Source organism: Myiozetetes cayanensis, unplaced genomic scaffold, assembly GCF_022539395.1.
Source record: "Myiozetetes cayanensis isolate MyiCay16 unplaced genomic scaffold, myiCay2020 scf15, whole genome shotgun sequence".
Lineage (NCBI taxonomy): Eukaryota > Metazoa > Chordata > Aves > Passeriformes > Tyrannidae > Myiozetetes > Myiozetetes cayanensis.
The window spans coordinates 18,272,635-18,394,245 of record NW_026087159.1 but is presented as its reverse complement, the minus strand read 5'-3'; the positions used below and the strand labels follow the sequence as shown (position 1 = coordinate 18,394,245).

The window sequence follows — 121,611 nt, the reverse complement described above, 5'->3', positions numbered from 1 at the left end:
GTTTTTGGGTTTTTTTTGTTGGTTGGGTTTAACAACAAGGTACAGGTTGCATAAATAAGATGTTTCAGTGAATCCAGATCAGAGTCCTGCAGATTTATCTTCCCTGAAACTACGGAACCTTGAGCTGAGATAATCTCAAGATGCACACGTTAATTTGGGGAGTTTTCTGTTCAGAGAGGTGGTGCAGCTTCACAGCAGGGTAGTGTGGTAGGTGGCAGCTATCATGTCTGTCCTGCAGTGACAGAAGCCCAAGGCTGCAGACCAAGATGCTTTAGATCCACTGCCCTAAACAATCTGCTGCAAAACTGTGGATGGATAGATGTTAAAAACAACAACAACAAAAACCCCACCTAGCTAATTTCTGTTGATTTGGTTTTTGTTTTTAATTCAGTCAGAGCTGAAATAGAACCATTCAGTATGAAACAAGAAGGTTCACACACTTTCTTAACCCAAAGTGACTCAAGGCCTAAATGAAACAAACCCAAATGTTTTGGTTACTATTTCTGTGCAACAAACATGTATCTTCCAAAACACAAGTGCTAAAACTGCAGGCTTCCACACCTTTTGGGGCACACTAGGCCAAAGAGACAGTCCAAGAGGAAGAAATTACAGGGTTGTGTCTTAAGGGAAAGTAAAATTAATCTTGGAAAGGCTTGGATGCAAAGTTCTGCAGACAGCAGAGCCGGTGAATGTGTCAACCCCCTGGAGCTGTGCTGGCCCTCACAGACCACAGCAGGGCAAGTGTTCTGCATTCCTTCAAACACTGCTCAGGAAAGGGGCTGGGCTTTGGCAGATTTATGCCACATTTTGACCCAAATGGTTATCCTGAGGCAGGGAGCCCGGCCAGCTCCCTGAGAGCAACACAGGAACACTCACAGGCAGTTTTCCCCACCACTTCACTCGTGGCACAGTGAAGTTCTGGGACCCAGAACTGCACCTCAGCCTGACTGCTCTGTGACACCCATGGAGAGAACAAGGCAGGGGGCACAGACCAAACCATGGGGAATTTCATCCCTTTTTCACTGTGAGTGTGACTGTCCCCTGGAAAAGCCTGTCCAAAGGCTGTGGAGAAGCTGAAAACCCCAATCCTGGGCAAGCACCCCTGGGGCACCTGCTGTGCCAGGTTTTGACTCCATGACCTCCAGCAGCCTCTTCCAGCCTCGGCTGTTCCCCTGGTCTGGAACACAGCAATGATGATTACCCCATTTCCCAACTTTCACTACCCCTCACTCCCAGCCCTGCAGTTCCCTGCAGGCTCAGTGTTTGCTGAAGGCTGTTATTTAGCCTGGCTGGAAACACACATAGACCCCAATCCTTGGCCTTGTGCTGACCAAGCAAAAAATACATCAAAGAGATCATAGAACATGATTTAAAACAGCCTTCAGTTTACATTTTTATTACATGACTTGTAATTGCCATTATAATGATGGAGGCACAGTCTTAAAAGAATAGAAAGCATGAGACAAAATGTTTCTAGGTGCAAGGAACTGCAGCAGCCCTGCATTAACATCCCACACCAGCATTCACTTCTCCACTCTTCATAGCAAAATTGAATAAAAAAAAAAAATCTCAAGTTTAAAGCATTTTGTTGGAAGTTCTAAGCAAAAAAATAAGCATAGTTTTTAATAAATAAAAATGTTAGCTTGCTTCAATTGTGTTTTCAAATTCACGTTCTTTTTTTTTTTTTGATAAAATTTCAAGTGTTTTGAACTCTTAAAAGTTTAAATAAGCTTGATAAGATTCAAAGAGCAACTTTTAAAACCTGGAGCAAATATACTTTTTTATTAAATAGAGCACAGGTTTTATAAATAGACACAGAAAACAAAAATAAAATAGACAAAGGAGTAATACAATTTTGTTTGTAACTGAGTGTTTCCAAGTGATATTTTAAATTTCTGAATCCCACCTGTCTCCAACACGAATAAACCTATTTACATATTAAAACATTTACATTTGGGAAAACATTTAGCTCCCACATTATTCCACCTGCACTGTACATTCCAACTGAAAGACATTTTGGTTTTTCAACATAAAGCACCTTATGTAATATTTTAATCACAAGATAAACATTGTGGAAGTCATTAGCACACCTTTGGGGAGTGTTGGACAGACAACCTGCTTTCAGAGATCTGGGTTGAATTTATCCCACCCACCTTGTCCCCAATCCATCCTTGGGCTCAGTTATTTCCTCTCCCCAGTCTGGTCCTCTGGCTGTCCCTACAAGCTGCTCTCACATCCCTCCCAGCCAGCATTTCCTGCTCCTTATTCCCTGATAATCATCTCTGCACATCATTAAGTACCCTGGTTTGGAAAAGGAGTATTATTTGGAAAAGGAACATTATTCCTTTGTAACAGGATCAAACACTGAATTTCACAGAAAATGGTAAACATGGAAAAACATCTGTGTTGGGAAAAGTTGGAGATAAAGGCAGCAGTCTGCTGTAAACATTCACCTACACACAGTTTGGACAACAAAAGGCAAAGTGCTCTAAAAATATACTTGGAAATAGTTTAACAAGTTCTTTGTTGCTGCTTTATCTGCCAACCAGGAACTGAGCCCTGACCCACCTCCCCATTTCCTGCAGGAAGAGCCTGAGGTGTCACTTCCATGCCTTCCACTCCACAACCAGCACCTGCAGCCGTGAAACCCCCTCAGGAGGAGCCACTGAGACCACCCACAGCACAATCAAAACCAGCCAAATAATTCACTTTCACTGCAGAATTGTGCCAAGGACAACACCAGGAACGAGGGTGGATAAACAAGGAAACTGAAATCCTTGGAAACAATCTGCATGACTGTGAAGCACGAAAACCCATCACAACATGATCAAACGGCTTTCAGGTAACAATCTGCTTTGTAAGAACAGCCCTGCTGCTGCAAGTGAGAACATCCCATGGAATGGCTTTGCAGTGATGTACCTCAGCATGTAAAACACCACCCATTACATACAGCCATAATCTAATTTTTAAAAAGAATCTATTTTCATTAGAGATATTAAAAATCCAAAATCCTGCAACAGAAATATTTTGTTTCTTAAACCAACGGTAGCAACACACGATGTTGTTCTCACTGCAATGCGAGTACACTGATTTACTGACAAGAGCCACAGCACAGCTCTCCTGATCTCACACTGCAGGACTTTTCTGGCAGTTGTCAGAAAAAATGCAAAAGCTGTTTACTCACGACTTTTTACATCCACAATCTATGCCCTGACATCAGGCTTCAAGTTAAAAACCAGAAGAGATCTCTGTGTCAGATGCCAAACTGAACTGAGTGTTTCTCCTCCACAAGCACAGCTGGTAGATGTTTACACTCCATGGGCTGAACTTCCTGGTGAAATCCAACCTGACTGAATCCAGGCAGTGCTGCCACCAGGCAGCAGAGGTGGAGAGTGGGCTCAGGGAGCAACCAACAGGTAACCAGCTGCTGGGTGATGAACATCTTTTTTCACTGAGGGTGCTGTTAGTATTGATGATTTCATGATCAAAGCCTGCATTTTGATATTGCAGCTCAGTGGCAAATGAGGAGTGTCTCAGTTCACAAAGGCTGGATCTGAACAGTCCAAGCAAAGGGGGTTTGCACCAACCCACGGAGGGATTCCACACCATTCCTGGTATACAGACACTTATCTTTAGGAGGAAAGACTGAACTGCAAAGATTTTAAAGGCAGTCTGTGTGAGAAACTCTCCTGATTCATTTCAGGAGTGCCAGCAGACACTGGTGGTGAGCAGTCACTGCATTGCCTTCCTAAATCTGAACACTTTGGCTATAATACCACATCACACTGATATTGCATTCAGGTGTTGCAGAAGTTTTTGGCTTAGGAGAGGCTGGGAATGAACAAACCTCCCACCCCAGCCAACCTCCAAGCTGTGTCAGTAGCAGGAGTGTCCCAGGGCACGATGTGCAGAGCTCAGTGTGGGTGTGACCCCAAACCTGTCTGTCTCTGCCATGCAGGAGCACACGGGGAGGTCGTCTGAAGCTCAGAGTGTGAAAAGCTGAAACCAGATGTTTATAAAATGAAAAGGCATTTGAGAGGAACCACTTCTGGCAGAAGGCAGGCTATGGAAACGAGAGGGGTTCAGGAAGTTCTGAAGTAAGGCACATCTCTCTGCAGACAGAACCTCCAGATTTTGCAGATGCAGTAATTCACACCTGTTCAACACAGTACTGAACTCGACCATGCATAAAGTAGCCTGGTATAAGGCTGGGAAATATTGTTCTGGTTCCTTGGTTTCCTTAGTTGTATTTTGACAATTTGCCAAAATAAATGCTCTACTGCAAGCTTCATGGAATGGGAACACAGCCCTGTTTGTCAGCATCAACAGCTATGCACCAGATTATTTTTGGTAAGTCTAGATTATAAAAGAAAACAAAAAATACTCTGGAAAGTCACTGCAAAAACTACCTCTACACCGAAGAAGAAAGACCTCCAGAGGCATCAGTACATGCACAGACCTCAGACAGCTGTTTTGGTTGTGTTTTCATTTTGTTTCAGGTGTCCTGTTTTGCCTTGGTGGGGGTGGGAGGAGAGAGTTCAAGGCTCTCATAGCGCCGTGTCATCGTCCTCTCCAAAATCCCCCACCAGAAGCGAATGCTTGTCTGGCTCGCTGAGGACGATGCTGTTCACAGAGCGCTTGTCTGAGAAGAGAGAGTTTATAGAGGCTCTGCTGTAGTGCAGGATTCGATCCATCAGGCTCAGTTTGGGAGAGCCAGGCCCAGCCTCATCGATGCCGACGTGGACGCTGATCTCCGACGGGCTCTTGTGCCTCATCTGCCCACGGGCCCTCAACTCCAGTTTCTCAGATCTTGGTTTCTGGTACCTAAGGAAGGAAAAAACAAAACACAGCAAACACCTCTCAGGTTGAAGTGAAGTACACTGAGATATGGATAAAACCTGCCCATGTGCTATGATTGTGCACAAGCCAGAGCCATTTATAATTTGACTGACAAGGTTTCTCACAGATCCACAAAGGCCATAAAGGAATTTTCCATTCTGAACACACTTCTGATTTGTACATCCCTCTTCAAGTTAGAAATGACATTTTTAAGCACTGCTGCCTGCTAAACAGACCTGTCTGAACTATTCTTCAAAAGGCCCTGAAACCTCTCATAGTCCCACCCTTATCTTCTGCCACTCTGAGTGAAAGACCCAAACTTCAAACCTGTCCCTACTCACATCTTTAACAGCAAAGAAGAGAGAACCACAGAGACAGAGGAGGCAGCCATTGCTGCAGATCCCATCCAGGGCTGCAAAACCAACCCAATGGGCAGGAAGACACCTAGAAAAAGCAAACAACAAAAAGTTCAGAGCAGGAACACTCCATTATTCATGTGTTAACACCTACAGTTTCCCCAGACTGTCTAGTTTTAGTTGTATTTCAATGTGTTAACAAGGAGGATTTTAATTTAAACGACAAACATTTAATACATAAGGATTTGTGTTCTACCTCAGCTGGAACTTCAGGTGAATCCACACCTGGGTGTGCCACTTGCACACTCTGAAACTCAGAGGAGGAATGTCCTGCCCCCCCTGCAGTAAAGCTGCTTGTTTACAGGGTCAGGCTCCTTCAATAAACCTTTTATCTTGAAGTTATTTTGATGTGTTGAGCACATCCACAGTGTGGGAGCTCACAAATATCCCACTGCAACACGCCCAGGCAGACACCTCTGCCCTTACCAACAGCCAGAAGTAAAGAAAATGGAAACTCTCCCACAGAGCAGTAAATCACTGCAGCCTTCTACTCACTGGGCCCAATCTTAGTGCAGGGAGACACTCACGTACCTGCAGCTATGGGAACTCCAATGAGATTGTAAATCAGAGCAAAGACAAAGTTGATCCGGATCCTCTTCACAGTTTTCCTTGATAAATCTATGCTTGCTACCACATCCATCAAGTCATCCTGCAAGTTATGTTTGTTGGAGAAGTCAGAGAGAAAGAAAGGCCCCCATGCAGTGTCTTTATACCCTTGTTTTAAAGCCAAGTACCCCACACCAGGTGTCACAGAGTGTGCAGTAAATACTCTTGTAGGCTGCTCTGGTCTGTCTGCAGAGCCCAGACAGTCAGTGCCAACCTTATTCTGGGTGTCCTCATAATCCCAGTGATGTACACAGCACCTCACAGCACAGCTCTAAGCACTGACCACAGTCTCTGCCCAGGTGCTGTTGATATGTAACCTCGTGACTGTAAACCTGGAGGTGCCGTGGGACAAATACAATTTATGTTTGCCAAAGATCAGGTCCTTTCTCCTGTTTTGCCCACTCTCAAGCTTTAATTACCCCAAAACCTGCAGTTCTCAGAAGACTGGGAAGTTCCCTTCATAGAATAATCAGCACTACAGTAAAACATGATGAAAACAATCTCTGCTCCAGTCCTCCTGGTTTATGGAGGCTGTTACACCTCAGGGGAGATCTGCATCATTCAGCACCTCCTGAGCACTCTAAGCCCTCTTTTCAGCTCACTTTCAGTTCTTACCCTAATGAGAACCACATCAGCTGCCTCAATGGCCACGTCAGTGCCCGTGCCAATAGCAATGCCCACGTTGGCCATGGCAAGGGCCGGCGAGTCGTTGATCCCGTCCCCCACCATCGCCACCCGCTTCCCTTCGTCCTGCAGCTGCTTCACTTTGGCCACTTTGTGCGAGGGAAGAACCTCTGCAAACACTTTGGTGATGCCAACCTGAGGAGAGAGAAAGGACACGACTGTGTTGCAGCTCTTCTAGGCCCTGTTAAAGCTCTGCCTGGAGTAACGTGACTGGGAAGGGTGAAACAGTTCAGCCACCAGAATTATCAACATGCCACAACAAGCCCAGCTTCAAAGCCAGACACAGGAGCACCAGCTCACCTGAGAGGCAATGGATCGGGCTGTTTTGCTGTTGTCACCAGTCATGAGGACAACTTCTAACCCCATGCTCTTCAAAGTGTAGACTGCCAGCTCAGCCTCTGGCTTCACAGTATCAGCAATAGCTATCAAGCCACACAGCACTCCTAAAGACACAGAAGGAAAGTGTTTGTAATGAAGATGTTTACTGCTTTAGAAGGAAACAAAAAAGTAACTTTTTTCCCCCCAGTAAGACCAGTTCCAAACCCAGTAATATTGACAGCAAAAAGAATGAGAACAGGTATCAGGGCAGCAAGGTTTAAAGCAATACAGACCATGGACTATCCAACCAGAATGAAAAAAAAACCTTTTCTCTCCTCTCTTCCCCTTTGCTCTCTTTGAACCCTTTGCTCATGTCCAACTCTCCTGTCAGCCAAGAAAGGCAAGACAAGGTCTTTCTCACAGCAATGTGCTGCAAAACTGGTTAATGACCTCTTTTCATCCCATTATTCTGCTTCAGGTATAACTGCTATGACATCACCAGTTAATAACTCCTATTTATGTGATATTTTCCGTGACATTCAGTGACAAATGAAGCTGAGAACAAAGCAGCAGCACTGAACTCACTCACCATCCACGGCTGCCAGAACGGCCGTGCGGCCCCTCCGCTCGTGCTCCATCATGGCCTTATCAACCTCGCTCCTCACCAGGAGCCCGTTCCTGGTCATCCACTCCCGGTTCCCAATGAGAACAGAATATTTCTGAGCACTCACAGTAGCTGAAGGAAGAAAAACCACAATCCTACCATCACGTGGATTAACTAGGGAGCTTCCCTTCAGATAATCCCACCCAGGTTCTCTCAGCATGCAGTGAAAGAGCATTGCAGAGAATTCAAACAGTGATGGTTTTCTTAATCCCTCCTGCCCTGCTGAACTCCTCATGTGTTCTGGATGGGAGAGACACCAGCATTTTTTCACTGCTGGTTTGTTACCATGTCAGAGGACCAAAAATCCCAGGTCAAACAACACTAAAGGACCAATTCCCCTTCTTAGCCCTTCTAATGTAACAGCCCAATGAGCTGTTCTCGAGTGAAAACCACCCAGTTGTGCAAATATACTTAATTTTGGCAAGCATGTGGTAACTTGGGATGAAGTAAAGTAAAACCAGAGAGAGCTGACAGACAACTCCTGTATGATTTTCCAGCCCCATATTCAATATGTAACTTGAAACTGTGTTTAATTTAAACGTTCTGAGTGATGTGTGAGCACAAAATAAACTAGTGACCAACTAAATAATGTGTCCTTTGATGCCAGCCCAGTTCCTTGGGACAAAAATAAGTGACCTTACTCTTGGGGATCCTAAAGGCACAAAAGCAAAAATTCTTCCTTTTATCCTCTAAAGGAGAATTAACTTACTTGGTAGCTCAGCATCAATAATCAAAGCAGGCTGCACTGATTCATCTGCATTTTCCTCAATTTTCACGAGAGCTGCGTTTTTAATATTGTTTTCTTCAACCATTCTATTTTTCCTGTAGAGTAATGCTTCAATATTGGTGACTTTACAACTAATGCCACAGCCTGGAACCACCTGAAAATCTGTACATGTCCCAAGGGTTTCCAAGTCCAGTTCCTAGAGAGAAAGGATGGAAAGGGAGGAAGTTTTTAAATATATATAAAAGCACGTTGTATTTACAAAGCCCACAAAATAAAGTGCACTCGAATGAACAGGAGGAGGGAAATAATCATCAAAATTTACCTTTGAGTATTTAATACAGTAGGAAGTACTTTATGTGGTCCCACAATTTTCAGCTTTCCCAAATAAATACAGTAAATATTCCATATGGACGAACAGTCTTGTGTGATTTATGAAGTACTGCAAGAGAGGTTCTTCTGGAACACAAACTGCTCCTCCCCTGCATGACTAACTCACCTTTTTGCAGTATTTGGTTATTGCTGCTCCAAGAGGGTGCTCACTGTTACTCTCTGCAGTCCCCACTATTGCCAGCAGTTTATGACGAGGTAGTTGGTTACCCTCCACCAGAAACTTCACCTGCGTCACCTCTGGAGTCCCGTGGGTGATGGTCCCTGTTTTGTCAAACACAACCACCTTCACCTGCAGCACAACGGGGAGATCTGACTCAGTGAAACAAACTTCAAGGTGCAGATTCCTCACAAAACCACCGCTTTTAAAGGAACTTATTGACACAGACCGGTGACCGACATCCCTACCGCTCACAGACCGATCCTGCCGGGCCCACTCAGGATATTCCACCGCCCGCTCCCACGGCAGTTGGCAAACCCCCCCGAGCAGGCTGGGCAGCCCTTGCAGCGATGCCCCCACCCCTCACCTTGTGTGCCATCTCCAGGGGCTCCCCCCCCTTGATGAGGATGCCGTTCTGGGCCCCCACGCCCGTGCCCACCATGACGGCCGTGGGCGTGGCCAGGCCCAGGGAGCAGGGGCAGGCGATGCAGAGCACGGTGATGGAGGCCTGGAAGGCGAAGCGGATGATCACCTCTGCCGGGGAGATGCTGGCACTGTAACCCTGCCGAGGGCACAGGGGCGGTCAGGGGACAGGCTGAGCCACAGAAACAACGCGTTCAACTGCACATTGCCTTGGGGGGGGGAAAAACCTGCACATTTATCAGCTGAACTATTACTATTAAAACTGAAGCACAGGTAAATTATACAAAAGCTCAGAGTAATGAGTAAATCCATGACTAATTAACCAAGTTCTGTTCTATAGTGCATATACCCACGACTGTTTTATTTACAGGACATTTTCCTAAACAAGGCACCCCATGCCATAACTTTCACCTCCTGATGGAATAAGAGATGCTGTATCAATACAGTAAGGAAGAAAAAACCCAACCAGGAATGACATGAAGACTGGTTTCCTGAAAGTAATAAACTCTAATCAGAAGTACTCTTGAACCAAGAGACCTGTGATCTAAGCAACCCTAAAGTCTAGGCTGGGATCCTGACCCTCCTCTGGCATCTGGAATGAAGATGAATTCACAGAGAGCTCTGCTAACAGAGCTGGATGCAGATTTGGAGCTTGTGACAGGAGGGACTTCTTTTCTCCACAGAGAAGGGCTGGATGGTGGGAAATTTTTGATGTTAGTATTTACATTTTTTTAATTAACTTTTCTTTTTGTACTAATTTCCAGGAGTTGATTAATTACTGTGGATTTCTTCTTCAAGTATAAATGTAGGAGTGATACAGTGTAAAAAAATACATAATGTAAAACTGTAACAACAAGAACAATAATAGTCAGCAACTGCCTGCAAGGACAATTCAGAAAGGGAACCATTGCAGTCTAACAGAATTGCAAGGGTGTTTATTAAATATTTCAGAAGGTGTTTAATGAGATTTACTTACCAGAAAGTACTTTTCCACTATTCCAAAATCCACAAACCCAATTATAATCCAGGCAAGGAGGGTAACCACAGAGACAGCCACAATAAAGGGAACAAAGTAGCCACTAAGTTTGTCTGCAAATTGCTGGATGGGAGCCTGGGGAGGAGAAACAGGTGACTCAGCAGCATCGTGGTGACTCCCTTGTGTGCCAGACACAGTCACAGCTGCTGCAGCACACTTGGCTTGCCACAGTTTAATTATAATCAGAGATGCCTTCATGAGAGGATGAGTGAGGCTTGGCACAGGAGCCTCCATCCAAGTCCTTCCTCAGCAAGAACCTCCATTATGCAGCTGCAATTCAAATCTAACCAGACTCAGCCACTCCCCAAGTGACGTGGTGTGCTGATACCTGGTGTGAGGTGAGTTTGCTGATACTCTACCTTTGAGGTCTGGGCCTCCTCCACGAGTTTAACAATCTGGGACAGGGTGGTGTCCGCTCCCACGTGGGTTGCTGTGATCAGCAGGGAGCCGTTCTGGTTGATGGAACCTGCAATAACTGTGTTGCCAGGCTTCTTGGTCACAGGCATGGCCTCACCTGAGGGAAGGGCAACAACAGACTGCTGAAAAATGGACCTTTGTAACAGCCACCAACTCCTCATGGGAGGGAGAGCGTGAGTTTCACCTTCCCTTCCTCAGGTTTGTCAAAAGGAAAATGGTTTCTACATCTGCAGAAAGCAAATGCTCACCTGTGATGAGAGATTCATCTACCATGGAGTGTCCCTCAATAACCCGACCATCCACTGGGAATTTGCCTCCTGGGACCACTTTGACAATGTCTCCCCGTTGAACCAGCTCCACATCGACCTGCTCTTCACTGGAATGATGGAAATGTGTTTTAGTAAGAGATGTAACTGAAGTGACCCAGGGCAAAAGGAGCTGCCACTGCACACAAAGCACAATCCCACTGCTTGACACACTTAATGCATACAAAAGTTAACAGAAAAAAGGCCATTTTAAAGAGGAGTATGACTATTTTATCATAAGTTTATTTACTTTCTAGTTAAGAAAATCCACTAATTGTCTTATCACAGCAAAAATCATCAGCAAGTCAATAAAACACATCAGAGCAGTGTTAATTCTTCTGCATTTTAACATTTTTATCTGCCAGCAAATCTGAACTGGCTTCATGGCTCTATCGAATGGTAACATTTGTCTGTGAATTAAGCACATTAACAGCAAAAAGGAACAACAGAAAAAGCAAATGACAAAGCAAGATACCTTAAAAGAACGTTATCAGGGCCCAAGGTAACAATAGTAGCTTCAGTAGCTTGTAAGGAAATTAGTCTTGCCAGGGCTTCTGAGGTTTTACCCTAGAATAATAATTTTCATATTTTGCTGACTATACTATTGAAAAAAAAAAAAAAGAAGCTGGGTAAATGACAACTGCATGTGTTGCAATTTACCCTATCAAGAAAACACAGAGGGATAGTAAGTCACTTCATGTTTTTACTGGTTCAGTTACTGAAGATGATTTATACAGCACAGAAGGTTCAAAGAACCCAACAAAGCTTTCTCATGGGACTTTTTTTTAAATAGACATGACATATGGTGGATTTTTATCTTCCTCACCTTTGCCACGTGCTCCAGCCACCGGCCCAGCGAGATGAACACGAACAGCATCGGGGGGGTGTCAAAGAACGTCACAGGGTTCACTTTTGCTTTCTCAGCCATGGCCACCAGCAGGATAACGAAGGAGTAGAGGAAGGCAATGGAGGTGGCCAACACCACGAGCACGTCCATGTTGGCAGTGCTGTGTTTCAGTGCCCTGTAGGCCTGGATGTAGAAGTGCCACCCTCCAAACACCTGCAACGGAGGGTATTTTACACAACTTATAAAACACACACAGCATTTCCACCAGAGAGGGAGACACAGGAGTGATTTGTGTTCTCTGCCTTCACCATCTCTTCCTGAGCAAGCTCCCACCTCCTCCCCGTGGCCACTGGGGTGGCTCAGCAGCTGCCTCAGGTGCTTTTCGGGTGCCCAACCCCTGGGCACTGACTGCCCTGCCCACCACAGTCTCTGGCACCAATTCTTTTGGCAACAGCAAAAGCAGGTAACGACCTCAAAGGCATTTTGTATCAGCGTTAGACTCGCTTTTCAAATTTACTTTCTTCCCAGCCCTCCAGGTTAAGTGCTTAAGCCCAACAAAGCAGGAGTTGTCGCAATCCCACTCACCTGTACAGGGACACAGAGCAGAAAGGACAGGAAATTCATAACAGACAGTCCTGGCAGGAGCTGGTAATCCAGGACCATGGAGGAGTGAGGGGCCTCCCTCTCCTCACTGCTCATGTTCTGATGTGTGTGGGCATCTGAAGGATGACTGTTCATCACCATCATGTAAATCATCAGCCCCATGACAGGGATACAGAAAACAAAGCTCACGACAAAAGACCTTTTCCACCTTGGATTGAAAAAGAGAAAGAAAGAAAAACAACTCGTATTGCAGTCAAGTGCTGGAGAACTTTTCAACCAGCAACTCTGGACAGTCACAAAAAACCCCATAAATTTATGGCTGATTAAAAAAGAAGAATCAAAGATATTTACAGAATCTAAATATGTTCAGGAATACTTACTGCCTGATTTCCTGTTTGTGATCCAGATGACTAGCAGATCTATCCTTTTTGACTAAGGAAGTAGTGAAACCTAAATCCTAAGGAGAAAAAAAAGCATAATTAAAAAAAGAGAACAGTCAGTTTTAAAATACACTTTGTGGTCAGTTATTGCCAGATTACAGGTATGGTGCCAGCCTTACCTTTGATTTACTTTATTAACATTTCTGATATGATAGTTACTATTGTTTAGTTACCTTGCAAAGAAAGAGAAGGAATCTGTTGTAAAAATCAACCTTTCTAGAATAAAATGCTTTTCTAAAATGTGGCTTTCCAAAATGGGTTTTCCTGAAGCACAGACATAGAGAAATCGAGGGAGAAAGCTGAGAAACATATTCCACCTGTCACCTGCTACAGTACTTAATTTTGAAATGTGATTTTTCTTCAAACCTACAGCTGCTATCTCCAACTCTACCACAGCCTGGTTTTTATAGTATTTCTGTTTAAAAGCTTTAGGCCAAGTTGTAACAGAGCATTTCTGAGCCAGAACACACGTATTAGTTACAAACACCTGCACTGAGAAGAAAGCAGATTAAAGAAGACAGATGTATTTTCTCACTTTAACAGCCTTCCCTTCTGTTTCTGGGGTGGGTAACTCAGACAGGATAGTGGATATTTTACAAGACTTGGTGCCTAAATGAATCTCACCTTGATCACTTGGATAACATCTCGAGGACCAACAGCCTCAGGGTCATATTTGATGTGTGCTTTGTTGGTTGCAAGAGCTACTGAGCAGTACAAAACACCATTGGTCTTCATGAGGGTGGATTCTATCTTGTGCACACAAGAGGCACATGTCATGCCTCTCACCTGAAAAACACAGGTTCCTTCCTGTTATCAAAACCACAGCTTATCTGGTAAATGCATCTTAAAAAGCAGGAAAAGTCCTTATGACTGTCCTGCCTTATTTATTGCTTTGCTCTGGGGTTTGAAGTGCTGAGATGGAGCTCTAGTGAAGGATGAGCTACAGAATCAGAGAATGGTGTGGGTTGGAAAGGATCTTAAAGACCATTTAGTTCCAACCCCCTGCCATGGGCAGGGATGCCTCCCAAAAATCGTGTTGCTCAGGCACCCATCCAGCCCTCCTAGGGGAAGCAGAGCATAGAGACAAGGGTGCTAAGCCCTGCTAAGGCTCTGCTGGCTCTTCAAGCTCAGAGCTGGGTCCAGACTCAACTTCAAAAAGTAAATTCTGGCAATAAGAAGAGTAAGCAGAAAAATACAGGACTATTTCTCTGCCTTCAGTGTAGCAGCAGTGAGCCAGCAGAGTCTGCAGGACCAGACAGCACTTGTACACACCTGAGGTACTCTGATATTCTTTTTGTGAATTAAGCTCTATTACATGATTAAACTTCAGGAAGTGGAACACTTGCACAACAGATAAAAGCAACAGAAGCTGAGGGTGTGGGGTTTTAATCACTAACTTACAACGAGCTCCAGAATTCCATCTCCTTCCCCGCAGTTTTCCATCACGGTGGCTCCAAAGCCCAGCTCCCGGATGAGCTCTGCGATGGCTGAAGGGTGTGTGACAGCAGGGTTGTACCTCACCTCCGCCTTCCCTGCCATCAGGGCGACAAGGATCGAGTGTATTCCTGGGGAAAAGAAATGTGTGAGTAGCAGATCAGGGTCAAGAAAAATCCTGCACTTATGGTAACATGAGGGCACGACACGAGTTGAAACTGGGAAAGGTACCCTGTTTTAAATGAAGCAAAACATGCTGATTTTTGGAAGCTAAACCAACACCACAGCCACAGCACCTCAGTGTAGGTGGGACAGACGAAAGCACTGCTCCCCACGAGAGGCATGTTTCTAACAGTCTAATTACAAACATTCTGTCCATGCTATATGAAAAGATGATCTATTTTTACTGCAAAGAAGTTCTTCTAAAATACAGTGCTGTATCTTTTTCTGATCTGCATTTACTATTTCTAGAAGCCTTTTCTTCAAGGCAGAACACGCAGGAGAAAGGGCAGAGCTAACAGTCAATCCTATCGTTCACTGAAATAATTAAAATCCAGGTTAACCTGGAATACATCCACCTTCATTACAATAATTAAACACAGTCTGCATTAATGACTGTTTGCTACATCACAGTCATGCACCTGTTTGCTTAATCAGACAGACAGGCATGCCCTGACTGCTAGAGCTAAAATTAACTCGTGTCTCTTTAATCCACACTAATACTGTCCCTCTCTAATAACTCCCTCCCCAGCACACACAGAGCTGAAATGCACACCTGGGCACCTCCCTCCAGCAGGAAAGATTTGTTTTCCTTTCCAAAGGATCCATATTTGATCCCTACCCTCCTTGGAGCGCTCAGGTGCTGGTTTTGGGAGGGCACTCCCTGGCCAGGATGTCCCTAAGGCAGGAGGAACAACCCTGTTCCCATCCCGTGGGCTGGAGGTGAGCAGGCTCTTCTGCCTCCTGGAACACCTGCAGTGCCCTTCTCCTGACAACCCAGCCACGAAAAATGCCGTGCAAGAGCCAGATGGATTCTCCCAAACAAGCAGAAGAGTAACAGCTGGCACTGACACACATCTTACCATCCTCCCTCCTCAGGTTCCTCTCGATGTTGGCCACGCACGAAGCACACGTCATTCCTGTCACCTGCACGTAGCACTTGGAGATGCTCTTCGTGTCCTGCCTCCCGAGGAGGGCTGGGGGCACTCTGGAGGAGGGCTCAGGTCTGTGAGAGTCCAGCTGTGCTTCAGGTGAGGGCTGAGCTTTGGCCACAGGCACTTCTGCCTTCGCTGGAAAGGAGATTGCAGGTCATGACCTTACGAGCAGCCTCTGCAGTGAGGTGTGAGCTGCAATTACAGACTGCTCTGCATTTACACTGAAAATGGAAACTGCAGTGCCTTGTCAATCAGATCCATCCACCTGTCTGTCAGTGGAGAGTCAGCAACAGAAAACAAGACAAAGGGTTGGGCCACTGATTAACTCACTGCTTTGTTACTGTTTTTCCTCTTGCCTTTCTTCATTGTCTTTGTTCTGTTACACATCCCTTGTCCTCTTCTCTAGGTTGTAAGTGGAATGTCTGAGTTTTACCCACAATTTTATTGAGTTTACCTGGAGCACAAAGCTGAATCTGTTTCATAAGCAAAGTCAGTGATTCTGACCTTGGAGAAGGGCTCTGGAACTACAGACATCTGTTCCTTACAGCACTTCAGGGAATGCTGTGTTTGTGCAGGAGCAGGGCAAAAGGAATTAAATGGGAGCACCCAACCACTTCTTCAGTTACTGCCATAAAATAGCTCATGTACTGTATTTATTGATATTTAATCCTACTGGATCAACAAGTGGAGCTTCCCTGTTCCCTCGGGAAGCCTCTCTTCCTATTCACGTTTACTGGAGGTGGGGGTGAGAATTTGGGAGGGGCACACGTGGGACAGCCAACCCACACAGATGGGGACAAACATCTGCCTGCCCATGGGAAGGAATTAACTAATTCCTTGCTTTGCTCGCAGGGGCAACTTTTGCTTTACCTGTTAAACTTATCTTTATCTAATCCACAAAGTTTTTCTCTTATACCCTTCTCTTCCCCCTCCCACCATGGGTGGGAGCAAGTGGGTGGTTGGTGCTGAGCTGCTGACCGGGGTTCTCCCACAGCATCATCATTTTAACATCCTCACTGATGACCACTCTCTTCAGACTCCTCAGTCATGCCTGAGCCTGGTTCAATCTCCCCTCACTAGTTAGGCCACAGGAGCCAAGACTTAGATAATTCAGTATTAAAAGAAACTTCAGCACAGCAATTCATAATATTCTTCACAGCTAGCAAAGCTCCAATTCCATATTCATGCCATGAATATTAGAAAGCAGCAAACAGGAACAGCATTTGAACACCAATATTTATCTGACATTTATATTTCCAGGCATCTCAACCATTTTCATTAATCTGATGTATTAAAGGCTGTGCACGGATCTCTAATTATCTCAGAGAAGACAGAAAGCTTCACTTGGCAAGCACAGAGTGTGTGTCAGCTGCTGAATTTCATCTTGGGTCTTACCAAAGGCTGAAAAAAACCAGACAATCCTTTTGAATTTCAAAGTTTCGTATGTCATTACCTGGAAGAGATGCATCGAATCCCATGTCCTCGATCGAGGACCGCAGCTCTTCGGGGCTTGTCTGCAGGGGGTCATACTCTATAGTCCCACTTCCATCAGAGAGGGAGACACAAACAGATTTCACACCTGGCTTTTGGGATATGACTCCCTCGATGGACTGCACACAAGAGCTGCAGGTCATCCCCTCGATATTGACCACAACCACCTGAGTGAGTGGCTGGCTGGGATCCTTCAGAGCCGGGTGAGGTTTCAGGGGAGACGCCAGCGGGGGGAAAAGTGTCACAGTGTCGTGCTCCTCGGGAAGGCTGACTTTGAACCTCTCAGGAGACACGGCCTCTATGGCTTTCCTCAGCCTGTCTGTGCTAATTAAGTGTGGGTTATAGTTGATAACAGCAGATTTCTTCTCTAATGAAACAACGACACCTGTTACTGCCGGGAGCGCTGAGACAGCACCCTGGATGTTGAGGACACAGGAACTGCAGTGCATCCCATCGACCCTGAACACAACTGTCTTGGTCCCAGTGCCACTGGAGGGTTCCCTCTGTGCTGGCTCAGGGCCTTTGGGCTGGGCATTCCTCAGCCTCTCCAGGTCAATCGTGCTGAGCTTCAGAGCTCTGGGCTGCTTCTTGAGGGACGCTGCGAATCCCGCTGCTTCAATCTGCTGTTTTATCTCTTCTGCTGTGATCAGGTGAGGCTGGTAGATAACAGCAGCTTCCTGATTGTCCAGAGACACTGGAATTTAAGCAGGCAAATACATGAAGTGTGTGTTACTGCTCTAAATATAACAAACACATCAACAGGTCTCGTCAAGGCTTTCCAAGAACACTTGAAATGCTCAGAGAAGCAAATGCAACAGAGGAGATTTCATTGGTTTGGTAAATAGCAAACAACTTGGTTCTTCAACCATTTTTCTGTCTAGTACTACAACAATTTTCAACTCCTCTTTTCCTCAATTTTTTGCTCTTTCCTTGGGATTTTCACAAATGGCATCAGTACTTCTTATTAAATTTATCCTTTTATTAGGATATGTGGCAATACGTTAATGCCAAAGCTAATTATACAGATAAATTGATCTTGCATTTTAGATACAATTATATACATGACAATACTAATTTTTAATTTAACAGAGAAGATAAACTAATATCAATTAAAACATAAAAACAACATCTTGTATTAGAGATTTCTATAACTGGTAATAAAGTTATGGAGCCCAACTACTTCCAGGCTCCCAACCAAGATACAAAGCAACCACTGTCACACATGTAACAGCAACAACCTCCCCACAATTTGGGCCCATTTCCTCACTTCTAGTTCAAATCAAACATGTAACTAAATACCCAGCACTCAGCTCTCTCACATCTCCACAATGCCATCAAGGACAGCATGGCCAAATCCCAGGAAGATACACCAAGGTTTTACCTCTAACCCGCTGAATCCCTTGCAGTTTTCCGAGCCTGCCCTCGATGGTGCTGGTGCAGGAGTGACAGGTCATGCCATCCACCTTCAGGCGCAGCACAGCACTGCTGGCCTGACACCAGCCGGACTCCTCCCGAGTTCCAGGGCTCACCTCTGCTGCAGAGATGCTTAAATCTGCTCCTGGCACCATCTGGATAATCTGCCTGCCATTTATGATGGAAGAAATGAAAGTCACCACTGCGGTTTTTTGGTCAGAGGAGACTTTCACGTCCAGGATGCCTTTGCTGTTCAGCAGCGTGGCACAGATCTGCCTGGGAGTCAGGGCCGACTGGGGAGGGATGGTGAGGAAAACAGTGTCAGGTAAGACAGGCTGTGGGTTTGGATCAGCCAGTGTAGCATCAAATCCCATGTCATAGATGGCTTCCTGCAGGCTCACTGGAGTCTGGAGCTTGGAGTCGTAAATGACGACGGCATTCTTATCCTCCAGGGAGACCTTGGGAGGCAACAAACACAACAACTGACCAAACTGCAAGACAGAGAATCACTAAAACTGCATCAGACTAGAAATGGCTTTTACTTGCAAAAATTAGCAGCACTTGTCCAGCATAACTTTACTCCTCACTCCCCACCTGGAGCAGCAAAGCCACACCAGCAGCCACCGAGGGACCTCTGTGCAACAGGGCTGGAAGGAAGAGACCCCAGCCCTCACCCCCTGTTTCACAATCCTCTCCAAGTCCTTCTGGCCACTTTTACTTATGACATCCAGACAGCCCCAATGCATTTAATGAAACTTCCAGAGGCAAATCCTCCTGAATGATGATGATTAACCCAAAAGAGCCCACAGAAAAAATTCAAATCAGTTCGCAGCAATTCTAATGCAGTTAGCAGCAATTACCCTCAGGCTACAAGGATGGAAGCAAACACTCCTGGAAAAAAACCACAGCTCTAAGTGGCAGTGGAAGGAGCCCAGCATTTCCAGGCATGGGAGGACAGGCTGGTAACTTGCTGTGAGCAAAAAACTGCATCAGACTTCACTGAACAAAATTCAATTTGGAAGCCTGATATACGAAGCTTTTTTTCCTCTCTCTGTGCATTTTGGTGATCCAGGGATGTCCTGATTTGGTATTAACCTTTCCCAGTAGATGGTACAAATGCCCTCAATTTAATTTTCTCCCAAGGGATGATAAATCAAATATAATAATTGCAGTTTCCAAAAGGAAAAAACGAAGCCTGCCAGAGGCCCAACACATTGCCAATTCAATTCTGTCCTTCCTCTGGGCAGAGCTACAACCTAAAGATCACAGTCATGATGAAATTAAATCAGTTAAATCATTTTAAGAACCACCTCTCCTCATTTCTGCCCCAATTAGGGGCCCTTGTAGAATTAGCAACATGGACATTTATTGGTTTCATTGCAGTTGGAGGCAAAATAATCTCAGAGCAGCTGTTTGTGTGAGCCATCTAACATTCCCACCCCTTGCTGACCTAACTCATCATCAGTAAACAAAACCCTGTTTTAGTGTTCTCAGAGAATTTTCTGAGTCAAATGATGACTGAACCGTAGCTGTGATGCTGTAAAAAGGATAATTACTAAATATGTCCCCTTAACGTTTCTCAGAGTCCTGTTCTACTCAGGCTACATTTTTTTAATGCAGTTTTTGAAACAGTATTCAGCTTTGGGAATTTACCTTAAAACCTAAATACGAAACTCTTAATATTGTCCTCTTAAAAATCTGCCTCATTCCTTATGTAGAAGTCAGTATGGGATGCACATTGTCTTGAATTAAGTAAAGTAGAAATTTCTCCTCCCTCTTCTACCTGAAGTCAACTGTATATTCTCAGAAATAGCTGAGAACACACAAGGCTGACGAGATCACATTTTTTGCCAGAAAAAGGAGAAAGGGAGGATTCTGAAATCCAATAATTTGGGGGTATTTTACAGGCTGCTTTTGGCCTTCAGCTGACTCCAGTGACCGATCTCACCACGCACAGAGGGCTGTTCAGTGCCCCAAGGTGTCAGAGCACAGACTCACATCAAAGCTCCACTGCAGCTGAAGGAAGATGGAAAATGATGTGTCCTGTAAATATTGCTGCTCTTCACCACCGTTCCCATGTGTGCACAGCAACATCTACTTCAGGCAAAAGGAAACTGCACTGAACCACTGCACCTCCTGCCTCTGCAGGGAAAGGGCACCACAAAGAGCCCCTCAAAACCAGCTACAGGTAATGATCACATGCACCCCAAATTAAGGCAATGTGCCCAGTTCTGAGAAGGGAAGTGTTTGTCAAAGGCACTTCTACTAAAACAGAAATTAACTTTTGATGAAACCAGGAAGAGACTGCTTTCTTTGGAGTAAAATCAACCACTACAGCACGATTTCAGAACACAGCTACTCAGTAATGAAACTTTGCAGTTTTCTGTTGCTGATATTGATAAGACTGTTCCTTCTACCACAGACTGGGTCACAAAATTAATAGCAATCTCCCAGCTTTTCAATTGTTTCCATTAATAAATATACTAGGACTGTATAGGGATGATCAGCTCACCCTGGAATACTCTACAGTCCCCTGTTTTGCCCAAGACCAAAACAATACTAACAGAATACTGATCTCTCCTCCAAGCTAAGAAAAAAGGTTAAAATCAAGGCAGGCCAAGGAAACCTGGATTTTGTGAGCAGTTCAGGATTACAGCTCTGCTGCCCTTTCTCTCATTTCCTCATGGACAGTACAAAGGAAAGGAAAACTTCTGATGCTTGAAAGACCTGTCAAGACTTTCCTACGTTACCTGGATTTCCTGCCACTCTTATTTCATGGATCACAACAGAGGAGTTTTTTTTTCCTGGTGAGTCAACTACCCCACAATTACCTGGACACCTCAAGCCCACAAACACTTCTGAACCTGTGCAAGTGACCTCAGTGCACCATCAGCTGGACAGAAAAGGCCTGCAGGCTTCTGAGCAAATACTGACATTTGTGCACTAAAAGGGACAGGGACAGCTCCCTTTTTTCACCAGTGCAAGTTCTAAGGCTTTTGCTTTATTTTATTTTAAAGTTTATTGTTCTTGTCTTTTTTACTTTTTCTCCCTTTACTCCACAATACTGAATTAACTGTAAAGCAGAAAATTAATTAAGAGCAGCAGATAATGACTTAGCTCCCACTGTAGGAAAGTAAGCACTTGTTTCTTCTTATATTACCAGAACTACAGTAATGGATCTCCCACATCACCTTCCCCTGAAGCATTCAGAATACACTCTTCCCACGTTGTTTTCCTCCCTTGGTGCAAAATTTATCGTGGTTTCCCACATAAGGACAAAGCTTAGTAAGAAACAGTGACAGCATTACTTACTTTAATGTTATGGATTCCACTCATCTTCCCCACGTGCTGCTCAATGGTCTGAACACAGGAACTGCAGGTCATCCCCTCCACACCAATGACCACGGACTGGGCCTCCATTGTGAACTCCTACTCGAGTCTTCTCATTGCTGTTGGCTAAAAACAAGACTCTGGTTCTTAAATCATCTCACAAGGACTGAAATGGAAACAGGGATGTAGTGGAAGGTGTCCCCATGGCAGGGATTGGAGTGAGTTTAAAGGTCCCTTTCAACCCAAACTACTCCATGAGTCTGGGATTTAACAAATGTCACACTGAGCCACAAGTAACTCGAGTAGATATTAAAATATGAACAAAACTGTACAGAGAGATACTCTGAGAGTATCATTATAATGTTGGTCATAAAAACATGCCCAGAAAAAATTATTGAACCTAAATGAAATGAATTTTTAGAAATAACAGCTAATGGAAAGGACTCCTTTTGCCAAATGAATAAACCCTTCAGTGACTGAGGGGGAAAAGAGGGCAAAAGAAGTGACTTTCAGATTTTTTTCTTAACATTCCGAAAATCTGCATTATTTTTCCAATGACAGAGAGGTTTATGACCAGGAAAATGATCCCAGTTATTGCCTGGCTGCAATGGAAGCAGCAAAATGTGATGACTAATTGAAGAGCTGAAGTTAAGACCTGCTTAACTCATTTTGCTTATCATGAAGACCTATCTTGGAAAACTAAATTACATTAACAGTGTTGAGTAAAATTAGTTTTCTTGCTTCTTGGAGACATTTCCCAGCTGTTCCCTGTTACAGAAGGTCTGGAAGTTTCTGGTTTCACTTTCAGTTGTGTTACAAACCGTGTAAGAACACGAGAAGTTTCATCATTGGAACAGGTTTTACCTCCCTGATGCACAAAACTAAATGTTGAAACTTAATTAACAAGAAGCAAGGACAGTATAAAACTGGGAATTAGTGGTTTTTCCAACAGATGGAATACATCTCAACCCTGCCAAGAACAGAAATAAGACAAGCACACCTGAAGAGTTATTACAGATCTCAGTTCTCACACACACAAATGTTTGTGTGCAAATCTTCACACACTACAGACACCCAGAACCGTCACCTGACACACAAGAACTATCAATCAGCAGAATTGTGTATTTTAAGCAAACTTGATATAGCAGATTCTTTCTCAGAGTTGTCTGCACAATTGGAGGTACCTTAAAAAACTCTGTAAATCACCTGCTTTGTGTCCTGGTGAAATGTGATCCTCCCTGATGACCTCAGCTCTTCCCTAAGGAATGCTCAGTCCACACAGAGCAAACAAAGACACCGCTGTAACCCCACAGTCTGGGAGCAGCCCAATTTCCCCCCAGCCTGAAGTGCAAATAAAGTCACAAGAAGTCCTTGACTTCCAGTGCACTCTGTGAACACCACCAGGCACACAGAGCTGACTAAAATGGGGCACAACAGACAATCACAGCCAGAGACAACCTGGCCTCCAGCCAGGTCTGGAGAGACAGGAGTTTGAAAGCATTTCAGGTACACGATCAACCTGAACTGCCCTGACAACCTGCACAACTACTGTACTTGGAAAACAAAAATAACCACAAGCTTTAGCTGTGAGCTGCCACCTAAAACAATCAAAGGCTGGCAAGATGCTGCCTTAGAAGTGGGAAACAGCTCGAAGTCAGAGCCTGCTGACTTGCCTGTTCTTTGGAAACTACGGTACAGAAATATCCATTTTTACAGAAACTAGGATATGTGTTAAAGTCTTTCCTGAGGCCATATGACAAAGAAACAGCAGCCTGTGGCCAGTGAACCAGCATTGTTGAAGGGATTACATTAACCATCAGCACTGCTGCCAAATGCCCACCAACACATTAAACCCCCAACTGCTTATATATGTGAAAATAACATTAGGCTTTTTCCTTATCTATTATTATTATTATTATGGTTTGTATGCACAAAGTATTTCCTCCATTTTCTCAGTCTGCTTCCTTGCCCTTCTGCTGTTCACTCATAAACAGAGCAGAGAATATCCTGTCCTGGAAGAGACTGTAATTCACACATGCAAAAAGCATAAAGACATAAGGAAAGAAAAAAAAAAGGGCAAATTTCTTTTTCCTTTTTTACCCCTCAAGGCCCCAGACTACCAGGACTGAATCCAGAACTTCCATCAACAGAATTCATCTGTTGGACCAAACTGACTCTTCTTTTTGTTGTCTGGCTCTCAATTAAGAAACACCCTGGACCTCTGCAACATCGAGCATCACTCACAACTCTCTGCTGGTGGGGAATACAACCAACAAGGGCTGTTGCAAGTTGCTAACAGTTTTTATAATAATTTTAAAACCAGGCTGTTCTCTTAAAAAATGAGATGTGCCCAAATCTAAACAAGCCATTTGTGAGCATTACTGCCTCTTCACATCAGTCACATTATATTATTAACTCTGAATTAAGAACCAGCTCGTTAACAATCTCAGTTTTCTGTACAGCCTCACTGAAATTTCTGAATTTATTGTCTGAATTTCCAGTATACAGTGCTCAAAGAAATCTTCTCCCAGAGACAAAGTACCCAGGAGTTTACAGAGTGACTCTGAGAACACACAAATCCTTTTTCCTCCCCTTACAGAATGCCCAGGACAGGCAGTTAAATACATATTTACAGCTGAGACAGTGCCATGTCATATTCCATTCCCTTTCTAACGCTCTGCCTCCCTCACAAGTGCTTCCTGGTAAAAATACTTCAGCTGAAACTTGAAAGAAAGAGAAATATTTTGTGAACTAAGTGACTCCTCCTCCTGACCTTGGAAATGGAGAAAATTCATAGCTAAGCAGGCTGAAAAATATCTGTTGCACCAATAAATTATGACTAGATGCACACAAGAGGTGCATGAATAATAACATTTAATCCTGGTTTTCCTTATATGCGTTAATATTCTACCAAGTTCACATGAAAACAGAAGTCAAAAGATTTGCCTGAGGCTGTGCAGCAATCCATGGATATGGATGGGTAGGAATCCATGGCTTGAACTTGGGACACTCTGTGTCCTCTCTCTCGCCATCCATCACTCCATCTGTGATTCCCCACTCCATTTTTTATACATACAAACACACACACACATATATATATATATTTTCATTATCTCAAAAGAGAACCCCATCCTACAAAGGATTATGGTTCAGGCAGATGCAGCTGAAACAGCCAACAAACTTCTGCAACACCCAAAAAGCTCTGCAGGTGCTGAGAAATATTTTAAAAGTTGACCAAAGATCTCTCAACTATTACCACTGACTTCAAGGCAAATGACTGCCAACAAATAAATTTAAATTAAAGTTATCATGGGTATATCCTTCTGAGTCAGAAGCTAAGTAATGGATTGCCTGTGTTTTAGAGAAAAGTAATGGTTTTATCTTAACCAAGCCATTGCTTCATCTATAAAACACCTTTACCATCAATTAGTAAAGCATTTTAGGATTTGACCATACAAAGGAATGGCAGTTCCCCTGACAATTTAACAGCTCTGTATTTAGTTGGATTTTCTTGAAGAAAGTCAGCTAGTGTTTCTACTAAGAATGAAACAAGTGAAAGAAGTGATTTCCACTTCCAACAGCAATTTCTTCCTATGGAAAGGAAATTTCAACAGTGAAAAAGCACCAGGTGGCTGAGACACTCATATTCATCTCAGTGTTTTTTGGGGATGTGTAACAGCAGTCACTCTAAGTAAAATATCTGAAGCAAATAAGGTTTGATGAAGTCAGAGGTAAGTAATTCATAAACCCACACCATCAAAAAAACCCAAAATTAAAACTAAATAAAAAGGCAACGCAAAGGGGAAGTTACAACACTGGTAAAACCCCCGAGTCCCACTGAAAAAAAACAGTTTGTCCACAAAAAACCGCTTTGGTGTTTCTAATAGCTGAGCTAACCCAGGCAGCACAGTGTTCTGTTCTGGATCAGCAGGGACACAGAAGGTTGAGGGTACAGAGCCAGCCTTCACCAAGCTTCTCTGCACGGCATTGTATTTTATAGTTTTAGATGTAATTTATAGCTGCTGCAACTTAAAGAGGTAAATACGACACAAACACCAAGAACAGAACCTGCCAGGTTTAATTACAGCCTTTGGATTTTATTAAATTTCCCAATGGCCAAGTGCTACTCGGCTGGCTGCATTAACAGCAGCAGAAAGCTAAATCACTAATTACAGTAAATGGAAAAAAGGTGCCTGTCCCCAAAGATCTGCAGGGACCTGTGGAAAAGAGCAAAGGGCAGCAAGAAAGAAAAAGCTGCATCACCTCACCTTTGGGCTTAAAAAGTGCTCCAGAAGACGGCACCCAGCACAGAAGCAGCTTTTATAGGGTTCATGGGCAAACAGAGCCATTTAAAGCACGACTAGATAGGAGATGTACTGGAAACTCTCGTGGATATACGAGGTTTAATCATTGAGAGAGAAACTGCATCTGTAATGAATGTCAGAGCTACGTGACACTCTCAGCAGGCTGTAATTCACATTGCTCAAGACTCTTAACAAGCCTTGCTTGGTCAGCAGACGATGGAAATTGCTATCAGGGGATTTATTTCTATACAAACTGCACGGGGAAAAAAAAAGTACATATTGAAAACATTCTGCTTCATTTCTCACAGGAGTTTTATAGCACTTGAGACAAATCCTTTGCAAATCCTTCCACTTTTTTGTGAGCTTCCACTACCTCTTCAGGTCAGATTTTTGGAGAACATGAATGTTCCCTTGGAAGTATTAGGAATAGAATATAATGTACAAGCTCTTGTTATGTGAACATACCAAGGCCAACTAGGGCTCCTCACTCTTCAGCTTCAGTCTCAAACTACTTGGCAGGACAACGTGAAATGCATTATACAAATGAAAATAAGAAGAATAAAACAGTAATGACATGCAATGCTAACTTCTGCTTCCCTGATTTGCCTCCTTGGAAGTAAAAGACCTTCATGACTTTTCTCTATAAGGAAATACACTATAATAATTAATTTCTAATCAAACTGTGCTTGTGCTTACACAGTGAGCATTGTACAGTGCATTGTAATACACACAACTACCTCCCACATTACCAAATCTTGGCCTATTTACATCCAGAAACACAATTCGACAAGTATTTAAGTACAGAAATACAATCTTTACTGACTGCATGAAAGATTTTAAGCAACCTTACACTAATTATGTGCAATTTCCAGAATATGCACACAGAGAGGTAACAGTTAAAGCTGTTTTGCTCTTGCTCATTTTCACAAGATTTTACCCCAAAGCATCACAGACAACTTTCTGCCCTTTCCCAGAACATTTACGCTATGCTTTTAATGAAAACACTGGAAAAGAGGGACTTGTGCACAGAGTGCTGCCATCCCAAGGTGGCACAAGGCGACAGGAGGCAGGACGCTAAGGCAGATGTGTCAGAGGGACAAGCTGAGCGGCTCGGAAGCGGAAAAAAGGCCCTGGAAGCAGAGGCTGCGAGTGCCTTCGCATTCCCGACGAGGCTTTCTCTGCCGGCTGACAAGGGCTGAACGGGGCCTTTCCGAAGCACCAGAGAGCACATTCTCTGTCCCAAGGAGAAGGGAACGTGGGTGCTCCCTGCCAAGCAGAGCCCGCCCGCTCCCGCCGGGAACACCGGGAACACCGGGCTGAGCAGGACACTCCGCTCCGGGATGGGGTCACCGAGACCCTCACACCGCCCCCGGCCCCTCCGCGGGGCTGGACAGACCCGCCCGAGCCAAGGGCTTTGGGGCCACACTCTCCCGGACCATCTCCTCCCCCGCATCCCGGCACCGCGTCCCGCCCACGGGAGCGCCGGGAGAGCCTCCCCGGGACAGCGGGATATTCCCCCCCACCCCCGGGACAGCGGGATATTCCACCTCCCCGGGACAGCGGGATATTCCCCCCCACCCCCGGGACAGCGGGATATTCCCCACCCCCGGGACAGCAGGATATTCCCGAGACAGCGGGATATTCCCCCACCCCGGGACAGCAGGATATTCCCCGGGACAGCGGGATATTCCCACCATCCCCGGGACAGCAGGATATTCCCCCCCGGGACAGCGGGATATTCCACCCCGGGACAGCGGGATATTCCCCGGACGCGGATTCCCCCCAGGACAGCAGGATATTCCCCCTCCCGGGACAGCGGGATATTCCCCCACGGGACAGCGGGATATTCCTCCCCACCCCGGGACAGCGGGATATTCCCCCACCTTCCCAGGACAGCGGGATATTCCCCTACCCCGGGACAGCGGGATATTCCCCATACACCGGGACAGCGGGATATTCCCCCCACCGGGACAGCGGGATATTCCCCCCGCCCCGGGACAGCGGGATATTCCACCCCGGGACAGCGGGATATTCCCCCTACACGGACATCGGGATATGCACCCTTCACGGGACAGCGGATATCACCCGGATTCCCTGGGATATTCCACCTCCCGGGACCAGCAGGATATTCCACCTCCCCGGGACAGCGGGATATTCCACCTCCCCGGGACAGCGGGATATTCCACCTCCCCGGGACAGCGGGATATTCCACCTCCCCGGGACAGCGGGATATCACCCCACGGTCCGCACCCACCGGGATATCGCCCCCCCACCCCGGGTCCACATTTTCCGGGGATACCCAACCCCAGCCCGCACTCCCCGGGATATTTCCCGGCCCCCACTCACCAGGATATCTCTCTCCCGGCCCCCACTCACCAGGATATCTCTCTCCCCGGCCCGCACTCCCCGGGATATCTCTCTCCCGCTCCGCACTCCCGGAATTGTCCCCGCTCGCCGCTCCCGGCCCGGGCCCCGCCGGGCCCTCGCCCCGCCCCGCTCACGTGACGCGCGGGGCACGTGACGGCGGAGGGCGGGGCGGCGCCGCCGCAGCCGCGACAGCGATCGTTGTCGCCCCTATCGCGACAGGCCCCGCGGGACAAACGCGTATCGGTGCTGCGGGGCGGTTCCCGCACTGAAGCCTTGGCCCCGGGAGCAGCTGCTCACAGCCCTGACGGGGCCCCGGCCAGGAGGGCTCGGCAGCGCTCGGCCAGGAACCCCCGTTAGAGTGCCCGAGGAGCGAACGCCGCCGTTCCACGCATCCCTGCGGGGTGGAAACCGGCACCCTGGTGCACTTCAGGGATTCAGGCTGAGTCGGAGGTTTACAGAGTCTGCATACACCTCAAACCTATTTCCTAACAAATCTTGAGTGCCCCGGAATTCCCTGAAGTGTCCAAGGCCAGGTTGGACAGGGCTTGGAGCAACCTGGGATGGTGAAAGGTGTCCCTGCCCGTGGCAGGGGATGGCACTGGATGGGCTCTCGGGTCCCTTCCAACCCAAACCATCCTGTGGTGCTCTGACAATCAAATACCAGCATGAACCAGTACCTGTTGTTTTTCCACCTCATTTCTCTAATAACTTTGACCCTACACAGAAGTTAAATGCAGAGGCAGGAGGCTGGAACAAGAGGGGCTTCCAGGTCCCTTCCACCCCAAGCCAGTCTGTGATTCCATCGGGAGTTCACTAGGAAAGTCACGTTTCTCCAAACTGCCTCCAAATTTTTCTGGGGAGCCTGACTCAAAATTGAATTTAGTTTCTTCACACCTCAGAGGCCGCAGAGAAACGCAATTACTGGTGGAGTGATTCCAAGACATAAGAACCCTTTTGTGGAAAAAAAGGAGGTCTCAGCTTCGTCATTCCAAGTCAGAGGTAAAGGGATGTGCACTCCGCAGCAAGAGTGCAGCGAGGTTGATTCACACACATTTGGCCACGGGGCCACCTCAGCAAAGTTCTGGATTTGTTCTTAATCCACCAGTGAACTTTACAGACACCACTGGGACTACCTAAAATTACGTTACATTTTTACACTATTTCTTATACTTCAGCAGACTCTGAGCACAGAGGAAACCCAGAAGAGCCAGACACATTTCTAGGTATGTTTATTAGACCAGGAATGCCACTGCACAAGTGGTAATCAGGGAATAAATGCCATTACAGGACCATTTTCTCAGTGAAAGTTCAGACCAGTTCATTAGAAGCAGAGGCTGTTACTCCCTCCATTCTCTTGGAGTGATTTTGCCAACAGGTGACAAGCCCCACTCAATTCCAAGCTGTGTTACCACCTGTAAGAGCATAAAACCCAAGATTTACTAACTCTGAAATCAAGGAAACCTTCCAATAGAGGGCTATTTCTACTGTTTTCGGTTTAGATTTCTTGCATTAGAACATGACATCTCATTAATTTTCTAATAAAGCAAGTGGAATATATTTATATTGAACAATATTTAAATATTTCAGCTTTCTATTACTAAATACCCACTTGTAGCACAAAGAACCTGGAATTTAAAATCACCATACTGACATGTTAATCTAGAAATTTTTCTGCTAAAACCCATACCTGTATGGGTTAGATATCCCAAGTAAAACAGAGATCACTTGTGTTTCTCACACATTTTCAAAGCAGGCAATAGACTGACACGGAAATTTGTGTAACAACTCAAAAATCAAGACATGAACTAAGACAACTTTCACCTCTGTCACATCTCTCTTCCCTTACAGAAGCAGCTCCTGAATTCTGACCACTTAACTTATTTCAAACAAGCAAGCCTTCGTGACACTTGATACCTCTGAAGTTCCCAGCTGGAGTCACAACTGAGCAGTGCAAAAACCAACTTACATATCCCCAGACAGAGGTGAAAACGGCAGCTCCACCAAGGAGGACCAAGTTCCCATATTTATCGTGGAAGTTCGGCTCGTGCTTGCGATGAGCTTGTCTGACTGCAGTGTGCTGGATGCCACGAGCTAAGGAGCGTTAAAGAGAAGCACAGAAATCAACTGAAACACACACTCAAACTGTTCACAGTCCTCGTTTTCCACCAACAGAGAGGAAAGCATTAGCATTAAAAGACTAAAAAAGGCTGAAAAAAATTTAAGCTTTTGGACTTAGAACTGTGGAATGGCTCCAAAACAAAGGATATGCACAGATCCTTGATTTTTTAAATTTTTTTTCACTCTCTCAATTTCTCACTAGAAAGTCTAATTCCAGTTTAAAAAAAAAAAATCCTCTGAGTTACCTTTTTCATTGATATGTTTTGTCTGGGCCTTCCATGTGTTTCTCTCATAAAATATTTTGCTTAGCATATAACATTTTCAGATTTCCATATATATACACATTTATCCTGTCAGTATGGGTACTAATATAAGCATTTTCAGGATGAAGTTCACCATCAAATTATGGGGTTGAAGATAGGAGGTATGGGTAACACCTTCCTCATTCTTTAAGGATTTTTTAAAGGAGGAGAGGGAGGTAAAGAAAGAAGTGGAAATAACTGCAGACATGAAATAAATAACAGAGAATAAAATACAAAAAGGCATCTTCAGATGATGTACATTATAAATGTACACTATAAAGGCTACATTTATTAAGGAGAAGACAACAGTGAGGAATCAAACCAGCAATAAAACAGAGATTGTTTATAGTTGTGTACAAAGCCTTTGATGAGAGTGATGTGCATAAATACAGACTTTACAAACTATAATCTTTTAGTTCCAGGTCAGTGCTCTGCACTGACCCAGCCATGAATAGAGGAGATGATGGCGATACACATAATGTTATTACAGCCCTCTGTGAGGCTGAACAAGGGTTTTTTAAAACATAAAAAAGCCTGAATATCTACCGAGACACGTTTAAGTGCAAGCACGTCGGGCTAAGCACATCATGAACCAGGCCCAGATTTTAGAGGACCAGGTTAAGCACTGGGGAATCTGCATCATCAAAGAGGTAACTTTAACCTTGAGTTTAAGGTATAGGCATTGACTATGCTTTGTCACCTCAGGTTACAAGATCGGATGTGCCTTCAGTTACAAGGAAAAAAAAGAGCCGAGAAAGGGAATCCAAGGTCAAAAAGCAACTAGGAGATTAAAGAGTCAGAGAAAAAAAAAAAAAAAAAAGTCAGGAGGCGAAGGACGCCAGAGCCGCCCGAGCCCCTGGGATGCCCTCACGACCCTCCCGGGAGCGCAGCGAGCCGGGGGCTGTGAGGGACAGACCCGACAGGGAAGGGCACAGACCCGGGGGAAACCCCCCGCGGGACCCCCCAGAGCCGCCCCCGTCCTTACCGGCGAGGTTGAGCGCGGCCCTGGCCACGGGGAGCATGGTGCGAGCGGAGCGCGTACCCTTCACGGCGCTCAAGAACAAAATGGTCGCGGCGGAAGTGGCGGCGGGCGGGGGCCTGTGGGTAACGCCGAGCTCCTCCTCGCTGCGGCCGCAGCTCCGCGGCCGCCACACAGAGCGGGCTTACCCGGCGGCTCCCCGGGACTTCCCGGCACGGACGGGCTCTCCCTGAGAGCTCGGGGGATGCAGCAGCAGGCGCGGCCCTGACAAGTCGGGTAAGGGTGTCCCGGCCGCGGGAGCTGCCGCAGTGTCAGGATGGCCGAGTGGTCTAAGGCGCCAGACTCAAGGCGTGCCGCGCCTTCCCGCCGCGGGTTTGGGTGTTCTGGTCTCCGTATGGAGGCGTGGGTTCGAATCCCACTTCTGACACCACTTTTTTCATTTCCCCCGTTTTTAAATGTGTGAATTGGAACGCACGAAAGGGCCGAGCTGCTAACGCCAAGGATTTTAGTGCGAATAGAAATCAGAAATCATTTTCAGAGTGTGCTCGAGTAGACAAATAAAACCCGAAGCGTGAGTAAACCGCCATCTGTCTGTGGCGATGTTGTTTCAGAGCCATAACCCATCACACACCAGCTGAGGAATACCCCAGTGCGGTTACAATTTTAACAATATTTGTCACACAACCCAATGGCTGCAAACTAAAACCCAGTAAGTTCCACCTCAACGTGAGGAAAAACTTTACACTGACAATGGCAGAGCAGCGGAACAGGTTGCCCAGGGAGGGCAAGGATTGTCCCCCTCTGGAGACATTCAAAACCCACCTGGACAGTTCCTGTTGTTGCAAAATGTGGAATATGTAAAATTTCTTAAGCAAGGATGTTCTTTGATGTTTGATCTCTGGATACTTTCAAGCCTAATCAACAAGAAGGAGATTTAATCAGTGAAACAGGGAGTAGCCAACAAGCTACTGTAAGTGATGTCCATGTGTTAGAAAAACAAATTACTTGTTGGTAGAATTGCGTTGTTGAGGTTTAGGGCTCCACATGCTTCAATGACCTCACACCTTTGGGTAGGTTAAAAAAGCTTCTGAAGATGGATGTACCACAGATAGTGGGCACAAAGAATACAAAATTTACACAAGGACATCTGGCAGAATTCCCAAGAAAAGGAAAGAAACTAATAAACCCAACTCAGCAACTGTGCTGCATCAGCTCCGACTGGGTGAAAGGTGATTCCGGCAGGGGCAGATCATGGCCACGACTCACAGACCACTGAGCTAAGAAACGCACCAACCCAAAAGAAGAGAAAAACTGAGCATGTGGACTAATTAACATGAGGAGAGAATCATTAACTAATAGAATATTAATTAATAAGAGACTACATAACTTGTGGCCTCAGAACACTAATTCATTTGTTTGCTGAAATGTATAAATAGTAAAAAGTTTTGATAGCTGGGGTGCTCGACAGCACCTGGTACCCATGGCTGCACAACTCCGAAACGAATAATCAGCGTCTCTCCCGCGCGTGTCATTACTGGCTCGTTGCAGAGCGGGTAACGAATCCGATTTCCGTGGACAACACCGTGTCAGCAGTTCAGAACACGCCGGCGGGGGCTGTACCGGCCGATGTGTAGCGCTGCCCCGCGCTCCGTGCCGTGCCGTGCCGTGTGAGGGGCGCCGGGCAGGGCGGGCTCGGGGGCGGCGCCGCCATCGCTCCCCTCCCTCAGGCCGCGCGCGCCCTCCCCTCAGGGCTCCGCCAATGGCGCGGCTCCAGCTCGGCGCGCGCCCGCAGGCTCAGCCAATGGGAGGCCGGCGCGGGCCGGCGGGGCGGGGCGGAGCGGGGCCGGGCGGAGCGGGGCGGAGCGGGGCGGCCATGGCGGCGCTGTCGGTGCCGGTGCTGCTCGGGGCGGTGCTGCTGCTCTTGGGCTGCCGCGGGCCCGGCGCCGAGGGCCAGCGGCGGAAGGAGGTGAGAGCCCGCTGGGAGCCTCCTGGGCAGCTGCTGGGGCGGGTTCCTACCGGGCCGGGGGGGCTCAGGGCAGGGCCCGGCGGGGCGGCCCGCCCTCACAGCGGCTCCTCGCCCTCAGGCGCGGCCGGCTCTGAGGGGAACCTGCAGGCGCGGCTGCGACCGGGTGTCTTTAATTCCAGGTTCTTCAGTTCTCGTTAGGAGCACTGTTCGAGTGTTGTCTTCCTTCTATTGGGCGGGGAGGGTGGGTGAGCTTTGGTTGTAATGACGAAGGTGCAACTTATTTCCACACTTTTAACTCCTAGGATTTGGAAAGATCCGTCTGTATAAGTGTTTGTACTTGTGTCAGTTTTATTTATATACGTCTATATCTATTTATGCTTGTGTCAGTGGGATTCTTGGGGCTGTGCAGGGCCAGGAGTTGCACTTTGATGGTCCTACTGGGTCTCTCCAACGGAGGATATTCTGTGATTGTTTACCCTAAAGTATTTATCTCGAGAAGGGTTTTAATAAAGAGCAGAGGAGTGCTTTATGGTAAGTGTAACATTTGGGAGTCTGTCAGTCTAATACATCTTTGTATGATGTTACAGAATTGGTTTGCTCCTTTTTAAGGAATGCTTTGGTGTTGAGCACTCCTGAGTTCTTCAGATACGTCCTGAATCATATTTTTTTTTTCCAGCAATGTTGAAAATGAGATGTTGAGCTCACTACTGTAGAGCTTCAGTCTCTGGTGTTGATTCCAATGTGAGTGCCTAAAGCATCTGTGAATGCCTTCCAGGGTCTTAATGAAGTATCCCATGGTCTGGCTGGTGTTGTTGGGAAATACAGCGCACATATTTGTTATATCAGATCTGAAAACCTTCAAGATTGTACGATGAGGCTGGCAAAAAGAAGCAGTGATGTTCCTCTGACTTCATTTTCAGATGGTGTTATCAGAAAAAGTGAACCAGCTGATGGAGTGGGCCAGTAAAAGATCGGTTATCCGAATGAACGGAGACAAATTCCGACGCCTTGTGAAGGCACCACCCAGAAATTACTCGGTGATTGTGATGTTCACTGCTCTTCAGCCTCACAGACAGTGTGTTGTGTGCAAGTATGGGCTCCATTTAGTCCTATCTTAGAACTTGAAAGTCATCCGATGCTTTGTAGGAAATGAAATTTAAGAATAGGGTTGAACTTTCACATGTGTGTAGGAGGAATGTAAATGGCAAGTTATAATAGGATTGTCTTTGAAATTTAATGTGTGGGGATACGTGTGTAGTGTGTATGTGGGAAAACAGCATAATCCTTAGTTTATCTCCCTCCTAAAATATAATCCCTGCTTAGCAGAAACAGTATTTACACTGATAACTTCTGGAGACAAACAGGGTGAAAGCTCAACTTTCCTGGCACGAGCTGGCTGAAGAAACATTTGTAGAAATACTGCTGGCCATGTAGCATGTAGCCTGTTTGGCACTTATTTATTTACAGTTATAATTTCCTGGATCTTTAACCACATTATGGCTTTCCTGTATTAATCTGGAGGTGGCAGAGGCCTGTGAGGGTGATTTTCATACCTAGTCAGATGAAATTACTGGTTTGCCATCCTCTGACGTGGAAAGGAGAGCACACCTGGCCGTGTTTTGGTGCTCTGTGGACAAGCAAATCAGGAGCAGCTGGGTTCTGTTTCACATTTCAATTAGAAGTTACCTCTGCTTGTGTTCACGGACTCCACAGATCTTGCATTTAAAAAAGCAGCAGTGCCAAACGCTTCACCTGACTGTAGATGAGAGTTTGAGCTAAATTTTTTTCTTTAATTCTGAAACCAAACCTTCCTTTTTAGCAGTAGAAAATGAGGTGGGGGGTGGTGTGGGATGCACCTCTGAATGGGGTGGGTGGGCACAGTCACCTCAGCTTTATAACCTGTGTTCTGGACAAAGCCATGATCCACCATCTCTCTTGGTGTGTTTTCCAGGCAAGCTGATGAGGAATACCAGATTCTGGCAAACTCCTGGAGATACTCCAGTGCATTTACCAACAAGATTTTTTTTGCTATGGTAGATTTTGATGAAGGCTCAGATGTGTTTCAGATGGTAATGTTTTTCTCTTTCTCTGCTAACACTGTTTTTAAGTTGGGTTTTGGGCAAGAAGGTAAAGATGTATACAAAATGGAGTGTTAGAGTAATTAAAGGAATGAAAAGTTAGAAGCTGCCATTCAGAATAGCAGAGCAAAGGACTGGAGAATGGAATTGGCAGGAAAATTAGCAGAACTGATAGATCTGGAATAGGCACAAGGAATGGATTGGTTTCTCTGACTGTTCTTTTTTTTCCTGAGTTTGTCTCGTGTAACTCTTAATGGAATTCTCCTGTGGTACATGAAGAGCCAGGATATAAAGCATTGATGTCACTAAAAACATCTATTGCAATTTTTAAATTTAGTAGAGAAGGCTTTTGGTATGGTTTAACTAATTTCTTTTCAAGTACCCAGTCATTTTTCTCTTGTATTAACATTATGTTACCACATTTTTTGTAAAGGTGTGAGAACATTCCATGTACACTTGGAATTGTAGGTCACTTTAGTAGTTCATTGTAGTCTTGTAGGTGTTAACTTCTTTTTTGTAAGACATACTAATGTCTATTTAAAAGCTACAGTTCAGGCAATGATATTTTATGAAATGGAAGCTTTTGGACTGGAGAGTTGAAGAGGGATGTCTTTTTTCTTATTCCTGTTAATTTTTTCCTCAGTATTAAATTAAGAATGCATTCATCAGGGTATGGCCTTTATAGACTTGTAGAATCATGTATTCCTATATTGCAGATTTCTTTATTAAAAGCAGAATTTAGAGAAGAAACAGATGAAAAAAGTGTATGAAACACAGAAATACAAGCTGTGTGCTGCTTTTACTTTGTTTTTAAAAAAGTAATTGTCGGTTAAAGCAAGGAGTGACTTTTTCTGATTCAATGAGTGCCAACGCAGCAAGATAGGTACGGGATAGAGTTCCCAAGAGACCTTCTCACGGTGCTGTGTTCCCTGTGAACTTCCTCCATGCAGCTCAACATGAACTCTGCTCCCACCTTCATCAACTTCCCGGCCAAGGGCAAGCCCAAGCGGGGCGACACGTACGAGCTGCAGGTGCGCGGCTTCGCGGCGGAGCAGCTGGCACGCTGGGTGGCTGACAGGACAGACGTCCACGTGAGTACACACACACACCCCTGCAGCTCTGCCTTCCCCTGCAGTGCTGTGACATGGGTCACTTGTGTTCTGTGCCTGGTCATCTGCTCTAAAAAGAGCTCTTGTCTACAACACCTAGTTCAGACACGTGACTGCATCGTTGCATTTCCTCGCGTTCTCTTCCGATGTTGTGTGTCAGTCTGTACTTGAGATGGTAAAACTCATCTCCTTCCTCACTCTTCTGTTCCTGTGGAAGAAAACCAGTCTTTTAACAGGGTAAAGGTGTGTCAAACTGAAGTTACAGTAGTGGGGGAAGAAGCTTTACTTACTTCCCCGGTCAGATTTACTACATAAAAACATTTGTGTGCATGATGGTTTTCCCACTCCAATACGTTGTGAGGCTTGTTGGCAGGAGTGCATCTGCAGTGTTTAATCCTCCTGAGAGAAAACGATTGCCCTGTGCTCTGCTCAGATCCGTGTGATCAGGCCCCCGAACTACGCGGGGCCGCTGATGCTGGGGCTGCTGCTGGCTGTCATCGGGGGCCTCGTGTACCTGCGGGGCAGCAACCTGGACTTCCTCTACAACAAAACTGGCTGGGCCTTTGCTGCTTTGGTGAGTCACCACAGCCCCTGGCTGTCCCTTGTCGTGAGTTTGTAGCAATTCAGGTCTTCAAAAGCTTCTGTATTTAAAGATGCTTAACGGAGCGGAAACGAGGTGCAGTTAATTTTACTTTTTGGGAGACTGATAGTATTATTTGATCTCGGTCCTTTCACCTCAGTGAATGTTTGATTAGATGCCTTTTGCACAAATAAAAGGTAGGACGATGCCTAGCCTAAGGTTGTGTTCCAAACCAGTGTGTTTTGGTACAAAATGAAAAGATACTGGGTTAAATTTAGGGAAAAATTCCTTATAAAATAGTGTTTCTCCTTTCCTTTTCAGTGTTTTGTGTTAGCAATGACATCAGGCCAGATGTGGAACCACATTAGAGGCCCCCCCTATGCTCATAAGAACCCCCATACAGGACAAGTGGTGAGTCTGGGCTTTATTTTCTTTTCTGCATTTCTGTTGTATTTCTGCAGAATAAGGCTGAGACTAAGAGACAAATCAGAGTTCAGATTCTCTGCTTGGCTTCTTTGTGAGCGAGTGAGGTTCACCCCTGCTGCAGTGAGCAGGGCAAATCAACATGTCTTGTACATATGTTGCATCTCCCACAATGAAGGGATGTGATAGTTCTAAATTGCTAACAGCAAAATAAAGGTGTTTGTGTCATGTCTTACGTGATAAACAACCCTACTGCTGGGCCTGGCAAATTTATCTTCAACTTGGCCATGTTAACTATAGACCCATTGAATGACCTCCATATAAAAGCATCTTTCTTCGGGATTCTTGAGGTAAATTAATTTTTAGTGACCTCAGATTGTGAAATCTCTTTCTTGGGAAAAATGTGTTTTAACGTAATTTGAAATGCCCTGCTCTGTTTGTAATACAGAATGAGATGCACTGCAAAAGCAGTCAGAACCTTTTGAGAGCATTGCATCTCCTCAGGTGCTCACATGTCACATACTGGCTTTACTGATGCTTTTACTCAGGAAATTAATTGGGTGAAACGTCCTTTTGTGTCTGGTTAGATGGGTCAGGCCCTCTTTATACTTCCATGGAAATTGGAACTGCTTACCAAACCTTTTGTTTCCTGCTTAGGTACAACATCACAAACACAGTAATGTAGATCTGCCCATAAAGGATTCAAAACCAGTATTCTTTCACAAATTTCAATCTGTGTGTTAACCCTGTTGGTTAGTAAACTATTAATGTGAATAGAACTGAGCCAAGTTACTAAATGGAAGTTCTCATTTCAAGTGTTTCCTTGAGAACACTTCCTCTTATTTCTTCTGTTTACCTCATCCCTCAGCTTTCCTGAGACTGAAGAACGAAGCTCCAGTGGCATTGGTAGTGATGTTGCTTTTCTTGATATGCCATGAAAAAGCTTTCAAGTGCTTGGTTCTGGAGCCCAGCGAGGCAGGGTCACATGGAGCTGCTGCTCAGCTTAGTGACAGTGAGCATGGAGTCAGGGAATGGGTCAGGTTTGGATCACTGTGGGTGCAGCAGGGCCCAGTCATGGTGTGGGCCCAGCTAAACAGATAACCTGGACCATGAAGGCAGCACCTGCACTTGCACATCATCTGAGTGGTACTTGAGGCTGGTTGTCCATGTTAATAGAAGGAAGATTTTTGGTGCTGTCACAATTCCCCCCCCCCCAAAATCAGTGGTCAGCAGTTGAAATCGCTTGTGCTCCAACTTGTGCTCAGTCTCCTGAAAGAAACTTGCAGAAAGAACCCAGTTCCAGGCTCTGCAGATGTTATTAATATGTCAAAGTCCACCCCAGTCTCTTCTAAATTCAGTTATTGTGTCTCTTACAGAATTATATCCATGGAAGCAGCCAAGCCCAGTTTGTGGCAGAGACCCACATTGTCCTGCTGTTCAGTATCCTTCCTGTGAGAAGCAGGTGGATGATTTTTTGGTCCCTTACGCTGCTGCCTCTTCTCTGGTACTTTGTCATGGCTGTAACTGGCACCTACAGCTGATGCAGGAGCTTGTAGAGCCTTCCTGCATTGACAGCTCTGCCTTTCCTGTGCCTGTGATCTTTCAGTTGAATAGAAAAATGTTTGCAGCTTTCTCACCACTTTTTGCTTAATTACCAAACTGAATACAGCCTTAAAGGTGTGGATCTCTGTGGAATCAGAAGATTCTTCAGGATAACCCCTGTTCCTCTGAATGTCTTCAGTCTCCCTAATTTCTTGCTTTGATGTCGAGTTCATTCCTCTGTTACTGAACTTTCTTCTTTTATTTCTTTTATTTCTTAGCTTACCTTCTTTACTAACAATTTGCTAACCTTCTTTACTAACAAAATGCTACTTTTGTTCCACTGGATTCACTATTTTGCTTTGCTAGGATTCGTTCTTTGCAAATGTCAGATTTTTTTGTGTTCTCTGTGCTTCCTTAATTTTACAAGCTTTAATTTTTTTTTAATGGAAGAATTAGAAGAGAGATCTTGCTACTTGAAAGATAGTCAGTTAGATTAAATACTGTGTGTGTTTTATTTGTTCTGTTAGCTGAGTAAAATGCATGGGCTGAATTCCTTTAGGGATTTTCCAGTGGAGCAGGAGTGGACTGAGCTCTCTGGAAAGGAGTGTTGCTTCTTTACAAGCTGAGATAATAAATGCATGGTTTTAATTTTTTCCTCAAGACCTTCCAGTTCATATTTTAACCTTTGCATTTATCTTCCCTTAAAAGTTGATATCATGAATACTTTCCCATTGCTTTTTTTCCCCCCATAGTTACTGGTTTGGCTGGGAAGTCTTTGATTTTTCCAGTGAGTTTTAATGCTCCAGGTATGGTGTGGGAGCTGAATTCAGGAGATTAGGAATGTATTGATTTGAGTCTATTGAACTTTGTTGGTTTATCCTTAAACAGTGTTTGTAGATGGTGGTGTCACTTTAGGAATGGTCCTTCTCCATGAAGCTGCTACTTCTGACATGGATGTGGGGAAAAGGAAGAGTAAGTGCTGCTGCTTTTCTCTCTGAGGGAAGGCACGTTCAGTAAAGGTGTTTGATGTGCTATTTAACAGAAATGCTTTTGCACTCTGGGGTTTTCTGCACTTTCCACCACTAAGCCAAAGAGAATCCTTTGTATTTTCGACAGTGTTTGCAGTTGCTTAGCAAATTGCAAGGTAAACTCCGAGCCCACTCGGCAGATGGGGAGATCTCAAGATGCTTTGCAACACTTTGCTTAGCAAGGGAGAAAAGAAGGGACTGTTTTCTTAAAGCAGCTGTATAAAATTGATTCACAGAAGGAATTTGAAAGAAAATGGGCTGTCCCTGTGCCTCTCTTGCAGTCATGTGCATTGCTGGGATTGGCTTGGTGGTGTTGTTCTTCAGCTGGTTGCTGTCTGTCTTCAGATCCAAGTACCACGGCTACCCCTACAGGTACGGCACCAGAAACACCAGAATTTGGGGGATACTGGGATTTTTTTTTCGTGCCATTGCATGTAATAGAACATTTCTATTTTCATCATGATATTTCAACCAGTTTACACTGAAAACAAGTGGTTTTTTTCCTCCACTTTTCTTTCTTCCATATTCATACATCTTGATTATTAATCCTTGTTTGTGAGAACAAGGAGGTTTCCTGATGCTTTAAAGCTTCCTACATTTTGGATTGCTTCTGTAAGGAGTCTACTACTATTAATTGGCTGCTTTCTATACATATATGGTCAGTAATAGATATCTTAAATGTGCTTACTACCTTTTATGCATTTTGAAGGAATAAATGCATGCTGAGGGACCAGCTTCTAATCATTTCACCATCTGCTAGGAGTTCAATTTGTCAGGAAGGCTAATCTCATAGGCAGATATCATCTCCTTTCTATGAGAAATCAGTTTTTATTGAAAAACATCTAAACAATAAAACTTGTTATTTAATGAAGATGTTTCTCAAGACCAGAAAAGGTCTGAACTTATTGCCTATTTAGTAGCTGGTCAGCTTTTATTCTGGTCTGTGCAATGACTTTTTGTACTCCTGCTAACTTTGTTGCAGGGAAGATGGGGATGTCTCTGTATCTGAGTTACTACAAAACACACTTCTGAGCAACTGCACAGCTGTTTTTGTTGTAGCTGCATCAGGCCCAGTCTCTCACTCTGGTTTTCTTGGCGTAGCTGGCAGCTGAGTGGAACATTGCACACCTTTTCTTTTCATACAAAATGAATAAGAACGTTTGTTATTTTGTTGTTGCAGTTTCCTGATGAGTTAAAGGATTGCAGAGTCTGGGACGTCAGGAAGGTGGTGGCTCTGAAGTTGGGTGGAATGGAATGAAGAGCTGAATGTGTGGTTCGTGCTACCTCTGCTTACACTGACCGAGATAGTGAAACACTGAACCAAAGACCACGTGTAGTGCCTTAAAGAAAACAAGCAATTTGCTCTGAAGGACGCAGAGTATTAAGATGCAATCTCTCTTTCTCAAGCTTTACATCTTCTTAAGCAACTCTCCTTCTAGTGAAATTCAAAATGTAATGCTTAAAACTACATTTCCATAGACTAACTAGAAACAGTACTTTAAATTCACTGGTATAATCTGTGCTTTTCCCCTCAAATATTTTTCACTTTATTTCCTGTTTATGCATAGCAGGTGACAGCAGCATCTCTGTCAGGCCTTTTCATGGTTGAGGAAACACCATCATGTACCTGGATATCTTCTCCTTCAGTCTGTGTGCAACCCTTGGAGCATACTCCTGACTCCAGTGTGGAATGTGCCTATCCTAGAGCTGTATCTCACTTTCGGGGAGACTTCTTAACTGCTGTATGATGCAAGAGGTTGTTCCACAGATGAAGGGAGAATTTTCAGCAGGTAGAACTGAGTTAATAATTCAGTCATTCATTAAAAACTTTTTTTGCCAAATGCTGAAACTGCAACGTTTAAGTTGTAAACTGAGTCTCAGCTGAAAAAAAAATGTTCTTATACTGACCAACACACACTCAAAAATACAACCCAAAACTACAAAGGTAACTGGCTGTGTGTGGCATGAATTAAAATTGCTAACTGGCTTTCAAGTTACTGCTCAGAGCTCTGACAAAAAACCGACAGATACCAGATTTCTGGTCTCTATGTAAGTTCTTACATTTTCCACTTATTTTCTCCCAAGTTTTTACCCTTGGGGAGGACAGGGGAGAGCGCAGTGATATCTGTGTCCCAGGATAACTGGTGTTCCCCCAGGACAGGTTTGTTAGCCTTACAATTGAATGCATGTGCTTTTTGCTCTCTCCTTTTGTTCTCTCACCTTACAAAGATGCTTTGCCTTAAGAATTCCTGAATGGAAGACCTTGTGCCTCAGCCCGAACTTCACGTGTGCTACGGGAAATCTTCTCAGCCTGGTTCAGTAACACTTCCTTCTGCAGGCTGTGGTGGCCTTGGAGGTTACTAAAAAATATGAGACTTTTGTCTCTTGCTTCTTCCTCTCCCCTGTCTTAAGGGGTTACAGAATTTGGATGCTTTAGATTGAATCTCAAAAAAGGACAATATCGTTCCAAGTAGAATGTTATTCTTATGCATTTATACTAAATTAACACACATCTCAAGTGCCTTAACTTCACTAATTTAGTTGTTTGATGTTTCAACTTGTTGAGATGCATTTTTGTATGCCATACAGAATGACAAGCCTTAGTGGAAGGGATAAATTGTGTGCCTGGCTGGATTTTGGACAAGTTTCAATAAAATTTTTGAGTCTAATCCACGTTCCTGTGTCTTTTGAACTCTAACACGGAACAAACCAAACCAACCTCTTTTCTTCTGTATTGCTTCAATGTGTTAGTGATAGCCTGTCTAGAGTAAGCACCCCCAGGATGGCTGTGTGTGTGAGTGGATGGATGTGTTTGGGTGGGAAATTACAGCCCAGGATCTCACCACCAGGGAGCTGCTCATGTAGCCACCTAATAGCAGAAAGATTGCATGGTTGTGACTGGTCTTTGGCAGCTGTCCTGTGGTGAAAATCTTGGCTTGCTGGAGTCCAAGACAGGTCAGCTAACAGTGTTTCTGGAGGTGGAATCTCATCAGTGCTGTGAATTTGCCTGGAACAACTTGGCACTGCTGTGCCTGTGGCTTATTTTGCTGCCCTGATGGTCAAATGTTCCCAATAAACCTTTAGGCTGGTGGTGCTGCAGTCAGGAGCAGTACAGGTTGAAAGTGGTTTACAGTCTCTTTCGAAGGAAGTAATAGTTTCTCTAAAACTTTCAGAATTGTTTCTAATTCTTCTGACAAGGTGCGTAATTTATTCCCTCCCTCTAAAACCATCTGATTGACATCATGCAGGTGAGTGGTGAAGTCATGTTGGCCTTCCACTTAAAGGTGGTCAAGACACTGAGAGTTTGGGATTTTCCTCTTTTTCCATGCTGACATATGAAATGAAAATAATGTTTCCTTTCCCCAACGATTTTTCTGCTCTCTAGGCTGAATCTGAAGCACGTGGAGGAAGGAACAAGTGTGGTAGTGGAGCAGAAGATCCAAGGGCAGGACCTGTAGCAGGTTTAGAGAGGATGAATTCTAGAAAAATTTGACTTGTGCAGCAGTTGGCAGGTAATGGGCAGCTCTAATTGACCAGAGTGACTCTTTGGGACGCTGGCACTTGCAGCTCACTGGCTGGTGGGACACAGCCTGGACCAGCAGAACAAAGGTGGATGAGGTGATGCATTCGAGATCTGGTGGGGGAAAGCTGGGTATTGCTGAGGCCATCTCCTCACAGGGTGAGTCATTAAACAGCTCAGAAGTGCCCTAAAAGCTCTCCTTGAGAGAACACTTGAAGGGAGGAAATGGTGCATTCTGTAGCTGAAAATGGACTGTGTGGTTTTGTTAATGTGGTTGGCCCCAGAAATTGCTGCTTTCTTCTGCTTTTGAGGTGGAACTGTGGTGTATTCACAAGATATTTTTGAATACTAGCTAGAAATAATTCAGGGAGTTCTCTGAACTAAGTGCAAGGAAAGATAGTAAATTTAATTGGATTAATCTGTGCAATGGTTTGCATTATGTACAATTTGCTGTAAGCTCCTGTCCTCAGACCATTCTTGTGTTCAGCACAGAATGTGCTGCTTCATGAGCCCTGGCACAGGTTGCCCAGAGAAGCTGTGGCTGCCCCATCCCTGAAGTGTCCAAGGCCAGGCTGGACAAGGCTTGGAGCAACCTGGGCTAGTGGAAGGTGTCCCTGCACGTGGCAGGGGGTGGGACTGGATGGGCTTTCAGTTCCAGCCAAACCATTCCATGATTCCATGATGGTGGTGCCCAGTGGTCATTGCTGCATTTAAACCTTGAACGTGCTCCTTGAGCTCTTGAGGGGCAGAACTGCTTAGTCCTGCAGCAAGATGGACGATGTGCTCAGCTCTGTGTCGGTGCCTTCTTGGTGCTCGGGCAATTAACCTTAATTAACCGCCTGGCTGGTGGTGTCTGTGGCCGAGGGTACAGACACAGTCACTGCATTCACATTCACTGTCAGCCACGAGGACAAGAGCAAGTTATGCTTTTTGGCAGGCACTGGGAGGCCCATCCATGTCTTGGGGAGATGATGGCTGGCTGGAGGCTTCAGGAGGTGCTTTTATGGTCACAACTATTCAGTGATTTTACAGCAAGATTTGTTCTGAGCCTCGTTAAAAATGTGTAAAAGTAAGTGTAGCAGGGATTTTTTTGATTCCTGGTCTATATTCCTGGCAAATCCAAATAGGAGTTTTAGAAGTACTGAAGAAAGTCAATTGGTAAACTTTCTAAGCATTTGGAACGTGCAAAGAAAATCAGATGCCTGAATGGCTTGTGCTTGTTTGGATGTGCTGCCCAGGGCATCAGATTACGCCAAATCTCATGGCATTTTGTAGCTAAACTTTGTTGGGAGGAGAGAATGATCTGTAGCATTCCCTTCAAGGTTCACTGGCAGTGGCTCGTGTTAGTCTGGTTTTAAAAATAACCACTTGATAACAGAAAACCACTTAGGCTTAAATCAGGTTTTTTAAGAAGTAAAAATTTACAAGTGCTTTCATCTGCTGCAAGAAACAATTGTCACAGAGGATTTGGAAAAGCACTGGCACTTGGTTTCTGTGTTGGGCCTTGATATTTGCTGCTTTCTCGTGCTGAAAAGGTTCAATTCTCAGCTACAACCCAGTGCTCAAGTGATTCCGTGACATCACTTTGAACTTCACCAAGGGGAATAGAGCAACAGCAAAGCAAGGAGGGAGCATCATCTGCTTTCAGCTTTGTCATGCTTTTTGCCTGATGGATAGAGGAGGAGTTTCATTGCACATAACCTGTTAGCCATTTAACAGCTCAGATCTTGTCCATTCCTCCAGAATTACTTTGGGCATGGTGTTTTATTGGTCTGGGTTAATTGTGCTGCTTTTGTCACAGATAATGTGAAAAAGGTATATCTGTAGTTTGTATTTCTAGGTCAGAAGCACGTCAAGTTATTAAAATATTCTCTTGTCAGGTTATAGCTACACATGTCTTTCAGCCATTTTCCTTAAAAGTAGGCTAAAATGTACTTAAGCAAACTAATTACTGTCATTATGAAAAGAACTGATCGGTGTGATGAGACTTTCCAGTGGCCCTTGGTTTGTCCTGTGAATCCTGGTTGTCCAAGGTCTGCTGGAGCAGGCAGGGCTGTGGCAGTGCTGGGGGAGGGGGGTCTGGGCCAGCTTTGCTGGGTGGAGGGCTGGTGGGTGGGCAAAGTGTTTCCCTGTAGATGCTCTTGGTATCTGTCACACAGATTTCAGTGTGCTCCCACCATCTGCTTTGTGACAACCCCGTGATAATGTCAGGGTTTGTCTTCTGGAGTAATTGCTGGGAGATGGAAGCATTTCCACTTCTATCTCAGACCTTTCCTCATGTTAGGATCCCTTTTTCATGTGTGACTTGAGATAGAAGGTGTGAATTGGAGACAATTAAATTGGGGTTTTAAACTGCTTTCAAATACCTTTTTCCATCTCCCGAGGAAATAATAATAGAAGAATAAAATATCCCAGAGTAATAGTAATGAAGCTGTGTTGTTATGCTAAATCAGTCAGATATTTGTCAGCATTAGGGACTAAATCCCTTGAGGAGGAAAATGAGTGTTTTGTGTTCTTACTTTAATCACACAGTTGGAATCCTAATGCAGAGCTAAGAGCAGGCAATGCTTCCGGTTTCCTTCATCTGACTGGTGGCAAAAACACTGAATTCCTTTTTACAGTTTTGGATGGAATTTGTAACAGTGAGTTAAGAGGGATTCAGTTTTTCCTTCTGGAAATGGAGTGAGAATGCAGGCAACCTTTGGTCTTCTCCAGGTCCAGCATTGGCCACGAGATAAATTTGGTAAAAAGTTGCAGTTAAACCTCTGGTATTACTAAATTCAGCAATTACAGGATGCAGCTCTTGGGTAAAACCTTACATTTCTAAAAGAAATTGTGTTTAGACCCACTTGTAGGAGAATCTCCCTGGGATGTGTGAGCTTGTACGTGCTGAGGTGTGAAAGTGCCGTTGATTCTGATATTGTTGCCTCTGCAGATGAAAAGGATGTTTAAGGATGATTTGCTTGGGTGTTTTCTCATGTTTCATACATTGTTTTACGAACACAGGTGAGTGGGTGCATTTTATTTTTTCTTTAGTTCCTGCAGAAAAACATTAATTTTCAAAACTGGTTTTCTTTTTTATAATGAGTAAATAACACTCGTCACCTCTTTGAGATTCTGTGTGATACTGGACGGGGTTTTGGTGGTCGGTTCTGTTTTGGTCATGTGGGGAGATGGAAGTTCACACAAAACCTCAGCCAGTGGAGTGTGGTCACCTTGTCATGAAAGTCTGGGACTGCTTTCCCTTGGAACAGGGCTGTGTTCCAGTCCCCCTCCTTTCCCACGGAACACCTGACAGGAGTGTAGAAGCTGCTGGTCATTGAGCTGATCCCTGAAGGGCTGAGGGTGATCCCTGTGGAGGAGGAGGGTGGCTCTGGAGCTGTTACTGGAGGGCAGGCTCTAACTCTGAGTAGCTGTGTCACTCTTTGTGAGGGTGCTGTTTTTAACCGCTGTGCTCCACTTGCTGCAGCTGAGTTGGTGTTGCAGAGTGGCCCAGGCAGTGGCCCCTGTGCTGCAGTGGCTCCTGAGGACACCAGCTCTGTCCCTATATCCATCCCATCCAGGGTTGGGCAGTGCCAGCAGCTCTGTCCCTGTGTCCATCCTGGCCTGGGTAGTGCCAGCAGCTCTGTCCCCGTGTCCATCCCATCCAGGCTGGGCAGTGCCAGCAGCTCTGTCCCCGTGTCCATCCCATCCAGGCTGGGCAGTGCCAGCAGCTCTGTCCCCGTGTCCATCCCATCCTGGCCTGAGCAATGCCACCAGCTCTGTCCCCGTGTCCATCCCATCCAGGCTGGGCAGTGCCAGCAGCTCTGTCCCCGTGTCCATCCTGCTGGGCAGTGCCAGCAGTTCTGTCCCCGTGTCCATCCTGGCCAGGCAGTGCCAGCAGCTCTGTCCCTGTGTCCATCCCATCCAGGGCCGGGTGATGCCAGCAGCTCTGTCCCCGTGTCCATCCCATCCAGGGCCAGGCAGTGCCAGCAGTCTGTCCCCGTGTCCATCCTGGCCAGGCAGTGCCAGCAGCTCTGTCCATGTGTCCATCCCATCCAGGGCCAGGCAGTGCCAGCAGCTCTGTCCATGTGTCCATCCCATCCAGGGCCAGGCAGTGCCAGCAGCTCTGTCCATGTGTCCATCCCATCCTGGCCAGGCGGTGCCAGCAGCTCTGTCCCCGTGTCCATCCCATCCAGGGCCGGGCCCCCTGCTGGGCACAGAGGGCAATGCACTTTAGTGCGAAATGACGTCACGGGCATCGGTGCGTGACGCCAGCGTGACGTCAGCACTATCCCAGCCAATCAGCGCAGGAAAGGTTGGGACAGTGACGTGAACTACCCTAGCAACAGTCGGCGCGGCGCCACCCAATCAGAAAATAGCAGTGGGCGGGCGTGAGCCAATGGGCGCTGTCGGCGGAGGCCGGCGGCGGAGGGCGGCCCGCGGGGCTCGCTCCGATAAGATGGCGGCGGCGCTGGCGATGGCGGCGGCCGCGGCTTTGTCTGCGCCCAGCGCCTGAGCGCGGCCCCGGCCCGGGCGGCCGCTCCGCTCCGAGCAGCGGCGGCGGAGTCATGACCGCAGAGCCCGTGAGGTACGGCCGGGCCGGGCGGCGCCGCGGCGGCCGCGGGGTGGGGCGGGGCCGGGCCCGGCGCGGCCCGGGCGCGCTGAGGGCGGGAGGCGGGAGGCGGGAGGGCAGCGCGGCGCTCGAAGCCGCGGGGCGGCGGGGCCGGGCCGGGCCGGCCGCGGGAGGGAGCGGGAGGGGCCGCGCGGGGCCGCGGGAAGGCCCCGGGGCCGCCCCCGCCCCACGTGCGAGCGCGGCGGGGAAGCCGCGCCGAGCCCCGCCGGGCGCGGACAGCGGGCCGGGCCGTCCGGGCGGGCTCGCTCCGGGAGCGGGGCTCGGGCAGAGCCCGGCGGGGCCGGGCTGAGCGAGGCGCCATGTTCAGCTGCTCACACATAGTTGCCTTTGTGTGCTGTCGGTGTGCCCGCGGCTCGGCGGCGCTGGCCCCGCAGCCCCCTCAGCCGCGGGCTCCACACGTGCCCCGGGCACCGCCAACCTCGAGCTGCCGGCGCTTGACCCTCGAGCGCTGCACGGATCGTCGGCATCAGAGTGCTCTGAGGGGGAGGCATCGCTCTGTGACTGAGCCTTGGGCGAAGTTTTTTCTATGGTCATATCCTGTGTCTTCACCTCCCGCCTTTGACACTTATTTCGAGTAGTTCGTAACTGCTGTGTCGTTTTGGCCAAAAGTTCAAGGGGCGGGGGGTTTTCTCCTCTTGCGTGTTGCTTGGTTTTAAAGCATTGATGCTTCCGAGGAAGAGTCTCCAAAAACCAGTTTCTCGAAGATGACCATCGTTGTTGATGTTGATCACATGCTGATGTGGGTCATGGGTATTGCAAATGCACATTATTTGGTTCATGACTTCCCAGCAGTGTCTTCTGCATGTGTTACTTTGTATGACAGGGATTGCCCACCTTTCCTTCTTTCTCCTCGCTCCCACTTTCTCCCCTCTGTGTTCTTAAAGTACTTTGAGAGCTTAAACAACTTTTTTTGTTGGATTGATTGTTTTGGGTGTAAACTGAAACACTAATTAAGGGACTTTCTCTTTTTTTTCTTCTCCAGTCCTTGAAAATCAAGGGTAGAGTTTGATTTGTGTATAACACAAAGATCTGGGTTATTAATATTTATGGCCTGGTATCCAGTCATCATTATATATACTCCTCCATTTGGACCACTTTGCTTTTTATTTTATTGTGATGGTTGTATTTTGTTCCCTGTCCTCCCATATCCTGCTTTGTCTTTTTTTTGAACTACTTGTTCCTGGTCTAGAGGATGAGGGGTTTGTACTTAACCCATTCCACTTTCTTATGTTGTCATTACTGCAGCAATTATTCTTTCCACTGAGGGGCTGTTTCAGAGGAAGAGGATGCAGAAACAATAAATTTTCCATGCTGTTTTTAGATTACCTGTAGACAGGATTGGATTATTTCAGATTATTTGTAATCTGCAAGGTCAGAAACAGATCTGAAATTGTGTGTAGTCTTTGGGTGGGAACCTGTCCACAAACTGCTTTTAAGATGGACAAGATAATTTTTTATTGTGCCCCAGGCTTTCCTTGTATTCCTGACCTCAGTTCTCATTGAGTCTAAATGTTTGTTATAATTCTCATCCCTCACAGAGCTCACTCCTGAGCAGTTTGTCTGTGTTTTACCAGAACAGATCCGTGCCAGGAGCTGGGATGGACTGCAGGGTCCCAGGATTTCAGGGTTATGATGCACACGTTGCTTTTCCTTATTTCTGTCCATTCAAGTTGTCCTAAAACTTGGAGAGAATGAGGTGAAAAAGCAAATCAGGCTCTGTCTCTCTAATTCCCATTTCCCACAAGTCCTTTGGCTGTCAGCTGCCTGCATTTCTGTCCCCCACATGGTCACTGCATCCCCTGCTCCAGTCACAGGGGTGCAAAAATAAAGTGCCAGGGGATTGTTGTTACCATTCTCTTGGAAGGTGTGCAGGAAATCAGATTTGGATGGAGAAATCTGTTCCCATCACTTGTGGAAGATGAACTTACAGGGTTTCAAAGAAGAGTACATCGATCAGTAATGGGTGGGCTGTGGATGAAGTTTTAAACTTTGGTTATAAGGAGTATTTTAATATAATGTTAAGATCTTAGGAGTCTCCTGTGTCCAGGGTGAGAGGTTTAGAATGATAAAAACTGGAATAATTTACTAAGAAACTTTAAAAAATAATGCTGCTCCTGTAAATGTTTATAAAGATTTCTCTACAACTTTTGTCCCCAAAACTTTTTTTTTAAAGTGGAGGAAGGTTTGTCCTAGTGACCTACCCCATTCCTGCAAGTTCATACATTGTACAAAATAAGCATGGCCATAGAAAAAGAAAACAGCTTTGGAATATTACTCAGTTGAACCTTCTGGTAGTCAGGGTAGTGACTGCAGAGTTTTTAAGCTGGCAAAATAAACTTGGCTCTTATTTTTTTTTTTTTGTCCAGACTTTTCAACTCACAGTGTGACATTGCTCATTTGGTCCTAAGGTTTTAGTTAAATTGTCTGCATTTTTCAGTCAGTTGACACTTCTGAGTGATGTTACAGGGCTGTCTGAGGCGTGTTATGTGATGCCACAACAATATAATTGGAAGGTAATCAATACCAATGTTCCATATTCCCTGCAGGGACAGCACAAGTTCCCATCTTTCACACTGTCCCAGAATGGGCATAGGTGGATTCTTTGACTCTTCCCCCAAGAAGAGCAAATCTGGGTCATCTTCTGTGCCAGATGTGCCCCAGAATTGATGTTTGCACCGCTTAAACTCCCTGAGAGGATCTTACTGCAGTGACTTTGTTATTCCTGGCTTTGTACAGTGCTGTTTATTAGGGCTTTGTAAGCTTTGTGTCAGGATTTCTGGAGGGCTTCACTGAAGGTATCTTCATTTTCTGTGAATTAATTCAAGGTGACAGAGGGGTGTGTAGTACAAATTCTGCAATAAGGTGACCTTAACATCGTGGAAGCTTGAAATTCCCAGTTCTCTTATAGATGAAGGGTGGAAAAGGGAGTACTTTTTAACATGGCTATACCTCACCAAAAGAAGTCAAAACAACGCTAAAATGTGCTGTGTTCACCATGAAACAAATGTCTGTGGTCTGTGTCTTTTAAATTGGATCAGAGGTGTCTTTTATAAAGGAAGAGCCTGAGGATAGTGCTGAACCTCATGGAATCACTCATGGTATCACTGGAGCTCAGCTTACGCCTGCAGGTGGTTTGGAAACGTGAGTTAGTTCAGGGACAGGTCACTGACAGGTTGTTCCAGTGGTGTGGCAAGAGGAGAAAGAGGAGATGGTAGAAATTCAGTGGCAAATATAATGGAAGGTTTTATAATGACTTTAAAAGAGGTAAAGTGCCCTGATTTACTAAAGGAGAAGAATAAAACTTTCATAGTCTGTGATAAAATCTAGTTATCATTCAAGATGGACAATGGATCGATTGGTGATTTTTTTTCTCTAGAAAAGGAGTGAAACCTTGAAAAAAATCAAGAACTTGATTACACAGGTTGGTAACCACTGTCAGCTTTAGTGCTGTTCAAGCAGTTTATTTGCAAATCCCAAAGCTGCACAGTTGTAGAAATTTCTATCTGAGTAGGCCCAACTGGAGGTTTTTTAATAGGTTTAGCCCAGAGGCCTTGTTGGACAAACACATCTATAATGTAAAGCAAAACTGGAAAACAGGCAATAAATTCAGGACTGACAGTGGGGCAAACTCAGATGGCTTTTATCTTGTGAAATAAAAAACTAAGCTTCAGGTGGGCTGCAGCCCTTCAAGCCTGTGGCAAGCGGGGTTGGGAATATCTGGGAGAGCTAAAAGGACAGACTTTAATTCTCAGGGAGAGTTTGTGCTGAAGGATGTCTCGTTGAGAACCTGTGATCAACTCCAGAAGCAGAAGGCAAATGAAGCAAAAGGCAGTTTTAGGATTGAGGGGCCTGATGCTGTTGGACATTCCCTTTCCACAGAGTGTTGAAGCATTTTAAATGCAGCTGTCTGGTTTGTGTGTTATATGTGCTGGTTTGAGCTTCCTTTCGTGGGTTAATATGGTCAGGTGCGCAGTTTGTCGTGATTTTATAAGGGTGAAAATACAGATTTTCAAGTGGTGACTTCAGTCTTTTCCAGCTTGCAGATTATTTCTCTGTTGAAGTTACACTTCTGGTTGGCATCAGAGCCAACCTAACAGTGAGATTGTTGGTGTTGGTTTTGTGTTTGTGATGATGCTGTTTGTTTGGGTTGAAGATCCCATTAAAGAAGCAGGTTAAAAGTGAAAGTTTATTCTCGCTTCTTAGTGAAGCACAACAGCTCCTACCATGTCAACAGAAAGGAATTGTGTAATCTTCCTTGAGCAGGATAAAGGGTCTCTTAGTGGCTTTGAACCGCTGCTTTCTCATTCCCCTTGTGTGTCTGGAGGAAGATCATTCTGTTTACTTGTCTGAACCTGTTGTGCTGTATTTAAGCTCCAAAGTTACTTCATCCACATCACTGAGTGTCTTCAGTTGTACCAGGTATCCCTTGATTAAGCCCCTGTGGATTTGGGGTCAGTTCTAAACAAAGCAAAAGAGTGAGTGTGTGTTAACAAAGTCTTTAGCACGGAGTCTCTGATGAAGTGCTGGATGCCTTCATCTCTTTCCAGTCAGGGGTTTGACATTCGAGTGTTTGCTGATGTACCTGATTTAGTAAGTTCAGTGTGGTACAATTCCCTCTAAACACCAGAGAACTGTTTGAATGTGACAGTGGTCAAACACTGGAGCAGCTCACCCAGAGAGGTTGTGGAGGCCTGGACATTTTCCTGGATGACCTCCTGCATCTGTCTGCTTGTGCTGGGGCGTTGGGCTGAGATCCCCAGAGCTCCAGCCTGAAGGATTCTGTGATTCTCAGTGTCTCTTCTTGACCATCTCTGACTTTGCTGCTGCTGAAGGTCCAGTCCCTTCCTGCCCAGCTCAGGCTGACACTGCCTCTGCTTGCAGGAACATTGACAGCAGTGAGCAGTGAGCTGCACTGGGGAAATTCCCAGATTCAGGAGGAGAAATGGCTGCTTCCCGTGTGGATCAGCTTCTGTGCATAAATCAAAGCAAACACTTGTATGGAGAGGAGGAGAAGGGAGAGAACTGAGGGTGTGGGGGGCAGCAGGTGTGAGCGAGGCATGAGGGTTTGTGTCCTTTGGCAATAGAGCTGGTTGATGCCAACACAGATTGTGTGGATCCTGATTGTAAAACCTCACTTGTTTTGGAATAAGTTGGTCCAAAATTTGAATCAGATCTGGGCTTTACAGCATTGTGTTGCTTTGCCCTAGGAAAACCATTATTGAATTAAAAAGCAACCACTGGGATCAAGTGCCCTGTTTCCCCACCTTCATAAAACCATATTTCACTTTTTCAGCTGATGCAATGGTAGGCTGATTTCATTTTCTGCTTTTGTATTTATTCTGAGACAAGTAGGCTTCTTAGGATATTGCAGGTGTGTTCATTCCTTTTTTTTTATTGGGATGAGAAAATAAACAATTTCTGTTGTAGATTTTATCCTCTGTCACTCTTTCCAGTAGCTTTAAGCTATTTCATTCATGTGTGTTCAGCCACAATGTTGACATGTTCTGTATGACACAACTCTGTAGGCTCTGCCCTCATAACTGAAATCTTTGAAGGGGGGTCAGTCTAATCCCTTTCCTTCTCATCAGGAAAACATTCATGAAGATTTTCAGGTGTCACAATACTGATTATATGAAGGCACAGATATTATGCCTTCCCAGCATCTTAATTAAAATAGTCAGACTTTTGCTGTGGGTTATTAGACTTCTGCTGTTCACACAGGGATACAAACTGAAGCAGAGGGTGGCAGTCCAGCAGTTGAAAAGCACATCTGCTTTTATTTTTCTTTAATTATTTTTCCTAAGGATTGTTTAATTGTGCCTGCTTAATAGTTATTCTGCAGTATTTCAGTTCAACTTCAAAAGTGAAAAATGGCTGGGATTTAACTTGGAGGAACTGTAAACATGAATTTACACAACTTGTGCCCTTGAACTATTTTAAAAGTTTAAACAGCCTAAAGTTTTAGACAAATATTGGACGTAAGGAAGGCAGGTCCTTAAGAAAGGCCTTGTCAGCACTGGGATAAAAGCTGGAAAGCACTGCTCTCTCACTGACTCCCAGGAGCCACTTGAAGTTCAGATGAGGGGCACTTGTTTAGACTAAAAGTTGGTAGGATCCTGTGGAAGAATGACAGATTTGTTTGTTTACAGAAAAAGTGGTTTTCCAACTGTTCTTCCAGATGTTTGACACTAAGATGTTTGTCTTTGAAATGGGTACACTTGCAAATTTCCCTACATGGGGGAAATCAGCTGAATTTATTACCAATCAAATCAGGGCGGGGTAATGAGAAATAAACCCCCAGTGTTCAAAGCCCCCACCCCTCCCAGGTTCAACTTCACTCCTGATTTCTGCTTTTCTCCCTGAGTGCAGGGGGATGGGGGTGGTGGGTGTGATCTGCTCATCACTCCTTCCTCCTCACCTCCTGCCCTGCTCCAGCGTGGGGCGAGACAGTCCTCCGGTGAATCTCTCCCGTGTGGGTTCTTCCCATGGGCTGCAGTTCTTTCCAGAACTGCAGCCCATGGGAAGAACCCACACGGGAGAGGTTCACGGAGCCCCATGATGGGAGTTGAGGAACCACCTGCTCCAGCACGAGCTTCCTGCAGGGTCCCAACCTCCTTGGGGCCTCCCCTGCTCAGGTGTGGGGTCCTCCCCGGGCTGCAGGGGGGTCTCTGCTGCTCCATGGACCCCCAGGGGCTGCAAGGGCATCTCTGCTCCAGCGCCTGGAGCTCCTTCATCCCTCCTTCTCCCCTGGCCTGGGTGTCTGCAGGGCTGCTGCTCTCACATACTCTCACTCCTCTCTCCCAGCTGCTGTTGTGCAGCACGTTTTCTTCCCTCTTCCTAAATATCTTATCCCAGAGGCACTGCCAGCATTGCTGGTGGAGCCATCTGGCATTGGCTCTACTGGACGCTTCTGGCACCTTCTCACAGAAGGTTCTGTCACCAAAACCCAGGGTTTGTCACCCCTGGGTTCTGCCACACAAACCTAGCATAGGTAAGAACATACAAGGGGACAGTGGTCACAGCCAGACTGACTGAATTGTGTTGTGTCTAGATTAGGAAACCACTCGTCTAGTTCTCTCGTTTATTCTAAATATTTGTGGGCTCACCTTCGAGGTGATTTGCCTGCTCTGGACCTTTCTGTCACCCTGTTAAAGGCCGGGAGTTTATTGTTTGATGTTACAGCGCTCACTCTGAACGTGGGGAAGAAATGCTGTTCTCACAAGATGAGTTTCCCAAGGTCACAAATCAGGTTCATGGCCAAGCCAATAATAGCAGGGCACCTTCCCTTTCAGTCCTGGTTTAATTAGTGTTGAAATAGCTCTGGACTGATGGTGAAGCCATTTGCTTGGAGCACACAGGTCTGAAAACAGGAGTGAGAGCTGTTCCATGTCGAGGAGCCTGCTTGCCTCAGTGGTGCTTCTCAGATGCTTTGGCATTTTTAGGTTTCTCTATTGTTTTTTTTTTTTTAAATACACATTTACAGGTTGTGATCAATTTAGTAGTGAAGGGGTCTGTATTGCAAAGAATAAAGATTTTGCAGTAGAAGCTTTAAAAAAGCTAGATTATTATTCTCAAGTATAAATACATGACATATAAATCACTTTTGTACAAAACTGAGTACAGCATTGCCCTAAATTAACATTTCTCTCTGGTGAAGTATGATAAGTGTAACACCTTTTCTTAGGTTTGACCTGGTATTCCTTAATACAGGCTTATGGTACAAAATGATGATTAATCGAGAGGAAAAGCAAGTTAAGGAAACTTTTTAGTATTACTTTGTATTTTTTCTTTTTTGCTTGTTTGTCAGCAAGAACATTTTGCTCTGAAAACAATAATTTTAGTCTAGTTATGGTAAGAGTTAATAAATGATAGTAGATAATGTTCCAAGTGTTAGTCACAAAGACACGTGCCTACTATACTGAGTTCGTTTTGTATTGAGAACAATAATACTAAACTCATCTGTAGTTCCCATTTTCTTTCTGAAATGCTGTTACCAAAACAAGTTATTTATAAGTTAAATGAACAGAATTCCATGTGGTCCTTTTTTTTTTTTTTTGGTTTTTACTACCAAAAATGTACTTTCTTGTGGCCTTTCTGAATGTGCTTTATTTCTTCCGACCATCTGGAGTGGATATAAAATCTCTTTATATGCTTTTACTATCAAATAATTCTGAACAACCCTGCTTTTTTTTTTAAACCTAATGTGAGTAAATTGTCATTAAATCTCCTTTCTAAAGGAGAGCATGCAAGCTGTTAAAACTGCAGTGTGTCATTATCATCTCCCATAATGTTTTCCAAGTATGCCCTCCATCCGTGAGAAAAAGGGAAGCCCGAATTTGGGGACTGGCAGTTGTGTAGCAGCGTGAGCCCAGTAATGAGAGGGAAAGACTTCTGGACAGATTGAGAGGAAAATTTTAAGATACACTGGAGAGTTGAACAGCTTTGTTACACTCTTTCAGAGTCACTTGAGTGATTGATGGCACCGATCTAGTCCTGAAAGAAAAGTGCCCTTCGCTCATGCAGAAGATCTTTGTATTCCAAGGTGCTATTTTGTTTTATTTTGAGTACTTCAGAAGATGCAAAGAAACTCAGTGTTACTTTTTTAAATGGATGTTTTATGCTGTTTCACGTGTGGCTCTTTTCATTGGTTGAAATAGTCATTTGCATTGAGGTGATGCTGCCCTTTCACTCGTCGTTCACCTGCACCTCCTTCTTATAAAAGGGGATTGTTGTAGCAATAACAGTTAAATTGAAAGGCAGAAGTTAATAAATTGATGTTTAGAGAAACAGTGGAGATGATAAAGGTGAGTGGATTGAACCCCTGAGAAATCCAAGTTCCTATGACCTGTAAAACAGGGACAGAAAATGTTATTTCTTCTTGCTATTAGAAGGCTATTTTGGAATTAATGGGCTCCCTTCTGCAGGGGGCAGGGCAGGGCAGCAGTTGGAAAAGCCGTGTGGAGCTGCTGATAAGGCAGGATGAGTCAGACACACGGGCTGACAGATTCCAGAGCGCTGATAGTGGGCAAACAGCTGAGTGGGAACTTCTCTCCAGGGGTCCCGAAGCCTTTGGCCTTGACCACTGCACCTGCAGCTGGAAAAGTCTTGTCCCAGGGAATTGCAGAAGCTTTGGGAGGAGGAGATCTGCACCAAAGGGAAATAACGTGTGGGTTATGACGTGGGGCAGCTCTGGAAGGAGGGCTTGGGATGAGGGTGTTTCACTGGCACGGGCAGGAACACCCCAGACTGACAACTCCTGGGCTCTGGGAATGCCAAGGGAAGGTTCCCAACTCTACCAACGAGTTACCAGTGCTCACACAAACAGGTCGAGGAATAGCTCTGGTCCTGCAGGGTTGTTCTTTGGCAGAATGAACACGTGACCCAGCAGGTTTGTGTAGATGGTTGATTTTTAAGGAAAGTTTGGCATGAGCACGTTCATCTGCCACATTCAGCATACCTGATTTTGTATGTGAAACTGCTGTCAGTTCCAATGTTTTATATCCCCAAAGGTTACATTTGTGGTAATAAAATCATGATTTTATTGTTTTTTACCTGTCTGGTCTCTGACAAAGTAGAATCCTAAATTAATTTCTCGCTGTCTTCATGGCATAACAGCATTACCACTCAGGTTTTCTTGAATTCTTCCAGTAACTGTAAACAGTAAAAATGACTTCAAATAGCCTTGTTATTATTAACAAAGTCCTTAGTGCTTATTTGTCAATAAGGGTGCACCTACCACTTGGCTCAGGTTTTAAAAAAAACATATGTGATTTATTTATATTTTATTTACTTTGATATACTTGTACAGAAACAAATGTTTAAATCTCTCGTAGGTCTGTATTAATTGAGTTTAAACACAATTTCCTTCCAGCGTGGTAAATTAGAGTGAGACATGTGAGTAATTTGAGGTGTTACTTGTGTTTTAACAGTGAAAGCAAGTTGAACACGTTGGTGCAGAAACTCCATGACTTCTTGGCTCACTCGTCGGAAGAATCTGAGGACGCAAACTCTCCTCCAGCATTATCTAAAAACAAAAGCATAGGTAAAACCACACCTTCTGGTTGTTTTTTTTTTACTTTCAATGTGTATATGATTCTAAAGTCAACTAACTTGCTGTTGTTATTTCAGTTTGTCACACTTGGCTGGGGCAATTACACAAAGTCCTAATGTGGGTCAAGTGATGATATCTTAATAAATACACAATAGACCTTTGATGAAATATTTATTTCAGTTCTGAATCTTTCTAAATGGGAAGAAAATCTGACCTTCTGGTAATTTACCTTCTATGGAACAGGAGGTGGCAAACACACATGTATTTACTGTGCTAGGAATTCCTTGTTCAGTGTTCCTGAATTTATAAATGCAGTTTCTTGGTTCTTCTGCTGAAGTAAAGCTTTTGCAGTCCTTGTAGTTGTGGAAGAGGTTCTGGACATTATGCTTTTATAGTTATTTGAAAAAGATTTCTACATATAATCTGGAAACATTTGAAAAGGAAATAAGATTTCTGAAAACCTCGAGTCCTACACTAGGTCAGAACGGGTTATTAGAATTTTTACATACAAGTTGGAAATAGGTAACAAATTTCAAACACTGTTTTGATTACAGTGATTAAAAGTGAAATCATTTCATATCAGTCCTGAATAAAATCTGTTTCCAAATTTAACTGATTAAACTGTTTCTTAGTTGAACTTGGACTGGAGACAGGTGCAAACCCTTTCAGTCTCTGCTGTTTAATGAGCTAAAAGTTGTGCTGAAGTGGTGGAGTCCAGGAGAGTGAGAGTGCTGGCTGTGTCATGGAGTTTATTTTCAAACTCCTCTTGTCCTAAGTAATATCTTCCATGGGTTTTCTGCCATGCTCCTTTTATCTTTTAATGATTTGTTTTGAGGGAGTCTCAACTTTAATGCTCACCAGCATCAAACTGAACTGCTAACATAGGAAAAAGAAATTACTCCTGTGATACCTCAGCAGAATAGTAAAATAAACTGTGTTGTAGATGCATCTCAAAGCGAAAATTTTGCTGAGGGAGCACACTGGGAAAAAGAAATCTTTTCCTTTATCCTGTGTAGTTAAAAAGGTAGAATTTGGTTCCTTGCTGCAAAATACAGATTGTCTTTGAAATGGGTACACTTGCAAATTCATAGCAGGCGTGTTTCAGTGTTGGTTTTGAGACCTAAAATAGTGGATTGAAGTAGAAAAGTCAAGACTAAACACTTAAATGTTAGGAAATGTCAGAATTAACTGTGCAGATTTCCTTCCTCTCCCAATGTGTGGATAATGAGAGTCTTTAGCAACTGTGCTTGCTTTTGTTGTACTGCACAGGATGCTCGTTACGAGCTCAAGTTATGGATGTGGCTGGGGCCAAATCAGGTTTATGCAGTAGTGGATCTTGGGTTGTTGCAGCTTTTGGGAGATATGTGAGTTATTGGGTCGAGTGTTGTGAGGAGGGAGATGATGGTGAAGGTTAAGTGTGGCTTAGGAGAGTTGGAACACGTCCCTGCCCCACACAGAGGTCAATTAAAATAGGAAGCAATACTTGATTTTCCAGCCTTTCTGATGTTTCCTTCTCCCCTCTGTGCTGGAACTGGAGGTGTCCCTGCTGTGAGTGCAGCCCCTGCCCTGCAGAGCCTGCAGGGCTGGAGAGCAGGAGCAGGAGCAGTGGGTCAGCACTGGGAGCTCTGAGGGGACGGTGGTTCTGTGGGAATGGCCAGGGAGCACATCCAGCTGCTTTTGGAACAGCCTGTGTGCACCAGCTCCAACTGCAGAGTGTGCAGGGATTGGAGCTGCCAGGGCAAAGGAAGCTCTGCCAAGATGTACAAACTGGCATTTTCCATAGATTTATCACTTGGCCAAGTTGCTCAAGAGTAGAATAGGTGGGCAGCATGTAATCTCCAGAGGAAATGTCACCCTCCTTCTAAATCCCAGCTTTTTTTCCTCAGAACACAGAAATACCTGTAATATTCTAGAGAAGAAATTTCCGATATTTAAAAGGGCCAAAAACATTTGCTTCCGTTTTTTTTATTCCCTCCTTCATATGCAGAAATGACTGGATAATTCTTGCTGCAATTTACTGAAACAATTCAACCCAGGTCAAATATTCAGCACTGAATTCTCAAATCAAAGTCATTTAACTATTTTAAAGTGTAGAAGAAAATTGTTTGGTTTTCCCAAAACTGAAGTTTAAGGATAAATAATTTGCAGTGTTAGTAGTCTTGTGCTAAAATCACAAATAATCCTGATATTTACAGGATCATCCAGGATTGTAATTATATTGTAAATATAATTACATTTAACAGTGCATCTGTTAAAATCCTGCTGTTCCTAAGCCTTTGGAGCATCTTCTTCCGAGTATTGTTGAATCACTGAACTTGAAACATTCCCTTCCATTACTGGTGGATGGGAACAGGTGCTAATATGTTGCAGGTCTTTAGGCTTTATATTCCACAGTTCCTGAGCCAGAGAGATGGGAATTCACAGTCATCTCCTGTATCAAAGGGGTTTTTTATCTGCAGTTTCGTGATCCCACATTTAATACTTTATTTCTAATGTCAAGATGTGTAAGAGAAGAAACTTGAAGTGACTGCTTAGCGATCACCAAAAATGCACTAATGTGTTGTCTCTGCACGCAGCTGCACTTGCATTGCTTCAGGATTTCTGCACCAGCAGGAAGGCTGTTCCTCAGCCTGTGTGGGACTGGACTGAGGGGGATTCCCAGATTATTTCTGTAAAATGTATGCCTTACAGTGGAGTGTGTTTCATCGTGCAGCAGTTTGTCTCTGAAAGCCACACAGTCACCTTTGTTCAGGCTGGTGAAACATAAACAGTGGGATGTGCAATGTGAAGAACCTGGAGTGTTTCTTGCAGTTCAGTGGATTCCTTTAATTTCTCTCCGTAGGTAAAAGTAGAGAACCTAAAGGAAGTCCAGCTTCAATGGAGAACAATAGAGATGAGGTAGGAATAAAAAGCACTTCTGAATTCCAGTTGCATGTCTAGTGCAGAATGGCTGAGCTCAGTGTGTTGCTTTTGCAATAAATACTTCAATAATCCTGTCAGAACCACCCAGTAAACGTCATCATGTCTGCTGAATGGAAGCATTGCTGTAAAATATATAAAAATAAATATAAAATTAAATTTTATAGTTTGACTTAAACTCACTTAGATTTAGGCACGTGCAAGCAGTTGCTTCTGTTCTCTGCTTTTATTTCTAAATTAGTGAAATACATGAATTTACTTGGGCAACTTCACTGTCTTTCTGGTGCACAATAATTCCTGAGAATGATGTCTCTAACAGAGTTGGGCTTTGCTTACCTGCAAATGCTTACTTGCATTTTTGTTAAGAAATGAGTGCTGTTAATTGATTCATATTGAGAATACTGCAGAGTGAGGTTTTCTTTATAAAGAAATTTGGTTAATATTCTTTAATCCTTATTCTGTTCTTTGGATTATAGGTTACCAGGCTCTTACTGTTTTTGGTTTAAAAAAATTGATCTCTATTTACTCTTACATTGTGCTACTCAGATAAGAGTAGGTATTTAGTTGTCCTTTGAGGCAAATATGCAAATATACTTCCTTTTTTAAAAGAGAAAGAGGTATGGACATACAGGATCTCTATTAAACATGAGCAGATTTTATTCTGTATGATGTGTTATGCACATCAAAGAGATTTTTCCTGTGGTCCATGTTACTACTAACTGTTCTCCTGCTGGAAACATTCTGCTTGACAACACCTTAACATGTAGAGAACACAAGTGCCAGAACAAGTCCTGCCTTAGTTTGCCTTTCCTGCTGTAAACTCAGATGTTTTCAGCTGCCCAGCCCTGCTTGTGATACGAGTGCAAAAACCTCAGACAAATCAATTTTCCCGTAAAGGCAGCCGGTGCTTTCTGGCACGTGAGCCAGGTAACAATTCCCAATGTTCTGTTGGCAGCTCCTGGGTGGAGCTGGCCAGGGTGCCCAGTGCCAGCCCTGCAGAACCCTCTGGGGGGGGTGTTGGAAAAGGCCGTGGTTCCTTCGTGCAGCCTGAAGAGCATCCACGGGGGCATCCACAGGAAGCCCCTTCCTTCTGATCTGAAACTCCAGAGATTTGGTTGAACTGAACTGGCGTGACTGTTGAAATTGTGTGTCAGTTGTGTGTCACTTGTTAATGCTTTTCCTGCTGCTTTTTTCAATATTTATTTATTTATTTATTTTTAATAAGAGCACTGGTGACTTCTGAGATGTGTTCTAGTTAAAGCAAGAAATCGTGGGTTTTTTTTGACAGGTCCCTTGGATACAAATGTGTTGACCTTTACTTTTTTTTTTTCTTGTTTTTAGGGCAGTAGTTCTTCAGAAAGAACCAAATCCTTAGGATTATCCCGTTCCAAAAGGTTGGTTTGGAAGATAAAAACAAATAAATTACTTTTTGGTATGTGAAACTATAGAGAAGTCGATGCACTATGCCAAGTATTTTTGGTATACATAAATCCATAAAGTAGCAGAGTGCTGGTAAAACAAATAATACACTTAAAATTCAAACCGTTTCTCAGGGTCAAAGGTAAAGATCACAAAGCCTGATTTTTATAAACAAACACAAGATTATCCCATATCTTCAGGACAAAGGAGTTTGTACAAGAGTTCCTTCGCTCTTGCTATTTCTACATGTAGGATTCTTCTGAAAAATGTAACTTGGGTTGTATGGAAAAAAGGGCTTTATGTACCTTACTGCTGGGAGGCTGTAACATCAAACTGTGCTGTTGATGCTCGTTCAAGTCCTGTCATTCATGATTTTCCATGCCCACTTTCATCAGCTGCCTTAGAACTGCTCTTTACAAGTCTGGGTCTCTTTTCACTCTCCTTTGTATCCAAGTTGGTTTATTCTGTCCTGTCTGCTGGCATTAATATTCTTCAGTCTCCTCCTTGTTGGTCTTGATGCCACATTTGCAAGTGTGGTTTTATATTTGGCTTTGATTTCTCCCTCATCTTCTGAAGACAGTGTCCTGCTGAACTCTTTCATTTATATTGCTTTTAGTCCTGGTTTTTTTTGCATCCTGTCTTACCACTAAAGGTGTTTTCACTTATACATGTGACATACTGTGCCTGATACACAACCAGTATCCTGCAGTACTTCATGTGTTGCCTTCAGACTGGTGAAAATTATGCTCCATATTCAGTATTTTCTTTCCCCTGTCCCGACATAGTAAATTAATTAATTTTCGTGGATTCAGTTCGAAATCACGTTTGTGTGGAATTCTGGCAGCTGTTCCTTTTATTCAACAGTCAGCCTTTTCATTTCTCTCCTCATTTCCTTTATTTCCTTGCAAACATCTCTTCAGCCAAGCTGCTTTTTGTAATTTGGTAATATCTGTGTGCTCTCTTTGTGCTGCCTGTTAAACCTGGAATGAGGGATAAAATTTCTGAGCAGGCATTCACTTGTGTTTCATTTAGGGGTTTTCTCATAGACTTCCTTAAAAACACATCAAACCTTGAAAGCCCCTGAAACAAAATACTTTATTAGTATATATTTTTATTTCACATAGAGGGGAGAATTCCTGTTCCTAACAAGAAAATTAACCTACAGTTTATATATAATAATAATTTGAAGCTTCCCAGCCTCATAAAGTCTTAAATGAATTTAGAAAGAATGTAGTTTTGCCCATTAACACCATGTTTGCAAAGCTCCAGGCTTACCTGAAGTGCTGTGTGTACTGTTTGTCAGAGCATGTGTTTGTTTTTCTGTCTATGCAGGAAACCTACAGTTGTAACAAAATATGTTGGGTCGGATGAGGAACAAATTGTAGATGAAACTGTAAATGAAGATGTTTCAAATGAGAACTCAGAGAACGATGTAGATATGAAAAGCTTACCTAAAGGTAGGTCGTGTCTTTTTTCACTGCTGAATTCGGGAAATTAGCCAAGGTGATGAGGCAGCATAAATAATTCCCTGGAATGCAGATGTTTCGAGTGCCTGGCTGAGGTGCTGTTAGCCTGGACACACCCGTGGGTGTGAGCACACCCAGCAGAGAGGAACCCAAGCACCTCTGAGTTGGGACCTGGCAGGGGTCAGTCCGTGGGTGCACCAGGATGTGCTGGTGGCTTTTTGTGCAGCCATCTGTGCCAAACCATCCCAGAACACAGAAACAATTCCTTCTGTTGTTCTGTACAAGTCTCAAGCTCTGTCTCCTCGTGGTCTTATTTTACAGTTCTCCTTGAGGTTGTTTATTAGCAATTAGATCAAAAAAAAAAAAAGCAAACCTAACTCTGGGAGGGAAATGTCATTATTCAGTGTATTTTTAAGCACCTTTTAGGAACAGTTAATTCTATAAACTTTGCATCCCTCTGCTCTTAACTATGGTGTGAGTTTGATTATCTCCTCCATTTCTTACCTAGGGGAGTTCCAGGAAAAATTGCTGCCGTTTACTCCATGAGCAGCAGAATTTAGAGCAATCACTTTAAAATTAATTTTTTTCAGAGTATGAGGTTATTTTCAGTGTCCTCACAACAAAAGTATAAAAACTGAGCTCTTAAGTAGGAAAGATATATTTTTCATTCACATAATTTTGAGTAGTTCCCTTCCTTGAAACGAAAATGTGAATTCCTGAATTTTCTTCGAGACAAAGCAGTTTTTATTGCATTGCTTTTTCATTTGATTTCACGCTGAAATAAATGCAGGCCAGGGGAAACTGGATAGAAGGGGGCAAAGAGAGAAATGCATAGTTACTGTGGAGGTTTGGAGGGGTTTGAGTGCTGTAACCCAAGTCCTTGATTTGTGGATTGCACTGCAGATGCCTGTCCACACCCCCCACAGTGTGACAGCCCTGTCCTGCACGTGCCACGTCAGGGCAGAGGGAGCACAATTTACCCCTCAGCCCATCCAGTCCTCAGCTTTTGTCCTGCAGCTGCAACACAGATGTACTTTGAAGTGTGTGGTGGTTTGGTTTTGGGTTTTCTTTTGTTTTTGTTTTTTTTTTCTGTGAACCTCTGTGCATTCAAAACTTTGTCGAGTTTTAGGCAACAGATTGCATTTTTTTTTTGTTGGCTTTATTTAAACAGAACTTTTTGCACTTCATCTGGATGTGTAATGGTTTCCAATTTCTAAATAAAATTATTCTAGGTACAGTGGTTGTACAGCCTGAGCCAGTGCTGAATGAAGACAAAGATGATTTTAAAGGGCCTGAATTTAGAAGCAGAAATACCGTTAAAATGAAACCTGAAGCTCCCAAAAAGCGTGGAGGTAAATACAACTTAAAACATCTATTCAAACGGGTTTAAATTGTTGCTTACCGACCACATTTGGTACCTCTAAAAAATCGTTCCTATTTCTGAGAAATTATCCTGAAAATACCTCCACTCTTCTGGCTTTTTGTTCATGAAGGATGCTGAGTGACAGAAATTAGCCTCCATTGCTGCCTCTGCAATGCAGCAGTGAAAGCTAAGATTAGTTCCCATTAAACTCCCTGTTTTCTGTAGGTACAGGATGCATCGCTGGGTACAGTTGCTTGGTTGCAATCAGGTGCTCCAGGTGTTCCTTTTTTAAGGAATTACCTTGTAACAGGGTTGATACAGGAACCTTCACTGACTCGCCAGGAAAGCAACCACGTGGGACACGTGTAGGCAGATTATCCCTCAGTGAGCTAAGAAAAAACCCAAACCCTCAAATAATTCAAAGAGTTTTGTTTTTAAATTGTGGGAAATTCCCTGCCAGTGGGCCCTTCTAAGGATTATCCTTGAAAAGCTGCTGTGTCAGCTGCTTTCCCATAGTCCTGCTAAAATTGAGAACTTAGGTAGATTATAGTACTAACAGAAATGAATTTCTCTTATTTTATTCCAAAATTTAGAGGGAGGATTGTTTATAAAGTAGCCAATAAGAAGGCAGATATTTTTATTAACACTACTGGCAGTATCTCAGTTCACATACCTACAGCAGTACCTGGGATATCCATACAAACAGATCTTGCACACACTCTTCATTCTTCCCATTATATCATTTGAGATATTTACCTGTAATTTATTAATTGCCATTTCTCCATTTGTGGTGGAAGGGGAGTAAAATGTGGCTGAGTGGGAACGTGCTTGTGCATACACATGGGCTCATGCATGACCTTAATCACATTTTGAGCGCTGATGTTTCCTCTGAGTTAATGAATCTTTGCGAGCTGGTTCTGTTTTATTCTTGCAAGATGTCCCGTGTGCAGCATTTAGGAATGCTTTTCCCATCTGTGCTTGTAACATTTGCAAAATGGTCCAGCAGGACTCTTCAGGGGTGCAGCGGTGAGAAGATAGGACCCTTCTGCTTGAGCTTTGTGTCTGCATCCCCTGGACAGTTTGTACGACCTGCCCTTCCAGCTTTCTTTTCTCTATCCCCAGGGAATTTGCAGGCCTTCCTTTGTGTGTCTGGACTGGTTACTCATGAACTGTGCCTGACATGGGGGAATAGTTTGGGAAGGGACAGGAATCTTTATCTTTATCTGGGGCAAGCTGAGCTCTGTTAATGTCTCTGCTGATAGAACTTGGTTTTAGAGCTCTCCAGTGTGTGTGTTAAACTCCTGCCAGCTTCCAGGGAGATGGAACAGCTACTGCTGCTCCTTGGGTTGACCCCTTTCCAGACCAGGAAGGGTAGCCAGGTGAGGGATGTGACTCCAGTCAACCTCAAGAGCAGCTGGATTAGGGAATATGCCAAACCAGTTTGTTTGTGTCAAACTTTGTCAGCTTTTTGCATGAGGGGACACTGAGCTTTGTCTTGATGCCTGACTGAGGTGCCCTGTGCACGTACAGAGCAGGTAAATGTGTAGTCCCTGAGATCCTGAGTTGTCTGCACAGTGCAGGTAAATAATAACAATAAAATAAAAAATACCAGTCTGTCCTGTTCATCATGGAGTGCATCTTTGCACTTGTATTAGGAATTATATGTCCTGTTTGTATTAGAAATAGTGATAGTAATAGAAGTCTTGCCTTTCTAGCAACCAAGTGCTCTCATCTGAGACTGCTGAGAGGCATTGTGTCATTATTTTCAAGTGTTGTGTCTGCAGAATGGTTATGATTGTATTTTTGCTAATAAACTCCAGTAGGAATGTTTTGAAGTAAGTATTTTCTCAGTATTAATGAATTAGTAGTGGTTGAGATTTCTTTGGATCATCATCCTTTGCAGCAGTAACATGGCTTACAAAGGTTTGCCTCAGAAATTCTCTCTTTCTGCTGCCAAGTTGCAGATTTGAGGAAGGAGGCCGTGGTGCTTCCCTTCAGTTGTAGAAAAGAGGGAAGTGGCTCAGGGCTTGGCAGGAGTGGCATGTTGTGCCTGGGTGGGTGTGTGACAGGCCTGGGTTGGGTTCTGTGCTGTGGAACGTGGCATTGGTTCCCAACAAGTGCCATGCCATGGATGCCTTTAGTCAAGGCCACCAGCAGTGTCTGAAACCAGTGTTTGAGCTGCTTTGGAGGTCATCAGGGGGCTCTGTGAGTGCCCAGGCCCTGCAGACCTGCAGTCAGGAGTGCCTGGAGGTTGGAAACAGCAGGTATTCAGAATTTCCCTGAGTTGCAAGGGTGTATCAGCTGTTCTCACTGGCCTGTGAGCCATCTGAGGTGGTGTTGAGCAGCAGGTTGCTGGTAGCTTGTATTGTGTCTTGAGAATGCTCACTGAGTTCCTTAACACTGTGGTGTTGGTGCTTCTGTGGTGGTGATTATGTGAGAAACAGAAAAACATTTGGAGTCTGTACCCAGGCTGTGACCATCAAGTTGAACCATCTGAGGTCATTTCCTTGTGCCACTCACTGACCACGGCAGCAAAGGACAGGTCACAGCTGAGTGATCCCTCTGTCTGCTTGATCCCAGATGAGGTTTTTGGAAGTGTCTGAGCTTTCACAAACGGTTTTTCTTTCTCTGCTGTTGAAAACAGAAAGGTCTCACAGTGGTTGGTTTAACAGCCTGGCGTGGACTGAGCCTGCCAAGCCCACCTTCACCACTTCCACAGTGAATTTGGGGGGGTTGGCAGTAAAGAAATGTTTTCTTGACCAAATGTAGGTACAGCAGCCAGGGGTGGTCCACAAACTGGGAGCAATCAGCAAGATGGGGAGTACATGTGTGTTGTAGCAAAATTGTAGTTTCACAAAAAGCCAAACAACAAAAACCGCCATCGAGAAGGGAACAAAAGGTGAGAAAAGATTTTTCAGGCGCTATTAAAAGGATTTTGTGCATCTTCTGTCATGGTTTTCTATATTCTTCTTTGAGAAACTAAACTCTGTGTGAAAGAAAAATGTAATACAAACATGAATTAAAATGGTATTTGTTAAACAAAAAAATTGGGAACATTGTCCAGAACATCAGGGCTGCTCTGGAAGAGTTTTATTGATGACTCTTATTTAGGTGTGTTCTCAGGAGGTGACCAGTTGGCCCAAACTGAATCTCTCAAAGGAAAAGAATTGTATTTTCACCCTAAGTGGAGCATAGAAATTAGAGGGAAATTCTTTCAGTCTTTAAATGGCAAGTGGTTACAGAAAGATTTCTCTAGTGCTGGGTGGTAAAGAAATAAAGACCTAAAACCTGACAGGCTGAAATATTGTAAGAAAATGAAATAGGTATATAGAGATTTCTCAAAAAAAAAAAAAAAAAAGAAGGAAAACAATTAATGTGTGGTTTATAATCCTCTCTATAGAGGAAGGACTGCATGGAATTGTAAGCTGTACAGCTTGTGGGCAACAGGTGAATCATTTTCAAAAGGATTCAATCTACAGACATCCTACACTGAAAGTTCTTATTTGTAAGGTATGTGGTAAACAGTTCTACTGTTTGTTTTTGTTTGAGATGCCGTATTAGTTGATTTGGGTGGGATTTTTGTGGGAGTAGTTCTTGGTTTTAGTCATTAGCTGTTACAATTAAGGAAAATAAAAGCAGGGGGAAAAGCAAATATACTTACAAATTTATATTCCTGTTTTCTTATACCTCAGTTAAACTCATGGTGTTTTACTTGGAATTTAGTTTTATAGCTTTAAGGCTGTAATGTTAGTGAATTTTTAATGTTAAATGATCTGTCTGAAGTCTCTGCCTACTCGTAATGTATTGTAAGAGCAGATTCAAGTCTGGATCTCCTGGTAAATTGTTCTGTGTAAAACAACATTGGAATAAGGAGCAGAAAAGTATCTTCAGAGCCCTGTCGGTTTCTGCAGCTCCTGGACTGTTTTAATTTACAGCAGTAACGATGATCTAAACCCAGCCTACCCCCAGCCCTGGCTCTTCAGCTGCCTGCTCTCCTGGGGGCTCCAGAGGCCCTGAGTTGCTGCAGTGGGAACAGGGGGGCACCAGGGCAGGAGGGAAACATCCCTGCCCCTGCTGTTAATTTTTAGAGATACAGGAATATCTCTTGCATATCTCTGCAGTCTGTAGATCCTGTATTTGTAAATGGATTGCCAAAGATAGAGTGGAAGTCCCTGAACTCTGTACTCCAGATCTTCCATTGCTTTCTGTGCCCAGTTCTGCCCTTACTTTGCTCCTGCTTAGGTCAACAGTCCCAGACCTGAGAAACTGTTTTCCTTTAGCTATGGATGTTCCATCAAGTGTCTAAACATCAGATTTTACTGGGGTTTTTTGTTGGTTTTGGCTGTTTGAATAGTTTAGTCTGTTCCATGTAAAGGGGCACCATCATTTTAAATTCATGTGCTGAATCCTCCTGTGGATTCTGAATTCACTGATCTGCTGGGTAAAGGGCCAGAATTTAGCTAATAGTTTGTATTAATGCCTGTTCAAAGTAGAACTGCAAGTCTGAGAGGACCTTTTTCACTAGCAACTGGGAAAAAAAATAACATCACACCTTCCAAATTTGGTGTAAAGAATTCAGCAACCCAAGCCATTGCTACTTCTAGACTGAGGTTTTTTTTCTTACCATTACCAAATTTTCAGTAAAGATACTTGGTTTGTACCTGGAAATTGAATACTTGGGTGTTAACATCAAGATAAATGCTGAAGACCTTTTTATTTAAAGCCTTTTGGCATCAGATGCTGATATAAGGAGCATACAGCTGAAAATTGCATCTAAATAAGAAGTCATGTTTTGAGACCTGTTGCATCCACATTTCTTTTAGATTAACACAAATGTAAAAGGCTTATGTAAAGCAGCTGCTGCTTTTGCTGGCAAGCTTCAGAAATCAGATGAGTTGCTGAAGCCCAGTTGGGATTTAATAGAGAATTCCTTGTCCTGTCTCTTTCCAGACTTGCTACAAGTATTACATGAGCGATGACATCAGCCGTGATTCCGATGGGATGGACGAGCAGTGTAGGTGAGTGTCCAGAAGCTGAAAACACACCCACAGCTCTGCTGGCTTGTTGGGGATCTTTATTTGTCAGGCATGTCATTATTGCAAGAAATAAAACCAGTACACAAGAGCTTAATCAGCAATTATTTCTCACCAAGAGATACTCAACCCCAGTGTTTTCCTATCTGTTTTATTGGTATTTTAGTAATTAACAGCAAAACATTTTATAAATGAATCCAATAGCAAACACTTTCAAGACATCACATTTCTAACTAAATAACGTGCCCATTAACTGGGTATTGACTCACTGACCCATATAAACACTTTAAAGGTGGGGGTAGAATCTGACGTTCTAAACCTTGTGAGGCACAGAAACTTATTTATACAGATGCATTTCCCACTTTTGAAACACTGAAAGTATTTCTCTGTCCTAATGTCCAAATATCTAAATGTGCAATTCTACCAAAATTGTGCAGTCTGTGATGCTTATGGGCTTTCTTGTCCACCACTTCTCAGGTCACGTGTGCCTGCAGTAGTAATATATCAGTTAGGGCTGGAAAGACTTGAGCCAGTTACTTCTGCTGTAAAATAAATCACTCCACTCCCTCCCCTCCCCAAGTTTTCAGAAGAAGCAGAGAAAATAAAATTTAATTAGTGTTTTCTTTAAAATCAGTGCTGAAATTGTGTTTGAAAATTATCAGCCTTGTGAACTTTTAATCTTCATACATGAACTTTCTGACTTTCCAGTTCTCAGGCGAGTGCTTTTCAGATGCGCTTTTAAAAATGGTTTCAGTTAACGTTTGTCACCCAAATTTTTAAATATGTCAGCTTAAAAATTTACCACTGTGTGTTGATCTGGAGGCAGAGCTCTTACCTTTCCTGGTGTCTCGTTTCAGGTGGTGTGCTGAAGGTGGAAATTTGATTTGCTGTGACTTCTGCCATAACGCCTTCTGTAAAAAGTGCATTTTGCGCAACCTGGGTCGAAAGGAGCTCTCGACTATCCTGGATGAAAATAACCAGTGGCACTGCTATATTTGCCATCCAGAGCCTTTATTGGACTTGGTCACTGCGTGTGACAGTGTCTTTGAAAATTTAGAACAGTTACTTCAACAAAACAAAAAAAAGATCAAAGTTGAAAGTGAAAAAAGTAAAATATATGACCATACAGTCAAGTGTTCTCCAAAGAAAAATAATGCAAACTGTAATGGTGAAGAAAAAAAACTAGATAATTCATATTCAGGTTCACTAACATATTCTTATAAAGCACTAATGGTGCCAAAAGACTTGCTTAAGAAAACAAAAAAGCTGGTTGAAACTACAGCAAATCTCAATTCTAGCTTTGTAAGCTTTTTGAAAAACGCTGCAGAAAATGTAGAAATAAGCCCAACTGTGCGACTGTGTCAGCTGAAAGCTTTTAAATCTGTGCTGGGTGACATGAAAAAAGCTCATCTGGCACTAGAAGAAGGTCTGAACTTGGAGATTCAAGCACTGAATGTTAAAATCAAAGATAAAAATACCAAAGACAAAAAAACTGAGGGTAGGTCAGAAAAAAATGAGGTGAAAAAAGATGAAGGAAAGGAACATGTGGCATTAAAAGAGGATGGCACTGTACAGACGCCGAAAAAAGTTGTATCAGAACAGGCTGACAGTGAGCCCATGGATCAAAGTGTTCCAGCAGTGGAACAGACTGATAACAAACCCACTTCTGGGGAAGAGAAAAAGGCTGGCAGAAACGAAGAACCTCAGTACGAACCCAACAGTACAGAGGCCTTGGACATGGATATTGTGTCCATTCCCTCGTCTGTTCCCGAAGACATTTTTGAGACTCTGGAATCTGCTATGGAGATTCAGATGCCATCAGATGAGCAGGACACCGGAAATACAGGAACAGATCACGAGACTCCAAATTCAAATACAAAATCGACCACTCCTGTGAAAGATGCCAAAGGTAGTAGCAAGTTAAAATCATCGGCGAAAGGAACGAAAGAACTGATTGTAAAATTGACTCCTGTTTCCCTCTCAGAGGCTACAGTGAAAACTGAAGATCGAGGCAACAGCTTAGAGAAGGGAAATAAAGAGGTTCATGCAAAGCCTAGGGCAGAAAACTGTGATCCTGTGAAACAAAACCACAGCGCTGGCAGCGAACCCTCCACGGAGAACGAGGCCGCGCCCGTGGAGGACTCCGATCTGCGGAGGTCGCCGCGCGTGAAAACCACCCCGCTGAGGCGCCCCACGGACATGAGCCCTCTGACATCCAACTCGGAGGAGGACAGCAACGACCCCAGCAACGAGAAGCGCAAGGGAAAACCGGCCAAGCAGCCCCGGAGGAAAAACGAGAAGAGAAATCCTTCGGACGGCGCTGCTGACGGCCCCAGCCCCGATAACCTCTCCAAATCCGAGAAGCCATATGTTCTGGATCAGAGCTCGGATTCTGAGGAGATGCCAGCTGTTCTTAAAGAGGCAGGGATGATGAGTCGCAGCTCCTCAGACATTGACAGCAATAGTGAAGCACCGGCAAACGATCAGAAGGCTTCAGGTTTTCCGAAGAATCAGCCGGTCAAGGATGAAAATGGAAAGCGAAAAAGAAAAAGCTCCAGTTCTGGGTCGGATTTAGATGCTAAAAGAGGCAAATCAGCTAAAAATGCTGCCGCCGCTAAAAAGAAGCGGCAAAACTATTCAGACTCTTCAAACTATGATTCTGAGTTAGAAAAGGAGATAAAAATGTTGAGTAAAATTGAGGCTGCGAAAAAGCCTAAGAAAAAATATTCACAAAAAGAGGATAGTTATGATTCCTCTGAGGAAGAGCAGAGGAAGAAAGAGAGCAGTAAAAGAAAGGCAAATTGGAAGAAAAAGAAAGGTAAATCTTCTGGAAGAGGATGACGTTGAAAAGTCTTCCCCAGAGAAGGAAATGAACCATTCTTCTAAAGATAAAAAAGTGGGTAAGAGGTCGTCTGCTAAGGAAAAGATAAACAGGGACTCAAAAGAAAAATCCACGAAGGGAAAACACGATGAGTATTCTGATGCTGAGAAGTCTTCAGTGGAGAAAGAGGAAAGTTCTCCTGAAGGTAACAAAGAGAAGGATTTGAAAAAGAAAAAGGCACAAGAAGATTCTTCTTCAGAGAGCACTGAGAAATCTGCAAGGAAAGAGCTCAAGTTTGAGTCTTCGAAGGACAGGCTCAAGAACAAGAAAGGATCGGAAAGCAAAGCGAAGAAATCTGAAAAACTGCAAAAGAAGAGTTTCAAGAAAGAGCAGGATGATTCCTCGTCTGATGGTGACAAGTCCTCTCCAGAGAAAGGAAGTTGCAATTCTTCTGAAAACGACAAAATTAAAAAGGAACCTGTATTTACAGAAAAGAGAAATTTGAGAGAGAGAGTAGCTAAAAAAGTACACATTGATTTATCCTCTGATACTGAGAAATCTCCCCAAAAAGAGGAGAGCTCTTCTGAAGATGCCACGCAGCGTAAAAAACGGACTGAAACTAAAGAAAAGAAAAAAATAAGTCACAAAAAGAAAATTTCCAAGAAAGAGCAGAATGATTCGTCCTCTTCTGATGAGGAGTCTTACGAAGACAGTAAGAAAAAGACTAAAAGGGGGCCAGTGAAAGAAAGCAAAAGGGGTAGCTTAAAAAAGAAAGTGTCAAAAAAGAAGGTGGTTGTCACTTCCACTTCCTCATCTGATAAGGAAGAAAATGATGAGCAGAATTCCACGGGCGATGGAAGCAGCGACGAGCAGAAGATCAGGCCGGTGACTGAGAGCTTGATGCTGTCTGCTGGTGCAGGATTCTGTCAGTCATCAGGTGTGCAAAAGATGTCATGTACACCTATTATTAATGTGTTAAGAGAGGTATTTTGTAAGATTTGGGTAACAGTTAGTAATCCAGAAGGGAAAAATATTCATCAGTCAGTAATTAAACATTGAAATATTTGCAGCCAGTTAGGTTTTCTGATGTTGATTTGGAAGCACCTGTTTTGAAGTTCCCTTTCAACCCAAACCACCCTGTGATTCTAAAATTGCATTATTTCAGTTTGTGCAGCTTGACCCTTGAGTTAAAAAGGATGTCACTGTAAATGGAGAGGCTTGAGAAGCTCCAGCCTGTAGATGCAGCAGGTGTTGCTTTGGAGCTCAGCTCCCCAAAGCCCAGTCCTCGCTCTGCCTGCCAGGGACTGCTTTAGCAGAAGCTGGAGGGGAGGAGTGGATAACCCAGGGAACTCAGGTTTGTCACCTCCTGGTTATGCACTGGAGATGACTCTGAAGGCCTTTGGCATTGCAGGACACGTTTAAAAATGAAGGAGATGATTTCTGTGCCTCACAAGAGCTCTGTAGCCTTAGAAGAGCTGGTGTGGCTTACAGAAAGCTGTCATTGCTTCTTGCTTTCATAGCAAGTTGAAGAGTAATAATTATTTTCCTTGCCAAGGCAGAATTGCTTTGTCAGTGTCCTGAAGATTTAGGAAATTCAGAAAATTCAGAACCGCTGTGTTTCAATACTTAGTTTTAAAGAACTTGAAAGAAGGCAGTTTTCACATCACACAGATGTAGACATGTTTTTAATAAATGAATTTTCAACCAGGAAAAATATTTGCTGTTTTAATTACCACGACTGGTAAACTGTTCACTGTTTGTTTTTCTTCTGATTATGTTTCACAGAACTTTCTGTACATGACTTTAACTGTTGGCTCAGATACAGTTGTTTGCAAAGCTGCAGCTAAACCAGAAGTGAATAAAACTACAATATGTTTATGAAGAAAAGAGGGGGAATGGCTTCAAACTGAGAGTAGGTTTAGATTAGATATTGGGAAGAAATTCTTTGGTATGAGGGTGGGCAGGCCCTGGCACAGGTTGCCGAGAGCAGCTGTGGCTGCCCCATCCCTGGAAGTGTCCAAGGCCAGGTTGGATGGGGCTTGGAGCACCCTGGGCTAGTGGAAGGTGTCCCTGCCCATGGCAGGGAGTGGAGCTGAACCTAAAGGTCCCTCCCAACCCAAACCATTCTGGGATTCCATGATTCTGTGATAAGATAGCAGAAGGGACACAGCTGTATTTTGACTTTTCAAGAAAATACTTGTAGGCAGATTTTAAGTACAGAATTAAATGATTGTTATTTGGAGTGTCTTAAACAAAAAGCCTTGAACAAAAAGCCCTAAAAAACCCTGAAACTGTCAGGTTTTAAATTGGACATAATGTTCCCTTTTTTTCCTACCAGCTTGATGGTGACCCACTTCTTCCCAAAGTTTTCCTGCAGTTCAGTTTTGGGAGAGAGTTGTTCATCTTTGCAGATGCAGAGGCTGCTTTAGATTTAGAGCCCAAGCAAAGTTGGGTTAATGGTGTTCTGCATTATCCTCGAGTAGCAGTTGGAAGAGAAGTTTCTTGTTCTGCGTTTTGCACAGCCCTGTAATGTTTGTTTTTCAAGGCCTTCTGATGAAGTCAGTTTAGTTGTGTCTCTGGGACTTTCAGGGCCTTACCCTGAGTGCTGCCTTATCAATGTTTTCCCCAGTGATGCCACTGCTGGGATAGTTTACATAGTAATGAACTGGCTTTTTGTGTGTAGTAACTCATGGCTGTTAAAACTGGCCCACAGACAGATGAGGGTACTCTGAGAGTTCTCAGCAGTGGATACAGGATTTAGCAAGGAAAACTGATATAGATCCTAGCAAAAGTATTTGATACATTAAGCACGATCAAAGCTTGACACTGGTTGCCTTGTCCAGCTTTGGAATCCCTGTCCTTGGAAATGCTCAAAACTTGTTTGCCCAAGGCCCTGCAAAAACTGATCTTATTTGGGAGTTAGCTTTGCTTCGAGGAGGCAGTTGGTGTAAGTTGTGTCCAGAGGTGTTTTCCAACCTGAGTTTGATTCTATGAAATCCTGCCTGTGTTAGATTATTTTAAGAGGAGACATGTGTTGGCTTACTAAGTGACTTAATAAAGGAGTCTGTTCTGTTTCTGAACAAGCTGCATAGAGGGATTGTTGAATGAGCCTTAGGATCTGGTTTGATCACCAGGATCCTTTTACCTGAGCTACGTCCTGGGATCACCTCTTAGACAGTCCTGTCAGATGCCCCCTGGGTAATGCTGTTTCCAGGACAGGTGTGCCTCAAAACAACTTGGAGTAGCTTCTCACAGCCTGGTTTTAGTCCAGTCCACACAGGTAGCAAATAAACAGTAGAGGTTATAAAATAAATGAGGGGATCTCAGCTGGTTAGGACTGGGAGGTTTCTTTTCCTTAGCTCAATTTTATTACCTAGCAGATTTGCCTGATTTATATGCAAGTCAGAAGAACAAGAGAAAAGCAAGGGTAGAGGCCTGGGAGTGTGCTAGAAATAATTTGAAATCCCCTCTCTCCAGCCAGGAGAACACAGAGGAGCTTTAAGGCAGGTACCATCCAGTGCTGTTCTTTGTTCCATGTCCCAGCCTGTTGGGGTTCATGTCCTTTCCATACGAGGCAGTGCCATGTAGTGCAGCTGAGTTTGGATATTTACAGTCAGGATAGCACGTGGAATTCCCAAAACATAACTCTTTACACACACACATGTACTCTGCAAGCAAAAGTGGGTAAGGATTAGTGTTCTCCAGTGCTTCCTCCTGGCAGCAGGGCAGCTCATAGGCTTGGCAAGCAATTCCGTAGTGTATTTGTGCTGCCTTTTCAATTTACCCACGCTCAGTAGTGGAGATTCTGGTAGAGCAAATAACTTCTTGGGAATCTTAATTTCTGCCTCCTGGGTGGAGTATTTAGGTTTTGCTGTAAAAAAAAATCCCAATTCATAGTGTGTAACGAGGCAAGAATTGCAAGCTGTGTGTGGTAGCAAGCATATTGGGATAAAAGAGCTGCTTGAAAAACTAGATACTTTTTCCATAAAAATACTTATTTTTATATGTCAAGATAAGGAACCGATAGAAAAGTGGTAAAACCAGGCTATTTTCCATGGGCATTGTTGGTGGAGTTGTGGTTCACGTGCTCCGGTGTTCACTGTGCTGTCGTGCGTTACTGTTTGTTGCCGGGTTCGCTCGTGTTAAGCCTTTTCCCTTTGGTTGTTCCTCAGGAGATGAGGGAGAGGCTCTATCAAGGACTATTCCAATGGAGGAGGAGGAAGATGATGATGATGACGACCCTGAGAATAGGTATGATACCATCCCTAAGGACTTAAACTCGCTTATAACACCCCCTAGGCGTGGGCGCAAAGCGGCGCAACGGAAGAGCAAGCAGGTTGTAAAAAGCACGGCCGCCTGCCCGGTACAGACTCGCTCACGGGCCCCCCGCAAGCGTGACCCCGGGGCCAGGAAACAGAGGCCAAGGGCCAGAAATGCAAAGCAAGTCTTTAGGAGCCTTAGTTAACACACCTTTGGCGTGGGGTGTGTTCTAAACGCTCTGCGGCACTGGCCGGGCTGTGCTCCTGGTGCAAGTGTGGGCTTTGTGACACAAGTGTTTTCTTGCAGGCAGGTTAAAAAAAAAAAAAAAAAAAAAAAAAAGCTGCTTCTGATCAATGTGAATCTCAGCTAGTTCTTGGAATAGAAGGTGACAGTTTGCATCTGTGCAATATGCAGTGCTGCAATATTTTCAAAGTTAATTTGGTTATTGCTGTTACTTACTATGCTTTTTTAATTGAAATGCCTTTTCTCAATAAAGAGAAAACACAATTGTGGGGAAAACAGTATTAGATATTTTTAGCTGTTAATTCAACTGAGCTCTAATCCACTAAAGAGTACTTGAGGTGACTAATGTTGACAATTAAGGCCCTGATTCTACAAGCACTGTGCATAGGCTCCACTGGTATCAAACAGACTAACTATACACATCTATTTTAAGTCTTTGCGTAGATATTTTCAGAATCGTGGCTTATATGTATTGCTTCAGATTCAAATTCAATAAAAATGAACCTCTGTAAGATACAGTTAGTTGAGATGTGTCATATTTTACCAGGATCATTGTAGCTATCCAAATTAGCCTGGCTAGAAATGTAAAAGCTTTGTTTCCTAATGAGTGAATGCACAACATGAAGTGATTGCTCAGTTCTGAGCCACAGTTTTTTTTTTTGGAAGTCATCATAGTTAGGCTGAAGAGTTGTTCAGCAAAATTCTATACAGTATTTCAGAAACTGATTTTCATTTTTGGCCACATAGCATGTGTGGGACCAGCTTTGCACAGTTGCTGATGGAGTCTTTTTTCTGCTTCTGAGCCTTAATAGTTTAGAATATGGAATCTTCGTTTCACAGAGTTGTATGTTTTGATATGTGGCTAAAGTAAATTTTAAAAACACTGTTTTATATCCTTTACGGACCTCAGTTTGGTATCAAAATGCTGCTGCTGCTGCTGAATTAGTTCTTGCTTGTTTTTAGTCATCAAATTTAATCCAGTAATTCAACTTTTAAAGAAAGATGGTTTTTAGGGACTTGACAGCACAGGGTCATAAGCAGAACATTTAAACTTTGGTAATATCAAGAATTTTTTTTAAACTCTACTTTAATTTCAGTCCTGTTTTGATTATTTTTCCCCTTTTTTTCTTTTTTTTTTTTTTTTCCCCCCTGTGGTGAGTTTCTGGTTGCTAACTAAACCCAGACACTTTTGTCAGAAGTTCAGTATTTCTCATACAAATGTTTTTGACAGATCCTAATTATTAGTTTAAGAGCTATATTGGGAAAAGAATTAATTGCTAACAACTCAGCTCTATAAATTTGGGCTTTAAAAATCAGTTTCTGTACTTTGTTTTTAAGCTGCCTCTTTGTTAAGTTTTCCTTCAGGGGATATTTTGAATATATATTTATGAGATGGGGAGGTATTTTGTCAATAAACAGTGTTGTCAACCTTCAGACATGTTAACTGGTAACTGCAGTCTGATTTTACATTCATCATGTGTTGTACTTGGCACCAGAATCAGAGATACAAAATGTAAAAAGATGGAACAAATTTCGAGACGTTAAAATCTTGTTCTTCTGTTTACTCAACACCAAGTGTTTAAATAGTTTACCTACTGATTCAGAGAAGTTGCCTATTTTCTTCCAGGCCAAAGAGGGTATGTAGTACCTGCTGGGTGTTTGTAGTGTGGGAACTTCTCCTGTTTGCAAAGTCTCTAGTTTAGATGTTCTGTTATTTGCATACCTGGGGATGTGCATGACATGAATATTGATAGTCTTGAAATCATTTTTTTGCCAAAATGCAATATCCGAGTGGGTCATACTATGCCATATAGTGCTGTATGCTTTCATCTTCTGTTGTGTAACTATTATTGGTCCTTCTGATCTTTTAAATGGTACATGTTTGATATGTTTTTGCAGTAGTTCTGTTTATTAAGAAGTAATTAGTGTATTTAATGCAGAATGCCTTTTAAGTATTTGATGGTTACAATAAATTTTTGTAAAACATTTTTCTTGTCCAAGCATTTAATTTAATACAACTCTTGACAGCTTGAAAATCAGCCTCTTCCAACAAAGACAGCCCAGTATTTAGAACAAGGTGTTTGGCAGTTTTCACTCGTTTTTTAGACATGTATGACATTTCATCCAGATGTATATTTTTTCTAGTAATACCCAGAAGGCCCATTTAATTCAGTAGTGCTGTAGCTGGAATTGTGGTGGCTTTTATTAGCCACGTCCAGACCTCCTCCCCTGCCCAAGGGCTTGTTTTGGGCAACCTTATTTCTACATGTAATTCACAGGTATTTATGAACTCTGCCTGTGAGTTGATAGGACCTAATTGGTAATAATACATCCTGATAACGGACTGAAATTAAAAATCATGGCTTTTAAAGAAAAATGCTTTTTACAGTGGTAGCATTGTCTCACCAGTATTTTAACTGACCAATCCGTTGTCTTGGCTCTCTAAAATTCACGAGCAAGAACGGTGCAAATTACCACGTGGACTTAACTCCACAGCGAGAGAGGCTGCACCTGCTGCTCCAGTGAAGGCTGATTTCGAGTGGCCCTGCAGGGTAACAAAGCAACCCCTGAGCAACTTCCAGCTTGCCTTAAAAATACGCAGTGATCAATTCATGCCTTAGAAAGGTATTTTGTTGGTGTTGTTCTTCCAGGCCGACAAAGGGGAGATATGTTTAAATATCCCAATTTATATAAAACTCTGCATATATGCTGTCATTTTATTCTTGAGCTGTTTTGGTGCAGTCTTGGTCGAGGTTCCAGCCCTGTTCTGTGAGGCACTGTGTAAATACCTGTGAAGTGCCCTTCATCCAACCCTCACAGTTTAGGTGAGGTGGAGTGGGGCAACACGACATGCTCGAGGTCACAGCAGATCAGAAATGAAATGCAGGGGGATTTTTTAAAATGTATTTTGGTTTTTCCTACCTGAAGTCCTGTGCTGGAGGTCATATGACTCTGTGCCTCTTAATGAATTTATTGGTAGTGTTCAGCTGTTACAGCTGGTTGGCCAAGAACCTTTGATGTCCTTGACCCAAGTAAATCTTATGGTCCCTTTTGATTTGTGTGGGTTTCTCTGGAAGAAAGTGAGAGAGTTTCACACTGCCATAGCTTGTTTTTCTTGCTGCTGTTAATGCAAATATTAAAATACTAAACTAGCGTATGAAATTCCTTAGCTTAGAAACCTGGTTGCTTTAAATGGGTTTTATCTTAAAAAAAGAAATATCAAGTATTATCCTGGTCAGCATGCATTGTAATTTAATTTCAAACCAGTTTCAGGAGTCCAGTACTCCAGGTGTTCCAATTGTTACATCAGTCATTTGTCAGATACATTTACAAGGCTTAACCTCATTGGGTCTGATATTGCTTGCACTTATAATTCCTATCAGATATGTAGTTAATTAAAAACAAGCATCTTTTAAATTCTGAACATCTTAATAATGTGTTATATTTTTAGCCTGACATCATACCCGAATGCATTGAGGAGAATGTGGCTTTTCTCACTAACAAACAGCCCCATCTCAGTTTGATTCCAAGTGGTTGAGTCTTTATCCTAGATAAAAAATAGGACGACTTTTCTATGGCAGAAATAACTTCTTAATCAATATTATTGTATATGATTAGAAACTAATAAGTTTACCCAGTCTGGTTGGTGGTTATGCTGATTAATGGGAAAATCACAACATCTTCTGCTCATGGATAGTAGATTTTGTGCATGGTATTTTTAGGTGTTAGATACATCTGCTTTGGGTTTTCTTTTTCCCCTTTAAGAACCACTTCATTGAGGAACAGATAAAAATGTATGCCTTGTTTTCTTAAGACCTAAAGCCAGCCTTTTAAAGGTGGTTTGTGTGGAGGTAAGTATTGCCAACCACGTGCAAGTTGTGTTAATTTGCTGATTCAAGTGAGACCAGTCAGAGGCAGTATTTACTAGGCAGGACTAGCAAGATTCAATTTTCTTTTTTTTTTCAGTTCTTTTTAGTGTTTCTCTTTTTTTTTCTTTTCTTTTCCAAAACTTGGGTGATATTCTAAGCCATTTCATTGTGAAGGAAAAGTTCTGCCCATTAAGAGATGGAAGAAATATAGTCTGAATTTGTTATATAAGGAGCTATTTATTTCTGTTGCTGTCACATATGAAGTGGTGGGTCTTACAAAAAGAAACAACCCAAACTAACCAAGCCCTAAGGCCCTTTTCCAAATCCTCTGGAAGGACCTATTTCAAAAAGCATTTGGAAGAGGATGTTACTTATCTATGGACTTTAGTAAGTTGCTGTTGAGTTCACACTGTGATCTGTTGATAAATATGGAATTAAAGCTCACCAAGGGTTCTGGATGGTAAAGTTTTAATCAGCTTTTTCATCACAAGCCACCTCTCAAAAGAGAGGGAGGGTGTGTTTTGGGTGCTGGTGGATTGTCTGGCTCACTGAAGAATCTTAAATGTTTATTAAACTATTCTGCTTCCATCTTTTAATAACTGCTGAATATACATCAGTGTGAGAATCTTTTTGGAACCACACAAACCCCAGAAAATACTGCTTGGAGTGTCAGGAAAGATACCTTGGGAAAATTCTCTTTGTAAGGTCCTTTTACTTTAGGGAAACGTTACATGCTGGAAAACGAAATACTGATTGTTAAAAACCTAGTTTATAGTGCTCTATAAAAGTAACGAATTCTGTTGTGTAAGAAGCTTTACTCCAGAGATCCCTGTTCCTTTGCCATTTCCAAGTGAAGGTTGTGGTTCGGTTCCAAGGGTTCTGAGCTGTTGTTTTGACTGGTATAAACCCTTTCCTGTTCTGAACTGTGTACATCCAGTGTGCATTAATTCTGCCAAAAGGCAAGACAGACGAGATTTGACCTAGAAAAAAAAGTATTTCATTTAAAATGGATGACCCTGGAATGAAAACTGCTATAGTATTCCTGATATTGATGTGAGGAAGACCTGGTTTTGTTCTGTCTAGGATTATTTTTTTCCCCTGGAAGTACAAATTCTCAGTTAACTCCACCATTTCCCTGTGCTTTTGACATATCATTTTATGTTCTGCCTTAGATTCAGACAAGATCATGTTGCAAGAGTATTTAAGACAGAATTTTTCCATAGTCACTTGTACATGAGCTGGAATTTTTTTTGTGCTGCAGCGAAACAATGGGAAGCTGAGTGGGCAGTTTGTGGAGCAGGAAATCATAATTTTTCTGTGAAATTCAGGTCCTGTGATGTTGGTCAAACTTTTGGAGGGGGGAAGGTGTATAAATACACAAAAGGGTTTTTGCTACAGTTGCTGTAAGGCAAGTGCTTGTAGTTAATTACCCAAATAGACTGTGAATAAAACTAATACATTTTATATTTATCTCCAGCCTTGCTGTAAAGCAGGAAACTTCTCTCTTAAGGAGCGTTATACAAATCTGCTTTCTAAAAGCAAAGTCAGCACGTTACATTTAACAGGAGATTTTTGCTGAGATCTCCTGTCTGGCCACAATGACTTTTCATCATGTCTTTTTTTTAATTTCTTTTTTTTTTTTTGTTCAGCTTTCAGCCCATTTTTTTTTGAAGTTCTGAATGGTGTGTAGGATTACACTTATCGTTCATAGATTTACTTGAACAATGGAAATAAACAGTGTTTTCTGTTTTACTTCAAAGAATTGCCAAGAAAATGCTTTTAGAAGAAATCAAAGCCAATCTTTCCTCTGACGAGGATACATCTTCAGACGAAGAACCGGAGGAAGGGAAGAAGAAACCTGCAAAGCAGACTGAGAACACGGCAGATGATGGTAAGCACCAAAAGGCATCTGGGAACAAGTGGTGCTGTGGCACCTGTCGTGATTTCCAGGGTCACTTGGGAAAATTATAATTGTTTGAATTTCTTCAGTTCTCAGCAAAAAAAAAAAAACGTCATTGGTGTTGATGGGTGGTTGCCAAAGAGAGGCCAGTGTGCTGGTTATGAGGATTATCATCTCTTTCAGTCTTCCATACATTTATTTTTTTGCTACTAGCCTGACTTTTGTAATCAATTTAGAAGTCCTGAGGAGTAATCTGTACAGAACAGTAAGTCCTGCAAGTGCACAGGAGAGATTTGGATAACACAGTCATTGGAACAGGCACCATAAAATACTTAACATTTGGGGAAACTGGTATGTTGTTGCTTGTGCTGCCCTGGAAAACCACAAAATTTAGCCTAAATTATTTCAGATTTCGATTCAAACGAGGAAAAATTCAGCAAGGAAAAAAAAGGTGACCGGTGTGTATGTGGTACTGACTCTTCTATCCGACAGGAGAGAATGAAAAGGAAGATAGTAAGTCTGAAAAGGAAGAAAGCAATTCTGAGTCGGATTCAGAGGAAGAAGAATCATCCAAGAAGCCCAGATACAGGCACAGACTGCTGAGGCACAAGCTCTCCATGAGTGAGGGGGAATCTGGTGAAGACAAAAAGGTGGTGAAACCAAAGGAGAAAAAAGAAGGGGGGAAGCGTAGAAATAGAAGGAAAGGTACATAATCCAGACCTTTTTTTGTCATAAAAAGTATTTGCTTCTATAAAATACGTCCAGGGATTTTCAGAACGGAGATCTCAAACTGTGGTTTTAAAATCTCTGTACACTTCCTCGTGGATGAAATCTAGGATTCTCCTATCTTTGCTTAATAAATAGTTTTATTTGAAATGTTGAATACAAGTGCAGCTCTTTCCACTTCCTCTGTCCTCTGGGTTGGATGAATCTTGTGGAGTCTTAGAATACTCATCTGAAAGAGCAGAGGCAAGCCCAGGATGTCCAAACTGGGAAAATCAGTCTTGTCCTTTCTGGACTTCCTCTCTTCCCCTTGGGCTGTTGGAAGGCCCTGGAGCGTGAGGAATGTGCTGGAATCACAGGGTTGCAGGCTGGAGCTGAGCACCAGATGGCACTGTGAGATGAGCCTGGCCTGGGGCTTGGCTTTGCATTGTTGCACAGGCAGGAGCAAAGAGTCTGGCAGGTGTTGACAGTGTCCCACTGCCAGGAAAAGTGCCCTGTCCTTGGTGTTGCACTGATGCCAGGCAGCTTTTGTGGGCTTCCACAGAACAAGAGTTGTGATTTGCTTTGCATTTTCCTTCATGAAAACTCTCATTTTTATCTGATTGTATATTTGTGCCTCTCCTCCCTTATGGAATCACTGACAGCGTTTCTTTCGGGAGAGGTGATTGTAAATGATGGTGGTAATGTGCAAATAAGATGCAGCCAGGCTGATTCTCAGGGTTCTTTAGTGTCAGCCTTTTAAGTTCAGTACCCTTAAGCAGAACAATACACTGTATTTCACCTTGTCCTTTTATCCCTATGTTATTAGTGTTACATTTCCCCAAGTATGTAAACCCCAGGTTTTAAGCCTTGTTATTCATAACCGAGTTAAACTTTCCACTGTTCAAGGTCAAACTGAAATGAAAGGTGCTAAATGGCATTCTGGTGTCTTAATTAACTTTTTAAATGCCAGTGATAGCTCCTAAAACTTAGTTATGAAAGTATTGCCTAATAGTGCAAGTTTAGGTGTATTTTTGATTGCCTTTTGAGTGAATTTTGAACTTACATTACCTGAAGAAACGTCAGGCCATAAATGCAGCAATGCAATTGCATGTGTTGTTAGTAAATAAGGGTTGTTTCCATGAAGTACGAAATGACATCTAAAACATTTGAAACAAAAGCTGCTGTTTAACTAAGAATCATCATCTGTTTTCTGCAGTTCTGCTGTTCCCACCGTGGTCTGTCCTCAGTCTTTACCTTCTGATACAACGCTTTGTCATTTGCCTGTAAACTGTATGTAGATGTACTCATGCATAAAGACCTCCAGTCTTGTTGGCAGAATACACCATCTACCAGGACTCAGCCAGTGCTTCAATATTAAGCTTTTCTACTCTGTCCCCTCACATTCCTCTTACTTCTCATTCCTGTGCTTAGTGGGTCTGATATCATCTGAAATGAGCCTTGGCAGTGCTTGTTGGTCTTGAACAATTTGCTGCACAGTTAGGAGCTGCTGACTCTGCAGTGATGCACTCCATGTGAAATGATGTTTTGTTTTTCAAGTGAGCAGCGATGATTCCAATGACTCGGAGTTCCACGAGTCCGCGGTGAGCGAAGAGGTCAGCGAGTCTGAAGATGACCAACGGCCAAGGACAAGGTAGAAATGACACCCTGCTCATCCTCAGCTTGGGGTTTGGTTTTTAACAGTGCAGTCTAGGCAGGGACGTGGGAAAAGTTAAAGGCTTTGGATTGGCTCTTCAAACCCTTGGTGAGGCTTGTTTGTAGTTCTGCTAATTAATGACCATGGCAATTTTGAATTGGTGCTGCAGCAGGGAGTGCACAACAGCTTGATGGAGAAGATGAAGAAAAAATGAACATTTTTATGCTGAATACATCACTGTCAAGTAAGGGATGGTGGATTTGCAGTAAAAAACTAATGCTTAACAATTCTAAGGGTTTTCTGGGATAGACCATTGCTGTGTGTCCAGTGAGGTGAGGGGGAGGGAGGAGGGAATTTAAAACTGCACAAGAGGAGTGCATCCTCTGCTAGGTTAGCACCAGTTATTACTGTTAATCAGTGACAGTGCCATTTTTTAATAGATCTGCCAAGAAAGCCGAGGCAGAAGAAAACCAGCGCAGCTACAAACAGAAGAAGAAGCGAAGGCGAATAAGGGTTCAGGAGGACTCGTCCAGTGAAAATGACAATAAGGTACCAGGTGGTGGTTGGAAGTGATCGATGGGGAGAGGAGTTCCTGTCTCTTGGGTATCTCAAACAGCTTTGTACAAAGTACAGGAAAAAAATCACAACTCTTCGGTGTTAATTCGGGCTAAAATTTGTAAAATGGCACCATTAACTTTTCCTGTCTAGATCTCGGGGAAAAATCCATGATGTTTAAATGAATGGATATTTTTTTAATCTAAATGTAAATGAGACAAAGAGTAGATTAAGGGTTTAGTACTACTAGGGTTTCTTTTCCTGTGTGGAGCAGGTAACAGCTGATCCAATTCACCACTATAAGAGGAAAATAGTTCTTTATTAATTATTATTAGCTACTAGTAAATAATAACAGTGCCTTCAGTACTGCCTTGGCACAGCTGGGCTTGTCTTTAGTATCTCAGAGTACATTACAGTTAAGGTGGCACTTCTTTTGTCATGCTGGCTAATTTTTACAGAAATTTATTAGCTTATTAGCTAAACTTCACCTGTGTGTATAAGAATTTTTGGGGGCTTGTCTAAGAACGAAGGTTTTGATGGTCTGTGCCATAACTTCCTTGCTAGTAAGCACTTTATTTCATTTCTAACAGAGTAATTCTGAGAATGAGGACAATGATGACTCAAAATCTCCTGGAAAAGGCAGGAAGAAAATAAGGAAAATTATTAAAGACGATAAGCTGAGAACAGAAACCCAGAATGCACTTAAAGAAGAAGAAGAAAGAAGAAAACGAATAGCAGAGAGAGAACGGGAGAGAGAGAAACTGAGAGAGGTATGGCTTGTTTCCTTTGGGAAGTGAAATGCTGGGAGGTGGAACTGATGATGTCTAAGACAGAGATATTTCTACCTGAATTTAATCTGAAAAATAATTTGAAAACTACTTACATGCAGCCTTGTAAGCCACAAGTTTTATTTGCAGTTTCCTTCGGGTTAACATTGGTGAGTTTTATTTGACTCCTGTGAGCTTTAGGAAGCTGTTTCAGTTCCCTACTGGCTCACTTGTCATAGGGAAATTGAAGTTTTCTCCTTACTAAATAAATTACAACTCCCAGTTTGTTAAATCCAGTGTCTCTTGAGTGCTTGGTGTTAATCATGTGAGAACTATTCCTATAATTCCCTGTTTCTGTTTATAGGTGATAGAGATAGAAGATGCTTCACCTCTGAAATGTCCCATTACAACCAAGCTGGTTTTAGATGAAGATGAAGAAACCAAAGAACCATTAGTGCAGGTCCACAGGAGTATAGTTACCAGACTGAAGCCACACCAAGTAGATGGTAAGGAAAGAGAGATTAAAAACCCACAAACAATTGTTTTTTTCTTTCCAAGGGCACAGCACCTCATGCATCCTGGATTAGAATCACAAAAAACCCTCCTTGACAGGAAGATACCAGAACGTTTCCTCTTTTCTCCCTGTCCCAAGATCAGTCATCTGCAGTCCTTACAGTAATATTTTCTTACCAGGTTGCCACATCTTCATTGAAAATGTGAATATGATCAAGTTCAAGACAAAGATCACCCCACGTATCAACCCACTGGACAGAAATGAATCAATAATTATCCTAACAACTGCTTTTCTAAGAGTTTTAGCATGTCTTTAAATGAGCACACCTGTTTCTTGTAGGATGAACTTGAGTAAAATGAATGTTTAGTAAGAAATTCCAATCCTTTTCCTCAGGTGTTCAGTTCATGTGGGATTGCTGTTGTGAATCTGTAAAAAAAACCAAGACGTCTCCTGGTTCTGGGTGCATTCTTGCTCACTGTATGGGCCTGGGGAAAACGTTGCAGGTAAGAAACAAAAGTCATCTTTGTTTTCTGCTCTGTGGCTTCCTCTCAAAAGCTGATCCAGCAAAACCCAATTTTGATGGCTTTGAGAACACAGTAAAACCTCCTGTTTCATCACAGTGACTCCAGGGCAGTTGCTGGAGGAAAATACTTTGTGCACACGTCTTGAGAAAGAAGCTGTGTTTGCAGCGTACAGCTGTGAAGGTTCTGATGCACAGTTACGCTTTCTCTGCTTTAAAAATATTTAGAATTAAATTAGATGATCACTGATGTTCATGTGAAAAGGTCATTATTTATTTCCAAGTGCTGTGTAGCTCCCCTGCAGCTCAGAACAAGACAGGCTTCAGGAACCTCTTTCTGAGGCAGTTTAATGATCTTTAAGCAGGTTGTGTTTAAATTTTACTGTCTTCCTCATTGGTGTGTTTTTCCCTGAACTGTTTGTTTTCTTGAGAGCTTTTTTTTTCTTGAGAGAATTTGCCAATACGTTGGAAAAATGTGAAAAACTGTTTTTTAAGACTGAAATTCACTTTTGAGAAACTTGAATGTGAATTTATTTGACGTTTTGGGAGAAAGCTTAAAAATGACCTAATAGAAATTTTGAATTTATGAAGATGATGGGGGAAATGTAAAAGGGAAGGGTCCCTACTTATGAAATCCTTCAGCAGTTCAAAACTGCCTGTAGCTCAGGATGTGAAGGATGTGTGCAGCCATGTAACACAGAGTAATGAACTCAAAATGCACCTGTATTAAATTTTAAGCAGCGAGTTGAAACAGAAAAAGCATGTTTAAACAAGGCTGTTGTTGGCAATTAATTACATAATTGAATAGATATCTTTGTGTCCTGCTGTTCAATGCCCAGTGGTTTATTTATTTAGTGTTCTGTCTGTTTTTAACCCTTGCAGGTAGTAAGTTTTCTTCACACTGTCTTGCTGTGTGACAAGCTGGATTTTCGGACAGCTCTGGTTGTGTGTCCACTGAACACTGCCTTGAACTGGCTGAATGAGTTTGAAAAATGGCAAGAAGGTTTAGAAGATGAGGAAAGACTAGAGGTAAAAGTTTCTTAAAAATGAAATAACCAAACTGTTTATGCATAATTGGGAAAGCCCCACCACTCAAAATACAGGCTAAGGAACGTGAAAAATCTCCTCGCATTAATAAGTCTTAACTAGTAGGAGTTACACCGGTATTTCAGTATTTCCAGAGGAATTCCAGCATGTTTTTTTCCCCCCTTTGGAAGGTCTGTGAGCTGGCAACTGTGAAGAGGCCTCAGGAGAGGAGCTACATGCTGCAGCACTGGCAGGACGAAGGGGGGGTGATGATCATCGGCTACGAGATGTATCGAAACCTGGCCCAGGGCAGGAATGTGAAGAGTAGAAAGCTTAAAGAGATATTCAATAAAGCTTTAGTTAACCCAGGTGAGTGAAAAATGAGTACATCTTGTGTGTGTTGTACTGGCTGGTTTATGCACAGGAGCACAGTAAATAAATCAAGAACATCAGTAGGACTGATGGGGTTTTCTTTGTTGCCTTTTGTGAGTTACAGAAATTATTGTTCAGAAACTTCCCCATCTGCTTTTCTAAATAACAGAACTCTTTGTAACAGTCTTTCTTATTAGATCAAATGTAAAAATGACCTCAGGAATATATCCTGGAAGCTTTTCCCCTCAAGTTTGTTTTCTACCATTGCTTTCTTTGCAAGGTGATTTAAGGCACTCTTATGTTCAGAACCTAAGGTTATTTTCACCTGCTAATTTGTTACAACCACAAGCTGCTTTGTCCTTGACAGAAATCTCTCACTAAGGGGGCAACTACACAGGAAAATAGTTGAGAATGTGCCTTAGAAGTGTGAAAAAAAAAAAAACACAAACAAGTGTTATATAAGTGCTAATTAAGTGAATTCAGATAAAGCACTTAATTATTTTTTAGTTTTGAGAAACAGATGCTTGATTTGAGCCGAGCTCAACTGAGCAAACTCACATCAACATGTATGGAAGCACTTGAAAGTATTCCAAGTTAATATTAACTGATCTATCAGGTGGTCCCAAAAAAGAACTAAAAATTTTAGGACTAGCAAGTTTTACCAAAATAGCAAAATTTCCCTTCAGATTCTGAACTGGCACCTGAAAATAACTTAGTTATGCAGCATGTATCTGAAAGGCACCTTTGCTGTAACTTTGGGATTTCTCTGCGTTTCTCTTTAAATGAGGATGCAGATAGGTAGGTGGAGGTAAATGGAGGTGGATTTTCTTGGATTTTAATTTTCTGACTGGACTTTATGTCGACACTGTGTGATTGATTTTCTTTTTTTTTTTTCCCTTTCTCTTTCTTTTTGATAATTGTACTTCCTGAGCTTGATTTTGTGAAGTTCCAATTAACAGTAGGGCTGTGAATTTTGTTCTCACAGACAAAAGAGTTTATTCTAATAGGGAAAATAACTTTGTGATTATTGGCATTGGCCAGGTGGAATTGGCATCTCCAGCACTGCAGAAAGCCTTTTTGAGCAGCTAAAACGTTAATTAATTTTCTGCCAGCTTGACTCACGAAATCATGTAATTGCTGTGGAGTCAGGGAAGCTCTAGTACAGCAGCTGGTGAATTATTTTGGTGGTCATGTTGATCCCACACATATTATTTAAGCAGTGAAGGAAATGCCCTTCTTGCTTTTGGGTTTTTTGACTCCTAAAGTCGTGGTTACTAAATACAAACAAACCAAAAACCCAGCAAGAACCAAGACAAAAAACAGGGGTAGGGGAACCCCATGCTGTCAGTGTTATTCTGTATCTGATTTGCTCAGGATATTGCATTTATTGAGAATATTGTCAGGAAAGGCAAAGCTAGAGAAGAAAAGTGTGAATTGCTGTCTCAAAATAGTGGTGCCAGGACAGTAACTTGGTACTCAGGGGGTTGTGTTCTGGTGCAGCAAGGAAATAAAATGGGGTGGATTTTTGTCCTCATGGAAAGTGTGAAGATGGAACCTCATGGGTTGGTAGGATGGAATTGGACCATAAGGAAAATCAACCTTGAAATAACTCTGTAATTATTTACATAGAACCATAGAATCTCTAAGCTTGGAAAAGACCTCCAAGGTAAAGTGCAACCTTCAACCAAATGCCCTCTAAACCATATTGGGAACTCTTGTTTCTTGAACAGTCCAGGGATGGGGACTCCACCACTTCCCTGGGCAGCCCCTTCCAATGCCCACTGACCACCTTTTCTGTGAAGAAATTTCTCTAAATATCCAACCTGAACCTCCCCTGGCGCAGCTTGAGGGCATTACTCGTTCCTTCATGTTGTTTCAGATCCTCCTCTGTTTTAATTGACTGTGAAAAATCAGAAATGTCCATCTGTTGTCATCCAGTAGGTTTTGGAGCCATTTGGGTTGGCTAAACTGATGAGGATGTTCATTGCAAGATATTTATTTCTTGCCATCTTGGAGTACGGGCAGTGCAGCAGCCTGGCAGGACAGGGATTAGAAATGATTTTGGAGGAAAGATTGCAGGAGTAAGGCTTTTTAGCCTAGAAAAAAGACAACTAAATGACAAATTTTTCCATCATGTAAGAGGCTGGTTAATGAAAGGAGTGTTACCAGTTGGTTTTGACATCGGCTGGAGAAAGGAAAGGGCAGAATTTATTCGGATTTGCAGCAGAGATGATTTAAATTGGGTGTTACTGCAGAGTGTTTTAGCAGTAGAGAGGTCCTGGTGTCTCCCACTTGTCTGTCCCTTTCTCAAAACTCTTACCTCAGGTGGAGAAAACAGACCAACTGATTCCTTGAGGTCCCTCTAAGTTTTACATCCCTTTATAATATTTTGAGGAATGTTCTGTCCATTGTGACTTGCATTTGTGTTAAGAGCAGGGAAAAAACCCACAAATTGATGGCAATCTCTGCTGCTGACTTGGAGCCAAGATGTTAATTCAAGCCTGCCAAACAAAGCACAAATAATGATACTGAGATAGGGGTGGTTTTTTGTATTTTTGCTGTCATTCACTTATCTAATCACGTTAATGAATCACAGTCCTTAACGAAACGAGGGCAGGTGAAGGATCTGTCAGTGTTAGAGATGGTTGCCTCAAGTGGAAGGAGGACTTTGTGTGTAGCCACCCAGTGCCTTCCACACTGTCAAAACTGGGAAGGTACAAAAGCTGTGAAATAATACTGGGAAGTGTTTCTGTGGCAGGTGTGAAAATTCAGAAATAAGTAGGCTTGGACAAGCCTAAGTGTGTTTGGAAATCGTGTGTGGATTTTCTGAATTGTCTTCTAGACTTGGCTCAAAAATCTTTAATTTTTTTTTTCTCCTTGGAAATAAATATTTTCTTGATTCCTTTTCTGTTAATGTGTAAGATTCAGATCACTTTCTGACCCTTAAAATGGCACGATTGAGGTGACTGGCACTGGCATGAGATCATAGTGAGGGGTCAGAGCTGTAATTCTCTGTTGTTGATTAATTTTAGAATTAATTTTCTTTATGAGGCAGTTTAAATTTAGTCTGAAGAAAACTGTTCTTAGTAAGTTATAGAAGACTGGATTTCGAGAAATTGCCCCAAATCTGAAAACAATTAGGATGTGTAAGTCTGTTGTGCCAAATTTGGTATTATTTATCTTAAACCCCAAACTATTAACATTTAATTTTGATAGAGTTGCTTTGCATATTGTGGAAATGTGGTGTGGTTTTGACATTCCTTGTGCAACTGCCCTAAAAGTCTGGAATCCTTGGATTTGTCTTCTGGAGGAAAGCTGAGGACCTTTCTGAGGTGACTTTCAGCAATTCACTTGTCTGTAATTCAAATCAGATGTGGTAGTATTTTATCTTAGCAAGGAGCTTCTGGTTGCTCTGTGCTATCCCTCCTGATACTGAAAATTGCAGATAACCTGAATTTTGGTGGCTTTGGGGATTGCCTGAGCGTCAGTAGATGGCAGCCTAAAGCTGGAGGGAAGGGATAGTTTGACAGAGTTTTGACAGGTGGATTGGAGGTATAACCATGCACTCACAGCTGCAGGGATGGACCATTCCAACAGGAATATATTCCAAAGCTGTATTTAATCCTTCCCATGCAGACTTCCCAAGCAACAGCCTGGAGTTTACCAGAGTGGCTACTGTGAATGCTTAGAACCCCAGTGGTGCTAAAAAACCCACCACAAAACACACACACAAGTTTAGAAAACAAAAATTAATACCATCTGTAGAACAAATTTTGGGCTCTTTGCTCTGTCAGCTTCTTTGTGCTTATAAAATATGGGGGAGTTTTAATGTTGTTTCTTTCCTAGGCCCTGACTTTGTGGTTTGTGATGAAGGACACATTCTGAAGAACGAAGCGTCTGCTGTCTCGAAGGCAATGAATTCTATTCGGTCCAGGAGAAGGATAATTCTTACAGGAACACCACTGCAAAATAATCTTATAGAATGTGAGTAGTTGTCTGGTTTAAGAGGTGTTTATTTCCTTGATTATGCTGTAGTCTGTCAGCAAGATAAAGATTGGTTGAGTTCAATTAGGAAAAAAAGAATTTGGTACGGTGAAGGTGCCTGTGAGTTCTCAGTATCTATATTTAGATATGACACATTTCTTTTCTGTTTGAATTAATCCCAGTACTGTGCTTTCCATTCTGAACAATTCAAGTGTGATCTTTTTGTCCTAGATCACTGCATGGTTAACTTTATTAAGGAGAATTTACTTGGTTCAATTAAGGAGTTCCGGAATCGGTTCATTAACCCGATCCAGAACGGGCAGTGCGCAGACTCCACCCTGGCAGACGTCAGGGTGATGAAGAAACGTGCCCACATCCTCTATGAGATGTTGGCTGGATGTGTTCAGGTAAGAACAGTTTGACTGTAGCTACACACTTCATTTTAGCTGCAGGCAAGGAGAGTTATTCATCTCCTTTTGATGAAAGCACCCAAAGGCCTGTGAACTCCATTAACTCTTTTGACTTTATTGTATTTTCAGGGATTCTTAGATCTCTGCATTATTTATTGTGGCTGGAAAAAATTACACTGGCACTTGGATAAAAACTAAGAAATTTGTGTGTCCTAAGCAAGCATTAGTTGCTTTGAAATACTCTTATTTAATTTAATATGCATGTTTAAAGAATATGTATTTAAAAACTGAGCTGCCTTAAAATCTGCACAGAAAGTTGGTGATCCATAGTTTGTCACTTGGTTAGGAATTCCTCCTTTTTTCTGATCTAAGAGAATCAGTACAGTGGGGAAGAGGAGAGAAAGGAAATTATTTGGGTCCAAAAGAATTGAAGAATTTGTTATCTTAAGGGCCTTAGATTAAAAAAAAAAAAAAAAAAAAAAAGCAAAACTGCATTGCCCCAAGCAAGTATTGAGAAAACGTGTTATCCTGAGTGGATGCAGTTCCTCTGTGATACAAACACTGATATTAGCTGCTTGACTTTACCCATGCTTTCCCAGAAAAAGGTTTTAGTATTCACACTTAAGTATTTAAGTTTTTAGTATTTCCCACTTGCCTGGCATGCTTTCACAGAAAAAGGTTTCAGGATTCTTAAAAACAACCCACAAAAATAGTTCCCAGAGCAGCTACTGCAGTTGCAGTCAACTCTGCAAGGACTTGGAACTGGATGTGGGGTTAACAAGTCATAGACTTGTGCAAACACAACCACACTGGGTAGGTGAGATGGGTTCCTGCTGACAGGGCCTGTAATTGGGTTCTATTTCGTGGGTTCTTTCTCCCCCTTGTGTGGTTGGAAAGCATCTGAACCGCTGTAATTTATCCATTTGGCGCTGGGAGAGGCCAAAAGTTCTTGAGCTCTCAGGAGTCGTTTTCGTGTCTCTGTGACTGAAGCGATGTTTGTCGAATTGCAGAGGAAAGATTACACAGCATTAACAAAATTCCTGCCTCCGAAATACGAGTACGTTCTGGAGGTTCGGATGACACCTATCCAGTGCAAACTGTACCAGTACTACTTGGATCATCTGACAGGTATGTGCCTGCAGCTCTCTCTGGTCACAAGACTGATGGTCATTTAATAAGGTTGGGGGTTTTTAGATGTGTTATTGGCTCTGTGGATTGTATTTTTCTGCTCCCTGTAAGGTTTACTTTAGCTCTTGACACTTGAATTGTAGCAAAACATCTGGGCTTTTTTTGAGAAAGAATAATAATATTTGTATCTCTCAACAGCAGTCCCACCTTCAGGTTTTGGTTCAGGGATATTTCTTCCTTTTCTAAATACAAAATGTAATTGATTTTATGTCTTACTCTTCCAAGAAATAAGGTACTGACTGTAAGACTGGAGGGAGAGGATACAGAATTGAGCTGTCCTGGTGTAAGCACAGCCAAGCCCTGCAGTTCCCTTCTTTCTTTATGCCAGCAGAAGCTGTTATTTATCAAATACTGGCTCTTCTGTGGAACTGTCTCTTCTTTCCCTCTCAAAACCCATAAGCCTAGGTTTCACCATGACTGTGCTCTTCATCAGCTTTCAGTGATGACTAGTCTGTCTTCGAAATTTGCATCTTCACCCCAAAAAATGTAAATTTGTTTCATTGAAAAGGGTATAAGGGAAAAAGCACAACCCTAAAATGTGTTACTGTGGGCTGGTGTGCTGTTCACTGCATTAGAGATGAGCCACTGTAGCCTGTAATTTTAGTATATCGAGGTCTCAGTGACACTTGTCCCACACACGCTGTGGGAATGCTCATCTCCAGCAGCGCCTGGGGAGGTTTTCTGTACCACTGTGCTTCACACAGCCACATCCCTCAGCTGCAGCTCTTGGGTTCTGAAGCAATTTACCTAATGAGTTTCATAGTCAAGAATGTTTAAGGCACTGCTAGTAGGATTTTTTGTAAAGCATGAAGCAGATATTCCCTTTCTGCAGCGGTTACAGAATGTCCTACATAGTTTACTGGGCCTCTTTATTATATTTTTCTTTGCACTTGTTAAACTACCTGTCTTAAAATGCCTGTCTGCTGCTGAGGATTTTTTTTTTAAACTATATTTTTCTATTCTCGTTATTCTCCCAAGTTTAATTACTAGAAAAATGAATTGTATCTCCAAGTGGTCTGTGATTCATAGCAGTATGGAATTCACTGTGTTGTCTCAACACCTTTAGATTCTGGAGAATGCAGTTTCTGATCTCCTAGGTGAACTGCCAGCTTCACAGAATCACAGAATCAGCTGGGCTGGAAAAGACTTTTGAGATCATCCAGTCCAACCCTTGATCCAACCCCACCGTGGTTCCCAGCCCATGGCACTGAGGCCACCTCCAGGAACAGAGAATCCACTCCCTCCCTGGGCAGCCCATTCCAATGGCTGAACACTCTCTGTAAAGAATTTCTTCCTGATATCCAACCCAAACATCCCCTGGCAGAGTTCAAGACCGAGTCCTCTTCTCCTGCTGCTGGTTCCTGGGAGCAGAGCCCAATCCCCCCTGGCTCCCCCCTCCTGTCAGGGAGTTGCAGAGAGTGCTGAGGTCTCCCCTGAGCCTCCTCCTCTCCAGGCTGAGCCCCCCCAGCTCCCTCAGCCTCTCCTCACAGCACTTGTGCTCCAGTCCCTTCCCCAGCCTCCTTGCTCTTCTCTGCCCCTGCTCCAGCCCCTCCATGTCCTTCCTGAGCTGCCCAGAGCTGGACACAGCACTCCAGGGGTGGCCTCACAGGGGCAGAATCCCTGCCCTGCTCCTGCTGCCACTGATCCTGAGCCAGGCCAGGATCCATTGGCCCTCTTGGCCCCCTGGGCACACTCTGGCTCATGTTCACCCTCCTGTCAGTGAGCACTTCTGTTTTCTGTTGCCTCTATTTAGTTAAGTTATAAAGAGTTTTAAAGTCTGTAGAACTTTCTAAGTTGAAACTTGCTATTGGCAGCTTCTTCTGTGAAACTCGTGGTGAGGAAAGTCAAGTCTAAGGATTTCTGTGGTCCTTAAAATTCCATTTCCCAAAGCGCAGATGGGGAGATGCTCCCAAGCTTTATGAGTAAACATAGTGAGAACCTGCTTTCTTAAAATACTTTGTAGGTGCTTAGGGGGATTATCTTATGCATTGAGCAAATGCACCAAGTAAGATTTGTGCTTAGTTTTTTTGTAGACATTTGATAACTGAGATGCAATAAACACTGTTTGTTTGCAGGTCTACGTGCCTTAAATTATGCAGATAATGAATATGAAAAACAATCTCTTTCAGGAAGCTAATGTGGTGCTTAGTGAGAAATGGAGAGTAGAAAAAAAGAAATTGAACTCTCTGAACATTGTTGCTACTTTGCACTAGTCTGTGCTTCAACAATGAACAAATAGGCTGGGCTCTTACAGGGTTTCTGTTGTATACTGCAGCATTACAAGGCATTAAATAAAGGTAGATAAAAATAGTAAGGCAAATTCACTGAAACCTAAATGCCAGTGTTATTTTGTGTTTTCCACGTTGGGCTGCTTTCACAAAACCCAAATAGGCATGGATGCCTTTTTAAGAGGATTTGGAGTCGTTCCTGTACTGGGAAAAAATGTGCTTGTACGTAAAAATGCAATCATGTTTCTCATTATCAAGAGAAAGGGGAAAATCTAATTTTGACAACTTTAACTAGGAAAAAAAAAATGCCTGTGACTGAGTAATTTGAGCTCTTTTACAAGAGATGTTACAATATGATGTGCATCTGGAAAGAGCACTCAGTGCTGCACTGGCGGGTTGTTCAAAGGGGGAGCAGAATGTGGCAAACTCACTTCAAGGTTCCACTCTAAAACCTGAACTTTATTGTCAGGTGTAGGTGGTGGCAATGAAGGTGGAAGAGGCAAAGCTGGAGCTAAGCTATTCCAGGATTTCCAGATGTTGAGCAGAATCTGGACTCACCCTTGGTGTTTGCAGCTGGACTATATTAGCAAAGAAAATAAGGTAAATTAGATATATCAAAATAGTCTCCATTGGGAACTTTCCAAATAAGCTTTGCCAAACTATAGGTAAAGTTTTGTCCAATTAATGGAAATCTTTGTTGCTGTGGGGTATCTTTGCTGCTGGTTTTGTCATATTCTTCTTTCAGGGTATGTTGTCATACTTAAAATATTTCTCAAGGCCAAACTTTGTAGAACTCACCACGGTTTAAATGGAGAATAAGCAGATGGCTAAAGGTTCAATAAAGGCTTCTGGATGAATATACTTAATAATTTCTGGTTTTTTGTCTTTTGAGGGCTATTTTGATGAAGACAGCATGGATGACTTCATAGCTTCAGATTCGGAAGAAACTTCAGTGAGCTTAAGTTCTGATGATTATACAAAGTAATTGAGCTTTTATTTTGTTTGTTGGATTTATTTTCCTAATAGAGCTGAAGTGATTCCTGTAGAAGTGAATGTTTATTTTGTATTTCATGTATCTGTTAGAAAATGTTCTCTAGCGGTGGGCTTTAAAAAAAAATAATGGGGTGTATAATGTTGGTTTTTTTAGGAAAAAAAAATCTAAGGGGAAAAAGCCGAAGAAAGAGAGTAGCTCAAGTGAAAGTGGCAGTGATAATGATGTTGAAGTCATTAAAGTCTGGAATTCAAGATCTCGTGGAGGGGGAGAAGGAAATGCAGAAGATCTTTCAAACAACCCTTCATCAACAAAGTCAGATGAAGGTGAGTATAATACAGAATGAACAGAATGTGAGGCAGCTTCATTTTGAAAAAGGGCAGTTGGAGAGGACTGTCAGGAATTCTGCTGCGTGGCAGAATTCCTTAATTCCATCCTCACAGCTCCTGCTCCTCCTGATGGTACACCCATCCTGCAAAACCAAGGGGCATCACTTTAGAACTTGGGAGTCTTGAGGCAGGGAAGCTGCACAAGCCCTTTTTAAAGATTATTATTCAAACTTCTTAAAGCTGCACGTTTCACTTTTTGATTTTAATAATCTAGATTTTGTCTTGTATCTGGCATTATAGAGGTTAATTTTCTGATTCTGTCATTTTTTGTGTTTCTAGTGATTTTCCCTAAGTAGTTGAATTTTTGGGGGACAGCTAAGGTGAGAACTCTGGGGTTTTTTGGTCCCCACACTAATGCCAAACATTTTGTAAATGTGTAAGGGAGGAGTGTGTGTATGTAAAACAGAGGTTAATTGTGTTAATTACATTATAGGCAGGCAGGGTGAGTTTCTGTCTCTGGATCACTTAAATGTTTACCTCTCATGCAGCCTTTGTAATTGCTAATAGTGCAAATGCTGGGGGTTTTTGTCTCTAACTCTTTTTACACCATTTACATCTAACAACGAGGAAACAAGTCCATTCAGACATTTCAAAGCATTTAAATGGAAACAGTGTTCTTATCTTTAATTTTGTTTTTTCTTTTATTTTTTAAGGCAAAGCTACATCCTCTTCCAATCCTGGCAGCCCAGCACCGGATTGGTACAAAGATTTTGTCACTGATGCAGATGCTGAAGTGTTGGAACATTCTGGGAAAATGGTGCTTCTCTTTGAAATTCTTCGAATGGCAGAGGAGCTTGGAGACAAAGTGTAAGTCAGTTCTAGACACATTACTGATGGCTTTATAAACATGGGGCCTGACAGTGTTCTTAATTCACTCTTAGTTATGCTGTAGCTGTTTTCTGAAGCAACTGTGCAAGGGTTTCAGGCCTTTTTGTGAGGGATTTTTCCAACACATGCCCAAGATTCCACCAAAGTCTTCACCTGTGTCTAGAAGGACTGTTTGTCTCAAAGGGAGGAGGGAACTAAAACCAAGCAGTACAATAAATAAAATAACTTCAGAGATGAATTTTGCCTTTTCCTGTTTCTGTTTCCAGCCTAGTGTTCAGCCAGTCCCTGATATCTCTGGATTTGATAGAGGATTTCCTGGAGCTGGCTAACAGGGAGAAAACTGACCGAGATAAACCTCCTATCTATAAAGGTGAGTGTCCCCTTGAACAGCTGCAAAGCTCAGAACTCTTTTACAAGTCTCTATTCAGTGCACAGGAATGGATTTTGAAATAAGTATTGCATGCTCTGGCCTGTTCCTGAAGTTGGCAGGATTATTGGACTCCCCTGCAGGGGGTCTCTGCTATCCCATTATGGACTCTTGCTCCTGATTTCATTCTGTATCATCCGTGCTCGTTACAGCCTAAGCAGCTTAAGTGATCATCATCTGAGAGGAGAGAAGGCATTTTGTTAAATCCTGTGTAGAAGTGATGTTACATGCTGATCTGTGGCAAATTCTGACCCTTCCTGCTGGGAGAGAGCTGATGAAAGAATTGGGGTGCTTTAAACCAGGGTGTAAAACATGCAAAATGTGAATTTATATCTAGGGCAGTAGATTGGCTTATGGATTTCATGAGGGAGCAAGTATTGAATTAATTATTATCCTAATGATGCTCAAATGCCAAGGAATTTCTCGCTCATCCTCTGCTTAGGATTGTTTCTCCTGTTTACTCCGAGATGCTCCCAGAGCTGCTGATGATGCAGTTGATGCTTATGAGGAGTTTCAGTTCCCAGTACGTTTGCATTGCAGGATTCCTTCAAATGTGCCATTCCTTCAGATGTCCTGTGCAAGTGTTGGATGTGTTTGCACTCGGAAATCAGAGGAGGGTGGCTCAGTGACAGACACACAGTCAGCTCTGTGGAGATCTCCAGATCTCCCTCTCACAGATTTATTGTTCCTGGCTGTTGCTTCCTTCTCTCAGCTCTTGCCACCTTCAGACCTTACAAGCTGTCTGGTTTTGGGGGAGTTTGTGCCTTTAGCCTGAGAAAACGTTTGAAGGAGTGGGGTTTTTGTCAAGTGTGGTGATTCTTCTGGCAGGATTCACCGTAGGGAGCCCTTCCTGACACAGTGGCTGTGTGTGATCCTCATCATGGATTGAACTGAGCAGTGCTGTCTTCAAACAGCGCTGTTCTCTTCATAAGTGATGGCTCGGTGGTATCAGCTGTGTGTACACACACCTTGATGGCCAAAGCAAATGAAAGGTTATTTGTGAACTGGGCAGAGAAGAAAATCTGCCAGCCACAGCTTCTTCCCCCAGTCTGGCAGGAAGTTGCTGTAACTCCCAAGGGAATGAAACTCCAAGATTTTTCTGAGTTTCAGTCCCCAAATTATTAGAGCTCGACTTTTGAAATCTCCTTTGGAGCATTTCCTTTCAAATGCTGGTTTTGTGGGAGAGGCTTGACTTCCACTCCTGCTGTAACATGGAGCTACACAGACCAGTTGGAAAAGCACAATTAGTGCTGTAATGCCTAAAGATTAGATTTAACTACTTCTTAAAATTAACTTTGACTCCAAGTGAAGCTAAGGCACATCCCTGCAAATGTATAGATACAAACAGAGTAGGGAAAAATAGGAGGAAGGACACCCCAAAAAAAGCTCAGGTATTTTTCAAATACTTCAATTTAAATTTAACCTCAGAACACTTTTTAAAAATTTCTGTCTTTACGTTCCAGTCTGTACAAAACTGCTTTGAGGAGTTTCATTTAATGTGAATTGATCTGTCTGTAAAAAAACCAACAAAATCTTAAGAAGGAATGGGTAGGGATAGACACTGGATACTTTTTATGAGGTAAAATGATATTGGCATTTATTTTATTCTGGTTTTGAATAACTTTAGACAAAACCTGTGTAAGGTTTGTACAAGTCATGATACATATTTTATATTTTGTTATGCAAGCTCTACTGCAGAAGGCCCGTGACAGGCACCTGTATCCTGCAAAAACACATTCTCAATCTTGAGGAATAACATCAATAATAATCTTCTCCCATTGTCATATTAGTATATTTTATGTTCCATATTTGTTCCTTATCACTTGGAGAGTTGTGCATACCCAGTGTTGCCAGTTTGGGTACTCACACCCTCAGCATTTTAAATAATTTGAGTGTTACATTTACAGGTGAGGGAAAATGGTTCAGAAACATCGATTACTATCGCTTGGATGGCTCAACTACAGCTCAGTCAAGAAAGAAATGGGCTGAAGAATTTAATGATGAAACTAATGTGAGGTGAGACCTTTTCTGATCTAGATGCTTTATTTTCCCCCTTTTCTTTCTTTTGTTCCCCATTTCTTTGTTACTTGTATTGGCTTAATTACCTTAAGGGTAGGCAAATAATCATCACAGTGTTGTCAGAACTTGCACCAAAAATGTGCAACAATGTGTTCCTGACTTCTGTAAATTAATTTTATCAGTACTGCTCAATATTTGTTCAGTGTTTCCTTGCTGTTTTCATAGTTCTTTTGTAAACAATTTAAACCAGAGGAGATATTTTTATTACAATGACTTAAAAAGGCACAAGGACCTAGGCAGGTCAGAGCCCCGTGGGGTCTGCCCAGGAGGCAGCAGTCCCTGGGCCACTCCAGAGCACTCTTAGCTACCTCCAGAATTGTCTCCCAGCCACCCACTGCTCATCCAAGATGGGACTTGGAATTCACATTTGGATAGAGAGGTATAGACCTGTACAAGGTAAGTGAAGTTAAGGAGCTTCACCTTCCCAGCTTTGTTTAAAAAATAAAGGATGGAGTTATGTTGCAGTCATTTATAGCATGCAGGGGAAAAACATTAAGAAGTAACCTAATTCAGTGTTTCTTCTTTTAAATAGTTTATTCTGGCAGTACCTGTCAAGAACTGATTTCGAGTTGAAGCTGAGAGAGGTGGCATTCAAAAAAAGCAGATGTATCAGAGACAGTGTCATTCTAGAGTTATCCTGAAAGCTTGCAGGCCAGGAAGCAATTAGAGTTGGAAAATGCAAAAGTTTTTTCTTCCCCTCCAGTTTTTGTTAACAGTCCGTTTGCAGAAGGCCTTGATCTATATTTTTGGGAATGTGTATTTTGCTAAAAGTGCCGTTCTTTTAAAATCTGCATCTGTTTTATGCTTAATATATTATTTTAATGATGTTTTTGAGTTATTTCAGTGCATGAACAACTCCACAGCAACAATAGTTGTTTTCCAAAATACTCAAATCTTGCAACTCTTCTCTGTTCCAGAGGCCGCTTGTTTATTATCTCCACTAAAGCAGGTTCCCTTGGAATAAACCTGGTGGCTGCCAACAGAGTCATCATCTTCGATGCCTCTTGGAACCCATCCTACGACATCCAGAGTATTTTCAGGGTCTATCGTTTTGGGCAGAACAAACCTGTGTTCGTGTACAGGTTTTTGGCTCAGGTGGGTTTCTGGCTGATACCTTGGTGATGATTTCATCCTGCAGTCAAATCTATAAACTGTCCATACATGACTTGTGCTGGAGTCTGGAGTGACCAGTTGTTTTGCAGCCCTGCTCTGTAGCAGTGTTTGGCCACTGAAGCAGCTCTTGAAGGAAGGAATGGTAGAGTTAAGTGACAACTGAAATAATTTCCTGTTAAGCCCACCTCATGTGACATTTAATGTGAAGCAGGTTCTGGAATTCTAGAAGTGATTTACACATCTAGACCCAGAATAGAGCCTCAGCTGTTTTAATTTGCACACTACTAAAAGTGCTGAGTTGAATAGACCCTCAGGAGGATGGTGGTGGTTGGGGAATAGCTTTGCTCAGTGCAGGTGCCTTCTACAGACCCTGGGCTGTGTGACCCTGATGGTCCAACTGGAATGAAATCAGAGGAGATAAAGACATTTTTGCAAAAGGCATCGAGTCATGACTTGAAAACTTGTATCACTCCCTGCAGTTATTAAAGATGTGTGATAACTCTGATGGACACTGAACTCTGCTTTATTTAAGTGTAAGGCCATTTTTTCTGTTTCTGTTGAGGTGTTACAGAGTGGCCTGAAGACCTTTCCCAGTAAAGCCCTTAACCCTTGATCAAGACACTGTTTCCATGCCAGCTGTCTGTAACACCTTACTGTCAGAAAGGGCTTTTCTCTTCAGGCTTCAATCTGTTGTTGTGGTTTTTCTCTGTGCACTTTTGAACTGTTGATATCCTTCCTAAATTAGGCTTTTCAGAACAGGCTGTGCTGTTCTCATCCTTCTCAGCCATCATCTTTTCTTTTTCAAAAAATAAGTAATTTTCCTTTTTTTCTTTTTTCTCAAAGATCTAATTTTTTTCATACACAGCTGTGATGAATTAGACTTGACTGCTTCCCTTCCCCTCTCCCCTCCACCACAGTGACATGGTATCTGTTTTCCTTTTGCTCAAAGCAGCAAAACAAGGTACATGCTGTGAAAATTGCCATTTTTTTGGGCATAATCCTGCTTTGGGGAATTGCAGCAAAACTGGCTCTCTTAAAAATACTATTGAATAAAGAATTATTCTCTTACTCCAGTCCACAGCTCGATGACATCTGTCCCGTACTCAGATCTTACAGTGTTTGGTTCCGGCAGGTTTCTTCTTTGATTTGGTAACAAACAAAAAGGGCTTTTTGGGTTCTTTGTAGGCATTTGGTCAGAGAAGCGAGGGCAGTGCAGAGCTCTGTGCTGCCCTGGGCTCTGCTGTCGGTGTTTCCCGTGTGCCAGCGCGGTGTCTCACGGCAGGGGGGGCTGTGTTTGCAGGGCACGATGGAGGACAAGATCTACGACCGCCAGGTGACCAAGCAGTCGCTGTCGTTCCGCGTGGTGGACCAGCAGCAGGTGGAGCGGCACTTCACCATGAACGAGCTCACTGAGCTCTACACCTTCGAGCCGGACCTGCTGGACGATCCCAACTCGGAGAAGAAGAAGAAGCGGGACACGCCGATGCTGCCCAAGGTGAGGCGCTGGGAGTGCTGGAAAGGTGACTGCCATCCGGGTGAGGACGGGAAATATTTCCCCTTGGAAGCAGAGAGTTGTTTTCACCGGCACTTTGAGGGGGAATGAACAGCAGGTAACTCAACAAAATACATAATTATAGTAATAGATGGTATAATGAGCTGCATGAGGAGCTCCCTTCGGTGTGGCAGTGGAAGAGAAAGATATTCAAGTAAAAGATGAAACTTTTAAGTCAAAGCAAACAAAGATACGTTTTCACACTGTTTGAGTGAATGGAAGTTTTACTGCATGAAACTCTGGAGGCCAAAATTCAAAAATAAACATCTGAGTGGTTGCTTGTGATCCCTAGCACTACCTCAATTTGTGGGAACAAATCTGTGAGGTGGTGACCCTCTACTTGAAGGGCTGGTTTTTATCTAACTAGGTAAGAGTCCAGTTAATCCATGCCCTCCTTTCCAACACCTTTTGGGTTTTCAGTTCCTTGTTTACCTCTTCTTGAAGGGGCTATTAATAGACATATGGTAGAGACAGGGGCAAAGTTGCACTAGTCAGGCAGGAGTGAGCTCTAGGGAAAAGAGTAACTGGTGCTGTTATTTTATTCTTTTTATCCGAGTCAGTTTATATTGAGGATTAGGCTGCAATGTTTAACTTCTTTACTCTGTGTATGTGATCTGCTCAGTTAGCTGTTGGGCAGTTCTCTTTACAGGTGAGCAGCAGGGGAACAGCAACATGTCAGTGTGCCCTTTGTTAGCTGGGTAAATTCCTGTGTTTTGGTCACTCCACAGTGTCTGGGTGTGGGGAGGGAGGTTTTCCAGTTTGTAAATCTATTCATTTCCTAGGAAAAATGGTATGTTTTCTGTTCTCAACTATCTGCAGGCCACTATAGTGCAATAAATTCTGGTCTGGATTGTTAATTCTCTGCCCCAGCCCACGGACCACCTACGGTGTGGGTGCAGCTGTGGGGGGATCTGGGCAGTGGGAGCCCTGTGAAGGTCACTGTTCCACAGGCACTGTGAAACCCTGGCACACAGACTGTGCTGGCTGTCTAAGCTCTCTTTATTAGTGTTTCTCACTGTAAGCACTACATTGTAGATAACTGAAAATCACATTCTGCTTTTTTACTCTGTTGGGCATTTTGATTTTGGCAAATTCTTTATTTTTCCCCCTAAAGCAGCTTCCTTTAGGTTGTAATTAATGGTATTTTATTTTTTATACGTTGTTCATTATTTCATGCCATGTGCATTTTTGCCTCCACAAACTCATAGCTAAACGTTTCACCATTTGCTGCTGTTGCTACTTATTTAAAAAAAGTTAAAAATAGGCTGAAAACCTGTGAAGCAGCTGAGTCTGTTTACCCAAAGCATTAATCAATCCAGTGCAATAATTAGATTTTGAAGGTTATTTGTTTCCTTTTACAAAAATAAATCAAGTTAATGAATGAGTCTAATATAAAAGAGAAAGTTTATAAACTCCAAACTTGCTTTATCCTTTAGTTTTGCATGTTAAGTTCCATCAGTGTAAGGCTTGAGTAAGTCAAGTTGAATACAAGCTTTTGACTGTTCCTGGCTGTAAGTAGAGTAAATCTGTGCACTGGAATAGTTTTGTTGGGGTTTTTTTCATGCTTTTAGCAAATAGTACTTCATCCTTTTGAAGATGTGCATCTGAGTACACATTTGCTGTGTGCAAATTTCCAATCCCTTTTTATTTCTTGGTTGAAAAGGCTGTAAATCATCAAGGACATTCACCTCAATTTAACCACTTCTGTATCTATTTCTAGAAAAAAAAGGACTTAGTGTTCCAAATAGCCTCAGAAATTTGGGAAGCTACCCATTAATCCCCAAATATTCCTTCCCTGTCTGTGTCTCCCAGACTCATCTTGGCAGTGAGGAAGAGCCGTGCTGGGTTCCCTCAGCTCCTCCAGAAGCTGCTGGTGGGAAGTAGGGAATTCCCAGTGCATGGACCGAGCTGCTTGGCTCATTTTTGGCAGCATCTGCCTTCCCTGGGAAGCTCAGCTGACTGGGGTCTTGTATTTTCAATTCATCCACAGTGAGGTTCTTGCTGGTCCAGTAGTTGCAGTGACTCCTTCCTTGATCCCTGCAAGCTGTTTAATGGAATGGTGGCTCAGACCTTGGTTATAATGTCATATAAATAATATAGCCAATTTTGGTTTATTTGCTATTCTGTTTTTTTTGATTGAGCCAGCTCTCTAAAACCCCATGTAAACAGTGAAAGGAAACATCAACAGTGGCAAATATTGCAGTGTGTGTTTATTGTCTAAGCTGTGCAAGGTTATTCACTCAGTTAAGTATTCTTCATTTCAGTGTGATTTTAGCAAATATGCATAATTACAAATCTTAATTTAACAACTAAGTGGTTTTTTTTAAAGTTGATGTAAATCTATTGATATGAAAACATTTTATTGTAACATCAAGTAATCACACGGCATTTAGAGGCCAAAATTCTCTTTAGGATCACGTTGCATGATGCTGTGATGCTTTCCAAGCCCATCCCTGCAGCTCTTCCCTGGAAACAAAGGCCACTGGAGCTTCACCTGTTCCATCACTGAGCTGTCACAAAGCCTGAGCTGCTCCTCTTTAATTACCAGCAGGGCAAAGCAGCCATTTAGGCTAAAAGGAGCTTTAGTTGTGCCTCTGACAGGTTTTGTCTGTAATTGTCTCCTTTTGTCTCCGGGCCTTTTTTCCATCTTCAAAGCAGGGTGTGCTGGGCAGGCACAGTGCTCTGGCTGTGCAGGCAGGCAGGAAAATGGACACTTCTGGTACTTTTACATGTTTTCAGTGTGCAGGGGCAGACACAGCCAGGCACTGAGAGAGCAGATTCCTCCCAACCTGGATCTGAAGAACTTGGAAAAGACACCTTTTAGAATTGCCCTCTTTCCTCGCTTTCTAGAGGGAGTTCAGAATAGGAATTAGGGGAGATGTTTTCCATCTTTTCTCCCATCATCTTTAGGCAAGAACGTGGAAAAAGCTGGAGGGACAATAGGTTTTCTTCTCTGGGACCTTCTTAACTCCAGTGATACCCCCCAGTAGGAAGGCTCTTTACAAATGTGTGTGTTTGTTATTCAGAGCTGAGTGCTGAGGATTTTCCTGTAACTCCTAGTTTTAACACACTTTTCAACTATTTTGCTGTAAGAAAAACCAGATTTTTAATTCTTTTGCTTTCAGTGGGTTAGGAGAATTCATTCTGTGTTGTTTTCAAAGTCAGAAGTAAAAAGTCAGTGAATGGAAAAGCAAATACTGCTTGATTTTAAAATATATCCTTCAGAACTTTGGCTTTGCAATAATCCAAAAAAGTCTACCAGGTGTCTTAAGACTGAGTAGTCACTTGGTCAAACATGCTGTATTTAAGTATAAAAATAATTACAGTATAATTTAGAGGAATAATTAAGTATAGACCATGAGCTTTATGCAAATGTAGTGACTCCTTATCTAACCCACAGTAAAAGCAGCTTGAAAAAGCAGGTTTTGTTGTTATTTTTGTAGAGTAGCAGCAATTCAAAAGGATGAGCCTCCTCAGTGGATTAGAGTCACTCCCATTTATCTTCGTGTGGAATGAAAACTCGGCTCCATTGAGGCCATGTAATACAGATTGGAAAAGCAGATTAAAATCGTAGTTGGGATTCAGTTGGATATAGGATATCATTATTTTATACTTCCTCAGGACATAGCCAGAGCATGGGTTTGACTGTAGTTCCATGTGAGGGGACAACTTCATGAATTTTGATCTCAAAATCAGAAGAATTTGCTGCTTTTTTTTTTATTTTGACCTCGGTATTAAATGTTCAATTGGTTGAGAAAAACTTTTTTGTGAATTACAACACAACTCACATTCCTTCATGGAAGATTTCCTTTCTAATACATTTCTCTCTCCATAGCATTTAATTTCTATCAGGATTTAAAAAAGACAACCCTTTTTTTTTTCTTTAATTCAAAAACTATTTAAAGTCTTTCTTCATTTTTTCATTCACCCCAAAGCTTTTAAACCAACTGATAATCATTATCAACTAGCTAAACAAATTAAAAGAAATAATTATTCTGATGATTTTTTTACATGTAAGGTGAAATTATTGTCTCTCTCTTTGCCTTCTCTCTCAGCACCCCAAAATCCCATCCTTTGTGCCCATTAATTGTTCAGGTACCCCATGGAATATCTTCATGAGGAGCTGGCAATGAAAACAATGATTCAAATTCAGGCAGACCAGGGATGAAACAAAGACCAGCATTTACATAATTGATCAACATAATTAGGTTTTAAAACACACAGAAACAAACAGCTTTCTGGAGCTGTTTTGACAGAGCCTCTGCTCAGGACTTGCACACACAGTTCCCAGAGTGGCTGCAAAAATCACTTTGTTTGTGGGCACAGACCATTCTTTGCAGTCCTTGTTCCAGGGAGATTTTCAGGTGTCAGGGTAGGATGGGTGTGGCAGGATGAGGTCATGACGTGCAGGGGGGCTGCAGGTACTGCTGTAGCTCCTGCCCAAGGTGTGCTCACTGTAATGCCTTTCAGATGATGTTTTTATATGAGGAATTTTCGGCTGAATGCTGGGGTGTATTGGAGCTCATCAAGCTCTATCAGTGCATGTAAGAAACCCATGTTGAATGCTGATTTTTTTCACAGACCTGCAGAGCATGTTCTTCTTCATCCTTTGCAGCATTACCTTTATTCAGAGAGTAATCATCATTGAAAAACTGGAGATGTTGCCTCAGTGAGAATGAGGATTGCAAACCCATTACTGCCTACCTTGAAATCCCAGCTTTCCACACTTAACTTTCCATGTCTGTTTTTATATCATTTATAACTTTATCTCAACATGGATCTGAACAGTTTTAAAGAGCAGCCTTTTCTTTTGAGTGCTGATGGACAGCTGATGGACCCAAAGTACAGTATGCTCAGTGTTTTAAAGCCTGCAGAAATGCTCTTGATGTGTAATAAATGCAGATTATTGGCTGTCCTCTTAGGTGTCCAGCCTAAGAGAAGGAAAAATCATTGAGCACATTCCATTCTTTGTAGGTTCTTAAAGTGCATTTATTGTTGTGGAATCTGAGTGCATTCCTGTGGTTCATGAAGTGATTGGACTGTCATCTCTGCAGCAGATTGTTAATCCCTTCCCTGTCCTCTGAGGAAAATTGTACTTTTTAAGTAATTTTTGAGGTTTTGTTGTGCTGTGCAGTGCTCTGAGCTGCTGAGTGGCTCTTGTTTTATCTCCTCCTGTGAACAGGACACAATCCTGGCAGAATTGCTGCAGATCAACAAAGAGTACATCGTTGGGTATCACGAACATGATTCACTCCTGGACCACAAGGAGGAAGAGGAGCTCACTGAGGAAGAAAGGAAGGCAGCCTGGGCAGAATATGAAGCAGAGAAGAAGGTAAAGCTGTCTAATCAGGTTTATGTCTCTGAAAATAACCTTTCCAGGCTTAGAGTATCAGTTACCTTTTCAGTTTGTCTTGGAGGAATAAAATTTTCTTAAGGACCAAGAAAATAATATAAAAATCAAACTTTGACCTACAGAAAAAAAAGGGGATAATGTGTCTTCTTTGCTCTTTCGAGGCTGGTCCTTTCTGTGTGTTCTCTTAGTAACTTTTAAATGAAAGTAACATTTGCACCCACATTTTTTTTCCTATTTCATAATAAAACTCAACTGGTGTCCTGTGTAATACCTCTTTTACCACGTGAGGGTGTCCCTGCCAGGAGGTCTGTGTAGTATCCACACCCTGTGTTCCAGCAGTCAGCACTGATTTGTGTCTGTGTGTTGTTGTAGAAGGCCACAATGACCAGAGTTACTCAGTTTTAAGTGCATTCTGTGTTTTTAAGGGCATCACTATGCGTTTCAACATGCCAGCTGGGACCAACGTGATTCCCACGAATTTCAGCTCTCAAACTTATATTCCCTACAATTTGGGTGCTCTGTCAGCAATGAGCAACCAGCAGCTGGAGGTAAGAAGCACCACGTGTTGCTGTGGGCACGCAGGGGTTTTCTGTCACAGATTAGGGATAATATCTCCCCCTTCATGTAATTGTATCTTATTTTTAGTTTTTGGGAGGGTGTGTGTGTAGCTGTACTGAAGTCCAACTTTCATATAAACCTGGAAGATCACCTGCACTCTTTGCAGGCAATAATTAACACCTTTGAAACTGTAACATCATCAAGCCTGTGTCACAGGCAATTCCACTGGGGAACAGCGTGGCCCTCCTGTGCTGCTCTGAAAACATGGGGTTACAGAGAGAGGTTTTTGTGAATCCTGTTTACAAATTGCCAAATTTATCCTTGCTGTTCAGCTGCTCTGTGCTGGAGGTCAGTCCTGTGGAGGCTTAGACTCATTGACTTGTGCAAATTGAGAGAAAAAAGTAATTGCAGTCTAGGTATGTAAGGACAAAGATGAAGAACTTGTAAAATATTGGCAGGGAAATGTGTTATTTGTGTCTGTGCTTTATGGTTGAATTTCTGGTGTTTTCTCAGGACCTTATTAATCAAGGAAGAGAGAAGGTTGTGGAAGCAACCAACAGTGTAGCTGCAGCAAGAATTCAGCCCCTTGAGGACATCATTTCAAGCATAGTGAGTGGAAAAGATAATCCTGGCTTTAGATCAGGAGTGGAAAACGATAAATGTTATCAGACAAAGATGTTGCTGCTGCCTGTGGTCATTCAGCTAATTAATTGCACTATTAATGAGTATTATTTCCAGTTTGTGTTGGCCTTTATCCCTGCAGATTGCAGTAACCCTTGGTGGTATCTGGATGACAGAGGGCCTTAGAGGACTAACAGTTTAGATCCATTCTGAGAATGCTGTTTTTCTGTAAATAACAATTATGGGCAAGTATTTATTTTGTCATGGGGACTGACACATTTCTCACTTGCTCCCAGTAATCTAGAGGTGCATTACCTTAATCAGCAGGTGGAACTAATAACTCATAGTTCTGATTCTGGGGAAGTACAATTTTGCATTGACTGGAGGTTGGGCTTGTTTAACCCTTGATGCAACTCTGAACACGATGCAAGACTTCAGTTACCATCAGGCTTTTGTTAAAACCACCAGTGCCAAGAAGGGTTTTTTTTTTGCCTTTCAGTGGAAAGAAAATGTAACCCTCACAGAGAGCCAAGTGCAGGCCCTGGCACTGAACAGACAGGCGAGCCAGGAGCTGGATGTCAAGCGCCGAGAAGCCATTTACAACGACGTCCTCGGGAAACAGCAGATGGTAAAATGTGTTCCATTTCTGTACCCACTGCCCATCTCTGAACTGGGGTGTTGTGTGTGTGCTCACTGATGAAGTGCAGGTGTGTGTTTAGGTACAGAAACACCACTCACAGCAGATGTTGAGGTGGGTCAGGGGTGCGTTGCTCTGCCTCGGCGAGGGAGACTCCGTGTCCAAAATAACAAAAAAACACTCACCAGGTTTTTGAGTTGGAAGTTGGTTTGCTGGAAGGTCATGAGGTTTAAAGAGAAATCTGATTCCCAGAGCTCAGACAGACAGCCACTTACAAAATACATCTTAGAAAGTGTTGGTAATGTTGTTTTAGCTTAAAATTACTTTGCAAAATCTGAGAGTGGCCCAGATGATGTCAGTGGGAAGAGTTTTCTCTCAGGCAAACGCTGACAGTCCACATGTGGGACTTTCAAAGGGAAGATAAATGGTACCTGACAAATGATGGTGTAACTTATACCTGGGAATGATTTCACAGTGTAGTGCATGTTGCCATGGCAACTCACCTAAATGCTGCCTGCAATACAATAGCCAAGTCATGGGAGAACTGAGCCCTAAATGCTGTTACTAAATGGTTTCTCCAGTAATGGGCTGGTGAATGCCATCACATTAGGGATGGTGATAACAATGGGGCTTTTTCCCCCAGCCATGCTGTCCCTAACAAATCGATTTTTGACTCTGAACCTGATACTTGGAGCACTGAGAGGGTCGTGCACTCACCCAGCTCTGCTTTCCCTCCGCAGTTAATCGGTTGTGTCCAGAGGATCCTGATGAACAGGCGGCTCCAGCACCAGTACAACCAGCAGCAGCAGCAGCAGATGTCCTACCAGCAAGCAGCCCTGAGCCACCTCATGATGTCAAAGCCTCCAAATTTAATCATGAATCCTTCCAGCTTCCAAGGGATAGATGTGAGAGGAATGTATCAGTCAGTGTCTGGTGGGATGCAGCCACCACCCTTACAACGAGCACCACCCCCAATGAGAGGCAAAAATCCAGGGCCTTCCCAAGGGAAATCGATGTGATTTTGCACTAAAAGCCTAAAGGATTGTTAAAATCAGAGAAAGAACTTTTATTTTTTTAGGAATCAATGGCCTAACAGAACTCAACTGTAAAAAAAAAAAAAAAAAAAAAATTAAAAAGAATTGTTTGGTTGCTCCCCCTAAATACCATGTTCCATATTAGTGTTTCAGCTTTGTTTAAATAGGACATGACGTTTTCCCTGTTGTCAGTGATGTTGCCTAGAATCTTCTTACATATGTTGAGTACAGGAGATAACAAGTTGTTTTCAGTGAAAACAAGTCCTCCCGTTACAGTAGCATCTCCACGGGTTTCCTGTCTAAACTCCTACGATTGCTTTTCAGGGCTGCAAAGCTTTGGGAAGCTCAGGAAGGACTGTATGTTCAGTCTGACATATGTGAATTGTAAACAGCTGAGTTCTTGATTAGAGTTGATTCCTCAAATTATGGAATACTTTTCTGCTTACCCCTTTCTTTCTATTAGTGGGAATGTTATAACACAAATAGTCCAGTTTCCTTCTGACTGAGGCCTGGACTTGTGTGGATCATCTGTGCTGAATGGAACAGGAACTGAAAATACTCTCTGAGACAGAACTGAGTGCAATATTAGTAAATACTACTGCTCTGAACCTTCTGAGTCACAGAGACACTGTGCATCCAGCCTTAACCACAGCTGGGGAAGGGCTGCCCTTCCCTGGTCCTCTGCCATTTCTTATTTTCAGTTCCATGTGATGGAATAGCAGCTGATGATCTCCGAGGGGAAGATGTTTTTCCTTCACACACTTTTATTTCCTCGATGCAGAGTCCAACACAAAGCACATTTCTGGTGACTCCTTCCTGCTGGTGCTGCTGTCTCTCCCCATTGCCGGCAATGGGAGACGGGCCAAGGACGGTCAATCCCTGGCACTGGGGGATTCAAATAGGGATGGTGGCCAGGGGGAAACGCTGTTAGAGGGACACCTGGAACGTGGCACAAACCATTGCCTGTTGAAAATCAGTAGAGAAAGTGCTGTAGCAACTTCCAGAGCTGCCAGAACCTGAAACGACTTTATTAATAATAGAGTTTTGGTTGGGCACTTCTCCCCACCCCTTCATCGTGTGAAAACACGAGTTTGGACACAAGGAGCTTGGGTTTTTTTGTTCTCTCTCGGGGGGGTTTTTTAATGTAGGCCAGAGGTAAATTTCTGGTTTCTTCTCTATCATTAACACTCTCTTTACCCACACTTGTTGTGCTTGTGAAGATCTCATTAAATACAGAATAGGGCTTTTCTTTGACTTAGAGTTTGGTTGATTCTTACACCCCCCCTCCCCAAAACAGAAGTTGATAATGGGGTAGAAGTCAGTGGCAGGGACGTTGAGGCGATGGTGTGTGGATGACAGAGGGCTCTGGGGACGTTGGCTCCAGGTCGTGCTGGACTCTTCTGACTTGCTGCCGTGAACTAAACTCGTTTTGGTTTCTGGAAAGTTTCTTGCAGGAGTTTTGAGTTCTTGCCCTGAATGGACAAGTGGGTTTTGCATCTCAATTCGCAGATCTTACCCCGTGGTTTGGTTTGTGGTTGACACTTGGTGTGTGCTGTGGACGGAGGTTGGTTGGTCCGGTGCAACCCCGGCTGACAAGTTGCTGTCTTGGACTCTTTGATTACAAGATAATACAAAAGCCCCTCAGTGTGTTCTAGTGCTTTGCCAGCTCTGCAGTTAACTCTGATTTGGGGGGAGGGAGAAAAAAAGAGACGTTTCTGCACTAGAAGAAACAAACCATGAGACTTCTGAGACAAACATTGAAGGCAAAATGTACTTTGGGCAACTCTCACCGATGTTCCGACGTGAGTAAGAGAAGTACCTTCTACCAAACCTGGGACTGTTGAATGGAGTTTTACAGTAACTCAAAGACTTAAATGTGGAAGTTTTAGGCAACATTGAAAGGCACATTTTATTTCATTCTGGACAAACCCGTGGATAACAGAAGACTAATGCATAAGGAGGAAGCCGAGATAAGCATTGGAATTAAACCTGGACCACTTTGCATAAGTGTTTCTCACTCGACATTTTAGCTGCATAACAATGTGCTTTGAGTATAACATCAGGCTTTAACCAGTACTTAAAGACAGAACATACATCAGTAAGATAATAAAAGGCTCATTTTTATATTTGTTTTAGATGTTTTAACTAGATAAAAATGGCTTAAGATGACGAATAAAAATGTTGCTTGTAATACAGTTTTGCCTGCTAAATTATCCACATTTTGTAACCTGTTTATTCCTTTGGATGTAAAGCGTTTTTGCTTAGTATCGTGATATTGTATATGTTTTGTCCCAGTTGTATAGTAATGTTTCAGTCCATCAACCAGCTTTGGCTGCTGAAATCATACAGCTGTGAAGACTTGCCTTTGTTTCTCTTAGATGGCTTTTCAGTTCTGTATTAAATATCTTAAGTACTATAGAAAAGGTGTCCCCTCTTCCTATAAGGCTGTTTTGTAATATATATAAGGACTGGAAATGTGTTTTTAAAGAGAAGAAGCATTCAAGTATGACGATATACTATCTGTGTTTTCACCATTCAAAGTGCTGTTTTAGTAGTTGAAACTTAAACTATTTAATATCTCATTTAATAAAGTGACCAAAATACATGAACGTGCCTTGTTCTACATTCACAACCCAGTGTTAACTGCAAGGGGTTCAGGATGTCTTTGGAGAACTGTGCTGTGAGTTTAAACTCGACAGCAGCAGAGGTAGCCATTGATTTCATTTAGGGAAAATAGCTGTGGCACAGGTTTTCAAATTATATTCATTAACAGCAGCTTCTGCCAGTCTGTGAAGAAGGAGTTATCACCCAGCAGTGAGATGGTTGAGTGAGGTGAAGTCAAACCAGAACCACCTGCTGCCATATTTTAACCTCATAACTGTACTTCTCCCTGCCTTAGTTATTAAATCCCACCTGTTAGGAAAAAAGCCTCTTTCCTGCACAAAAACACCTGTGTGATGATTGTGTTTTAAATCTGCCCTCCCCTTGTTCCCTGTGCTGGAGGGTTTTCTGTGGCTCCTGCCGGTGCTGCTTGGGCACAGCTGGGCTGGGAGGGAGCTGAGGAAGGGCCATGCAATCTGTGTCGGTGAAGATGATCGAGCTGTGCTCTAAGGGTGTTCTTAAACAGCCCTGTGACTCTCACCCTGGCTCAACACTCTGCCAGAGGGCAGAAAGCCAAAGGTCCTAAACATTCCCAGCTGAGGAGTGTGGAACATGGTGGTGGTGCAGCCCCAACCACGTAATCACAGGGCACCTGCTGAGGAGGTGAAGAACCCCCGTGTGCTCCAGACCCTACCCTGGAGATGTGGGACCAGCAGGATTCAATCCAGACCTGTCCTGGGAAGAGCTGGGCTGCTGTGCAGGGTCTGGAGAAGCTCCTGCTCCGTGTGCAGGTGGGATGGCGACTCATCTTGTGTGTGACCCTGTGTGATCATCCCATGTGTGACCCTGTGTGATCATCCCGTGTGTGACCCTGTGTTATCATCCCCTGTGTGACCCTGTGTGATCATCCCGTGTGTGACCCTGTGTGATCATCCCGTGTGTGTGACCCTGTGTGATCATCCCGTGTGTGACCCTGTGTGATCATCCCGTGTGTGACCCTGTGTGATCATCCCGTGTGTGACCCTGTGTGATCATCCTGTGTGTGACCCTGTGTCACTGCTGTGCCTGCAGCCACCACGCAGCAGACACGGGCAGTGCTGGGGGTCATCCAGGCACAGCTCCTGTTCCTGCTTTCCCCAGGGATGAGTGGGGTGACTGGAAGAGGGTCCTGGGAAGGGGCTGTGGCCTGACATGGGGATGCTGCCCTGGAGGAGGACAGGTGGGCACAGGGAGAGGTGGAGTCACCCCTCAGGTTCTGCACTCGGCCACTTCCAGGGTCTGATCTCAAACGCTGCCCTGGCTTGTGTGTAATGATTGTTGTGCACAGAAACGACTGGAGATGGAGTGTGAGGCAGTGACTGATCCTGGGGCACTGCTCAAAGCCTGGTCCAGGCACAGCAGCCACGTCTGTAATTCAGCTGCACAAAGCACAGTGCCCGTTTTGGGGGCTCTGCCCGTGAGCAGCAGTGCAGGTGGATGATCTGCCCCTCCTGGTCACAGGCATTGTAGGGCCAAACACCTCCTGGTATGGTGAGGGAAGAGCCTGAGACTCCTCTCTGGATTTGGCTTTGCAGGGCTCCTGCTCCCACCCAGCACAGCTACGAGGGGACACCTGTGGTGTTTTCCACGATGAGAATTTAACAGCTCTGAAGCCATTACTTGCTTTGGGGAAAAAAATAAATAACCAGTGCTGTCCCAAAGGGTGTGGATGTCTTTCTCTCCCCATCAACAGGAATTTTCAGCCCTTCTCCTTCAGGAATGCTCCATCCCTGAGTGCCCCTTCAGGAACATCTCAGCTGTGGCACATCTCTCTGGACATGCAGCCAGGTGGGACAGCACCAGAAGGGCGACTTCCCTGCCTTCCAGCAGCAAGTTCTGGACTCCCTCTGCAGTTTTGGGCTCTCCATTGCTCTCTCCACAGGAGGTGGGTCTTTGGAGCCTCCTCTCCTTTTCCTCCTCGGAGAAAGGAGCCCCAAGCCACACATCCCAGCCAGGAGAGCTCCCTGTGGGCAGTGGGGTCTCTCCTGGGATGTCCCTGAGGGCATGTGTTCGTTGCCACTTGAGGGTCTGTGTCCTCAATCCATCCCTGTGCCTTGGATCATGTGCCAAAGCTGGGCAGATGGGCACTGTTGCTGTGCTTGTCTCCACGCTGGCTACAGACATTCCCCCAGGGGGTTCCCCCTGTTTCTGTGCCCTCCACAGCGAGACTCCAGCACTTTCCCACCTCTTTGCACCATCCTCCCTCCTGCTCTGCACAGTTGTTCCGGGATAATGTTTCCTGTAACACGTGCCCGCCCCTCTCGGGTGGAAGGGGAAGGGTTGCAAGTGATGCCTTTTGTCCTGTTTGCTCTGGTGTTTCCAGACCTGCAGCCCTTTGTGCCTGGAACAGCACTGCGAGTGGGGGCACCCTGGGGTTTCTGGGGACCTGCACTAGCCTTTGCCTTCCCTTTGGGAGAAGTTTTCCATCTGGCTGTGGTGAGGAGGAATCGTGTGGAAACCACACAAACAGAGATCCCAAACAAACACTGACATTTCCTTCTGCTGATTCAGGAGCAGAGGCCCCTCGACCAAGGCTCCGTGTGCTGCTCTGCTGCAGGATCCATCTGCCAGCCTGGGACACCTCCGAGCCCAGGGACAGTCGGTGTCTGCAGGTGGGGTAATGTCTGGATGGGAGAACAGCCCATTTCTCCACAGCCCGTTCCTCCACAGGGATGGGATGGGCCAGAGAGGGCAGTGCGTCCACATGAACCCCCTGCCCACCACCGGCTGCTCCCACTCAAAATGCACCCGGAGTCTGGGGGTGTTCCCTGCGCTGCCGTTCAGCTCCCAGGTCTGTCAGGTCATTCACATCTTTGTTTTGTCAGACCAGGACCAAACCCAGTAGATTCCTGAGAAAGAACCATCCGAGTGGGATTCAGCGATGCCGAATTCCCCCTTTAACAAATGCCCACACGGGGGATGGCACCAACCTTTACCAAGGGGTTTCCAGTAAATTCTGTGTGGATTTTGCTTTCTGCAAGTGTCAGTTTTTTGAACCCAGGTCCCAAAAAGGCATTTTACAGCATCCCTGGCACCTCTGTTGTGTCTGGAGGCTCTGCTGCAGCAGCTCCTCGGGTCAGGTATCAGATGAACAAGTCCAATGTTGCACCCATGGGCCACATCATCTTCCCTTTGAGCTGGTGAAAAACGTCCTTGGCATTGCTGAGATCAGGTTCTGACCTTCATTTTGGAAAGGAGCAGGATCTTAACCACCAGATTTATCTTCAAGTGCAACGAAGAGCCCAGGCTGGAGCGAGGCAGGATCATGCTGGGGGGCAGAGGGATTTCCCTTCACGCAGGGAAAGGTCAGAAGTGCACCTGAGGACGCGTCTCGTGAGCAACCGTGCCCCCGGCGAGGCGGCTGGGGGAGATGTTTCAGCAGTGACTCAGAGGAAGGAGCTAAATAAACACTTTTTATTTCAAACACGGGATTAAATTCCTTCATGTCTGGATCATTGAAGGTAAAGCTCCTATAATCTCCTCGTTTCCATCCCCAGCCCATTGTCTGGTGGCTGCTGGACCTGCTGGGACACTGAAGGGACACAGGAGGTGGCAGAGAGGGCAAGAGGCAGCTGGGAGCAGAGCTGGGCACCGGCTGCCACTGCCCTGAGCGGTGCAGCACGTGAAGAAGCCGGAGTGGATCATCCCCTGGGCCAGGGAAATTGTCCTGGGAATTCACACCCTGAAGCTGAAGGAGCTGAGATTTCACCTTGACTGTTTCATGAGGAGGAGGCTGAGAAACCACACTGTGAACAAAGCAGCTGTGACAAGGAAAACCCCAACCCAAAGCCACCAGCGCTGTATTTGTTCAGGTTTTTGCCCGGACAACCCCGTTCGATGCCATCCCTGCTGCAAAGTGACTCTGCAACCGCACGTTCCTCGTGCTGAAACCCCTCTCTCTGCTGATCACGGGGGACAAAACACGAGCGGGCATCACTGCTGGAAGTTTTCCCCCAGTTCTGTGACGTCCCAAGCAGGCAGCGAGAGCAGCCGTGTGGCACGGGTGTCACCCGGGCCCTGCGGGGGGAGCTGCCTGCCCCGGGAGTGTCCCCGGCCGGCCTGACTCGAGCGGGGCTGCAGTTTTTGGGGCTGCGGCTTTTGGGGCTGCGGCTTTTGGGGCCGCGGCTTTTGGGGCTGCGGCTCTCGGGGCTGCCTCGGCAGGGGCTGAGCCCACCTGGAGGCAGAGCAAAGGTGATGACGGGGCGGTGTCACCAGGCGGCTTCTGCAGAGGACAGTGCCACACGGCCACGTCGGAGCGCTGCCTGCGGGGATGATCCTCATCATCCACGGTGATCGCTTAAAAACGAGGGGGGTTAAAACTGCTGTTGTTGCTTTCTAGCCTTTCTTCACCCGTTTTCCACGATGACTCAGGTAGACCTCATGGCAGACGTGGTGCTTTGGATTGCAGGAATAGCAGGTCCATCCAAACTGCAGCAGATGCTCCAGATGTTTCTCCTCCTGCTTTTTGAACTGGACAGTAAATCCACAGTGGCTGCTGCTCCACACCCTGAGGTTTCAGCTGCCCACGACTCCTGCCCAGAGCAGCACCGGCGCTTCCCAGGCTCCTGGAATTTGATGTCATCCTTCTACAGCACTTTGGGGCTCAGGTAATTGAACTTTACCATCCAAAGCCCTTTTAGAGGTGGTCTCAATGTCCATATTGAAGGGGAAATACTGGGTTAATTGTTGAAGAGAGCCAAAAAAAAGGGCTAGCAAGAAATCTACAATATAAAGACAATTTTATTGCCAATAAGCTCTTAAAACTCTTTTTTTTTTTTTTTCCCTGTTTCAGTAGGACCTTATTCTTCCTGATGAAAATCCGGTCATAGCATCTCTCATTAAAAATAAAATTATTTTGAAATAAATAAATATATAAAATAAATATCATATACATTTTATAAATAGTTTTGTCCTTATGCACAGTATCCATGCTTACATCTGAATAATGTTCCTTGCCCCATTCCCACCCCAACAGCAGGAAGAACCCCACACATCAGGACCAGTCCACGGAGCATCATCCATGTAGCAAACTCCCCAGGCTGCTCAAGCAGGGCACCACTCAAAAGGCTTTTCCTCAGCAGGGAGCCACCCCAGCTCAGCAGCAGTATCTGCAGCAGTTCTGCGATCTTTTGTTTTCTTTCCTTCTCTTCATTTTTAGGTTGGTTTGGGGTTGTTTTTTTTGGTGATGGTGATCAGGTTTGCTCACCTGCTCGTTCCTTTAAGCAACCATAACATTGAATATTCAGCCTCTTCGTGCAGCAACCAGGTAAAGAAAGTGAAGGAGAATGGAAGATTAAATGTGGGGTTCCCTCCCTTCCCCTGCCCCCGCCCCATAAATAACCCGGCTTTGATACGCGCTGCAAACAAGGAGCAACAGCGGTGTCTGAATCCAACAAGTGCTTCCCTAGGCCACCTACAGGAGTGATGGAATGGCTATGGACAGAGCGCTCTGGGAGGCAGCTCGGGAGCCCCAGCACGTACACGCTGACCGCAGGAA

The 121,611-nt window shown here is 43.6% G+C and overlaps 5 protein-coding genes and 1 non-coding gene across 7 annotated transcripts in view; 3 read left to right on the top strand and 3 right to left on the bottom strand.

Annotated features, from left to right (window-relative positions):
* Window positions 1-1,385: 1,385 nt before the first annotated feature.
* Window positions 1,386-28,408, bottom strand: ATP7A (ATPase copper transporting alpha). Of its 2 annotated transcripts, none has more exons than XM_050310544.1 (23): window positions 28,345-28,408; window positions 21,677-21,820; window positions 18,333-18,822; window positions 16,914-17,645; window positions 15,389-15,595; window positions 14,274-14,437; window positions 13,497-13,658; window positions 12,813-12,889; window positions 12,415-12,640; window positions 11,809-12,042; window positions 11,458-11,549; window positions 10,926-11,053; window positions 10,620-10,774; window positions 10,201-10,335; window positions 9,169-9,363; window positions 8,751-8,933; window positions 8,237-8,450; window positions 7,453-7,599; window positions 6,846-6,988; window positions 6,477-6,680; window positions 5,787-5,904; window positions 5,181-5,283; window positions 1,386-4,824 (listed from the first exon to the last, which is right to left on the bottom strand). In XM_050310544.1, exons 2-23 carry the CDS (start codon window positions 21,782-21,784, stop codon window positions 4,548-4,550), a joined length of 4,494 nt encoding a protein of 1,497 aa, XP_050166501.1. In that variant the 5' UTR covers window positions 21,785-21,820; window positions 28,345-28,408; the 3' UTR covers window positions 1,386-4,547. The 2 variants fall into 2 exon arrangements, with proteins under 2 accessions (XP_050166501.1, XP_050166502.1); XM_050310545.1 differs by having other exon boundaries at window positions 28,375-28,389.
* A 1,169-nt stretch (window positions 28,409-29,577) lies between these two features.
* Window positions 29,578-31,929, bottom strand: LOC126637364 (cytochrome c oxidase subunit 7B, mitochondrial). The gene is made up of 3 exons (XM_050310553.1): window positions 31,771-31,929; window positions 30,332-30,456; window positions 29,578-29,777 (listed from the first exon to the last, which is right to left on the bottom strand). The coding sequence occupies exons 1-3, from the start codon at window positions 31,805-31,807 to the stop codon at window positions 29,703-29,705; spliced, it is 237 nt and encodes a 78-aa protein (XP_050166510.1). The 5' UTR covers window positions 31,808-31,929; the 3' UTR covers window positions 29,578-29,702.
* A 145-nt stretch (window positions 31,930-32,074) lies between these two features.
* Window positions 32,075-32,191, top strand: TRNAL-CAA (transfer RNA leucine (anticodon CAA)). Its single transcript has 2 exons — window positions 32,075-32,112; window positions 32,146-32,191. It is a non-coding gene; the product is annotated as a tRNA-Leu (tRNA).
* A 1,431-nt stretch (window positions 32,192-33,622) lies between these two features.
* MAGT1 (magnesium transporter 1) lies at window positions 33,623-43,159 on the top strand. The gene is made up of 10 exons (XM_050310551.1): window positions 33,623-33,730; window positions 34,651-34,820; window positions 35,682-35,799; window positions 36,759-36,899; window positions 37,351-37,491; window positions 37,819-37,908; window positions 39,297-39,360; window positions 40,360-40,434; window positions 40,772-40,862; window positions 41,671-43,159. Exons 1-10 carry the CDS (start codon window positions 33,638-33,640, stop codon window positions 41,684-41,686), a joined length of 999 nt encoding a protein of 332 aa, XP_050166508.1. The 5' UTR covers window positions 33,623-33,637; the 3' UTR covers window positions 41,687-43,159.
* Window positions 43,160-48,418: 5,259 nt separating this feature from the next.
* On the top strand, window positions 48,419-116,079 carry ATRX (ATRX chromatin remodeler). The gene is given in 36 exon segments (XM_050310543.1): window positions 48,419-48,580; window positions 58,555-58,667; window positions 61,519-61,574; window positions 62,937-62,989; window positions 64,347-64,471; window positions 65,713-65,832; window positions 69,244-69,353; window positions 70,794-70,861; window positions 71,734-73,705; window positions 73,707-74,634; window positions 77,870-77,948; window positions 83,830-83,960; window positions 84,462-84,674; window positions 86,232-86,325; window positions 86,769-86,877; window positions 87,474-87,653; window positions 88,015-88,156; window positions 88,558-88,667; window positions 89,567-89,713; window positions 89,902-90,079; window positions 93,929-94,066; window positions 94,298-94,473; window positions 95,487-95,604; window positions 98,362-98,492; window positions 98,785-98,873; window positions 99,040-99,209; window positions 99,926-100,079; window positions 100,367-100,470; window positions 102,435-102,543; window positions 103,524-103,701; window positions 105,020-105,214; window positions 110,454-110,603; window positions 111,050-111,172; window positions 111,696-111,791; window positions 112,303-112,431; window positions 113,181-116,079. Coding segments are annotated over 36 exon segments (7,287 nt in total). The 5' UTR covers window positions 48,419-48,560; the 3' UTR covers window positions 113,460-116,079.
* Window positions 116,080-120,834: 4,755 nt separating this feature from the next.
* Window positions 120,835-121,611, bottom strand: part of FGF16 (fibroblast growth factor 16) — an 11,381-nt gene continuing 10,604 nt past the window's right edge. The window contains exon 3 of the mRNA XM_050310552.1: window positions 120,835-121,611. This exon is cut by the window's right edge and continues 249 nt beyond it. The gene's annotated coding sequence lies outside the window, so the exon portion shown is untranslated.

Coding starts and splice junctions, on each gene's coding strand:
- ATP7A (XM_050310544.1), bottom strand. CDS start 21,784: ATGGAGGCCCAGTCCGTGGTCATTGGTGTGGAGGGGATGACCTGCAGT. Junction 14,438..15,388: donor GAACCTGAGGAGGGAGGATG/GTAAGATGTGTG, acceptor TCTTTTCCCCAG/GAATACACTCGATCCTTGTC. Junction 6,681..6,845: donor CCCGATCCATTGCCTCTCAG/GTGAGCTGGTGC, acceptor CTCTCTCCTCAG/GTTGGCATCACCAAAGTGTT.
- LOC126637364 (XM_050310553.1), bottom strand. CDS start 31,807: ATGCTCCCCGTGGCCAGGGCCGCGCTCAACCTCGCCG. Junction 30,457..31,770: donor GGCCGCGCTCAACCTCGCCG/GTAAGGACGGGG, acceptor AACGCTCCTTAG/CTCGTGGCATCCAGCACACT. Junction 29,778..30,331: donor TCACCTCTGTCTGGGGATAT/GTAAGTTGGTTT, acceptor ATGCTCTTACAG/GTGGTAACACAGCTTGGAAT.
- MAGT1 (XM_050310551.1), top strand. CDS start 33,638: ATGGCGGCGCTGTCGGTGCCGGTGCTGCTCGGGGCGGTGCTGCTGCTC. Junction 36,900..37,350: donor CTGACAGGACAGACGTCCAC/GTGAGTACACAC, acceptor TGCTCTGCTCAG/ATCCGTGTGATCAGGCCCCC. Junction 39,361..40,359: donor CCACATTGTCCTGCTGTTCA/GTATCCTTCCTG, acceptor CAGTGTTTGTAG/ATGGTGGTGTCACTTTAGGA.